General features: G+C 41.0%; 1 protein-coding gene across 1 annotated transcript; it reads right to left on the bottom strand.

Annotated features, from left to right (window-relative positions):
• Positions 1-7,588: 7,588 nt before the first annotated feature.
• On the bottom strand, positions 7,589-88,515 carry TMA16 (translation machinery associated 16 homolog). Its single transcript, XM_089670365.1, is given in 9 exon segments — positions 7,589-8,253; positions 8,256-8,374; positions 11,252-11,294; positions 35,369-35,517; positions 37,771-37,855; positions 49,897-49,934; positions 51,607-51,716; positions 86,949-87,149; positions 88,451-88,515. Coding segments are annotated over 8 exon segments (645 nt in total). The 5' UTR covers positions 87,000-87,149; positions 88,451-88,515; the 3' UTR covers positions 7,589-8,203.
• Between the last annotated feature and the right edge of the window lie 55,664 nt (positions 88,516-144,179).

Consider the following 144,179-nt stretch of genomic DNA (forward strand, 5'->3'; position numbering starts at 1 on the left):
GTCAGGGAGGTTAAACAACCAAATGAGAAAAAGCCACCTAATATGACACATATAAATATGTCATATAAATATCTCTGTCTCACTCGTAATTAGTGTGGATTTATGAACCCAATATGTACCTAACAAAAAATAGCAGTGTGACATGCAGTACTGCTCAAACAAAAGTGGTTACTTGAAAATCCAAGCGGAGTAATATTATCACTCAAAAAACTTTATTCGATCACATGGATCATATAGAGGTTAGACATAGATATGGTAAAGAGGTAATAATAAAATCACTTAAAAACATTCGGCGTCTCCAAATAAAGTTGTTCGGCAATTGAGGCTCCACATAAGGCAATAGAGTTCCTAACTACTAGATCAGAGAATTTTCCGTATTTTCCATAAAAAATCAGCATAGGGAGATCATTCTTCAAGAACCATTGTGGTAATAATCACAGTAAGTAGAATGACTTCCTGAAATGGAAAAACCAAAAAAGAGAGATCATAGTAGGTGGAACTAAGGTAGGGTAAATATACTGGGCAAATAGGTCAGCCCAGCAGACACATAGCTAGTGTATATTTAAATCATTAAATGATGGTCAAGCTTTTGAGAAGGTAATGATTTAAATATACACTAGCTATGTGTCTGCTGGGCTGACCTATTTGCCCAGTATATTTACCCTACCTTAGCTCCACCTACTATGATCTCTCTTTTTTGGTTTTTCCATTTCAGGAAGTCATTCTACTTACTGTGATTATTACCACAATGGTTCTTGAAGAATGATCTCCCTATGCTGATTTTTTATGGAAAATACGGAAAATTCTTTGATCTACTAGTTAGGAACTCTATTGCCTTATGTGGATCCTCAATTGCCGAACAACTACTTTATTTGGAGACGCCAAATGTTTTTAAGTGATTTTATTATTACCTGTTTACCATATCTATGTCTAACCTCTATATGATACATTTGATCGAATAAAGTTTTTTGAATGATATTACTCCGCTTGGATTTTCAAGTAACCACTTTTGTTTGAGCAGTACTGCATCTGTCACACTGCTATTTTTGAGCATTATGGGTATGCTTGCCACCAGTAGCATCCCTTGAAGGCCATACTGAACAAGTACTTACATTAAAGTCCTACAGTTCAGCAATAAAAATCAAAGTGATAAACTAGGAAGGCTTTCAGCATGCCAACTAACTGAAATTTAGAGGCCAAAAATGGTACCCTGAGGAGATGTTATCAATTCTACTAAAATATGGATAAAGCATATCATCTCAATATGGAAGAAAAAAAAGTCTTCTCTTAGTTTTGGTGTCATAGCCACAGTCTCAAAAGGTTCTGATAATGGAACTGCAGAAGCGTCCTAGACTGAACCAGTAAAGTTTATCATGTCTGTGTCAGACTTGTCTGAAATGCACCCCAGCTGTGAAAAGAACTACTCCATAGGAAAAAAAAAAAACCTTTACAACTTACACTTGTGGTTTACATTCTATAGAAGAGAAAGCCGAGCAAACAATGCCTGGGATAAGACCCCCAAAAAACTCCCCAACTCCCCAGATGGAAAGAAACCATCCCTAGGACAGGAAAAGACATAAAAAATTATGAACACTGTGACCAAAGTCCACTGTAGGTGGCCATAAGGTAGTCTGTAACAGGGCTCTGGCTGCTGTGTCCACTGAGTGTGCTCACCTGTGACTCTGCTGGACAGAATTTGAAAACATCAGGCAGGTGCACATTTGAAAAATGTCAAAAACTCCTGCGCATGAGCGTGGAGGACCAGGGACAGTATTCCTATGTACATGTTACAAAATGCAACCAAGAGATATGTCAGACTTTGCTGCCCTTGACCGGGTGGGGTAGTCCAACTGCAAAGAGACAGAGTGCACACCAGCCTAGTGCATTATCCCAAGGAAAGTTCATTAAAATTAGCATAAAAACATACTCACAATCAGTGTGTAAAAAACCTCATATCAGGTTTCAGCATCATGGTGCCACTGTAAATGGTACATGGAGAACCCTCCGATACCGAAGGGACACCATCCAGGATCCAAGAAATGGCTTACACATTTCGAGGGAAACCCTCCTCCTCAGAGCCCTTAAGAACTGCAACCAAGGGATAGGTCAGGCCTTGTTGCCCTCAAACGGCTGGGGAAGAGGGTTTCCCTTGAAAACTCAAAAACTATTTCTTGGATCTGGATGGCATCATTTTGGTGTCACATTGTATGTTTTTACCCTAATTTTATTAAACATTCCCTGTGATAATGCATTAGGTTGGCGTTCTCTCGGGTTTGTCTCTTTGCAGGTGCACAACTGAGCTTGGGAAAATGCCAGTCAATTGTAAAGAAGTAGTGGTGGCAGTGGCATATAAAAATTGAGGGGAATACAGGGATAGGAAAATAAAACTGGAGCATTGCCCTTGTGTAGCTGAAAAATAAGGAGAAAGGGACCCCCATGTGGCTAACTAGCAAAGTACTTTAAGTGGTATTAAACCAAAAATGGAATATATTGCAGCTAACCAATCATTAAATGTGGTGGCTGCATTAGTTTTTTTTTCTAGACTTTTTTATTTCTGCTTTAACCTGTGATCTGGCCAGTAACATACCTCCTATACTAGTGTGCCTCCACTTTGGATGAAGGCACACATGGGCACCTTTGGACAGGAGCATTGTCATTCTGGTAGGAGGGGAGTGTTAGATGTACTAACAGACTTACATACACGAACACATTAAAGTCAAACTCCCTCTCACACTGTAGTTACAGCAACGTTTTTTTTTTCTTTCGGAATAAAGGTTTAGCACGAATAAATGACGATCATTATTATCGCCCATCAGTGGTAAATAGTTTGCCTCAACACTAACTGCTACATTTGTAGAAGAGCTTGTTCTGTTGAAAAACAAGAACATCTGGATCACCAGGTAAAAATAGAAGAAAGTTTAAAAAATAAAACTAATGCAGCCATCACATCTAAGAATTAGTAAGCTGCAGTATAATAAATGTTTTTGGATTTAACATTAATATTAAGAGCAATCAATCTGAGTCTGAGTCCTAGTGACTTGATGAATAAGAGCGCTAAAAAGTCAGCTTTGTATTAGTCTGGTAAGATCCTCCAGTGTCATCCCCACAGCTGTAATTGATGTGTCCAATCACCTAGAAGTCGGTCTCCCTCTTCACCTGGTTCTTTCGATCTTCCCAAACATTATTTTCTTCTACAGTGATCTCTCTCCTCTGACAGTATGACCAAAATGCGACAGCCACATCTTCATCATTCAGGTTTCTACTGACATGGCCAATTTGATCCATTCCAAAATCGATCTATTAGCTTTATGAGCTGTCCATGGCACACATAAAATTCTTCTCCAGCATCAAAGCTCAAATGTGTCGATCTTCTTTTTAACCCCTTTCTGTAGTGTCCAGCTTTCACAACCATAACTGACAACTGAGAAAATGAGAGCATAGACAAGTCTGATCTTTTGTTCAGTGTAATTTCTTTGCATTTGAAAACTTTGAGTCTTCACTGTGTAGCTACCAAGTGCAATTCTGCAGAATATTTCTTCACTGCTAGTTGCTTCCTTGTTTATGAGAGAGCTCAAGAGATTAAAATGCTTTACAACTTCTATTCTGTTACTGTCAAGCTCAAAATGTTGTCATTTTCTGTGTTCATGATGTTCGTCTTGTTTATAATCAGTTCTAATCCAATGTTACTGCTTGTGATGACCACTGTATCATCTGCATAGTGCAGACTGTGTAGATTTCGGCCACCAACTTTGATACCGACAGACTCTTCTTTCAAATTCACTTTTCTGAAGATGGCCTCACTATATAGGTTCAACAGAAAAAGTGAAAAGATACATCTATGCCTGACACCACGTTTTATTGGAAACCAGTAAGTGTTGCTGTATTCAGTTCTCACTGCAGCGTCTTTATTTTTGTAGAGATTCTTTATTAACGGTGTTGTGTTTAGGTATTCCCATTTGCAACAGAGTAAGCCATAATTTATTATGATCCACACAAACACTTTGCTGTAGTCAATGAAGCAAAAGTATACGACTTAGTATTTTTTTGCTTTTCTCTAATATTCATCTAACATTGACAATAAAGTCTCTTGTTTCTCAGCCTTCTCTGAACCCAACTTGAGCTTCACATAGTTCTCGCTCAATGTATGACTGTATTCTTCGTTTTATTTTCAGTAATACTTTGCTGGCATGTGGAATTAATACAATCATTCTGCAGTTGTTACAATCGTTGACAACACCTTTCTTCAACATAGGAATAAACCGTGATCTTCTCCAGTCTGTTGGCTATGTTTTTTCCTTCCAGATCTGTTGACATAGCCGAGTAGCCCTTTGGAGCCTCTGATTAACTCAACTGGAAATCCCATCTTTATTGTTCAATAAAGATTTAATTGATTATATGACTTCTTCCTTTAGAATATCTGGTTTATCTTCAACGTTGCTGCCTGGTTCACTTTCTACAATGTTATCCATGATGCTTTTTTTTTTTTTTTTTTTTTAAATATACATTTTTGGTATAATTTTTCCATCCGTTTTTAATATTCTCTAGATTGTTCAGTATCAGTCCATTAGTCTTTATGCATCCCCAATCTGGGTTGGAATTTTCTGCTACAACCTCTTAATGTCCCAAAAAGCTAGTCTCTTTTTTTCCTTTTACGTTGGATTTAATACTTATTTTTAAAAAAAGCCTAGAATATAGGACAAATTAACTCCCTGCACTAAATAGTGGTTTGAACCCAACAGTGTTCTAAGTGCCAGCAACAGGGTCAACGGGCAACATTAGCAGCAAGGAAGCTATCGTGGAAAACCCAAAAGGCACTATGGATGGACCCCCCCCCACCCCCAACCACTATGTCAATGAACCTGCTTAAGTTCCAGGAAGGTGAAGGTAAGTAGAGGCAGCTGTACAAAAGTCGAGCAAGCACTAGCAAGAGGAATGCTGAGACAAATTAGGCAGTAGCCTTACGTCCCTATGTGTTCTATTTGTCAGTACTTGCCTTGGGCAAATGCTGGGAGCCAGAGACAGGAATCCACTATCAAGGCATACATTCTCTTTACTAGCTGTGGGCTCAGGTCACCATGCGCCAAGAGGGGGGCATCCTGTTTAACATCCTAGCTGGTGTTAAAGGGCCCGTAGCGAGATGAAATCAAGTACTGCATGTGCACTGCAAGGGGTTACATAAAAGTCTGAACAACTGAAATCCTAGATGGAAAGAGGCTCAGGTCAAAATCAGAAATAAAAAGCAAAAAGTGTTTGTCATTCAGGTTATACAGTATACCCCTGGAGTGTTGCCTTTTGTTTAGCTGTAAAATAAAACAGTAAAACTGCTAAATATGTGGGTAAAATATCCTGTATGTTTACTGTTTTAACTGCCAAAGTATTCATAATTTTGGCCATTTTTGTGATTGACCAACATCTGCTACTTCCTGGGCCAGCTTGATGTGCACTGGACAGGTGATGATTCACAGTCCAATTAGGAAGCTAGAGTAAAAGACTAGCTCAATAATATACATAAGTCAGCATTAAAGCATAGCTGTATTTTCCTAAATATAAACGTAACAGGGTGGGTGCATGTGTCATAGGTCTTAATGATTTCAATTTAAAGCTGAAGTTTTAATCTGGTTATATGTTATGTTACCTGCTGTCTCCTTTCTCCATTAATTAGGTTATTTTTTTTATGAAACCTTTCCATTTTTATTAAATACCTTATTTTAGACCCAGTGATGTCACTGCTGTGTCCCTGTGCATTCCTAAGGACTGCAAGCAAATCTTGGCTGGTGGAAGGGGCTAGCAGGGTGTTGTACATAGTTTTCCAAAAACATTACAGGACTCCGCACTCCTTCAAAAAGCCCTATGCCCCGATGCAAAAAGTGGGCTGGCTCCTGGGGGAAGTGATGCAAGTATCAAAATCCCTTGATGGGTGAATATCAGTCTGGAGGAGTGGACATTCCTAGGCGGACTGTACTTTCATGCAGACCACGATGGGTAATTACCGACATGTGATGCAGACCCTCTAATTAAAAATGAAATCTATAAAATGTATGAAAAGGACAAACCACATACAGACAGGCTAAGCAGGAAAGCGCTAGATGATGCTGAACATCCTCCAGCCCAGAAATGATGCAGGCTCTATTTGACTTGTGGGTGCTTCCAAGTTCCCTTGCACTGCAAGAAACTCACAGGGGGAGATTTGCAAATATTGGTGCACTCTGAATCTGGTGCAGCTGTGCAAGATAGCCAATCAGCTTCGTACTTCAGCTTGTCCAATTGAACTTTGTCAATGAAACCTGGAAGCTGATTGGTTTTTATGCAGAGCTGCATCCTCAGCGTGTAGTGAAATCAGAATAAGCAATTTTAGCACTGGAAAGAAGCCTTACATCTAAGCAAGACTGAAAGTAAGGCTGGACTTAAGTTTTAATGGCTTAGCCGCCAGGTCTGTACGTTGCACGGACCGAGTTCTGCCTGTCAGAAGGAAACATTCTGGCGACTGCGCTGCTGCCCAATTGCTTCCACACACCCACGCTCCCGCCATGTATCCCCCTGTCAGTGTCCCCAGCCAGTATGCCCAGGAAAGAATGTGATGCAGAGTGATTGGCACTGCATTACATTCAGTGAAGCACAAGGGAGACATCCAGAAACCCCAGATGTCTCATCATTTTTTCTAAATTGTACAAAATTAAAGTCACACCCAAGCACCGAAAAAAATTTCCTCCAAAATTTTTGAAGCCCCCCAACCCCTACATATACGCACATTTGAATGTATAGACACGTCGGGGGGGGGGTGCCTACACATGAAAAACGTTGACTGCAATACATGTTACCCATCGCTGTGTATGCTGGAGTGAGAGCAATATTTCTGGCACTAGACCTCCTCTGTAATGCTAAACTATTGACCTATAGGGGATTTTTAACGCTTTACCTTGGAAAATATAGGGTACTGAAGTTTGTCGCCATTTCATGGGCACATGCAAATGTAAAGTTTGACATACTGGATAGCTATGTACTCAGTGCAACCTCATCTTTTAAATTTTTCCAAAAAAATGGGTAATGTATTGCTTTGTGTGCCCTCAAATTATCGTTTGTGTATTTTTTACTGAAATCTTACATTTCCCAGACTTTTGCAGTACTATCGTGTGACATAAAACTATCACTATTTTATTCTCTAGGGTGGCTGCTTTATTAAAATATATAATGTTTTGGGGGTTTTATGTAATCTTCAGGCCTAAAATTATCTTTTAAACATACGTGCAAAGGAAAAATGCAAACATAGCAGCAAAAGGGTTAAAACCTTGTTTCTTGGTCTATAGTGTTCTAGATTGTATTCTACTTTATATTATTGTGTTTAATTTGGTCAATAATTATAGATAACCCCATAGGTATAATGGCTCCTCACAAACGTCATGCCTACTCCATCAATAGCTAGTATGCACACTCCAGGAACACACTGTGCGTTTTAATGTCTGAGCACATGAAAGGGAACACACCTCAGTCTGCAAGGTGAACAGTTCACCCAAAAAAAAAAAAAATCAGCAGAGAAGCATGGGAAACTTTACATCATACTGGTCCATGAAAAATGTTTTTGAATAAAATGCAAGTTGAGCAAACTTTTTATTTTTGCATCAGCAAACATTTGTACTTTTTATTTAAGTAAATTGGGCAAATAGACTGTCTGAGACTACAGATTATAAAGTCCCAAATGTAAGAAGTCCTGTCCAGTGTTTGTGTTTCAACAGTGATACTAGTCTTGTTGACAATAAAATATACACCTTCAAATAGAAGACAAAATGCCTAGTTAAATATACAGATTTATATTCAGAAGAAAAATGTTTAAAATTCATGCACAGTCTTTAGTTCAAGATAGCAATTATCTGTAGCACATCAAGTGCGCCTAGCGCTTATTGAAATATGCTCACTCTTCAGTTAATCATCTCACTTGAGACATATAGAGCTGTATTCCATGGAATACCAGAAAAATTATTTTCCCTCTTGGGCCTTGTATAAAGAGCTCCCACCAATCTGGGTTAATAACACCAAAAGATCTTGCAAACATTAGGTATATGAAATTCTGTTAATAACAGTTATGCAAGATGTGACAAATTACAAATAACAATCTACATTTTGCATGCACAGTTTGGAAGATATTGCTTTCTAAGCTGTTTCTTTGTAGTTTTGCCATTTTCATATTTGAATAGTCTCTCGGCACACTTCACTCGCTTCCGCTGTCTGACTCGAGAAAAGATTTGTCTCCATTTTCCAGTTTTCTTCCTCTTTATCGTCGTTGGCTGAAAGATCTTTCTCACTTTTAGGAAGTGAATCACTGACAGAAAATTTGCGCATTTTAATATTTGGCAGCTTCTTTAGATCCAAATCCCATTCTCTGAAAAGTGCAATGAAAGGGAACAATAGGGAAGGGGAGAAAAAAAAAAGTGTTAATTTATCAGAATCGCACAGAGCTGCCCTGAGGAATTCTAGAAGATTGTTCATCAATCAAACATACCTTCAGTGCATACAACTGTACAAGAGGCTAAAGCAGCACAGTAATTTATAAATCATGTAAAGCACAAGTACGTAACATGTATCTCCATTACTGAAAAGTACCTTGTGTACTGGAAATAAAAGGGTAATTTTTTACTGTCTTAGTTAGACAAGACTTAGAAAAGTAAAGTTCAGGTTGAGTACAAATAATAAGCTGTAAAATGTATCTCCATTACTGAAATGTACCTTGTGTGCTGGAAATAAAAAGGTAATTTTTTACTTAGTTGGACAAGACTAAGAAAAGTAAAGTTCAGGTTGAGTACAAATATTAAGCTGTCCATAAGCAGTATGTTCTATATTTTTTTTTTATTTGATTTGTCAGATCAACAAGTTTTGCCAGAAACCATTGCATTTAAATACATACCCACACAATACAAAGCTATCAGTAAAGCCAGAAGATTAGTCAGATAAAATCTGTAACACTGTGTGTAACCAGGTAAACAAACAGCCAATCTGATAAGTGAAAGACCATCTCAAAGAGTAACCAACAGCAACCCATTTGAGTTTTAGAGCATGTGCCAACATGCTTTGTGCTTTTGTGTCCTCAGTTTGAGACAGTTCTGATATCATTCAGAATTCATTGATGCATTCTAACCTGCATTAACATACTTTGAGTGGGTTTTTCATCTGCATAGAATTGCATTGCATTTCAAAACTTATTTAAAGCAAACAAAAACACATCTGCACAAGTCCTTAATGTTGCCAGACAAGTAAAGGAAGAATTATCACCAGCAACTAATGTCTGGTACCTAAGGCATCAAGACAAACCAAAATGAACCACTAATGCTACCCAGCTAATAATACAACTGTGCAAAGTCTCAGTTCAAGGCATTTACCTATTCCTTGACTGCAGTATCATAGCAAGCAACAGCAGAGGACAATACAGAAGGCCAAAGGGTTGGGCTAGAGATGACAGGAGAATCTACAGCTCCTGCTTTGAAAAGTTTCAGGAGTGGCACAGTTATCACTTAAATCAAACTTCACTGAAATTGACATTTTAGACTTAAAAACTGCTTTCCAAAATTGTCAAAACATTGTAATAATTTACAATCAAAAGCAGGATTTGAAAGTTCAAGAACAAACACTGCTAATCTATGATCTCAGAAGAATCATAAAATGTGGTCAATCAACGGATAATGGTTATTAGCTTAGCCAACAAGACCACCACAACATGAAAATGCCATATTTTACAAATAAAACTAATGAATGCTTCAACTAATTACGTAATAGGATGAAATGGCATTCCATATTTTAAATGTCAGTTTTACAGCAATATGCCCTAATGACCTCAGTTTGCAAGTGAAAGAATAATTTCATGGCAGAAGTCTTGTGTGTTTATAATTTGAAAGTCCAAAAGAGAACAAAAAACATTTCTATGTTTCAGTATTCTTTAATTGGTAAAATATCAGGACTCCTGCTTGCTTCATGGTTTAGAAATAATCAACATTAACAAGCAAGGTATTGCTGACTTCCCCTCTTTGTATACCCCTTTCAAGGATCAACAATCCAGTTAGTGAGCTGTGGGTGTTATCAATGTACTTGACTAAATGAGGAGTCAAATTATGCCTTATCCCAGTTTACCCAACAATAAATGAATGCATTTACAAGGCTGAAGGAAGAGATACTGACTTTACAAACAGGGACACGAAGATGTATATATTTCCACCATTGTAATATCATCATAGAACAAATGTAACATTTTCCTCTTTTACCATGTCTCTGTCATATTGTGAAGGACAAGAGTGACACATATGCCATCTGTGCATGACACACAATTTCGAAAGGTGAATCACTGCATTGGGAATGTTCATTAAATCGCATATGGTTACATGAATGGTCTGTACTGTAACAGCAAAATGAAAAAAAAAATGCTAACCCTAGTTTATTACAGGTCGCATTATATTTTAGATTTATAGAATTTGGAAAAACAGTAGTGTTACATTTATTCAGCTAATATATTATGGTAGATACCCAATAACAGAAGTTCCTCAAATAAATCTGCTGGGTTTGTGACTCAAACCTGTAGCCATATGCTACAAAAATTATGCATATGACTACATTGATTTTGGGCTTCTCAATCGGGTCATTGTAAAGATTTGGGGTGAATTTACTTGGCAGCATGTGTGGTAAGGCATGTAACGTGAATAGTCAATCTGAAGTAGTGCTACACTGGGGTGTCTGATACTGTAAAGCAAAGCTGAAATATCAAGGGGGATTAAGGAATGGCAGATAAAGAATTACTAAAGAGAAGTCAGCAGAGGAGCTGTATCGTGAGCACTAAAGAGAAGTATAGGGGTTCATGTGTTTAGGGGAGCAGTGTAGAGGGATATTATGAATCAGGAAAGATGAGTAGAGGGGGACCATAAGAATTGAAAAGACTGAACAGAGAGGAACCATACGAATGTGGAAGAATTCAGAGAAGATTGTGTGCACAGGGGAGAAAATGTGAAGAAGGAACATGTATCTGGTTAAAGTCAGTGGAGAGTGCTTTTGGGAAGACTGGTACCACTTCCCCTCCAGCTAACAGAAATAAGTGGCTCCAAGCCCCTGATATTGCCCAGGGAAGGCAGCACTTTCACTGTGCAGGTAAAGTAATGCGCCTGCTTTCATGGGGATTCATTGTAGAATTGAAGTAATTTAGCAAAAAGGATAAAATCACCCCATCAGGCACTGACAGATAGTAAAACACAGCTGCACAGAACAAAAACTATAAACATACCTAAAAGTTTTTAGATGTTTTGAATTCACAATATCTGGTATCTCTGAAAGAAAAAAATACAAATAAATATAAAAACTTTTGCTCTCAAAACTCTTCTCAGATGACAGTCACAATTAAAATGACAAAATATGTATTACTGTTGGTTAAACAAAAAAAAACAAAAAAAAACAACTTATATACTTCAGTTTACTCAGAGGCCTCAAAACCTCAACCAGAAATGGCTAATGTCTAAACCAGGGTTTTTTCAACCACAGCTCAAGGAGAAGTTCTCAGGGGTTCTACCTTGCATATTTAAAAGTTTAATATGTCATTTGTTTACACTGAAAAAGAGACCTATCCCATTTTTTAACCACTTTTCATTTCTTTGCAAAAATCTATATTTTTGTCCATAAAATTACTTAAAACCCCTAGAACAGTATATACAGTTAGGTCCATATATATTTGGAAACAGGCACAATTTTAGTTTTTCAGGTATTTACCAAAACATATTCAAACTATAGTTATATAATGGATATGTTCTGAAAGTGCACACTCTCAGGTTTAATTTTAGGGTATGTACATCCAAATTGGAGGAAGGGTTTAGGAATTACAGCTCTTAAGAATAGCCATCCCCCTTTTTCAAGGGACCAAAAGTAACTGGACAATTGAATCAAAAGCTGTTTTATGGCCAGGTGTGGGCTACTCCACTGTTATGTCTTTATCAATTAAGCAGGTAAAAGGTCTGGAGTTGATTCTAAGTGTATTTACATTTGGAATATATTGCTGTGAACATACATCATGGGTTCAAAGGAGCTGTCCATGCAAGTGAAAAAGGCCCTTGTAAGGCTTCAAAAACTAAACAAATCCATCAGAGAGATAGTAGCAACATTAGGAGTGGCCAAATCAACAGTTTGGTACATTCTGAGGAAAGAAGAATGCACTGGTGAGCTCAGCAACATAAAAAGGCATGGAATTCCACAAAGGACAACAGTGGTGGATGATCGTGGGATCCTCTATAGTACAGAAAAACCCATTCAAAACATTCAGACAAGTGAAGGACACTCTCCAGGAGGTGGGCATATCATTGTCAAAATCAACAATCAAGAGAAGACTTCATGAGAGCCAATACAGAGGGTTCACCACAAGCTAAAACCATTCATAAGTCTGAAGAATAGAAAAGCCAGATTAGACTCTGCCAAAAAAAAAATCTAAAAAAGCCAGACCAGTTCTGGAAAAGCATTCTTTGGATGGATGAAACTATGATTAATCTGTACCAGAATGACAGGAAGAAAAAAGTGTGGAGAAAGCTTGGGACAGCTCATGATTCAAAGCACACAACATCATCTGTAAAACATGGTGGAGGCAGAGTGATGACATGGGCATACATGGCTTCCAGTGGCACTGGGTCATTGGTGTTTACTGATAATGTGACAGAAGACAGAAGCAGCCGGATGAATTCTGCAGTGTTTATAGATATACTGTCAGCCCAGATACAGCCGAATGCAGCAAGATTGGACAGAGATTCACAGTACAGATGGACAATGATCCAAAACACATTTCAAAAGCAACCCAAGGAGCTTTTGAGGGAAAAGAAGTGGAATATTCTGCAATGGCCGAGTCAATCACCTAATCTCAACCCAATTGAGCATGCCTTTCACTTGCTGAAGGCAAAACTAAAGGCAGAAATACCCACAAAGAACAACTGAAGACAGCTGCAGTTAGAGCCTGGCAAAGCATCAGAAAGGAGGAAAACCAGTCTTTGGTAATGTCCATGGGTTCCAGACTTCAGGTAGTCATTGCCAGTAAAGGATTCTCAGCAAAATATTAAAAATTTACATTTTATTTATGATTATATTCATTTGTCCAATTACATTTGAGACCCTGAAAATGGAGAGACTGTGTATAAAAATGGTTGCAGTTCCTAAAATTTGTACTTGATATTTATGTTCAACCCCTTGAATTAAAGCTGAAAGTCTGCACTTCAAATTAATTTGAATTTTTTCATTTTAATTTACTCTGGTGGCATACAGAGCCAAAAGTATGAAAATTGTGCCCAAATGTATATGGACCTAACTGTATTTTCTGAAAGCAGAGGCCTTATAATAAAAAGATAGTAGTAGCAATTTTTAAAACATTTTTGATATTAGCACGTGTTTATCAAAAGCGTATTTTTAGGAAACAAAAATAAAAATAATAATTTTAGTGCACAGAAGCAAAATATAATCCTCAGATTTTTGGTAAAATATAAAAGATGGGATTGAGGAAATTGAGTAGATACCAAACGTGCTAAGTCTTGAAACTGCGTGTCTGTGATATTGGGAAAAACAATGGTACCCAAAAATCTCCATAGGTGACACTTTAACAGCCTTTACTACTCAGTTTAGAGTTAACCAAGAGTTCTGGTGTGAGAATTTTTGCTTTAACTCTAACGTTCATGGTGATACCTCATATGTGTGGTGCGGCTGCGGTTTACATACACTTGTGCACCCTCGGCAAAGTTCACATTTGTGGGTGTATACAGGTAATTTTTTTTGGTTTTCAATACAATTTATAATAATTTTTGTTACTTTTTTTCTTTGACTTAACTTTTTTGCTATCACAAGGGGTTAGCAAACTTTCGTGACATAATTAGGCAAGTGACAGATACTCTTTATAGAGACATTGGGGGTCTAAAATACCCCAGCATCTCCCCTGCCCTCCAAAGCATCTGCATGAGCGAGTGAATGATGCCTCTGAAACCGGAACAGGCAAAATCATTGTCGCTTCAGTTTTCATTCTATACAGAAGAGATCAAGGCACAGATGCAGCTATCAGCTTGTGCTAAACCCTTCACCCTATGAATGTATGAACCAATAACACTGTTAAAAAGTATAAGTTTACCTTTGGTTTCACAGGTTTTGATGTCATGTTGAAATTCATACAAGCGTGTTGACTCCATTTTATAATAAAGTGAATTTCTTTAAATATAATATGACTTAATAGCTACAGTTCCCCTCTAAAGTGGACCTGAGATCAAAAAGGGCAGTTTTTCTATCTTATAGGAATCATTGAGAAAAGTTAAATGTGCCTATGCCGTACCCTGAAAAATGTCCTGAAAAATAGCAGTGCACTTCTTGTGCCATAACCCTCATAGCTGTGTATCTGCAGAGCAAGTTCATTACATCTATTGCACCATCTAGTGTACTAACACAAACTGGGTTCTGCACCGCAGATTGAATTTTACACTGTGCAACAATACAAAGTGTTATTCTTGATATTGTCATTCAGATATTTACAGCAGTATTCCATTGTGTTTTATATTTTATTGGTGTATGTGTTCTAACAGCATGGCTCGTGGTCCAATGTGATGTTCTATGAAAAAGGAGGTGTGAGATATAAAAAGGAGGATCCTAGGCCTCTGTTTATAGAAAACACTGATAAGGCTAGTGAGAAAGAATGAAAATCTTTTTAGTTGTTTCTGTGCACTAGTACATTAGACAAAAAAGTATGTCTTTAGAATGAAAAATTATTAACCATGGGTTTAATGTGAACTGGCGATTCAAGTTGTCTGAGTCCATTGTGCCTTGTTTGTGGTAAACTTACAAATATAAGAATGGCTCCATGAATACTGAAAAATGACATTTTACTACAAATCACAGCCATTTGGCATCTAAAAGGTGCTAAATATTTTACATGGATATTGAAATATCAAAACAAAGTGCAGCTTTTATTAAAGGCATGGTAATCATTCCCACATGTACCTTATTTTTCACCTACATAAGATGTGCATTGATCATGACTTGTTTTATGGTGTCATTTGTTACTCTGCATGCACAACCTATAGTAGAGTAAGGGCTGGTACACACAGGACAAATATCAGTCGGTTCAACCGAAACTGACCAACATTCGACCCCTGTGTACAGCAGCCTGTCCAACAGCAGCTGGTCTAATGACCGGCTTATATAAAATGGGCATTGTTGGCAAAACGGCATCCAATCAGCGCTTGTATTCTACACACTGCCAGGGAACTGTCCGCAAACCATGCTCTCGACCCCAACCAGAAACATAAGGAGGAAGCAAAAAGGTGGGAGGCCCTAGCTTCTCCTCAAACAGAACCCCCTTCATGTTGGTCACTGCGCACATAGTGTGTCAGCACATCCATGACATAACTATGCAAGCACAGCAAAGTCCGTAGTGGTCTATCCCTGGGGAACTCCTTCAGTCCAGAAGGGAAATAGACCAGTGCCCTTCCCCGAGATTTTTCTGAGTGCATTAAAAAGGAAAAATAGAAGTGAGGTCAGATATCATCAAGCCTGAAGTCTTACTGTAAGCCCCTGGATATACTGCTGGATGAAACTGAGCATCATTTTCCTTCCTTTTCAACATAATGTATGACTGGGTGAGCGGCCCTTTGAGTCTTCTGCTCAGTCTGATAACTTAAATACTGTGAAACTCTGTGCTCAGTGAAATACACCACAAATAAATAAAAGTGATGGGGAAACTGCACTCAAATATACCTGAATACAAGGTAATAAATCTGTTGGAAAAAAAAACACAAGATGGAGATGCCCAGATTGGGAGGGATCACAACAAAAACTATGATCATGACAATGAAATAAGGGCAGCAGGAGATGTGAGGAGAGAAACAAAGAGTACATGCTATATTGAATAAATGCAGGAGTTATATACAGTGCTATACTATATGGTCTGTTTTGTTTCTCTCATGTCTCCTGCTGCCCTCATTTCATTGTTGAGCTGATCGAAGTCTGAGTTGTGATCCATGCAAAGCTATCCATCTCCATCCTTGGGAAACTTCAGTATATGCAAGTGTACATGACCTCGGTTGGTAGAGGTCATGTATTTCTGGTAAGCAGCTTCTGTCTCTTCATTGTGGTTATAGCAACTTTGAAGTACTGATCTGCACAGGCATTTTTTCACTGGGCACATGCTTATTGGACTTTTTTTGCGCCCTCACAAACCTGTATATTTATTCCACTGTCTTTGCAATGTTCACGGTGATGCTTATTTGAGAGCACAAGCTGTTTGTCCCAGGTTGACAATTTAAAAGAGAAGAGTCTGATAACTTGACCTGCAGTTTGACCGTACATTCAAGATGAGATTAGCTGACCTGTACAGCTCACTGATCACACTAATGTGTCAGCTCCCCAAAAATCTCAAACCTTTATTTCTTTAAGGACTACTCCAAGGTAAAGGCTGAGAAAGGCTCATCTGAACATTTTAAGGAACCCCTATTTGTTTACCCACTTGCCCTTCTGAGTATTTACCTACCTTCCTAACCAGGCCATTTTTTGCGTTACAGCGCTGCGTTACTTTAACTGACAATCGCGGCGATCAGTAACTTATAACGGGACTGCGGTGGGAATTCTGACACTGGGGGGAACTGTCTTGGTGTCACTGACATCCCCAGTGACACCAATACAATGATCAGTGCAAAAAAAAAAAAGCACTGACACTGTACTAATGACACTGTGCAGGAAGGGGTTAACATGAGACGCGATCAAAGGGTTAACTGTGTGCTGGGAGTGTTTTACTGGGGGAGGTGTGTTTGTGCTTCACTGTAAGCACACTGCCATCCATTGTCTGGAATTCTTAGTGCAAAATAGTACTGCACTTGTGAGGGTGCCTAGACACTCCTATACCTAAAGCCTCATAGCTGAATATCTACAGTGTGAGATCTCAGGCACTGCTGTCATTGACTGCTAGTCTCAAGATATTTGAAGATGTCATTACTGTGATGTTCATAGCTCTCCTTGCTGAAGGCTCTGACATAAAGAAGTAAAGTCCCATCTCTATCAAGATGGCTGCCCACACATAGAAACCAGTGAAGAAAAAGGCAAAGTCAGCAATGGTCAAATACAAACTGCAAGAAGACCACAGACACAACTGGTGACTAGTCTTTCTGCATTCTGCTTTCAGAGCTCAGTTCCTCTAATTTCATAAATAGGACCTACAAAAGGCACCATAAAGTTTTTGCTCCTACCTTGCCAGTGCATGTTGAGCTAGACACAGCATTGAGGGTGGAGTGTGCATGTGTGCTTTTATATGTGGAAGATTGGGCCTGACACATGGCTACTGTGGTACCATCAGGGAAGAGGCAAGGGTAGAAGACAGCAACTTAAGTTGCAAAAGACCAGCCTTTCCCTAATTTTAGTTGATTAAAGGTTTCCTTTTATATAAATATATCCTGAATATTAATATTGGCTTTTGGTTAGTAAGCATTTTCTCAGGCTTACATCTGAAGCAAACGCTATCTAATAAAGAATGTTAGGATAATATTAATTAAAGGAATTCTGAGTTGTAACAAATCAAAACAAGCAGTGATCCCCTGAAGTGAGGTTTTGTAGCAGAAAGCTTACATTAACGACTCTCTTCTGGGTAATATTGGCTTTTGAGATGAAAACAGATGGATGACTGAATTAACAAGACTTCATGAAAGGTCAGGATAGGAAAACATACTTTGTGAGTCATTTTTTTTTTTTTTTTAACTTTTCACACAAAGAATGTCATTCCATTAAAGGGAAAATAATTCACTTAGCTATAAAAGGAATATTATAGCACAAGTGTAGCAAAATGAGTTATTTGTAACTTTGGGCATTATTCATTTGAAAATACTTTAAATAGTTTAATAAAAGTATATTTTTGACTTAATGTAAAACTTTTCCTGCAGTACAATGAAGCAGAAATAAACCCAAAAGAAAACATTTATTATATTGCAGCTTATCAATTCTTAAATGTGATGGCTGCTTTACTTTCCTTTTTTAGGCTTGCTTTCTTCTATTTTCATCTGGTAATTCAGACAGGAACTTTGCTGTTTTTCCATAAATTCAAGCTCTCCAGCAGAATGTATCAGTTTACAAGGATGTGACAATCCATTTCAACTGACGGGGGAGATTAAAATGATCAGCATTTATTTATTCATGTAAAACCTTTATCCCAAAAGTAAAAAAACGTTCGGTGTAACTGATTATATAGTGTTAACTGAAATTTGACTTCAATTTGTTATAGTATTAAAATCTAGTAATGCTTTTGACACTCCCATCACCCCAGACTGACAATGCTGCTGTCTGCTGTGTCCTGTGCTCATTCCTGCAAAGTGGTGTTTCACGAATACAGGAGGTGTGATACCAGCTAGATCACCAGATGAAAACAGAGGGAAAAAAGCCAAAGAAAAGAAGACTGATGCATTCGCCACAGCTAATGAGTGGGAAGCTGCAATATAATACATTTTTGGTCTGGGGTTTAATACCACTTTAACCACTTGACCTCCAGAGGATTTACCCCCCTTAATGACCAGGCCTCTTTTTGCTACTCGGCGCTGCACTAATTCAACTGATAATTGCGCGGTCATGCAATGCTGCACCCAAACAAAATTTACGTCCTTTTTTTCACACAAATAGAGCTTTCTTTCGGTGTAATTTGATCACCTGTGCGCTTTTTATTTTTCAAGCTATAAACAAAAAAAGCCAAAAATTTTGAAGAAAAACAATATTTTTTACTTTCAGCTATAAAAAATATATAGTAAACTCAAAGTTGGTTATAAATTTAAGCCAAAATGTATTCTGCTACATGTTTTTGGTAAAAAAAATCCCAATAAGTGTATATTGATTGCTTTGTGTGGAAGTTATAGCATCTACAAACTATGGTATAAATACTGCAATTTACGCCATTTTTCTGCTATACAGCACTGCGCTAGTTTAACGGACAATTGCGCGGTCATGCAATATGGTACATAAATTAAATTTACATCCTTTTTTTCCCCACAAATTGAGCTTTCTTTTGGTGGTATTTGATTGCCTGTGCGGTTTTTATTTTTTGTGCTATAAAAAAACCACAATATTTTGGACTTTTTGCTATAAAACATGTCCAGTAAAAAAAAAAATGCAAAAATCAAATTTAGTCATAAATTTCTGCCAAAATGCATTCTGCGACATGTCTTTGCTAAAAAAAAACCCCAATACGTGTAAATTAATTGGCTTACCTGAAAGTTATAGCGTTTACAAATGGCGGGAAAGATATTGGGATTTTTAGTTTTTTCTATACTAATAATGGCGGCGATCAGCGAATTATGGCGGCGATCAGTGACTTATGGCAGCGACCAGCGACTTATGGCAGGACTGCGGCGGACATTCTGACATTGGGGGGTACTGACTTGGGGTCACTGACATCCCCCAAAACACTAATACAGTGATCAGTGCAAAAAAAAAAAACTGACAATGTACTAATAGCACTGGGGAGGAAGGGGTTAACTTTATTTTGCAGGGAAGGGTTATCTGAGTGAGGGGAGTGTTTTACTAGGGGGCGGGGGTGTGTGCTGGACAGGGACAGGCTGATCGAGAGAGAGAAACTCTTCTTTCTCGATCAGCTCGTCCCCGAGCTGTCAGGGAAGTGACAGACAGCACAGCTACTGCAGCTGTGCTGTCTGTCACTGTTTGCCGCCGATCGCCGGGAAACAGCCAATAAAGACCGGCTGTGACCCGGCGACTGACATCCGCGGCGGTGATTGGCGGAACAGATAGGGCGGCGGCGCGCCCCGTTTACAAAACACGCGTTTTAAAACGTGGTTTTGCCTGCCAGTGCCGCCCTGCCGCCGTATTTCTACAGTGGCAGGGCGGCAAGTGGTTAAACACACATTCTGGTACATTGGGTTATGCTGTTGCCTTTAGAAGACTGCATATTGGCAAACAAAACCATACGGACAGCCCACTAAAACCCCTGCAATATATTATGTTTTTGTTTTTGGGTTTAATACTGCCTTAGGAACAAAGAAAAGGGACATATTTCCCTTAATGAACTCCAAGGAAAGGATTATATTATTTTATTTTCTTAATTGTACATTAAGGGATATAACAGAGATTAAAGAACTGCCTGAACAGCCTTATAAAAAGAAAGCTGGTGTCAAGTGAGGCCTGAACATTCACCTAGTAAAACCTAAACAGGTTAAACTGAAGACCAGTTGGCAGTTTTGCCTATGTGAGAAACAGATGCCTGACACAGAAAAGTCCAAGGAGCACTAATTGGTCGGGTAGGCTACTCTTTGATAGGTAAAGGTGGAACTTGCCCTTGAGATCATAGGCTTCAATGATTTGTCAAATCGGATAATAGTAGAACAAGAAGCAGAGTACCCTTTATGGGGATCATCAGGAAAGACAAACAATGTCAGATTGTTGAAAGGGAACTGTAGCCAAGAGAGAGAATTGAACACATCTAGACAATGGAAAGTTAAATTTATAGGATGTTTTGGAGTAGGACAGAGAAATGGTAGGACAATGTCCTGGTTATAGTGATAGGGTGGTCTTCGAAGAAAAAAAAAAAAAAGGAGGCCTTGGGTCTAAAAACAACCTTGTTTTCATGTAGCACAAGAAAGATTTCTTTACAAGTTAAGACAGCCAACCCAGATACACGCCTCACAGAAATAACAGCTACGAGTTAGGGTCTTGTCATTTTTAAAGGGAGCTGAACCACTGTATGAAATCTGATGTGATCCTATGGGATGTTCCAGCAAAACCCAGTAGCTAGCACTCCACTTTTGATATTCCCTACCACAGTCACAGCCATTCTTTTCCCATCTCCCACTGCCAATCTCATTCTGCACATCTTCTCTCCCAACACCTGTATTCAACTACATTGTTACCACAATAATTTCTCTCCCCTACCTCCCTTTCTCAATTTCCTTCACTTCCTCTTCTCTCCCTCTTCAGGCAAATATGAGGACATAAACACTTAATACCATTTCAGTTCATCAATTGGGAAAAAAACACCCCCCCCCCCCCACATCCCCCCAAAAATATATTTTTAATCGCTCAGCAATTGTACAAATCAAATTCATGTAAGTTATACAGATAACTTTTGGTCATTTGGTACATATGTTACCCAGAATCCAATATATTAATTATTATTATTATATAATGTTTTTGTTTTTACCCAATTGAAGAACTGAAATGTTATAGTTTAGTATTTACATTCTGAAATTTGCCTCAAGTTTTAGTATATTAAATTGGTATCTGATTCCATTGGAGATGTCCTAATGCTTTTTTCTAGACCTGATGAAGGAGACATTCAAGGTGGAGAAAGACAGCTGTGTATTTGCTTAAAGATAGGGTAATCAATCTGTTAAAATTTTGTATGAAATACTGTATTTTTTGGATATTATCTGAGGATTTAAATAGTTGGAGGTATTTAACTGGTCAAAAAAAAAAAAAAGGTTTTTCAGTCTGAATATTAGTCATTGTTTTCTGCAATTTACAGGTGTTTTAAAAAGGTTTTTTTTTGTGGCTTTAACAGGTTTGTATTCAGCTTGGAGCCAAAATATACTCTCTAGATGCAACACAACCTAAATTTGGGCCCAGTATACCTCTAAGATGGTTTCAGACAAAGATCCAATCTTGCCATACCAAAGAGATTTTGCTACAATTCTTCACCATATCTTTGAAGGCAATGCAATGATTATTCATATTGTTAGATAAAGGGGGATGGGAAGATATTGTCTTGCAAATTCGTAGAAAACTCTTATTCTAGTTGTTGCATTCAAATATTCAGTTATTTCCTAATGCCATGGTATCAATATTAGGCAATTTTCCTTTCAAGAATACCATCTGCTTTCATATTCATGGGGTCCTTGAGCCTAGGTTCACACTGTGAACAGCATGTGAATCGCACAGAAACCGCATTGCATTCCTGTACAAATCACATGGGATTCTGTCCAGTGTGATTTGATTCCATTAATTTAGAATGGCTCAAATCGCATCATATCAAAAAGGTGCAAGGAGCTTTTTTTATTGGCACTGGAACCAGATCGAAAGGGTGCTTATATCCATGCGTTCTGGTTCAGACAAATGTTCTGCGTCTGTGACCTGCTTTTGGGATGTCGTTAACTTTCCAATGACACCTGCAGCAGATTGCAGAACACAGTGTGCTATGCGCACAGGAATCGCTGCGTTTCCTGCACCACACCAGTGTGAACTCGGGCTTAAGGGTTTCCCTTGTCAAAAGGTAAGATTTCTTTGACATCTTAAAGACTAATCATTCTTAAACATCCTGACCCAAATCCCACAAACTTAGGCTCAAAGTGGTAGCAACATTCGTATGATTTTTGGCATAAATGTTTTTTCTATGTGGAAATTACACTGTTTAGACATAAAGATCTAATTTTTTTTGTACTGGATTAACTGTTTTGTGAACCTTCCAAACCTACTTTTTCTTGTTAATAGGTGTTTACATAGCCTTTAACGGCTGCCTGGAAAGATAGAATATGTTTTGTATATTATTTTATTCTGTTCTCCCATTGAATTTGAATAATATTGACTACAAACAGCATTTATTTAATGAAGACTGATATTAGAAAAAGGCAACATCTTAGATTTTATATATGAATTTAGCCCCTACCTTGTGAAATAAAGAAGAAGACACAAATTTAAGAAGATCCCAAATAAATCATCCAAGAAAGGAAGGCATACCCTCATGCCTAATTCCTCTAGGTGAGCTGCTGCATTGCTAGAAAAGTCCATTACAGAAGATAGAGGAACCAACAAATAGGCATAACAGACCCACTTTCATCCAATTTATAATAAACTTCCAGAGACCAGAATTGGATTCATATGGGAAAGTAAATGCCCCAAATAAAGGGTGGGGGAGCAAGAGACAACAGAGGATCATGCTGGATGTAGCGTTGGTCAATATGCCTTGGTGGGGTTTATATCACCAAGGTCTACACCTGGGTCTTGAAGACCGGGTTTATGAGCCCAGGCTGAATTACCTTAGTGCAGAGTGAATCACTGCAGAGATCCCTTTCCTGTTTGTATTCATAATAATGAAAGACTGGCAGCTCCCTTGCAATGACATTTACACATGATGATTGTGTTTGTGCTCTACCAAACCTGCTTACAGCAAACCACCGTGAAACGCAGATAAGTTTGTGCTCATCTGTTTCTGACCTATGTTGTGTGTGCTGTCATGGCATTAGGAGAAAGTAATTTATAATTTAAATGTTTTAAACAACTATGTTGTTACAAGTAGCCACTGTTATTTCTTAACCTCTTGCCGTCCGCCTGCTGTTTATAAACGGCAGGGCGGTGGCAGTCCAGGGTCGGGTTGCTGCTCATAAACGGCACCCGCCTTTTCTAGCTGTGCGCGCTCCCTGGGAGCGCGCACCACCGCAATCCGGTGCCCGCTGTGTCCTCTGGACACAGTGAAACACCGATCGTCGGACGGGACCTCTGTACGAGGTCCCGATCATGTGATCACTGATTGACGAATCAGTGATCACATGCAAAGTAGTAAGCAAGATGTCACTTGTGACATCATTGCTTAATCTGTGTGAAATCTGTGAATGACCACAGAGGTCACATGGTACAAGGCTATTCACAACAGCCTTGTACCATGTGACAAGCTGTGACCACTCACAGCTCACTCAGTAATTCTCAATGACTGCAAGAATGCAGACAGAGAGAAAGAGAAATGATTGCTTTTACATCCTATATGGGTGTAAAAGCAATCAGTGTAAAAAAAAAAAAAAAAAAAAAAAAATCTTCATCACCCCCCACAAGTATTACAGTGTCACCATGGTGACATTGTACTGCTAGGGTGACAGTATGTAAAAAAAAAAAAATAAAAAAAAAATAATATAAAAAAAAAAAATAAAATGTAAAAAAAAATGTTTAAAAATTATAATTTTTGGTTATAAACTAATTTGGATTTTTTTTTTACTAAAAAAATAACGGAATAAATTTTGGCCAAGATTTATTATGAAATATTATTTATTTGCAAAATTTTATTAACTTGTTGCCGACCGCAGATAGCCGAATGACGGCTGCACTGCGGCCGGCCAGTTCTGAGTGGACGTCATATGACGTCCCCCCAGAACGCGCTCTCCTGCGCGCCCCAGGGGGCGCGCACCCGGCGATCTCCGTGATCGCTGTGTCCTACGGACACAGCTGATCACGTGATGTGGTAAAAGGCCAATCACAGCGGCCTTTTACCACCTGATCAGCGGTGTCCAATGACACGCAGATCAGGGGGAAATGAAAGTGCCGATTCTCGGCTGCACTTTCCTCACGCTGTCAGATCGTGAGGAAAGTACTGCCGAGAACCGGCAGTTGTCACAGCGGGGATTGGCACCGATCATCAGGGCACTGATGATCAGTGCCCTGATGATCGGTGCCCAGCAGTACCACCCGCAAGTTCCGCCCACCTGTGCCCAGCAGTGCGCCCACTAGCTCCGCCCACCTGTGCCCAGCAGTGCACCCACCTGTGCCACTCTGCAATGTCACACACCTGTGCCCAGAAGTGCCACCTACCTGTGCCCAGCAGTGCCACCCACCTGTGCCCACCCACCTGTGCCCACCAGTGCCACCCACCTGTGCCCACCAGTGCCACCCACCTGTGCCCACCCACCAGTGCTGCCCACCAGTGCCACCCACCAGTGCAGCCCAGCAGTGCTGCCAGTCAGTGCCGCCAGTCAGTGCCCAGCGGTTGTGCCAGTCAGTGCCCAGCAGTGATGCCAGTCAGTGCCGTCTATCAGTACCCATCATCAGTGTCACCTATCAGTGCCGCCTATCAGTGCTGCATATTAGTGCCGCCTATCCGTGACAACTCATTAGTGCTGTCTATCAGTGCCGCCTATCCGTGCCACCTCATTAGTACTGCCTATCAGTGCCCATCAGTGCCGCCTATCAGTGCCCATCAGTGCTGCCTCATCAACGCAAATCAGTGAAGGAGAAAAATTACCTGTTTGAAAAATTTTATAATAGAAACAAAGAAACTTTTTTTTTTTCTTCAAATTTTTGGCAATTTTTTATTTATAGCGCAAAAAGTAAAGCGCCCAGTGGCGATTAAATACCACCAAAAGAAAGCTCTATTTGTGAGAAAAAAAATTATCAAAATTTCATATGGATACAATGTTGCATGACCGCGCAATTGTCAATCAAAGTGCGGCAGCGCTGAAAGCTGAAAATTGGCCTGGTAAATAAGGGGGTATAAGTGCCTGGTAGGCAAGTGGTTAAAAAAAAAAACACTTTTTTTCAAAATTTTTGGACTTTTTCATTTACATAGTAAAAAAAATAAAAATCCCAGCGGTGAATAAATACCACCAAAATAAAGCTTTATCTGTCTCAAAAAAATGGTAAAAAATTCATATGGGTACAGTATTGCATGACCGCGCAATTGTCATTCAAAGTGTGATAGCGCTGAAAGCTAAAAATTGCCCTGGACAGGAAGGGGTAAAAGTGTCCGGACAGGAAGTGGTTAAAACTGCTATACAATTTAATGCAATATGGTAATCTGGAGGGAGCTGTAAAGGAATTATGGTCCTGATGAAAATATGCATGAATTCTGAATCATTTTAGGTCCGTTTACATCAATTTGTACATCCGTCTTTAATTCAATTTACATCAGTATACATCCATTATTTACAGATCTGTTTTTTAAATTGTTAAAGAAAGAAAAATCATATATGGACAAAAAGTATAAACATTAAAATACATTTAGAGAAGGTAGCGCTGCTCCACATAGGCTCAACACTCCCACACTCCACAATCCTTCAGCACGTGTGCTAGCTCAGTTTGCACACCTGTGCTGTAGATCATAGGAAAGTCTGGGAGGCTGCACCACAGCACATATCCACTTTACTGTATAGGAAAGCAGCTGAAAAACACCATACTGCATGCCAGTGGGGGAAAAAAAAAAGATTTATGCGTATCATGCTAACCTCAGCGCTTAATCATAACCCACAACCGGAATGATGCAAAAGTCTATACAAAGGGAAGTATAGCCCAATTATCAGTAGCAGCTGTTGCCATATTAACCCTTGCGGCCACACCACCCTTCTTTTCCCCCACTGGCATACAGTATGGTGTTTTTAAGCTGCGTTTCTATACAATAAAGTGAATATGTGCTTTAGGGCGGCCTCCCGGACTTTCCATTAAAATATATTTCCTGACTAAAATCAGACATAAACAGAAGTAAACAGATGACATCCATTCACACCCATAGAAAAGTGAAGTGAACTTCTGCGCCTACTATAGAATATAAATAAACAAACGAATAGGTGCTGCTGCTGACACCAATTGTGTTCCCACAATATCAACTAAATAAGTAATTTAATTAAAGGTGATGTAGCGCTGCTAATGAACATCAATCAGTACTAATAAACAATACAGGTGAATAAACTGTGTTCATAATCACAATGTGAATAAATAAATATAAATAAATGAATGTGAATAAAGATACTAAAGTGCTTTCAATAAATGAGTTCATAAGTTTCCAAATATCACATGATCCAACACTGTGACTGCAATTCTGTGGTGAATGTGAATTTTCATGCTAATAAAACAAACAGTGCCACTCCATGCTCACAGAACTCTCACCTCAAAGGCACGTAAAAACGTTAATAATATGACATCTCCACACATCCAGATCTTGTGATATCTCCTTAGTCCATTCCTCCTACCATATAATGGATACTTTTAAGATGGTAATAAAATCCTCAGTGGATACCAGTCACCTCCAATGCATGTAACACTTGCATGTATTTAATAATACATCTCCATAAATCCTGAACTCACAACATCTTATTTAGCCACTAGAGGGCTATCCACTCCTCCTCCCATATAATGGATAATAATAGGTAATAATGGAAATCCTCTGTTCCACCAGATGCCAGTAACTCACCCAAATGAAAGAATGCCTAATATAGTGTAGTAAGTCAGTAAAAAAACGATATTTAATAAAATCACACTTACATAGTATAATAAAATGACAAGCGCTTTAAAACAACCATGGATCCTCTCACTTCCTCAAAAACTGCCCCAGCCCACACCCTACATCACCGTCACGTGATTCTCTGATGATCTGACTTGCAATAGGCATGCCATCAAAGTCAAAGGCGGTAACGCAGGGTGATAGACTAGACCCTAGGACAGGCGTTTCTCCTGAAGAAGCAACCACCAGGCAGCATCCTCGACCAGCTGCACCCCGTCACGGCACCCAGATCAGTCTGGAGCTACTGAAATGACCGAAACCCATTCAGTCACTATCCTCCGAGCCTGCGCAGCAGGCGAGGGAGCAGCTTAAGAGGAAGAAAAGAGAAAATGAGAAGATACTGGTCCTACAATGCCACCAGCGCACCCAATGAATTCACCAGGAGGTCCTGCCCTCGCCAAAAACTGTGCCACCAACCAGTTGAGGACACTGCCAAAAGAGGCATGTCCAGGGCTATGCTCGATGCCAGGAATGAGGAAACCAGAACGTTCCGATCCACCCAACACCAAAAGCAGGAAGCCTCCAGCACCGCTGCCATTAGTGTCACCTTGGTAGTGGACAAAGGCCACAGTGATCTCAATGTCTGTTAGGATCCTGAGTGGGAGCCCCCGTAGAAGGGTCGTCCAGTGCTCCAGAGACAACCTGATCCCTCGCAGTTCCAGGACATTGCTGGCATGATGCACTCCTGCAGAGAGCAATGGCCTTATGCCAATCTCGAACCCAGGATTCCTCGCCAGCCAGCCAGGCTGCCATCCGTCATGACAACCACCCAGCAGAGGGAAAGAAAGGACTTCCTGGCTTGCAGGACATGGGCCCAGAATCACCATAGGAGGAAGACCCTCACTGATCGTTCCAGATGATCTGGATGTCCAAGGAGGCTGTAGATTAATTCCAATGGGACAAGAGTTCCTTCTGCAGAATACACCTGTGGAACTGCGCAGACAGAACCGCCTCAACGGAGGGCCCCATAAGACCCAGAGCCTGCATGCAAGACTGCATGGAGGACTGCTCATGAAATAAGAGCAGTGGGGTCACAGCCCAAAGCATCTGGAGCAGTCCAGCACGAGAAACACCCTTTCTTACACCGAGTCAAGAATTCAGCCTAGATACTCCATTACCCTGGTCGGGGACGGACTGCTAGAGGTTCAGGAGTCATCTGAAGACCTGCAGGAAGAGCATCCCCAAAGAATCAGTCATGGCAATCCCCCAGCATCACAGCAATGCTAGAACTGGAGCCAGCACCCTGGAGAACCCACGGGGAGTCAAGGTTAGCCCAAAAGGAAAAACCACAATCGATAGTGTGTGTCCCCAACTGCAAGCGTAGAAACTGCCGATGTCCCTCGCCTATGGGAATGTGCCGGTATTCATCCTTGATGGAAACCCTAAACCAGCAGAAAGCAGTTCAGGGCCTTCTGGTCCAAGAGCAGACAATACCCATCCCTTTTTTCGATACCATAAACAAAATGGAATAAAGCCCTCAGAGCCCAGCCAGCTCAGATAGTGTGACCAGCACCCCCTGGCGAAGTAGGGCAGAAGATGAAAATCAGAGGAAAAGAGATTCTCTGGTGGAATGAAATGCTATTTCCTGCCAGACACCACCAGTTTGCAAACCTACTTGTGTGGCATAGGGGAGGTCCATGGACCTGAAAATTAGCAAAGAAGACCCCCTACTCTGGGACAGGTGGGACAAACCTTCATGCAGAGACAGACGTATCTGTGGGCTAGGTGGACTTATAGGTTCAAGAACGCTTGGCCCCATTTGCAGGGGCCTGAAAGAGCTTGGAGGCACTTGTTAGAAAAGCCAGAGGAGAGAATGGGTCTTCCATGAGCATTGCAGGAGGCTCCAGGGCCCCGAAAGGAAGGTACCCTTGCTACCCAGAAAATGCTTGAGGATGTAGTCCAAGGTACCCCTGAAAAGACAAACTCCCGGGAAGGGCAGGTTCCACAAGGCTTTCAGAAGTCTGGGCAGCAGCCCAGAATTTGAGCCAAAACACCCACCAAAGCCCCACTGCCAAAATGGCAAGCTCGCAAGAAGCAGAGCAACAGCCATAGGATGCAACATATACTTCTTCAGGCCCAGAACCAAACAGTCCTCTAGATCTGCCTGCACCTGATTCGCATGTCCGCTTGCAAACATGCTATAGAAGCTTGGCCCATATGGTAAGCGTCTGAAACAACAGGGCCATGGCCAACACAGGCTGTAATGCCAACCCGCAAAGATAAACATATAGCAGATAACCGGGAGGAGAAGAACCCTGCAGGGCCAACCACCCAAGGGAGAACCTGTACCCATGCATGCCTGGGTGTGGGGACAGCTACTTACCGATCCACAGGGGATGCAGGTAACACTTCTGTGACACGGACTATAGGTATTCAGTAATATTTGTGTCCCTGCAAGACGTTTAACTCACTGGTGTCGTGACGCTTTGTCGTGCCCGACCCAGTGCTTAGCTAAAGATCTGCGTGCTTGTTGGCCAGACTGGGGCGAACACTGGATCTAGATTTTCCAGCCAATCGCCCAGCCCAGATGTTGACTGTAAAAAGAAAATGCTATTGAAACTAAGGTCCCAGCAAGGTGCTAGTTCCTACTCCTTACACTAGGCAGAAAAAAAACTGGATTGCCTATATCAGAGAGTATGTTTTATACCAGTTAGGACTGCCTATAGGCAGTGCTGTGTTTCTTTTTTGCCTAGTGTCCTAAACCTGTAGGTGGCGATAGAACTCTATGGTCAAGACTCAGAAGAGCTCTGTCTGTCAATGAAAGTAAGAGAAATATTGTTTTTTTTTGTTTATACAGTATAATTTTTGTTTCGTTCTACAGAATAATTAAAAATAAAAAAAACCCAATGGTGGTCAAATACCACCAAAAGAAATGTCTATTTGTGTGAAAAAAATATAAATTTTATTTGGGAAAAGCATTTCATAACCGCACAATTTGCAGTTAAATTGGCACATTGCTAAATAGCAAAAAGTGGCCTGGTAATGAAGAGGCGAAAACCTTCCGGAGCTTAAGTGGTTAAAGTGTCATTAAACCCACATCATTAAAAGCTCAATAAATGCTGTTTATACTCACTCATTCACTATAGGATTTGTTTTCTGTATGCTGCAAAAAACCTGGTTGATCCTGCTATTCTCAGTCTACCCCTCCTGTTCAATGCCCCCACTGTAGTTGTGGATTCTGCAGAGCAGTGTTGGCAACCAGTGCACATGCTCAGTTTTCAGTGTATTTCCACCCTGATCATTTCCTCCCTATCATAACTGAGCGGCTCATGTGACTTTAGAGGTACACATATTGGCATATACACAGTGGTAAATGACAGCCCATTCCCTCCCTCCTCCATGCTCACTAACCAGATAAACACATTGGGGGTGGGATATTACATTTTGATTGATGGAGGAGTCACCCCCCTGTTATTCTAAGACACAGGCTGGAGCAGGACACAAAATCAGCCCACACCATGTTCTTGCCAAAAAATGATAGAGTTGATTGCAAATATATATATTTGTATGACAATTTAAAACAATTTATTGAGATTATTTATATTTACTCTGTATCCCAAATGCTTTTTTTTATTTAGAACATGTGACCAGCAATAGAGGACTAGAAGCTCCTCCTGTACCATTTTCCTGCAGATTGGGAAAGAGCTGGGCCATGTGACAGCTGTATAACAATTAGGAAAAAAAGGAACTTAGATTTTTTTTTTCTTTTTTCATAAAAATAACTGCAGTGCCATCATCTATGTACGGAAAGAGATAATGTAAATTAAAAATAGTGTGTGTTTAATATCACTTGAAAGATTTGGTCACAAAGAACATACTGTGACACCACACTTAAAAGAAAGATATGCAGTATGCCATGATTACCACTAACTGTAAATAATAGTTGCCCAGATGTTATGATGATCTTCTGGCTCCAATACTTTCTAAGTGCACTGCAAGAACACCTGAGCTGCATAGCTGTTTCAATTCAATGGACTCAAAAGTATTAAAGAATTAACATGGCATTTTAGGCAATAAGCATTGACAGAAGGAGGTCTGTAGAGGTAAACGATTATTCTATTGAAATTATTCCTTTAAAAGTAAGTTGGGCAAACAGAACATACGGTACATATAAAACATTTTTACTTTGAAAATGTTTTGTATCGTAACTCTGTGCAGCTGCTTCTGCCATACTGTATATTAAGTAACAGTACTTATTTAGCTCTTTCAGCTTCTTGTGTCACCTGCTGGTTTATTATACAAAGAGTAGGCATCATTTATACTGCCAAACTAATTTCCAACAGGGAAAAATAACACAGGAAATGACAAACCTGAAGTTTTTGCCACTAGCCAGATTATAAATTGTGGCCAAGCTGTGTGATATACAAATCATGTTTTAAGAGGACCTGAATTGTGAAAGATGTGCCCAAAAAATGCATTTCCCCATACAGCTGATCTTTTTTCCATATTAATGATATACCTTGCCCTGTTCAGTACTGTGCGGAGATGACCATCTTGGCAGAGGAGCACAGATTTGCTTCTTCATGCCAGAGCTGCATTTCTGATTACTGATACAATGATTGATGAAGTAATATTCAAGAAGCAGCAGGAACTGTGAAGGAAGCAGATCCACATAACAAATGAAGCAAAAGCAGGGAGAACATGCACTACAGTTGCTCAGGTTCTTCTCCAGCAACAAAAAGTAAGCAGCATAGCAGTAATATCACCAAATTTCAAGCAGAAGCAGCAGTACCATAGATGATCTTCACACTGCAGATATACAGCTATTGGGCTATGGAGCATGAGTGCCTAGGCAGTCACATGTCAGGAAGAGCACTGCTATTTTTCAGGAGCAATTCAAGGAAAAGGTAATTGGTTAGGTACAACTAACATTTCTAGATGCTTCCTATAGGGTAGGAAATCATATTTTTTTTTTTCGTTCAGGACCACGCTATTAGAATTAGAAATCTTCATTTCAGTTAAAATGCACCATCTACACTGTGTTCCAAATTATTATGCAAATGATATTTTTCTCATTTACCTAGATAATTGATGTAAATAACAGTCAGCATAATTCTCATGTTATCAACTATTAAGAGTACAATTCAAATTTTATTGAACAAACCTCCTAATGATAACAGTATTTTTGTTAAACATAAAAAAACTTATAATGCACTGTTCCAAATTATTACGCACAGTAAGTTTCAAAACACTTTATAGGTTGTAAAGAACTGAAAATTGTCATTTGTTGTGTTTTCAGCATATTTACTGAAATCAAAAGCTATTTCAATCAAACTTTTAACAACATTTTAACTTTTTAAACATTTTACCAGGTCACGTTACATTGTAAGCAGCTTCACAAGTCTTGCATCCATTGAACTTGTGAGTTTTTGGACAGTTTCTGCTTGAATTTGTTTGCAAGATGTCAGAATAGCCTCCCATAGCTGCTGTTTGGATGTAAACTGCCTCCCACCCTCATAGATCTTTTGCTTGAGGATGCTCCAAAGGTTCTCAATAGGATTGAGGTCACGGGAGGATAAAGGCCACACCATGACTTTCTTTCCTTTTATCCTCATAGCAGCCATTGATGCAGAGGTATTCTTTGCAGCATGAGATGGTGCATTGTCATGAATGAAGATGATTTTATTACAGAAAGCATAGTTCTTCCTTCTGTACCAGGGAAGAAAGTGGTCAGTCATAAACTCCACATACTTTGCAGAGGTCATCTTTACACCTTCGGGGGCCCTAAAGGCCATGCAAGCTCTATTCCCATGATTCCGGCCCAAAACATGACTCCACCACCGCCTTGCTGACATTGCAGCCTTGTTGAACATGGTGGCCGTCCACCAACCATCCACTACTCTATCCATCTGGACCATCCAGGCTTGCATGGCACTCATCAGTAAACAGGACTGTTTGAAAATTAGTCTTCATGTATTTTTCTGCCCAATGCAGCCGTTTCTGCTAGTGAGCATTGGTTAGTGGTGGCCAAATAGAAGGTTTATGCACAGTTGCAAGACTCTGGAGGACTCAACACCTTGATGTCCGTGGGACTCCAGAGGCACCAGCAGCTTCAAATATCTGTTTGCTGCTATGTAATGGTATTTTAGCAGCTGCTCTCTTGATCCGATGCATGGATCTGGCAGAAATCTTCCTCAATGTGCCTTTATCTGCACAAACCTGTCTGTGCTCTGAATCAGCCACAATCTCTTAATAGTGCGATGATCACGCTTAAGTTTTCGTGAAATATCTAATGTTTCCATACCTCGTCCAAGGCATTGAACTATTTCACTCTTTTCAGCAGCAGAGAGATGCTTTTTTCCCCCCCATATTGCTTGAAAATGGTGCTCTGCTTAATCTAATTATCACAGGTGTCCGAGATTGTTTTCTGTAATCAAAAGAGCCCTGACACACAATGCCATCAATGAGTTAAACTGAAAAACAATATATTTAATCTTTGTGACACTTAAATAGAATTTGCATAATAATTTGGAATGCGGTGTATGTATTCAGTCTTTGCCTTGCATTCCACTCTAAGAGAAAAAGTAAAGGATATAGTGATACACTGATATCGGCTGCCAAAAACTATCGGCCAAAAATAGGGTTATTGGTGTTTTGCTGATTGAAAAAAAAAAGAAAGTGCAGATAATGCTGTTTTTTTTTTTTTTAAAGGATGAGCTCACCTTTCATAACATGTTACACCCATATTCAGGGTGTAACATGTTATGAAAGGAGCAGCCTCTGCTCCCCCCGCTGTGACAGCTCTCAGGGGATCTTCTCCTCCTGCTAGCTGTCACTTATTCATGCCTTAGCGGCTATTGGCTTGTAGTTCTCAATGAACTACCACGGTGCTGTGAGTGCTGTGGTAGTTCATTGCTTCTTCCTGTCAGAGAATATCGGCTTGCTCCTTTGGGATGTATGGGCAAGCAGATTAACTGACAGGTCTGCAGGAGTCCTGCAAGGCACCAGCGATCTGCTGAACGCTAGTGCAATGCTTTCCAGGCTCCTGCAAATAAAATTAAACACATATTTTTTTACCTGCAAAAAATGTGCATTCATTACTTTTTGTCAAAAGGTTAACCTAGCCTTTAAATCATTGTGCAGCATATACATACGTATATATTTGTTTTTTAATTATTATTTATTTTTCCTAAACTGTCCATTTTGGTTTTTGGCCAAGTACGTCTTGAATTTTCGGTTTTGCTCTGGAATTTTCATTTCGTTGCACCATTATTCAACAAAAATACAATTGAATCCATTTGCCAGGCTATCCAAAGCAGAGGATAAGCTAATCAATGTATAGCTGCATAAAAAAAAGAATAGAGAAAAGTCTACAGATAACCATGTTTTTTACAGCCTGCCTGTATGAGGCAGGGGGCTAAAAAAATGCAAGATACATTTTCCAATGCATTGTGGCATTTCAAAGATTACCATCATGGATTTGTTTCCTCCTTCAGCTTTCTTGGCACCGAGAGGGTGATTCATATGTCCAATGGAGGTGACAGGGGGAGACAGCTTTTAGGGAGAGAAGCTTGGTGGATATATAGGTTAAGAAGAAAGGTCCTGCAGGGGTTAAACCTGAGATGGGACCTTGATTTGCATTAGTTTCCACATCCTCTCTCCCTGGCTGTATCTGTCATATTACCTCTGTGTGTCCTCCCCTGTGAGTATGTTTTGACAGTCATATACAAATTTCCTTTTTTGATAAATTTTTTAAAATGTAATATGTATACATATTTTCTGATGTTTTTTCTATGCCGTGATTGTAATATGTTTTTATAGTGGTGTTTAAATAACTCCCCTAGCAGAATGATTAATTCTACCATCAATTGATTAGTTAATTGATGACGTTTGTGTTGGGTGGAGTTTAAATATTCTTGCCACTACTTATTGTGCTGTTTTACCGGTTATTTGTTATGACTAAAGCTGGCTAGGCTGAAATACATCAACATGCTGTATTGGCTATGTACACTGTGGATTTATTAATAAATTTGAGATTTTATGAACAAATGAGGTACAGATCATTTGTTTGGAAGATATTTTTTGCAGTTGTGCGATTGAAGATCGTGTACTCATTATTTCAAAGGGATCTTTGTTATTCCATGGGGTAATAGTACCTGACACTTTGCTATATTTTTGGGGGGTAACTAAATAATGTTATTGAGTAAGGAGCCTGCAAAAGTTACTTGGCCTCACAAGAAACAGAAAAAAAGACTCCCATGAACATATGTGTGTCAGTGGTTGAAGGCTTATTAAAAAAAAAAGCATGACATTTCTTCTTTAAAATGGCATTGGGAATTTGTATGCAAAAAAGCAACCCAGCATCTATGAACATCATTGATATAGCTGTTACATTACTCTGAAAAGGACAGAAAGAAAAAAGAAAAAACATTGTATAGATCATACCCGTTCCATATCCACTGTACTGTCTTCTTTCACGCTCTATGGTCTGTTTAATGACAGTCTCCCGGGAGCCATGCTGCCTTGCTTGTCTACCCTTGATGCTGTTGTGCAGTTCAATTTGTTCTAACTCAGCATCGAACCGATGTAAGTAGCTGAAAAATCAGAGAAAATGATTGTGGTGATCACTTTTAATATCAGCCAATTGATATTAAACTGATAGTATGTGTCCTGCATTGAACAGTAGAATCAGAAAATATAATTGGCAAAATTGTGTGAACTGGGATACTTTTACTTTTTACATAAAAAGCAGGCAAAACCAAAATGAGGAACTTCAAACAATGACGGTTTATTTTAAATGGCATACCTCACAATCCTATAAAAATAAAACTCACTGCGCTTAGGCTAGATAACTCAAACTAGAAAGAGCTGCCAGCACTAAGAGATCAGATACTAAAACTCCCTAAGATGGATGAAAGTAAAAAAGTGCAGCACTAGGAAATCTCAGACCATTATGTGAATGCTGAAAATAAAACATGTGCATGTCCAAATGAATCAATCACTTATAAATCCAATATATCAGTGAAAAAAATGCACATCCACTAAAAATGACATATAAAATGTGCCATATAAAGTCCATAAAAGGATATAAAGAAGCAAATAGTCTTCACAATCTGAAGCAAGAAACACCCAAGTATTTGGAAAGAAATCAGTGATAGCAATAAGACTCACGAGTGGTGCACCCCATCCAGATCATTCACTCTGCAGCTCCTTACCAGATCCAGTTGACCCCTGTGTTGCAGATGGTCAAACAGTGCTTGTGGGGTTAAGGTCTCCCATCAACCTGCATGTTTCCTTTGCTGGGCCAATAAGGGTGTGCAGCCACAATTTCTCAAAGGTAAGATATGAGAAGCAATCTTGTTGAGGGTAAAGTTCCAAAGATCAGTTGAGCAGCATGCTTATGAAGAAGATAATATTCTTACAGCTATTCTCACACAGCATGGGATAAAAGCTTTATGGGCTGTAACACAGGGGTCAACTGGATTTGGCACGGATCACCATCCGTAGAGTGTCTAAAACATTAAATGCGTCCCAGCTCACAGTTTAGCAGCCACCCAGAAGGAGATAGCAGGAGACACATAAAACGTGTGCTGGGCTCCATAGACAAGGGTAAAGACTGTCTGTTATGTGCATACCTGAACACCTCCCAGTACTTGTACTGTATGGCGGCAGGGAGCCATCTAGACCATCACTGCGCCCTGGAGCAGACAAAGTACAAGCACTGGAAGTTGTACAGGAAGGGCACAAAGTAAACATGCCAAGACAGATATTTTTTGCCCCTCTACTGGGCATACTTCAAAGGGAGTCTTTCAAGGCAGAACCAGTCCCATGTCTTCCTCTCAGCAGGGTCCTGATACAGCTTTCCGTTTCTATGCCAAGATTTAGCTGTTTTGGAAAAGCTGCAAAGTGAGCTTCTTTAGCTCTGTAGCATAGATAAATTCATGATAGAATAAAAAAATGATCCTGAAAAAAGTGTAATAAAGGCAAAACAAATGGGTTTGTTTCTCAGAGCAGGGAAGATGCTCTCCTACAACGCTAGCAAGAAACGGATGTATGGTGGGAATGGGAGGGATAATACTGGCTCAAACTTTTTTGTTTGTCAGTGTCCAATTCTCCTACAGATGGCAGCATAACTCTGCTGTCTAGAATTAGTTATGACATTTCTCTCATACATGAAAAAAATCAGCAATTTTTTATTTGCTAGAAAATTGTTTAGAAACCCCAAATGTATATATATATATATGTTTCAATCAGAGGCCCTGGAGAATAATATGGTTGTTGTTGCAGTTATTTATGTCACATGATATTTGTGCAGCAGTTTATGAAACGCAAATTTCCAGAAAAAATACATTTTAATGAATTTTGGTGAAAACAAATACAATAACCACATTTAAAATGTAAAAGATGATGTTACGCTGAGTAAATAGATCAAACAAAATCAAGCTTTAAAATTGCACAAGCCCATGGAATGGCGACAAACTAGGGCAAAATAAATTATCCATAGGCAATGTTTTAAAAGTCTTTACAGGTTACCAGTTTAGAGTAGATGCCCCATTCTTCTGCAATTCACTTCTTTCACTCCTGTATGCAAATCAGTGGAAGTCAATGTGACTGCATGGCAAATACATGACAAACATAAACATGTTTCTATTGCAAACCGTGCCTCCCTGTAGGTACCTAAAAGCATGGTGTGTTTGATTTGCATTTAAGGCTAATAGCCACGTACAGTAACCCAATATATAATAAATAGTACCCTATATAAAATACATAGTAACACCTGCTGGAAATATTTCAACCTTTCCAACTAGGAACCTCAGTTTTAATGGAATGTAATTAACCCTTCCTACCTTTCGATTAGTTCACAAGCTTCCTGTTTGGTAAATTCTGTTTTGTTAGGGTCAAGATGACTCTGAAACCACTGAAGTTTCTCACCTTTAAAAAAGAAAACATGCAGGTCTTTAAAACAGAAAGAATGGATCACAAATTACTTCAGACAAAATTGTAATACTTTTAACTGTGAAAAATGCATAACTTTTACGGGCAGTTTCTTACAATAAAAACAGGCCAAGCAATACCTTCTAAGCACGATGGAAGCATTAAGAGAACGGCTTCTTTCTGATATATGATTGCCTGTCTCTGCTACCAGTTGAATGCCCAGCCTCCTGTCACTTGGGGCAGGTAAAGACAAAGCAATAGTATATAAGCAGTTATGTCAACTGCACAATGCCAAGACACAAGTATAATTCAAGAATTAATATTATAGCAAAAGTATTTTTTAACTGGGTAGGAACACTTTAAACCACTTTATACAGTAATAAGCTCTGAAACTCACATGTCCTTGTTAAACTGATAATAAAAAGGCAGATATTTTTTTATTTAAAAACAACAAACATGTCATACTTACTTGCTCTGTGCAGTGGTTGTGTTGTGCAGAGCAGCACCATTCCTCCTCTTCTGGGGTACTCAGCCAGCGCTCCTAACCCCTCCCTCGTACCCCCCCCCCCCCCATGGCAAGCAGCTTGCTGTAGGGGCACCAGAGCAAGCTTGCTCCCGAGCCGCTGCTTTGTATGTCCATTCACACATGGAGTGCAGCTCGCCCCCGTCCCCCACTCTCTCCTCACTGGCTAGTAGCAGGAGCCAATGGCAACCACTCAGCCAATGAGGAGGAAAATACCCAAGAGAGCTGAGGCTCTTGTGCACATCACTGGATCAAGATGGGGCTCAGGTAAGCTTTAGTGGGGCTGCTGCACACAAAGGTTTTCATCTTCATGCATAGAATGCAAGAAAGTAAAAAATGTTCAGCCTTCACAACCACTTTAAGCAACACTATGTTTAGCTAACCAACAACATAATTACTGTTACATATTACGACTGTCAGGAATGGACTAGCCAGCAATGGTGGGACTCACCTGCCTTTTGATCTGCAGTACCAGGGCTGGCCAGCGGGTGCTCCCAGCAATCAGAGACTCAACTTTGCAGCCAGCTAACACCTGGAACTGATTATGCTGGGGTATTTAAGGGATGGCCAGACTTGCAGACTCTGCCTTGGTGTTGTGTTTCTCTTGGGCCCTGTATCCTGTTCCTGCTCTCTGTTCCTGTCTGATTCTCTGCTGACCCTGCTCTGATCCCTGGCTTGTCTGACCATCCCTCTGCCTGACCCTCTGTACTACGCTGCTTGCTACCTGTTCTGATCCCTGGCTTGTGACCCTGACCATCCCTCTGCCTGACCCTCTGTACTACGCTGCTTGCTACCTGCTGAATCTGGCCTGTGACCCCGACCAATCTCCGCTTGCTCCCCCTGTACCTACCTGCCCAATTGATATTGACCCGGCCTGCCTGACGACGCTTGCTTGTATGTACTGTTATCTGTGGGTGGTTGGTTTGGTTTGTTTGCACTGTATTATGTTTAGTATTGCACTGCGTTTATGTTTGTATTGTTAGTGTTAATAAATTATATTGTTTATCACATATCTGAAGTCTGCGTTTCCCTGCGTCAGTCACACACCTCTGGTCACACCTGGGAGCCCTGACAACGACAAAAGAACAGATGACATCCACTGAATTTGTAGGTTGTTGGATAACCACAGAATGATATGGTAATATACAGTGGGGATCAAAAGTTTGGGCACCCCAGCTAAACATTTGTATTAATGTGCATAAAGAAGCCAAGGAAAGATGGAAAAATCACCAAAAGGCATCAAATTACAGATTAGACATTCTTATAATATGTCAACAAAAGTTAGATTTTATTTCCATCATTTACACTTTCAAAATAACAGAAAACAAAAAATGGCGTCTGCAAAAGTTTGGGCACCCTGCAGAATTTATAGCATGCACTGCCCCCTTTGCCAAGCTGAGACCTGCCAGTGTCATGGATTGTTCTCAATCATCATCTGGGAAGACCAGGTGATGTCAATCTCAAAGGTTTTAAATGCCCAGACTCATCTGACCTTGCCCCAACAATCAGCACCATGGGTTCTTCAAAGCAGGCTTGAAAATGCATCAGACTTGTCTATATGTTCATTTGCAAAGTTCAAACGATGATTTTTGTGGTGAGGACGTAGAAGAGGTTTTCTTCTGATGACTCTTCCATGAAGACCATATTTGTACAAGTATCTCTTTATAGTGGAATAGTGTACCACAACTCCAGTGTCTGCCAGATCTTTCCGGAGGGATCGTGCAGTCAAATGTGGGTTTTGAATTGTTTTTCTCACAATCCTGCGAGCTGTTCTGTCTGATATTTTTCTTGGTCTTACAGATCTTGCTTTAACTTCCACTGTTCCTGATGACTGCCATTTCTTAAGTACATTCCGAACAGAGGATATTGACATCTGAAAACGCTTTGCTATCTTCTTATAGCCTTCTCCAGCGTCAACTGTGAGCGTCAACTATTTTCAGTTTTCTAGACAACTGCTTAGAAGAACCCATGGTGCTGATTGTTGGGGCAAGGTCAGATGAGTCTGGGCATTTAAAACCTTCGATATTGACATCACCTGGTCTTCCCAGATGATGATTGAGAACATTCCATGACACTGGCAGGTCTCAGCTTTGCAAAGGGGGCAGTGCATGCTATAAATTCTGCAGGGTGCCAAAACTTTTGCAGACGCCATTTTTTTGTTTTCTGTTATTTTGAAAGTGTAAATGATGGAAATAAAATCTAACTTTTGTTGACATATTATAAGAATGTCTAATCTGTAATTTGATGCCTTTTGGAGATTTTTCCATCTTTCCTTGGCTTCTTTATGCAAATTAATACAAATTTTTAGCTGGGGTGCCCAAACTTTCGATCCCCACTGTATGCACTAATAGAAAAATTGGCTTATTGTACTCCCTGTAAAATCCTTTTCTTTGAGTTCATTGAGAGACACAGCCGGATCATAAAATCATGGCCAAAGGGTATTGTGTCACATGCAAGAGTAGGATGCCAAGTACAAAAAAACAAAAACCCAGGAACAGCCCCTTCTGGTGGTCAAAATCTCCATCTGCAACACACAGCTCAGTTTGTAGCCAGTAGTAAGCGGACAATAACACCAAGGCAAAAGGCCCACCCTTGAAATAGGAAAAAATAATATTATGGTTAGTTAAAAATCCCATTTTCTCTTAGGTTTGTTGAAAGAATGCCAAATCAAAAGATCATGACCAATGGAGCATCCCAAAGCAGTGCCAGAAAAATTAAGGTGAAGTCAGAGGTTATTAAACAAAGAACTGCAGAACTCAAACCGCTGCCTGCAAAACCTTATAACTATCTATTATCTGCAAAAGCAACCTTGTAAAACTAGGTAAAGGTATAAACAGACGATCATGATCATGACGATCATGAAGAGGAATGGTGATGAAAGGTCTAGGACGTACGTGATTCCTGGCAAAATGAGCAGTAACTGGGGAACAGAGATTTCAAACTTGAGATGATGCAAGCCTCAACCATGGTCTGACATATCTAATGAGAAATAGTAGCGGGCGAGGCCGATGGTTCCTTCCTAGGACAGTCCATGATAATGAGAAATTTGACTTCTGAATTCAGGCCACCGAATTTAAAGCAAAATTCTAGGCTAAACCTAACTAGTCTTAAAAATGCTCCTGCCCACCCTACTAAAACCTATGTTGACGAAATTATGTAAGAATGAGGAATAGCTATTTTAAGTCTGCCCCGGTTCAATCATGTGAACTCCTGTGCAAATTAACAATGGCAAGCGTTCAACAGCAGCTGGGAATGCTGATGTCACCAACAGGCTCCCATGGCCCATCCATTGTCAGAGGTCCCTCCTATCCCCTGCAGCTGCCTTCGACTGATACAGGGGAGCGAGATCATGTGACTGGAGTGGGCCGTAAATAGGTAAATATAATATATATGGGGTATGGAGCATTTTTGAGACTAGTTAAGTTTAGTCTGGAATTCCAGGGACCACAACCAAATAATGAAGCATCACTTCTTTGGGATGGTAGGGATTAGGATGTAGAGAAAGCAGGATGATGTCTTCACTCAAATGAATCGCCAATAAACCCTTAGGCAAAAAAGTCAACCTAGGAGGAAGCACCACCTTATCCTTATGAAGAACCAAAAATTTCTGTATACAGGAAAGATCAGCCAGTTCAGACACTATGCACGCCAAATGATGTCTACCACATAGGCCACCTTTTGCAAAAGCGTCAGTAGGGGATTTTCTCAAAATGTTCTCAAAGGGAGGTTTTTTGGAAGATTGGTAGAACCAAGTTCAGATTTCATGGCGTCCACAGGGGGGGGCACCTGTGTAACCCACAGACTGCAGGTACCCATGTCCGGTGTGCCCCAGTGGAGACTAATACTACAAAAGACATCTACGAGAGACCACTCCACCTGATTCTCACGACAGAGAGAACCTGTCAACTGTCCACCCCCAAAATGTGAACCTTGGACAAGGCCGGAACATGAAGTTCTGCCCATTCCAGGATCCATGCCACCTCCAGTGCAGCTGTCAAGCTCTTTGTACTGGTGAATGATGCAGGCCATGGTTGTGGCACTGTCAGACTCAAGAAGAGGTGCCCAATAGGAGAGAGAGAGAGAGAGACACAAATCACCATGAGTTCCAGAATGTTAATGGAGAGCCTGGTGATCTCATGGGTCTATCAGTCCTGAACCAACAGCTGACAGACTGGTAACCATTGTGGGCATCTTCTAACAGAGGGACAAAGGGAAAAGGGATTCCCAGACAGTAGTGGGGGGGGGGGGTGAAATCACCAAGACACGGATGCCTTTTCCCTTGAAGGAAAAGACCATGAGGTCTAGAACCCTCACAAAATAACAAATGAATGCAGTCCAGAGAAATGACTATTGAGATGTGAAGATGGGAGTTTTTGTAGCTTCTCTGGTGGAAGGAATACCCTTGGCCACCTATGTGTCCAGAAAAAGGCTTAGGCTCTCCAATCGACTGGAGGGAAGCAAAGAGAACTTGCACTTATTCAGGATCCAGGGTCCAAATCGCTATCATAATATCATGTTCAAGGTCAAATGCAAACTCAGCTTCTAAGAGCAAATTGTCCAGATATCTCATCATATGAATCCCAACAGAATAACAGTAGAGGCAGCCTCAGTTCCAGTACCTTGGTGAACACTCAAGATGCAGACACCATGAAAGGGAAGTAACTTGTAATGGAGCTCCCCCACCGCAAACTGGATAACATTTTCTAGATCCTAACTCCTAAACATAGACAAAAACTGAGCTGTGTGTCGCAGATGGGGGGGATTGACAACAAGCAGGGGCCATCCCTAGGTTGTATTCTCTTCTTTTTGCTGTACCTAGTGTCCTACTCCTGCAGGTGGAGCAATTCCCATGAGTCATGATCCTCTGATCAAGCGGTCTCCTTCAATGAACGAAAGAGAAATGTGTGTAGTTAATCTTAACATAATAGTCTGTACAGAATTAATGTGCAATTTTTTTTTATTTTTACTGGATGCACACCTATTTACTAAAAACGAATGTGTTGTACACTCAATTAACTCTGTAATTCACTTTATATAGAGTATGTGTTGAATAGGAGATATCATTGAAACCTTCATCTGCTGATCTGCATATGGGGGTCTATGAATATCAGAACAATACAGTAAGTGGGTTGTGGACTTAATGCAGAACTTCAGTGAAAATGAAATCCTAGGTTACCCTGCGTTAACAGTTCATTTCCTATTACAAGTGTCTGCTACAGCTCAAAAAACAGTATGTGGCTTATTCTGTTATTTCAGCACACAGGAATGTTAATCCCTGTCCAACCTACAGATAACCCAAGTTTACATTTTAAAACACCTTTATGAAAATATGAAACAGCATGTGAAGTATAAAAGTTGACATTGGGTGGATTTGTTATGCTTTTAGTCAGATTTCTTCAAACTATGCTCAGAACAACTTTACCTTCCTGAAAGCTGAAATTGCTGACATTAAAGTTGTAGGCAAACTTCCGAATACATATTTCTGCCACTAAAACGTGTACAATTGTGAGATTAAATATGCAACCTTTTACAAATCATTTGCATCAACATGAAATATGACTAAGTGTATGTGTAGCCAATTTTTGTTGTTAGTTTTGGACGGAGCAGGAAGAGTTAAAATCCCTGCCACGTTATTTTCTGCGGTCTGTGAATAATTGAGGAAATTTACCTTCACTGACCCCTGGTTCACATATATGCGGCCGTGTGGGCCGTGTTTTTTGCAGGCACGAGAGCCCATTCATTTGAATGTCCCTGCACTTCTTCTGAAAACGCAGCCCGCATGGGAATGTCAGTTCCCAGTACGGTTGCGGTTTCCAGTGCGGGCGGTGTACCATTAGAACTAATGGCATGCCGCCCGCGGGTCCGCATTCCACCACCTGCACATATGTGAACCTAGCCTAACTGTCCCACAGAAGAAACAGAAAGTTAGTGGAGATCTGTTAAGTGAGGGCAATTCCTCTCTTAGATACTTGTCCCGAAACAAGTCCTTCCTTTTGATTCCCCCTGTACCATATGATCTCTGTAACCACTGCAGTCACAAGTGATAACACTGGCTACAATGAACAGCCTGCACACCCCTTCCTGTCACACACAGCTGTTGTTGGAAGAAAAGGAGAGGTGGCTGCTGCATGCCAGTGTTACAGTATACTCCAAAAAAAGTGTCCCAACCTTTCTAGTGCCGGTGTTCCCAGCTGCTTGGAACACAGCCAGTGCCAGAGTTTCCAGTACCTCTCTACACAGCCAATGTTAATGCATACCTTTCTACCTTGAGAGATCTGCTTTACAAAATTGGAACAGTTTGTGGATGTTTCTATTGTCCTGGAACTTCAGGGCCTCTAAAACATGTGATAGGTAGGAAATCATATAATGTATGCCTCTTGAAAGCCTAAAGATGTTTCTTGGATTAAGGTCCACTCTATAAAGCTAGGCAATGAAAAAATCCCATACATATGGTATTTCCATACTTCAGCAGCATTTTGGTGAGTATGTCTATGCTTTATGTAAGACATATTTTCTAAACACTTGTGGCATAAAATCTGATATTCAAAAGACTCACCATGCCTCTGACCAAATACCATGGGTTATTTGCTTTGCAAAATATGGTCATTTTGTAGGTGTTTCTACTGTCCTGACACTTCAGGACCTATGAAAATGTGATAGGTAGTTATGAAATCTGATACGTAGTTTATGCCCTCCCAAAAGCCTAAAGATGCTTCTTGGATTTTGGGCCCTCTATGTAGCTAGGCTGCGAAAATGTCTCCCACATATGGTATATCCATGCTTGGGAGAAGAATAATTTATTTTGGGGTGTAACTAAGTATGCCCATGCTGTGTATGGGAAATAACTTGTTAAAATGAAATGAAAAAAAAATTCCTCTTTTTTTTCTGTGCCAGCTCTGCTCTTTATAGCACTTTAGTGCTGTTCTGTTTGTGTACTTTATTCATATCAATTACTTGTTATGCTTTTGTATAGCACTACCACCTGAATGACAAACGTTATTGTTATATTTGGTATATCTTTACTCCATAAAAAAAAACAATGAGCAAGAAAAAAATACTCTTCATGCCTCTCATTAAATACCTTGAAGTGTCTACTTTCCAAAAAGGGGTCATTTGGGGGTCTTTGTACTGTCCTGGCATTTTAGGGCCTCAAAAAATCATACAGGCAGTCAGAACATCAGTGTTTATAAAATTTCAAGCATACATACAGTATATGGCCCTGGTGCTCAACATGCGGCCTTGTACTCCACGGAAAAGATTATACAGGGTAAGTAGAAAATCCTATTTCCTAAGTTGTACAGTGGAAAGTTAAAAGTGTAACTATACTCTTCATCTTCAAAAAAACACTGTGAGCAGGAAGGCTCGTTATTGCAGAAGATGAATGAGATTTCCCTTCTGCAAAAAAATAAACATACCTGTCTGTTATCTGCAGAATGTATACTGAGCTGCACACGCACAGCTCAATTTACACTCCAGCACAGTGCCGTATGCTGGAATGACGCTACCCAGGGGCACATGCGCAGGAGTGACACCCCCTGCATCAGCTGGGGCTGAAGACCAGAACTCGGAAGAAGCTGAGAAGATGCTAGCAATGGAGCTCAGATCATTGAAGCAGCGGTAAGTATTGGAACATTAGTTACGCTTTAACCATGGGATGTCAAAAAGCAGTCCAATTAAAGGGTGGGCAACAGCAAAAAATGCTAACATGGCCATCTATCAACAAAGTAGGGACAGGCTCGTCTGAACTCCGAGAACAGTTTGTAGGAGCTTACACTAAAAAATGGGGTAAAATGAGGCTTGAATATCCTCTTAACTGTACAAACAGAAAAGTAGGTGGCCGCCTTGCAAATATGAGAAACAGGTGCCTGATGCTGAAAATTCCATGAAGTAATAATGGATCTGGTAGAGAGTGCCTTAAAAGAGGTAGTTAATCCGCTGTAATGTCTTCTTTTTGGGGTTCCCCAAGTGGGTTTTCCCATAATGTACTAGTATGCACAGCATAATATTCCATACTAACCTGTCAAAAAGAGCCCTCCAGCGCAGTGATGTGATGTGATCGATCCAGCAGGTCTCAGGTGCTTCCATCAGAGTTTAGTGCTTCGGCTGCTTGAATGGCTGAACTGCAATGACACAACTCCCATGCATGCGCACAGGAGTCACACTTCCGCAGCACAGATTGGGGCTGTAAATGTTCGCTGAGCTGGGCATGCATGGCTCATTGTACATCACCTCTTGCAGGCAGGTGGAAGCATTTATGACAGCAGAGACCAACTGGGGCCTCTTCTGTCATACATACCCTTCCTGACAGCAATTTTTCAAAAAACACTAGCTTTACTACTGCTTTAACAGGGAAAGGTAGAAAATAGTGAAGTGAAGGTTTGGCCCCCACAAAGCCATGATCTCAACATCATCGAATCTGTCTGGGATTACATGAAGAGAAAAAAGGAATTGAGGAAGCATACATCCACAGAAGATCCGTGGTTAGTTCTACAAGATGTTTGTAACAACCTACCTGCTGAGTGCCTTCAAAACATAGAGGCACAAGTGTACCTAGAAGAACTGATGTTTGATGTTTTGAAGACAAAGGGTGGTCACACCATATATTGATTTGGATTTCTCTCCTATTCATTTACTTTCTATTTTGGCAATTATTAAAAAAAAAAAAAAAAACTATTAACCACTTCTATTTCTGAAAGCATTCTTAATTTACAGCCTTTTTTCACATCTGTCTATAACTTTTGCACAGTACTGTACGTAAATGGCCTACACCTATAGCAAAGGCATTATTCAACTTTGGTCAAAGCTGCACAGCTTGCTTTTTAATCTACAGATGCCCCTTACCTGCATAGCTTACACAACTAAACGTGGCAGCTCACATATAATGGCCGCGATTAGCAGTGGGAGTTGTCAGCCTCCTATTGCTGTCAATGGGGTTTCCACCTGCAGCTAATCAGGGGAAACACCCACTTGGTCACCCAATAGTAAATGCTAACAGCTCCATTCGCAAGTGTGAATGGGGCCTAAATAGAAAGACTGTAAATGTATCACTTTGTTTTACTTTAAAATAGTATGCAACTATTTAATTAGATCAGATTTCTTCTTCAAGGATAACAGACCCATTGTAAAGGCAGCATTGAAGATACAATATATAATAGGTTCTGCCTGAAGGAAAATGTTGAAGAACACTATTTAGTATGCTGCTGACAATAACAGAATTTTATGGTTAGCTTCCCAAGAAAGCAATAATTGCTGTCCTAGTATTCCTGGTAGGATTTATTATCTGGATCCGATTTTTTGAGCTGCAAATTTTAACTATGTTCCAGCATGAAAGTAGCTTGTCTACAGAAAGCTTAAGGTCACACAAATGATATGTCTAAAGAGCCCTTTTCAGTTTTGTTCTGCTGTCTTTAGACTTCGTTAACAACACTGATATAATATATTAATCATTGCTGCAAGCAGAAAGTCATTTTATGATGCGCACTTGGCTGTGATGTATAGGTTTTATTCCTTTACATCTCACAACAGCATGAAAATTACATCTATTTTTCTAAATGTTTGCATATAATTTGGAGAAGAACTGCATCTTAATACAATAATGATATCATTTGTATAAAGAATAACTACAATCCCCCCCCCCCCCCAACACTGTTGACAAAACCAATGACTGACATTTTAAATGTGTGCACATAAGTAATGTAAAGTAATGGAACCATGGCAACAGTTGTAACTAGCCTTGAATCCCATACAGCTATTGCCCATTCGAAAATTGTATGGAGAGGCACTACTTACAGCTGATGTCAGATTGCAGAGCAATATACTTGGCCTTTGATTTTGCTGTAACAAAGCAGGAGTTAAAGGGGAACTCCAGGAAATAAAGTGCTTTTGCTAAAGTGTTTTTGTTCTGGCACTGGAATTGACAGTTTACCCAATCCTTCTTTCCCATTGTTCATTCACAGAATGCCTTGTATTCAATGCAAAGATTACAAGGCTTTCTGTGAATGAACAAAAGATGTGGAGGGGGGGGGGGCTGACACACCCCTTCACAGTGCACTAGCTGGAATGTTCAGTTTCAGCACTCATAGCTCAAGGAATAAATACTACTAGCATTTTTAGATTACCCAGCTGCCATTCGAACCTAAAAAAAATGCATTACAGATACCTCAATCTATTTAGACCTAAACTACAGCAGAGAAAAATCAAGTCTTCTGTCCTGCCAGACAGAGCTGTGTTAATTTTAGGACTGGATTGACAAGAAAACAAATAGTTTAAAAAAAAAAAAGTTTTCATCTGTGTATTTAGCAGTTTGCATTGAAAATTAAAGTGTACGTACCAGCAGAAAACACCTAAGAAATCAAGAAGGAAGTAGAAGAGAAAAACACCATACCTTGTCTTATGAAGCTGCTCCTAAAGGTGAGATTTTGTCACATAAACACAACCAATACTCAAAATATGGCAGCATTTATCAATGGGACACTGGTGACTGGGAGAAGCAACAAATGCTACTTAAACATGAATTTGGCAATGCCTATACCAATAGCAAGTGAGTTTAAAGAGGAACTTCACCTAGTTTTCACCTTTCAGGGCATACTTGCACCTACTTAAGCTAGGATCGCCCAGGGGATCCGTGCGGAAGTTCAGCTCCCCCCCATCCTCTTTGTCCCCAGTCTTCACTCCTGGAGGAGGTTGCAGAACCATTCACAAAGCGCAGCTTGTTCATGCACAGTGGGAAGCAAGTTGTGTAGCCACAAGGAGTCACAGCCAGCTTCCCAAAGTAAATATGGCAACGCCAGGGACCCGAAGACCTGAGTGTGTCAGCACTGGATCCTTGGACAGGTAAATGCCCTTTAATTAAAAGTCAGCAGCTACAGTACTTGTTTGGTGGAGTACTGAAGATCCTTTTTAAGAATAACTTACATACCAGTTTGTACAAGCAGATACATAAACACTGTAAAGCGCCTAAGTTATACCTATATAAAAAATGCATTCTAACATCAGAATATTTTGTATACACTATCTGGCACTTGTCAAACGGTTTAGTTAGTCCTACTGTCACAATTTTGCTCCTCCCCAAAACCCCACTCGCATTTAGGAAATCATTGGTCAGAAAGTAGCCAAAGGTTTTCAAAATTTACATTGCTTTGGGTCTTGCTGTCCAAGGCTAGGCTTTGCCTGCAAGTTTATAAGCCTTTTCAGTAATGCCTGTCACCATCCATTTTTATCATCATCTGTCAGACTGTGGCTGTTAAAATGTTGTCGGGTCTTGTTACCTGGTCAATTTTGGCATCTTATAAGGAGTAACATCCTACCTGCTAAGGTTACTAAGGATATTATTATTTACTATTTACCTAGGAACCCACTAACCTTAGCTTGAGGCCTCATGAATTTTTTATGGCCTCTGTAAATTCTTACAATTTACATTAGATTATGCATTACCCTAAATGTATGATGTTATCTGATTTCATCAAATCCTAATAGCACATCAACAGACCAGTTTGGGAGATAAGGTTCTACTCACCAATTATACCTAATCGTAAGGCTTTTTCATTATTTAACCTTTACAAGAGAAGAAAAAAAATATAAATATCCAAATATAATTTATTTAAAAATATAAAAATGTTTGCGTATTACAAGCAACTCATTGGGATTAAAAGTAATGCATGGAAATAAAACGAACAAGGTTAGACTCATTGCTGCAATACTTACAGACTGTCTTGACGAACAGTAAAGTTTAAAGTCAATCTTCAGTTATTATTATTATACAGGATTTATATAGTGCCAACAGATTGCTCAGCGCTTTACAATATAGCTAAAATGTTTTCTCTTGCCCTCTATAGCACAGGTATCAAACACAAGGCTCGTGCGCTGAATCCGGCCATTTCATGTGGTCCTTACACCTCTCCTGCAGGTACCCCCTTGTCTCCACCCCCACCTTGTATTGGCAGCAAAGAGGAGAATAAAACTCCTCTGCCAAATCCTGCACCTCTCAGTGCAGCTGCAGCACCCCCTCATCCCTGCCTCCCCTGGTCTCAGCATTCAGAAGACTCTGGTAACTGACTCCATTCCTCCTCTGGTCCTCCTCCAAACCCTGCATTTTCTGCTTTCCAGCTCTGCCCCCAAAAGGGGTGCACGGTGATCTTAGGAAGGGTGGGGGATTCTTGACATCTGTTGTAATGGGGGAGTAGGGTGCTCTGGACAACTAGTCTTACAGATACAACCGGCCCTTTGAGGGCAACCATGATGCTGATACAGCCCGCGATGAAATGGAGTATGACACCCCTGCTCTAAAACATGTTTTACTTGCCTAAGCTCTTTTTTTTCTGGGTCCCTTTGCCGGTGCCATTTCCGGATGCAAGTGACCAGTAATTCAGTAATGTTGAAGTGTCAGCATTGATCTGTCTCCGAAAGGGCCCTCTTTCGCTGTTATCACCAATGAGACTCCTTTTCTGGATTCTGACAGAACCCTTCTGCTGGACAGCGATCAGCAAGTGTCTAGCTCACTGGTGTGCCACAATAGGAAGCTGATCGTAGGTATTTTTTTTTAGAAGTACTTATTTACCGGTTTACTAGCAGTTTTATTTTTACTGTACTAAGAATGCAGCACACATTCAGTGTAGTGTATACTCTTAGCATCTGCAAAATGTGAAGAGTTCAGCTAAGAGCACTGTTAATGAAAGAAGAAATAGGGAACAGGGCAGCAGTGGCAACAGGGAGCACAGAGCTGTCATCACTTGCAGAGAGCTTCTTTGCCATAATATGTAAGTATGGCACGCACACTTGCACACTATACCACGTGCCTTTGCTGCCACCCCCTCCTTTCACAGCTCAGTTCTGCCGAAACGGTCAGCAGGGGTTTCACAGTGGGTTATATAAAATGAATTCAATCTATTATTGTTTCACATTTACCCCTTCCAGCCGATCACTGAAATTCCATGCAGGAGCATGTGAGGGACTAGATACAATGTACTATACAATATTCTCAATGCTGCTGAAATTGCTTTATTTTATACACTGCTTCTCTCTTTACACTATGCTGCTTATCGTACATATTATACTGCTCCCCACTGCATATTCTGTTCTCTGTATCAAACAATGTAGAATATATACAGTATACTGCCAATGTCTATTGTCCCCTCTTCATTAACACGGGATCCTGATTTGTACCACAATATATTCTATGTCCACAATGGCCTGTGTTTGTTACAGAGTCTAATAAAAGAAAACTTACTTTTCTTTTCTGTCCTGTTTATGGCCTTCCCGTGCTAACTGAGCAGCTTTTCTACTGTATGGATGGATGACTTTCTTTTCTTGTTTACCTTTATTGCGTGGAGCTTTAGGCTACAAAACAAAGAGCAGGACGATTAAGTATCTTCAGTCAGAAACAAAGTGCACATGGCCATTTGAGCACAGTATTTACTTCACAGGGTGACGAGTTACAGAACAAATAAGCCATACAACAATCTTCAATTGTATCTTATTTGGACTGTTTTTATGGACAGTTTATAGTAGAATACTGCTAATCCACTCACTGCTGCAATCTTTGAAACTAGATTTGAAATAATGTTTTCTTAAAGTGTTACTAAACCCAGGACCCTGTATTCACTATATCTGGTTCACCACAGTACACAGAACATGGAAATGCAATTATTTTAGTAAATATAAACTGCTAAATACTTTTTCTCATCAGCAGCTAGAGCAGTCTTGTGACTTCTATCAGTGTCCAGCTGGGCACTGGTGAAAGCTTGTAGGAGGAGTTTTCATTTTGCTCTAGGAGGATGCAGAACCCCTGACCTCCATCTGGACAGTGCTGACTGGCCCTGTGCTGATCACATGCATTCTCCCAAGAAAAAAAACCTCTCTAACATACACAGCAAACTGAGCATGTGCAGAGTGACTCCACAGGATACATTTTCCACACATCTTATTAGGAGATAAGAGGGGGCCACTGGAAGAAGGAGGATCAGAGAAGACAGGATCAAACAGCAGTTTTACACAATGCAGAGGATTAACCCCTTAGGTTCCACAGTGAGTATAACACGCATGCTTTACTGCATATACAAAATCATTTTACTGCTATGGGTTTAGTAACACTTTAAGCTTTTGTAAATTATCTAGCTAAAGTGTGCCCACGGTGTTAGGTTTTTTTTTTGGGGGGTGGGGGGGCACTACAGGTGTTGTTAGTCAAAGAGTGGGCAGATTATGAGCATCATCAATCTAATTGCCATGACCAAAACAAATGGGTATAATAAGACAAGGGGAGAAAAGTAGCATAGGTGAATCAGCCAACCAGAGGAGTCCTGATTGTGGTGGCATGGGTCTGTATGTGAGTAATGTCACAACAGCTCAACTTATTATACTTAACTTTAGGGTAGATAATGTCACCACCAGAACCCCCTTAACAGATTTCCTTGTAGTTACATATGGCATCTAGGTGATGCCACATAGTATAGCTTTCAATATGGCGTATCTGATTGTAAGTTCAAGGTAGCCTGTCTCCACCTAATACACCATCTTCAATAATCACTTGAGCTCTGGAGGATTACCTCCCTTCATGACCGGGCCATTTTTTGCTATTTAGCATTGCACTACTTTAACTGGTAATTGCATGGTCATGCAACACTGTACCCAAACAAAATTTATATAATTTTTTTCCACACAAATATAGCTTCCCTTTGGTAGTATTTGATCACCACTGGGTTTTTTATTTTTTGCGATATAAACAAAAAGACTGAAAAAATAAATATATATAGATTTACATTTACGTTATAAAACATATACAAAAAAAAATAAAATCAAAACAAATTTCTTCATGCATTTTGGCTAAAATATATTATGCTACGTCTTTGATGTGTACACTGGTTTGCATAAAAGTTATAGTGTCTACAAACTATGGTATTTATGCAGTGGAACTTTTTTTTAAATATACTATTAATGGCTGTGATCAGCGACTTATAATGGGACTGCAGCGGGTAATCTGACATTAACATCACCAGTGACAATAATACAGTGATAATACTATACACTGTCACTGTACTAATGACACTGGCTGGGAAGGTGTTAACATCTAGGGCAATCAAGAAGTTAACTGTCCGCCTTACTATGTGTAATGTGTGTAAAGTGTGCTGCTTTTACTAAACAATCTCTAAATTTCTCATCCCTGCTCATCCCAGGGATGCGAAAACCGACAGATCAGAGATTTCTGACAGGCTCCCGCTGCGTACAACCGCTGGCGGGGTAGAGGAGCATGTCCGAAACCCAGAAGTAGGCAACAATATACCCATACATTGCTTTGCCTACAGAAGCCACCCATCTGCTGTACGCTGCAGGCATGTAGTCGTAAAGTAGATAACTGACGTTATGGTCTTAAAGTACTTTATTTAGCAGGATTTCCAATAAGAGACACCATAAAGACCATAGTTACATAGTTTGTCAGGTTGAAAAAAAAAAAAAAAAAAGGCACAAATCCATCTAGTTAAACCAAGAGAAAAAAAAATAGGCACAAATCCATCTAGTTAAACCAAGAGAAAAAAAAAAAATGAATAAAAATAAATCCTCTATATACAGAATCCTATATCCACAGTTGATCCAGAGGAGGCAACATTAAAAAAAAAAAAAAAAAAAAATCATAGTCCAATTTGCTCTAGCAGAAAAAATAAAATCCTTCCTGAACATCCATAAGGCAATTGGATATTCCCTAAACCAACAATCTCTGGTATTGTTACCTTTAATTGTTAAAATCCAGGAATATTTTGTGCATTTAGGTAGTTATCCTTGCAATAAGACTACTTGTAGATACTGCCACTTAAACACAACACGGGAATCTTTCACATCGGAGAGGAGTTTCCTATTAAAAACAGTACATTAACTGTGGCACGAATTTCATTATTTACCTTATTACCTGTTTAGCGTGTAAATTACAGTACCACACGGATGCTACGAACTGGAATTGGAGAACACTTCTGTGACACTAATAATTCTAATGCTAAACACATTTCAAATGTACCCTGTCATTTTAGGGATTGTCATGGAGATGATCTCTCAGATTTCAGGTTCAATTGCATTGAGGGACTGTCACATCTGCCGAGAGAGGAAGATAGAGAAAGGAGACTTTACAGTAGGGAAGCGTGGTGGATCTTTAAATTACAGACCAGATCCACATTAAATGTTAGGTGGGATCTGGATTTACATCTACAATAGATTCCCCTCTTGCTTTCCCTGGACTTTTCTCCTTATTTTTGTTAATTCTGTATTCTCTGTATGAGGATATAGGTCTCCTTCCTACCCTCCATAAGCTTTTATTAGTGTGTGTTTTTGTTTTAATTTTTTTTATTTATTTTGAATGATATTCTGTGTGGTGATTTTGATCCAGACTGTTTTCTGTGCATTGCATCTGTTGAGTATTTTGTCATCAAGATGATCAACTGATTGATGGGCTCGGCCTTCCTTTCTACCACCTTATATATATATGGTTATAATTTCTCATGTTCCATGCTACATTATGGGTTATGAGCTCTGAGGAAGGGGGTTCAGCTCCCGAAACGCGTCAGCCTATCTGCATCATTAGACACAGATGCATTGTGACTGTCTTTGTGGACTACTTTTAGTGCCTTTTATCACGTTGGTTTGTGAGTATATATCCTCTTTTTATTCAATAAATACGTGTTATACCACGGTAATGCACGATGAGAGTGCGCCCTTGTCTGTTCTTTTACATTATGGGTCATGACTAAGGCTTTTTAGCCAAAACACATCAACCTATTGTATTTTTTATGCCATTTTTTGTGCTTGTTTCAATAAAGAGGTTGTGCAGATCTTTTTTCCTATTCATGTCTCACAGTACAGCAGCTGTGGATCGTGCCCAGGCGCTGAGATGGACTCCTAATTGGGTTGTAGCACCTTTTTGTTTTTCAGTTATATTTTGTGCATTTAGGAAGGAATTCAAATAAAGTCAAAATTCATCAAAACAACAAGGTGGTACTATCTTCAGTGCTACAGCCACTAAAATTAAGCTCTTTTTTTAAATAAATCTACTGAGCTGGGCAGACCTAGTTCTTGAGGGAGTCTATTCCACATTTTCACAGCTCTTACTGTGAAAAAGCCTTTCTATAAGTTGAGGTTAAATCTCTTTTCCTTCAGTTGTCAAAAGAGTCCCCTTGTCCCAGAAAAGTAAATAAACTCCCATATCCCTTGCCTATAAAACAGCATGGTGTACTGAATCCTGCAGGTGGTATAGTTAAGCCCAAGCACAAGGCAGGCCAGACAGGCAGAATTAGGTTTGTTTTAAGACCAGTAAGGTGAGGATGGGCAGGGTTGTGATCTCATATTTGCCATGACAGCCAATAATAAATGTGTGGGGGGGAAAACTCTGAGAATATTGGATTAGAAGGGGGGGGGAGCATGATTTGTGGGCAGGATAGAAGGAAAAAAGATTCTGTATTCTGCACCTTTGAATTTTGTAAATGCAGAAGTATAGTATTAGCTATTTTGCTGTCAATTAAATGTGTTCAGAGAAATATAGTAATTGCTAGCATTATCTTTTTTGAGGGAGGAGGAAGGAACTGAAAATATTTTCATCTGAATCTCAGCCAAACAACCAGATCACTTATTCATAATGAAGTCTATTATTCCAATTTGTCTGACCTGCAGGAGAAGGTCCAGAAATCCTGTTGTTTTAAATTGGTTGTGTGCCCTCCAGGCAGAAAACCTGCTTATGTGTGTAATGTATATGTGTGAATGTGCCTTTCTTTGATTTAACTTACTTGTTAGCTGCTAAATTTAGAACATAGATACATCTCCATAGCAACCCCTTATGATAGATCCTAATGGATATTATTTATCTATATAACAACCTGCAAACTTCAGGACAGCTGTTGGAAAACGTCCATAAGTGGTTTCTATGACCACAAATTGTGTCCCTTGAACATTTAATCGCAAATAACAATATTTAAAGTGATATCCAAAAGGAAAGGGCCAAATTTATAAAAAATATATTTATAATGCAAGTAGTCAACCTCGACTGTACAATAAGGGCTTGTTTACACTGCAATCCCCACGCATGTTTACATTCATTTGTAATGTGCTTTTTTGGCATTATTTATTGTATTTTTTACCAAGTTGTATTTACATAGGTTTTCAGCGCAGTATCATGTGTTTCATTGAACAAAAAATGCTGCATGCTGGGGTTTTTTTTAAGGCACTGTGATGGCATAAACTAGGCTCATTGAAATATATTCTCCTAGATTGTAAGCTGGAAAGAGCAGGGCCCTTGACCCCCTCGTGTTTTGTTTTGTTACTGTATTGTCTCATGTTCTGTCCCCCACTATAATGTACAGTGCTGAGCAAACTTTTTAGCACTATATAAATACTGTATAATAATAATAATATTCATTTTTCTTGCATATGCATTTAAAAAAAAAAAAGACGGTCGATCGTATATGATGTAAATGAGTCCTAAAGGCTTTATGTAGAGCCTGTGTAGCCAGTTCTACTTCATTAGACCAAGCATTTTAGCAGTACATTAAAAGGCTACTAAAAGAGCTGTCACCAACCAAACTGCCAATGGGTTAGGTCCAATCTACCCTGCAGATGGCTGAATTTCTGCTGGTAGGATCTACCCTCCGCCCAACATGTAAGCAGCACAAATAATAAAATACAAGTATTGCTCGAGTACTGTATTGTCAATTTGTACTAAGCAGAGTGTTTGCCATTATATCTGGACTGCAGATTATCCTCTCAAGATTAGCTGTATGCAGCATGTCTGTCACAGGCCAAAGCATGTGTCAGCAAGTTACACTGTTAATTGGTTTAGCCTTCAAAGAATTTAGACTCTTCTCTGTTCTTCTTCTTCTGTTAAATCTCATGAGTTATGCTTTTCTCAATTGGCATAGCCAGGCAGGCAACACACTTACTTCTTAGTTCACCCATTCAGCTTTCTATGTCACCCATCTGCTCCCAGCCTACTCATTAGGCCATAAATCTGAATCATCACCTCTGTGGGACTTAGTAGAGAGGTGAAGCAGTAAATCTGAAGCAGAAAGTAGTAGAGTTGGTGGTTAGAAGTGTTGCAGATTTGTGTTAACACTTAAAATTCAGGATGAACCCTCTACACACTGCTATGTACATTTTCTAGCAAAATTTGCAAAAAACAATACATGTTAAAACTGGCCAACTGCATCAAAGTAATCCCTCTATGGCCAGTACTTAGGCTTTCACACTGAGGAGTTTTTGAAGCATTTCTGCGTTAAAAAAAAGCACCTGAAAAGCTCAAGACAAACGCATCCATATGTATGTGAATGTATATCTATGTATGTTTTCACACTGAGGCGTTGCGCTTGCAGTGCGGTGTAAAAACTCCTGCTTGCAGCATCTTTGGGGCATGTTAGGGGAGGAAATAATAAAAAAAAAAAAAAAAGGTCCAAAAATGCCTCCTCCCATTGAAATCAATGGAAAACACCTGAAAAACTTCTAAAAGTGCTTAAAAAATGCCTCTGAGAAGTCACGTGTTGTTTAAAAATGCTCAAAAAGCACGGTAAAAACGCCTATGCGTTTTTGCGGCAGATCAGTGTGAAAGTAGCCTTACTCAACTCTGCAAAATGCAAACACCAATATGGGGCAGATAGACACAAGCTAAAAGGTTTAGGTCTGGACACTGACATGTCATACAAATATGTGAACAAAAAAATCTGTTTTTTTTTTAACATGTATTATATACATAGGCAGTACAGTGGCTAAATGTTTAGCACTTCTGCCTGGCATTACTAGGGTCGTTGGTTTGAATCCCAACCACGGCACCACCTGCCTGGAGTTTGCATGTTCTCCCTGTGCCTGCGTGGGTTTCCTCCGATTTCCTCCCACACTCCAAAGACATGGTGGTAGGTTACTTGGATTCTGTCTAAATTGGCCCTAGTATGTGTATGTATGAATGTGAGTTAGGGACCTTAGATTGTACACCCCTTGAGGGTTAGGGACTGATGTGAATGTACAATATATATGTAGACTCCTAGATTGTAAGCTCTAGCGAGCAGGGCCCTCTGTTTCCTCTGGTACCAAATTGTATTGTAACTGTTATGTCTACCTTCTTTATGTAAAGCGCTGTGCAAACTGTTGGCGCTGTATAATAATAAAGTGCTGCATAAATTGACAGTGCTATATAAGTACCTGTAATAAATAAAATAAATGAATGTAGAAGCTATTGGAATTTGAGCACAGGAATATCTAAATCACATGGCTGGACAAAATGAAAAATTGTTTGCCAGGTAAAACAGTGAATATACCCATTTCATGTCTGGGTCCAAGCTGGTCCAATGAAACGATTTACGACACTAACAGTTGCAGCTGCTGTATACATTGTAGGTAGCCTCAGCACATACAATATACAGTGCTGTGCTCTGGCAATGGGAAAAGAACTTTCACTCCCACTCCCAGAACAAAACTGAACTAGGCTAAACACTGCTCAGCCATTCAGAGGAAGCTTTGTATTTTATGAAGTCTATGAAAGTGAAGTTTGTGATGCCATCAGCCCACCTCTCTGCGTCAGACAAACTATTTATTCATAAAATACAAAGCTTCCTCTGAATGGCTGAGCAGTGCCTAGCAGTACTCGACCTTGTTCCCACCCCACTGCTGGAACACAGCTCTGTATACTGTATATAGCTGAGGCAATATACAGTTTATACATCACACTGCTCCATTTGTTAGTGAAGTAGGATGGTGTCAGTAGGACAGATGTTGGTGTCAGTAGGGCAGTGAATGATGTCAGAAGTTTTTAAAAATATATATATTTTAATTATGTTTTACAATTCTATTACTTTTTACAATTTTTTGGAGCCCTGTTGGGGGTCTTTGGTGAAATATCAGAACTGATTCCTGATGTCTCACTTTTGAGACAGAGAAATGGGATCAGATTCCCCACCCTCATGCTCTGTGACCTCAGATGTACTGGACCGTTAATGAATGAGAAGTGCTCTGTGCTAAACGGCTGTCTGTTCAATCATAAACGAAGACTAGTAAACATTGTTTACTCAGATGGGGTGACAAAAGGGGGCACTGGTGCTCTGTGGGAAGAGATAGGGTGTCCTGGTGCCTCATGACAGAGATGGGGGGGTCCTGGTGCTTAGTGGGAAGAGATGTGGGGGGTCCTGGTGCTTAGTGGGGAGAGATGTGGGGGGTCCTGGTGCTTAGTGGGGAGAGATGGGGGATTTGCTGCTTAGTGGGGAGAGATGGGGGTCCTGGTGCTTAGTGGGGAGAGATGGGGGATCTGGTGCTTAGTGGGGAAAGATGGGGGTCCTGGTGCTTAGTGGGGAAAGATGGGGGTCCTGGTGCTTAGTGGGGAAAGATGGGGGATCTGGTGCTTAGTGGGGAAAGATGGGGGATCTGGTGCTTAGTGGGGAAAGATGGGGGATCTGGTGCTTAGTGGGGAAAGATGGGGGTCCTGAAGCTTAGTGAGGGAGAGAGGCACTGGTGCTCAATATCTTGCTGCTTGATACCATCTGGAATCCGGTAAAGGAATCCTGTAGAAGAATTATCCTCTCTCTCTCTCTGTTGATGTCTGCTCTTCTTTCTCCAGACAGATGCAGTGACAGCTCAGACTATCACTGCTGCCATGGATAAGCAAGGCCTAGGCTCCTCTGTCGGGATCCTGGGGATGCCAGTGCAATAAAAGTTCAGACAATCACAAAGAGCCAGCAGCAAAAAATGGACTTCCTCTACTTACTTATCTGCTGGGATAGGACTGATGAATCATCTAATGCAGAGTCTAGCAGAAGAATCCGGTAGTGGAAGTCTTCCTTTTCTGCCACTCTGTTTACTAGGCTGAGCTGTCACTGCACAGGCATCCCTAGCATCCTTCCAGACTTGCCAGCCACAGGAATAATGATACCACTGTCATTACTCCTGTCAATGACAGGCCCTCTCTCAATGCAGCACCAGAGGCAGATGCTCCTCCTGTCCCCACCTACGTCTCAGCCCTGCCTATAGTTAACTAATGAGTTGTATTCCTCGTTGCACCTATTTGCAGTCACATCAATGTAGCTATTATAACCATGTCTTCCTGATGTATACATGAGTATCAAGGACTGAGTTTTAACCCCTTGACGCCAACCGCACACAAATTAGCGGCCTCACAGAACTGGTTTTTCCATGGAGCTGCTAATTTGCGTACCTGTCTTTCTGCTGGGAGCGCACCGCACAGCGCGCTCCCAGCACAAAGACAGTGGTGTCACTGAGAGCTCCAAGTCCCATTCTAATGGTTGGGACATGGAACTCCCGATTCCGGGTAAACTGATCGCTGTGATAGCCTCTGATTGGCTATCACAGTGATCAGTCACTGTGAAGCCTGTCCCCTCTTGTTTTCTCTCTCTGAATGTAGGAGAGAGATACATTGTATCTCTCTCTGTCCTTTTCAGAAAGAAAAACAAAAAAAAAACAAGTGTGTGTAAAATAATAAATAAAAATAATAAACAAAAATACCTAGATCAAGGTTTGATCTAAGTCAGTGCCAGGGTTAGTGTTTGGGTCAAGGTCAAGTTTTTTTTTTTTTTAATTTTTAAATTAACATCAGTGTTAGTGGCAGGATTAAAAAAAAAAGCAAATTACGCACTATTGTTTCTGGACTGTACTACGGGTACAAACAACCACTAACATACACACAAAGTTGCAAAATTAAGATTTGTTTTACTCTTAGGTACCCTGACCATATGTAGACCTAACAACTGCACATCCATACCCAATATATTTAAAGTGGAACTTTATCCATAACAACTTGATAAAAAAGTATGTTCTTTAGCAAGGATTGCACATTTCACATTAATAATTAATTATGCTACCAAAATTAGTGTGCTATAAATTGTTCCGGTTTCTTCTTGCTGAAGGCTGCCATTTTATTGAAGCCCAGAGCCCCTGAGCAGCGGTAAATCTTTAGGCTGTTAGTGGTTCTGAATTTCAGGATAGTGCCAATAAAAATAAAGAACAACTGACCATGCGCAGAGCAGGGTGAGAAAGTGCATTACTGGATTTTAAACAGTACAAGTGCTTATTTTTAATGTTTTACATAGCTATACCAGCCTGAAGTGATCTAGCAGGACTGGATTTTCTGTATTAAATTCCACTTTAAGATGACTTTCCAAATTTGTTAGGAAATATCTAGCAGTGCCTGTTATCCAATGTGATTGAATTTTAGGTTTTATTTCTGGACACTGGGTTGCTTTACGGTTACGATTACTCTTGCTCTTTCAATGTTGCTACCTCCGTTATTTTTTAAATGTATTTCTCTTCTTTGTAAGTTAGGTCAAAATTATTGTCAGGACACCGTCTTCAAAACATACCTGTCTTCTATAAAAGACAGTAACAGCTAGGCCTTTGGCATTTACTTCAAAACTAAACCAAAAAATAAAGGAAGTATCTGCACATAAAGCATAGTCCTGACACATCGTATACCCCAAATACTCTTCTCTAGGGAAAAAAAACCTTTGATCATAAACAGTAAGGTAATATTTTTTTCCTTTTCAGAGAAATACATACAAAAGGTAGAACACTGTTTAATATTCAGAGAAGCCAATTAAAGGAACTGACTCACCAGGGCTTAAAAAGCTTCTCTTAAAATTATGTGCAACCTGACTACAATCAGCCTGGAGACAGATGAAGCAAAGAAATGGAAAGAAATACAAAGTAAATAAAAGAATACGCAGTATAAAAGAAAACACTTGTACCAATCATTACACAGGGACAGCTAAAGAAAGAGCAGAAATAAGGAAAATAATAAAAGCAGTCTGCTGAAGGTCAGCATCAGTCGGCCAGTCCAGGTAAAATATAGGTTTCTGTTTATATTACGTGTGAATTTTCTTTTTTCTAAATTTTATCAAAAAGGAAACAGATGTAGATTGTTGGTTTATTTGAAATTTTAACAGTGATACTCTACAATATTTAACCTTTTCCCCCCGGCGCCTCCCGGCCCTTTAAGAGTGTCAGACGCCGGGATACGGGGCGGGTGGGGCGTGGTTTAGGGATCATGTAACCGCCGTGACGCGTCGTCACATGATCGGGAAAGGTCCCGATCGAAAGAGCAGACCGGAACCTTTCCGTGAGTACCGGACATGTGTGCTGGGAGCACACAGGGCGCACGCTCTCAGCACGTTTTTTCTTACATGAACGCAAATGTGCGGCCGCTCGGTGTCTAGGCCCAGACGCCGCTAGGCCGCACATTTGGGTGCAGCCGGCGTAAAGGGGTTAAACCAATATTTTTCTTAGATTGTAAGCTCTAAGGAGCAGGGCTCTCCTAACCCTCTTGTATTGAACTGTATCATTGCTGTATTGTCTCCCTTTATATTGTAAAGCGCTGAGCAAACTGTTGGTGCTATATAAATCCTGTATAATAATAATATTTCATCCTTTTTGAAGCTTTCAATGCAATTTAGGCTACTTTCACACTGAGGAGTTTTTGCGTTTTCCTATGTATGTGAATGTATATCTAGGTATGTTTTCGCTGAGGCGTTGCGCTTGCGGTGTAAAAACTCCTGCTTGCAGCATCTTTGGAGCATGTTTGGGGAGTTAAAAAAAAATGCCCCAAAAACACCTCTTCCCATTGAAATCAATGAAAAACGCCTCAAAAATGCCTGGAAAGTGCCTAAAAATGCCTCGTTGGAAAGTAGCTTTAGTATCTGAACCCTTATGTGTTATGGATGCTCTTAATGATACAAAACTTGTTTTAATGTCTAATCAATTGTAATGATTTGGTTCTACATTGCACATAGTAAGCTTACAGTGGGCATGTTGCCCATCCATGTGGTTGTGCTCACACCGAGTTGCATACATACCGCATGGGGGGGGACTGCTGGAGCCCACTTTGCCACCACTGTAGCCAAATGTACTGTAAATTAACAACTGGATGTGTTCTCTGAAAACTGGAATGCACAGTGTGGTGGCACTTCCGGGTTGGCAACATGGACGTGCGTTTCAGTAAATGACGTGCACTATGGAGTGAGCACTACTTAGATCAGAGGTCAAATAGGAGTACAACTACAGTGCTCACTACAAGGGATCATTGTGGTACAAAGAGGTAAGCAAAATGACCACTTAAATTAAAATGATAGAGTCGCATACTTACTTATAATCAAACCATTTACAAAGCTCTTATAACAATACCCTTTCTCAGAGGGTGTGTGGGGTGACACATGCAGATATTGGGGCATGTTTCAAAATGTTATATGTTTTATATATTTTAAGTTGATCACAAGCAGCTTTATGGCATATTTAGGAGATGCATATGGATGTATTTTGCCAAGTAGGATGGGACATGAGGGGTTACTTCATGCTAATGGTGTGGGTTAGGGACGCCCCCCATGTAACAAGGAGCCACAACACCTTATTATTTGAGGATACAGGAAACAGTCTTGGTGGCTCTGAGGAAGTGGCAAGTCCTCGAAACGCACCAGAATGTTGGTTGTCCTATTGTCCTGGCACGTGATATTTATTTAAGGTACTTATATAGCGATGTCAATTTACGCAGTGCATTACATATATATTGTACGTTCACATCAGTCCCTAACCCTCAAGGGGTGTACAATCTAAAGTCCCTAACTCACATTCATACATACACATACTAGGGCCAATTTAGACAGGAACCAATTAACCTACCAGCATGTCTTTGGAGTGTTGGAGGAAACAGGAATACCCGGAGTAAACCCACGCAGGCACAAGGAGAACATGCAAACTCCAGGCAGGTGGTGCCATGGTTGGGATTTGAACCAACGACCCAAGTACTGCCAGACGGAAGTGATCACCATTTAGCCACTGTGCTGCCCATGATATGATGAATCATGGACTGGATGCTGCTGTTTCTATACAATGAGTTTTTGATGCATTTCTCATTTTGTAGGTATAATACTTACCATTTTTATGTTTTAAGGATAATGAACTAGGCCAGTGCGCCCTCTGTTTTGCTTTATGGTTACAGTGTTCCCAAACTTCCCCAGTCTTATGAGAGCAGCAAGGCAAGAGTTATCCAAGAAAACCAGGATGAGAATGTAGCCAACTGCTATTCTTGGACCTATTCTCAGTACAGAAGGTTTTGTGTTTGTTATCTACTTGGAGAATTTCTGCAGTCTCTGACCATCTTTTGTGACATGCCCATAGGCTTTGACCATAGGCCTTGACCATATCCTGCTGTCTCTGACACTGAATTGGCAGAGGCCACACTTGAGAACCCCTATATTAGGAAAGTTGACCTCTACTGCTCTAGTGTCTTATTAGGCCCCCATCAGGTATTGTCAAGTGTTATCCAGTACAGGACATACAACCTACCTGGGTCTATGCTCCCTTACATTTTAACTAAAAAAAAAAAACACAACAGAAAAAGCATTGTCACTGCCATAAATCTTTTGTTCATCCAAGTATTGTTTGTGCTTCGTTCTATTCCAGAACATAAGAACATATGAATGGAATAAAAAAAAAAAAACCAAAAAGAAGCAGACTGTAGAACCCAAATTTTAAGCCTACAGAAGGCATGCCTTGGATCCTGGAGTCAGCAATGAACAGAAGGAAAAAGCAGCTGCTACATCCAATCTGGCACACAGTCTTTATACATTAGGTATGCTGACTGGGATGCTACTGATAACATTCCAGGAACTATAAGCTGTTCAACTCTCTCTCATTTATAGCAGATTTAATAAAATGGCGTGCAGAGTGGTACAAAATGGCTCAGTCACATAACACATTCATGAGAGCAAAACAACTTTAGCCATTTTTTTCCAGTTTTGCATAAAGTGGGAAAGAGTCACAATTTTGTTTTTGTGATCTCCCATTGGGAAGATTTTACCTCATTTCTTATACCCGAGATGCAAATACAATAAAATGGTATACCCAGACAGTACACCAAGACAAAAAATGATCAGGTATTCAATCCATTTCACACTCTACTAAAAAGGTGTTCCAGTTTTTGATTGTGTTCACATTGGAGAGATTTGCCACTACCTATTTTAACAGTAGAGGAAATCTCAAGAATGAAATTAGGCATTAAAAGATTAGTTCACCTTAAGACCTGTTGCACATGGGAGTAAAAAAATGCTGAGTGTTTTACTGTGCTGAAATGAGATGCATTGATGTCTATGGGACATTGCGCACAGCTGAGTAAAGATTAGTAATACAGCGATGAGTACAGAGCAGTAAAGAAATAGAACATTTTTAATTTTAGTGCACCAATTTACTCACGTATTTACTCGCTTTGGCCCCTTGCACACGGGCATCGTAAGTATAAATGAGAATAGTACAATACTGGCAATGAAGAATTTTACTCATCTATACACTTACAGTACATACCTTTACTCGCCTATACTAAACTTTACACACAGTTTTTGGCCCCTTGCACATGGGCGTCACAAGATCCTGAGTAAACATCAGTAAATGATGACACACATGTGCAAGAGGCCTTAATGGGCAGATTCCAAAAAAAACATTCCAGCATCACCATCCTTTGCTATTCAAATAATTGCTCCAGTACGCCTGTATACAGTTTGTACAAAATTATGGAAACACCAGGTAAAAGAACAAAATTGTATTTTGTATTGTGTTGGACTGACTTTGGCATCCAAGACAGGCTGAATTCCCCTGGGAATTGACAAATATAAGTCTTGGATGGTGGATAATGGAATCTGATACCACTCTTCAAGCAAAAATCCTTCCAGTTCTTGCAGAAACATCAGAGACAAGAAACAAGCCTGAACCTTGTTCTCCAAAACGTGGCTGAACTGCTGTTGTTCCCAGTCGCTTCCACTTTGTTATAATACCACTAAGGGCTCGTTCACACTTGGCTGTTTTACCAATGCTTGCCAAACGCCCCTATAGCGTTTGGCAAGCATTGGTCCGGCGTTTGCGGAGCGTTTTTTAAACGCTCCGCAAACGCCACATGCGCAGTTTAGCGGGGGTTGCTAGGCGTTTGCCGAGCGTTAAAGATGCCCCACAAACGCCTATATTGCAGTTTGAATGGTGTTACCGCTCTGCAAACGCCCCGCAACCGCACCGCAAACGCCGGCCGGGCGTTTGCGGAGCGGCACCATAGACTAGATTAGGAGGCTTCAACGCCTCCTGACTCAACCAGAGACGTCCGTTTTGCCACGACGCAACGCAACGCAAACGCTCCCATTAGAACAACACCATGTGCTGTAATGTGCAGAATTGGCAGAGGCGTTTGGGAAGCGTTTTTCCCAAAGGCCTCTCTGCCGCCTGCACACAACGCTAGTGTGAACGTAGCCTAACAGTTGTCTGTGGAATATTTAGTAGCAAGGAAAGTTCACGGGTGGACTTCTTGCACAGGTGGCAACCACGCGTGAATTCAGTGAACTCCTGAGAGCAACCCATTCTTTCACAAATGTTTGTAGAAGCAGACTGAATGCCTAGGTGCTTGATTTTATACACCTGTGGCCATGAAGGTGATTGGAACACCGAACAGACTTGATGGACCACTCAATCTTTTTCTGCCATCACTTTTCTATGTTTCTAAACCAATGATTGGAAGAGGCGTCCCAATGCTTTTGGCAATATAGTGTACACACACACACACACACACACGGGCAGGAGAAACTATTTGAACAAAGGAAGGATGGTAATGCCATGTAATTGTAGTTGTGAATGATCTGCAAAGGTACCGATGAGCGCATCTGTAGTTCATTCACAAGACCCGCAGCTTTCAAACTGCTATCCTGTACTGAGGCATGGCCCGAAAGCTGCGGAGCTTGTCTGCAGAAGCCTAACATTGCACTCCTGATCCATTGATCACAAGTGAAATGCTCTCCAGGAAAAAAATAATAAATGCACATTTCTTTTCTGCAAAAACCCATGCATTTATTTGTTTCCTAAAAAAAGAGAACTTATCCTTTAAAAAAGAAAAAAAAAATCAAACGGCAGAGAAAATACAATCCTTGCCTTCTCTACAATAGCTTAAAATAACCCAAAACATAATGCTCAATCAAATAAAAGGTCCTGAAAAAAAATAAATAAAAAGGTGAAATGACTATTAATCAAAGACCAAGAGAGCCATTTCATACCGAAGGTCACCACACTATAGCACCTATGTACACAAGTACATTTATCTTATTTTTCATTACTTAAACACCATCAGAAGAAATGTAGTCAACACACTTTGCTGACAGGTTGATGTTCTGTTCGATTTCAATTTGTACCAACACATGTAAATAAACTAAAATTGACATGTTGATTAATTGCCAAACAGGAACAAACTCATTAGCATCTCAGGAATTTATTACAGGACCAATGTGTTTTGTTAACCAATTCCAAGTGGTCTCTTAGTGCTGAAACGGATGCCAGTAACAGTCCAGTAATGGCTGGGCAAAGTACAAGTAGTGTGGTGATACAAATTCAGTGAAAATTATCTAAGCACACAAGCAACTATATAATTTTCCATGCAAAAGGAATAATCAGTTATTCAACTTAATAGAAACACACACAATGATATATATCATTGTTTCCCAACCTCATTCTTCAAATACCACTGCCAGGCCATGTTTTGTGAATTTCCCTCAGATCAAATAGCTGTCGTAAATATAAAACTATTGCTATTAAAGTGAGATTAAAGTCTTGTTTAAAAAAAAAAAAACAACAACAAACATGTTATACTTACCAGCTCTGTGCAGTGGTGTTGCACAGAGTAGCCCTTATCCTCCTCTTCTTGGGTCTCCACCCGGCTCCCCCTGCCCATCCCTCCTGCTGAGTGCCCCCAGAGCAAGCAGCTTGCTCTGGGGGCACCCAACCAGGCATGCTCCTGAGCTGCAGCTCTGTATGTCCATTCACACACAGAGCTCAGCTCGGCCCCGACCCTTCCCTCTCCTAATTGGCTCACTGGCTGTGACCGACAGAATAGAAATAGAATACAAGGTAAAAAACCTTGAGCCTTTAGAACCACTTTAAGGGTTGGTTCACACCAGATGCAGTCCAGGGTGTTTTTAATCTGCATCACAAATGCATTCACAGGGTTTTTTACAAGTATTCCATTGGCCCTATTTCACACCAGTGCAGTCAAAAGTAAAACATGCTGCATTTTTTCTGTATGGAATGCATGTGAACGCAGCAAAAACACATAAAAAAAAAAACACACTAGAACACATTATATATGCACCAGAATACAGGTGATTTGTCAGAACAAATCAATATATTCCAGTGTTACTAAGCCCAGAACCTTGCATTCACTATATCTGGTCTCCCACAGTACTGAGAACAAGGAAGTACAATTATTTTAGTAAATATAAACTGCTAAACACCGTTTCTCATCAGCAGTTAGAGCAGTCTTGTGATATCTATCAGTGTTCAGCAGAGCACTGGTTAAAGCTTGTAGGAGGAGTTTTATTTCTGCTCTAGGGGGATGTAAAACCCCTGATCTCTGTCTGGACAGTGCTGATTGTTAGAGTGCATGTGATCAGCACAGGGCCAAGGTAAAAAAAAAAAAAAAAAAACTCTCTAGCAATACACACTAAACTGAGCATGTGTTGAATAGCTACGGTTCAGTCTGTCTTATCAGGAGATAAGACGTGGACATTTGAACAAGAGGAGGAGCAGAGAAATCAGGATCTAACTGCCTTTTTACACAGTGCAGAGGAATGACCAATAAGGTTCCACAGGAAATATGACAAGCACTTTGCTGCATATACGGACTGATTTTACTGTTGTGGGTTTGGTAACACTTTAAAATCGGGGATTAAGAAATGGATCTGGAATGCAAAAATTGTGATGTGAACCGGCCTATAAAGAGAACCTCCAGGAATTTATTTACTTATTAAAAATGTGCGGACAATGTTTTTTTTTTTTTCTTTTACACTGGGTTAAGTCCAATGAGGCATTGCACTGCCTCCTCACCTCCTAAATAACCTCTTAAATAACCCATTCAACTGAATGGGTCATGTTCGGCCACTGCCATGAAGCAAGGCAATGCAGCCATGGCATGTGTATACCACTGGCTGCTGCCTTTACAGCTAAAGGGGAAGTGGTTGCGGGCTGATAAAAATGAGACTCAACTGCATGATTTTACTGTCCCTCAACCTTAAGTTCAGCATGAGAGCATCAGAAGTGTAGCGATAGCTGTACTCCCAGAGCTCATAAAACTGTCAACCTCTAACATTTTAACTATAGCAAGGCACAAAACAAGATTGCAGTAAGGAAAATATCTGTGTGGGACATGTGTGGACACACCCAATAACTGCATAGGAATCAAGAATGACATAGCTGTGTTTTCTCTTTGCCAGATCTCAGTCCTGTAAGGAGAAGTTGACCCTGGATGATTCCTTAACAAGAGTGGTGCAATCAGTGGCATTTGCAGAAAGCAGTGGGCCTGTGTACAATATAAGTTGGGTACACCTGCCTAAGACAAAGAAAATGCAGAGTGGAAAAAAAAACGGGTCTAGCTTTCATTGTTATCAATACTTGGAGTGGCCATATCTTGTATGGACCTGACAGCGGGGGGTATAACACTGGCTGCAGCCATTGGGTGTGTGTGTACATCTCACAAGAAGACTCCTGCCTGTCAGTCGGAGGCATTCTGATGGCTGTGCTGCTGCCACACACCCCAAGTATCATCCCCTCAACCCCCCCTACTCCCCCATACTGATCTCCTCACTTGATCCAGCACAGCCCATCTCTAGCATCTTTCTCCTCTTTCCCTGCATTCACAAGACAAGTTCAAAAGATGTGTGTTGGCTTGCCCTGAAATGACTTTATATTGTAAGCTCCACAAGCAGGGCCCTCCTATTCCTTCTGTACTGAAATGTATTGTAATGTCTCCCTTATATTGTAAAGTGCTGTGCAAACTGTTGGTGCGATATAAATCCTGTACAATAATAATAATAACTAGCACTTGGACTAGCAACTGGAAACAATGGAGAATTGAACAATAATCTGCAGACCAGTTTCCAAAGAGCCTAGACACTTAAGGCTAGATTTTACTTTTTTCTGCATCGCATACATTGCCAGATTGCTACAGGGATGTAACAAAGTCATTTTCCTCATGCAACAAAAGACTCTTGATTTTGTGCAATGCCACAGGGAAAGGAACAAATGAAAGCACTGTCATGATGTTATCCACTGTGGAATGAACACTTGGTTAACGAGAAAGTCCTTGAAATGTATTTCCCCATAAATGCCTATTTATTTTTCTCTTAGAGAATTACTGGTATGCTGTGGCTATTACTAAAAACTATTCAACAAAAACTTTAAAGAAATGTAAATGAATTGTAGGTATTATTAGGCATTTTAACCTTTGCACAAGGTCTTTTAATGCTTTTCCTAATGGAATGAGGGATAAAGTCAGATTATTCAAGAGTGTCTAACAATTATTAAAGATCACTACACAACCAATATTGCAGGAGACATGCATTTTTGTCACCTAAAGCATAACCACACTTGCATGGGAAAAAAATAACAAATAAAATAAAAATACCATGGCATATACAATTCATACACAAGTCATATTGTAAATGAATGTTATTAAAAATTACCTTTCCTTTTTAATCTGCAGGACTGTAATTTTCTGTAATTTGCAATGCAATATGAGAACCTGGAGGCGCTCTGTACATAGTTTACAGAATGCTCCCAGAAATGTAGTTTCCTGCTTGTGTGATTGGCTCACTGATTTTCCCACACGTCTGCACTAAGATACAAGTCAGATTTTTGGCATCCCCTGCAACAAACATGCCCACCCCTGAAGTAGACCTTAAAAGAAAGAGCCAGATAGAGTACATACTGTACAGGGTCACTAATCTGTCTGGAGTGGGGCACTATCATTTATAGCCATGTCAGTGTGCTGTGTTAAAGTGCCATGACACTTATGTCAAAATTGACAAACTGGTTAACATTTACATGGCAAGAGTGCCACATTCCAAAGACTGCTCTAAATTTAGAGGGTATGGGTGGTAGCATGTTTGACAATCTTTTAGGAGCTGAAAAAAGACTCATGACTGAAGGAGGAAACTTTTCACCTTAAGACAGACCACAAGATATGCAGGGTCATAAAGATAACATAAGCTGTATGATAAAACAAGGGACATCAGGAAGGCAAATCAATCTCAGTTACATAGATATACACTATGCTGCCAAAAGTATTGGGATGCCTGCCTGTACAAGCACATGAACTTTAGCGGCATCCCGGTCTTAGTCTGTAGGGTTCAATATTGAGTTGGCCCACTCTCTGCAGCTATAACAGCTTCAACGCTTCTGGGAAGGCTGTCCACAAGGTTTAGGAGTGTGTCTATGGGAATGTTTGACCATTCTTCCAGAAGCGCATTTGTGAGGTCAGGCACTGATGTCAGACGAGAAGGCCTGGCTTGCTGTCTCCACTCTAATTCATCCCAAAGGTGTTCTATCGGGTTGAGCTCAGGACTAGTCAAGTTCCTCCACCCCAAAGGCACTCATCCATGTCTTTATGGACCTTGCTTTGTGCACTGGTGCGCAGTCATGTTGGAGCAGGAAGGGGCCATCCACAAACTGTTCCCAAAAAGTTGGGAGCATGAAATTGTCCAAAATGTCTTGGTATGCTGAAGCCTTAAGAGTTCCCTTCACTGGAACTAAGGGGCCAAGTCCAACCCCTGAAAAACAATCTTACACCATAATCCCCCCCTCCACCAAACTTTACACAAAAGCAGTCAGCCAAGTACCAATCTCCTGGCAACTGCCAAACCCAGACACGTCCATCAGATTGCCAGACAAAGAAGCGCGATTCTTCACTCCAGAGAACATGTATCCACTACTCTAGAGTCAAGTGGCGTCGTGCTTTACACCACTGCATCCGACGCTTTGCATTGCACTTGGTGATGTAAGGCTTGGATGCAGCTGCTCGGCCATAAAAACCCGTTCTATGAAGCTCTCTAAACACTGTTGTTGTGCTAATCTGAAGGACACACAAAGTTAGGAGGTTTTTAGCTATTGACTCTGCAGACAGTTGGCGACTTCTGCACACTTCAGCATGAGTTGACCCCGCTCTGTCATTGCTGGTTTTCCCAGTTGCTACCACTTTGTTATAACACCACTAACCGTTGAACGTGGAATATTTAATAGCAAGGAAATTTCACAAATGGACTTATTGCACAGGTGGCAACCTATCACAGAACCAGGCTTGAATTCACTGAGCTCCTGAGAGCAACCCATTCTTTCACAAATGTTTGTAGAAGCAGTCTACATGCCTAGGTGCTTGACTTTATACATCTGTGGCCATGGAGGTGATTGGAGCACCTGAATCCAATGATTTGGAGGGGTGTCCCAATACATTTGGCAATATAGTGTAAGTTAAAAGCAGACCTCCAGGCAAAAACTTTATGTCCCATGCAGTGGGGCTGTGCCCACACTGCATGGGGTAATTACTCATGATTGTCTAGGGGTGAGGAGAGCAGAGATATACTTACCTAATCCCCTGATCCTCCCAGTGCAAGACCAGTCCCTGCACCCCCCCCCTCTAATGGTCCTGTGCAGTGGACTGAGGACCGCTGGACATGGGAGAGTGCCATTTCTGGACAATTGAGTGAGTAGCCTGCATGCACCCCTAGGCAAACGAGCAGTTAACCCATGCAGCCCCACTGCATGGGACAAAATAATTTTCCCAGAGTTCTGCTTTAAAAGATAAGTACAGCCAAAGGTTTTTTTTTTGATGATACTTCTTTTGTGGGTCACAGGAGTACACTTACATTTGAACTCCTGTGACTTAGAGTCAACTTTTAGTAGGCTATAACTCCCAGTCACCACTCTAGGCTCTGGAAGGAACCCATCCGTATTGCTGAGATCCACCCAGCTGCTCGGCTGACAACTACACCAGCTCTCAACGAATGGCTGAAAGCTGGAGCCAGCTGTGCCCGGCTCTCTCCAGATCGGCGCTGTAGTGATCGCTAGAGGAGCTATCCGCGCTGAGAAGACCAAGAATTGAGCTATCAGCAGTCATTCCAGTTCTCTGTTGCTCAGTTCTCGGGTTTTGAAAACACTGTGGGACAGCTGCAGCACTGAGGTGAATATGTGTGTGTGTTTGTTTTTTATTACCCCAAACGTCTCCTTTAACCACTTGACCTTGGGAGGATTTACCCCAGGCTATTTTTTGTGATATGGCGCTGCAATATTTAAACTGACAATTACGCGGTCATGCAAAGCTGTACATAAATAAAATTTATGTCATTTGTTTTCCCACAAATAGAGCTTGCTTTTAGTGGTATTTGATCACCTCTGTGTTTTTTTTTTTTTTACTTTCTCCTATAAAACATATCCAATAACATTTTTAAAACTCTAAATTTCTTCATAAATTTAGGCCAAAATGTATTCTGCTACATATTTTTGGTAATAAATAAATGAGTGTATATTGACTGGTTAGTGCAAAAGTCATAGTGTCATATATACTGAATTTTTTATTTTTATTTTTTTTTACACTATTAATGGCGGTGATCAGCTGGACTGCGATATTGCGTCGGACAGTCTGACACGATTACAGTGATCAGTGCTAAAAATATACACGGTCATTGTACTGACACTGGCTGGGAAGGGGTTAAACATCTAGGGTGATCAAAGGGTTAATTGTGTGCCTAACCAGTGTTTGCGTATGTACTGTTTTTACTAGGCAATCAGTTAAATGTTATAGCCTGAATAAAATCCAGCAGATCGCCAAAGACATAACACAGCTCTGCCTTGTTATGTAGGCAGAGCTGTGTTCTGTCAGTCTCCTTGGAGATCAACAGGTGCCGGAGCTTGTCCATTGGCTGGCACCTGTTGATCAACTTCTGCTGTGTCCAATCACAGCAGAAGCAGTGCTCCGGAGGCAGAAGAGCACTGCCCCCAGTGGCAGAAGTGCAATATCATGTTTATATACATGATTTTTGCACAGAACACCTGCCCTGTAGCAATGAATCTGCTATGGGGCGGACGGCAACTGGTTAAACAGTTGTAAATTAAGTGAATGCATAATGTTATACAGGACTGCAGAAAGAGTTTCACATAGAAAGTCAGTAGTTAGAGGTTAAATCAATATATCTGTAAAGGAGCAGAAAAGAGATGATGAGAGAATGAAGTCAGGATCTAGTATCATGACATTTAATTGTCAACATCCATACTTTGGTTAAAACTGACTTGCAAATGTGCCACCACCCCCTGACAGAGATATTCTGATATGCTTGGGTTATTCTCCCACCATCAGCAGGAAACTGTCAACCAAAAAGGTGTAAGCGAGCTAGACATAATATCTCCCTCTTTCAGCATGCATCACTTTTGTACAAAAGCAGTACTCAGGATATATTACAAAACACAGAGGGATAGGACCTGTGTTCCTTAAGTAACTTCAGGAAAAAGGAATTCGTACAAAAATTCTCATTTTTCTCAAAGCAACGATCACCAGGGAGTCGAAGCCTTTTTTGTTTTAAGCTAAGCCCCCAGAGGTCAGCAGTGGGTAAGACAGTTTACAGAGGTCAGTAGTATGAAGAGCAGTGTACAAAGTAGTGATACACCGATATATATATATATATATATATATATATATATACATACATACATACATATACACACACATATACACACACACACACACACACACACACAAATACATACATACCAGTATATATTATTGGCAGAAAATAGGGCTATCTGCGGTTTAATTTTTAACTTCAATACAACATCTCGTCCCATAGACGTCAATGCAAAAACACGTCCCATAGACTTCAATGCAAAAACGTCCCCTATTGACTTGAATGCAAAAATGCCCCCTATTGACTTCAATTCAAAACCGTCTCAATTTAAGTTACTTTCAGTAAAAGTTATTTTACATTACTGGATTGTATTTTTTAAATTCATATTCATTTAAAGTCATTAAATAATAGAAAAATATCAAATAGAAAACAATTTTTATATATATATATATATATATATATATATATATATATATATATATATATATATATATAAAAAATATATTTTTTTAAAAATCTGTCCATTTCGGTTTTGGTTTTCAGCCAAGTGCAACCTGAAGTTTCGGTCGAGAATTATCATTTTGATGCACCACTAGTACAAAGGTCAGTAGCATGAAGAGCAGTGTTCAGAGGTCAGTAGAGCAGATGAGAGGGGTGAGCAGGACAGGGGTTAGCAGGGCAGACCACAGGGGGTCAGCAAGGCAATGTAAAGGGGGTGTCAGGAAGGCACAGTATAAAGGAGTCAGGAGAGTCTGGTATAGGGGCTACTGGAATGCACAGTACTGGAGGGTCAGGAGGGCACAATACTGAAAGGTCAGGAGGACACAGTACTGCGGGGTCAGGAGAGCATGGTACTAAATCGTCAGGAGGGCACTGTGCTGGAGGTTAAGAAGGCACAATCCTGTGGGTCAGGAGGGCACACTACATGAGTAGTACGGAGAGCACAGTACTGGGAGGGTCAGAAGGGTGTGGAACTGGGGGTTCAGGAGGGCATGGTACTTAGGGGTCAGAAGTTCAGGGGGGAGGGTCAGGAGGACATAGTGTAGCAAACTTGCTCATCAGAGTTGGACGCGGAGTTCCCCTTTTTCTATTCCTCAGCCCTCATTCCCTACCCCCCTCCCTTCCTGAGAGGAAAACGTTATCTCCTGAGTGACAGATGGTGGGGGGTCAACACAGGCTAGGCATTCCTAGTTTGGTACCAGCCGTCTGTGTAAGTGTAACCTTTTTCACCCATCATAAAAACAGATAAAGCAGTTTCTCTCCGGACTTGAAAGAAAATTGAACATTCCTCAAGTCAGGCTAACCCCCCCCCCCCCATGTTTCATGTCATGGATTATGACAGATGTGGGTTCTAACTCAGAGTTCTCCTGACCCTTCCCAACACAGCGTAGTCAGAGCAACCCCCGCTTTCAGAGGGATTTTTAAAAAGAGAGCAAGCCTAGAAGTTGAACACACACATCTCCAGAGTGTAACCGATCTCCTCAGCTGAACATCGTAACAAAAGGAGATCAAAGAATCATCCTGCTCTGCAACTTGGATCTGCAAACCAAGGCATATGGGCAAGTAACTTAACCCGGTAACTTTCTTCCTAATATCTCTTTGCTGTGTCTTTATATACATATATATATATATTTTCGTGACATCTCTTTGTAAATATTGTATTGCACCTGTTTGACTCTTTTAGTAATAAATCTTTCTTTCTGAAAGTGTTAAACTGTTTTTAAGCGCTTACTTGCAATTCACAAATTCCTGCCTTTTGAAGAGACGCTACTGTGTTTGTTTAATCCTCTGCCCAATTGGCCTGCGGTGACCGTATTGGACAGGCGACTTTTCAATCATTATAGTGTATATTTGATAACGGGAGTTGCCCAGTCTCCTTTAAAAGTGGTGGTGGCAGTAGAGGGTTAGTTGCGTAATTAACCCGACCCAGTAACAAGCGCATTCAGGCTGCAGGCACCGATTGTAGCCCATTAGCTGGACAATCGCTGTGCAGGGTGCAGCTGGGTGTGGCCTTGTTACGCGCGTCACACCGCGGTTTTAGATCGGCCGGTCCTTCGGTCACGAGTTTGGTGAGAAGGTCTAGGGTCTGACGCCGCGGGCGGGACGTATTACTGTTAGTCACGGTCGTGCGATTGTCGCATGTTGGTGGCGGCGACCGTGGATCCGTGACACATAGTACTGGGGGCTACTGCAGGGCACAGCGCAGGGGGGTCTGGAGGTTATGGAACTGGGGGGGGTTTAGGAGGGCACAGTACTGCAGGGCCAGGAGAGCATGATACTGGATATCATCATGAGAACACTGCACTGGGGGTTAAGAAGGCACAGTCCTGAGGGTCAAGAGGGCACACTACAGGAGTGGTCTGAAGGGCACAGTATGGGGAGGGGGGGGGTGTCAGGAGGGTATGGTACTGGGGTCAGGAGGGTACAACAAGTGTTTTCCAGATACAGAGCTACGCAGGAAAGCTGCTGTGGTAGAGCTACTTGTTCTGGTGCGCTGATCCCACTGGTCCTCCTGTCTCGGCACATGATGTCACCCATAAGCACATACACTTAAATGAACTGGAGAGGAGGGCTGGTGGGGATCAGCGGACTGCAATCAGTGGGATGTGAGCTCAAATTTTCTGCTAGCAAATCTTAGGCGGCAGAGGCATTCCCTGTCCTGCAGCCGCACATTAAAGGGGCTTGATGCAGAGCAGGGAATGCCTCTGCTTCCCGGTTTGCGAACTCAGGCGAGGCCTGAGCTCATCCCTTCTCTGCGCTGTATGCCAATCAGGGATGCAGGGGTGAGGAGCACTTAAGGGTCAGCAGGACAGCGATTTGATTGTGATCTGTCACCTGTTCACAGTCAATAGTTAGATCACGATTGATGATTCCCTTTAACCACTTCACCCTGGTGGATGTCATACGATGTCCTGGGAGGGGAGTGGTTATACTGGGATGACGCCTGCACCTTCCATCTGCAGAAGAGCTGGAGTGGCTATTTAGCCACTCAAATTACTTTGGCCTTATAGGAAGCCAGCAGCTGTAAGTTTTGATACTGGAATGATGCCTGCAGGTGCAAGCCCAGGACATCATATGATGTCCACCCAGGGGAAGTGGTTAAAGAGGCTCACAGTATCAGTAGTTAGTCTTTGATGGCTGGGACAAACAAAAGTAGTCCAAATGAAGAATATGCAACAGAGTAAACAAAACGCCAACAGGTCCACATAGCAAAACAGAGTAAAACTCCATGTTCAGAGGAGAGAACAGCAGAGGGGTGACCTCAGCAGTTTGCTGTTGCTCATCTGGCAATCACCATGCTAGGTCTGGCAGATGACAAGCTGCATTGCTTAACTGTGAGGGCACTACCCGAAGTCTGGAAGTAGTGTCAATTTCACAAGCATTACTAAACAGAACAACAACATTCAGTCAGCCAACAGTCAGGTATGAGAGTTCATCCACATATTTTCCTGCAGTGTAACAGCTTTAAGCATTAGAAAACTCAACAGATGCACATAGAAACCATCAAACATATTTTCAACAATAAGTCTGTTTTCAAAAAAAAAAAATAGTATTCACCATTAGCAGCTCCTACTGCCAGCAGCTTTAGAAACTGTAAGGACTATTGTTAAAAAGATATGAAAAAAGAGCTCTTTTTGTTGTGTTTTTCAACTACATCCTAGAAATTGGAATCAGAGAATCCGACTTAGTACTTATTTGCAACAGAAACAGGCTTTTCTGAAGATACTTTTGATCGTGAGGCTCATTGATTCTTGACATGTATTTCCAGTACTATAGAAATATATATCATTATGGAACACTAGCAGGTCAAAAAAGATAAAAAGGAAAATATAATAAATATTTACTATTAAGTATAATAGAAGAATGTGATTATACAGCAAGAACATTTTATATAGCAAAATATTTTACTATCAACATGTAGCATTTGCAGAGCACATCCAAAATTATTTATCACGAATTCCTAACATTTTTCTAAGCCGAGTGACATACATTTTTAATCACAATGTAACCAAACATTAGATCAAGGGTTTTTCATTTCTGACATTTAGAAGCAAATTCCTGAGGGAACCCTCACCACAAACTTGCATAATTTAATATTTATTGAAAAAATATGGTTTGTAGCAAGCAATTTAAAATTCCTATATATAATAATGTACATAGAATATTTGCGTCATATGTTTTTTAATTTTTTTTTGTATGCAACAGAAAATGTAATGAGGCAAATTGGCCTGAATCCTTAGGTACAGACTGATGGTTTAAATAATTACACCTAATGAAATGGCAACCCACTTACATGAATGGGCTGCCAAATCACACGGCAGGGGAATGCACAGGACTTGCACAGGAACACGGAGCGCACTGCTGTGTGATACTGGTATAAACTGGCCCTTAATGCCTACATTTATATTGCACACACGTTCTTTTCTTGTATTAAAATAGCACTCCGATTACACTTTTTCTGGAGAGTAGAGAGGGGCTTGAGCTTCTATCAGAATTTTATAATCCACGCTCCAGTAGGGAGATGCAGGTTAAAGTGTTACTAAACCCACAACAGTAAAATCAATCTGTATATACAGTAAAGCATGATTGTTATACTCGCAGTGGAACCTAAGGTGTTAATCCTCTGCATTGTGTAAAAACGCTGTCTGATCCTGACTTATCTGATCCTCCCCTTCTTCCAGTGTCCCCCTTTTATCTCCTGATAAGACATATTGTGGGGAGTCACTCATATGCACATGCTGTTTGGTGTGCATCGCTAGAGAGATTTTTTTTTCCTTGGGTGAGTGCAAGTGATCAGCACAGGGCCAATCAGCACTGTCCAAACTGAGTTTAATGGATCTGCATCCTCCAAGAGCAAACTGAAAACTCCTCCTACAAGCTTTATCCAATGCTTGGCTGGACACTGATAGAAATCACAAGACTGCTTTATGTGCTGATGAGAAAAGGTATTTAGCAGTTTATATTTACTAAAATAATTGCAATTCCAAGTTCTGTGTACTGTGGGAGACCAGATATATTGAATGCAGGGTCCTGGGTTTAGTAACACTTTAACTTACTGTTCCAGTGACCACACAGGAGGTGAACCTCCCCAAAAGCCACATATTACAATGACAAAACTGACAGAGCTTCCAAAATCCTTGCTCACTCTACTTAAAACGGTGTTCTCCCTCATTTCCTGTCTGGGAGATATGACAGGTATTAAAGAGTAACTCTACTTTTGTTGAAAAAAAAAAAAAAAAAAAAAAAAACAACACACTTCCCTCTGGGTGATCTATGGACATTGCAGGGATTTAAAAAAAACTGTTGTGGATTACTAGCTTTTCAGAAAAATTAGCTCTTTGTGTCCATGTGCAAAGTGAATGTTAATGGAGTGATTTTAAAATGATCAATCAGCTGCCGCACTAGCGCAGTTCCAATGAGGATAGTGTCGGTGTACAGATGACAGCAGTCTGACAGTTCAGGTTGTAATGTTTCCTAGCTGGCATGGTCTTGCCTCCGGTATGCTCCAATATCAGACAGACAAAAAGCATGCCGCGATTTGTTGTTTCCCTATAGGAAATGTACGCTTTTTAAGCAAGGATTTAGCGGCTAATACTTAAAACATTAAGTTTATCATATATAACTAACTTTCTGAAGTAATTTTTTTTCTTTCACTCATTTCCTCCCCCTTACCTTGAGTGCCACTCACCTGTTTTTATACTTGCCTTCAGCCCTGACCCAGCTATCTTCACTGTGCAGACCCACTCCAAGCTGTGTTCCCTTTTTCTAAAAATTGCAGCATGGAATTGCGCATGTGGGCCCCAGCCCCATTCATCTCTATAGGAAAACTGTACTCAGCCCCTTTACACTTACCTGAGCCCGATCTCGATCCAGCGCTGTGCACAAAAGCTCCTGCTGCTGTCAATCAGAGCCTGTAAGGAGAGAGCGAGGGGCAGGGTCGAGCCTCACTGTCTAGGTCTATAAAGGCAGGGCAGCTTGGGATCGAGCAAGCAAGTGTGCCACAATAGGAAGCGGCTTTCTATGGTGGCACACCAAGAAGAAGAGTAGCCATGAGCGCAGGCAGAGGACCCGTTAGATCAAAGCTGCTCTGTGCAAAACCATTTCACAGAGCAAGAAAGTATAAACAATTTTTTTTTTTTTATTTAGCCTTGACAATCACTTTAATAAAAGCCCTGCATTTGAAGAAACTGGTCAATCCACAATTCTTCTTCCTAAAGAATGTCTGCTGTTGTCAGCGCTGACCATCCTCCATGCCAATCTGAAAAAGGGAAGGTATCCCATAGCCAAGCCAAATCAACCTAATGGTTAAGCTCTGAGAGGAGCAGCGAAATACATTGGAGGCATGGCCTAGCTGGTTTCCTGGCTGAGGCTGCCATCCAATCAGTCCACACAGGTCTGCAATGATGTCAGCGTATAGGCTTTCACTTTTCTACAATGAAGTTTGGAGCAGATACCAGTTCCGTTCACTTACAGCGGTCGACTATGGACCAGCACCTCTAGCCTAAGTGGCACCCATTATATGCTTTAAGATCACCATAGCCAAAGAGGCTATAGGCTCTAGTGGAGTGAAGACCTAGGTGTCCCCTGTAATGAAAAGGATTACAATACTCCCAAAGGAAGGTAATAAGTGTAAAAAGAACAAACAAAAAAAACAAAAACACAAAGCATTTACAGGAAAAGGGGGACTGCTAAATAAAAAATAAATTAAGTGGCTGAAGACGGACATTATTGTGTGTAAAACCAGTCCTAATGCAGCTCATGAAAACAGTACGTCCTAAAAAAAGTTAAAGAAAAAATCTACATGTATTATTTCTTTTTGCATTGGAGCCCACAAAGCATTGCAACTGCAATCAGTGGAACACTGCTGCAATGCCCTGGCACCTGCAGATTCTCCTTCCAGCTCAGGTCCGTATAGAGGTATGGACCTTCAGCTACAAAGCTAGAGGAAGTATCAATGAATGGCAAGTTCGCTGACAACATTGCACATGGGAGATATAGTTTTGTTCCCTTTAGAGATCTCTTTGAACAAATGACATGGCGGTGCAAATCGAGCCACACACAATCACACCAAATTTAGAAATGGCAGCAGCTGTCAGGGAAAAGAACCTCCAGATTCTGTAAGAGGGATAAGGGATGGGGGGGGGGGGGTTTGTGGACTCTGACCATGTTAAATACAGGTGTAAACAAAAAGGAGAAAATGCCATCATATAGGGTGTAACCTCCCATCAAAAGAGTCTCTCTGACTCACCCTATATTGGGGTGTGGATTATAAACCGAATTTAAGCATATTAGAAAAAGTTAGCAGTTGACTAGAGCAAACTACAAAAGAGAACGGTATTTTAAATCCATTGCAGAGTAAACAAAGAACATCAATAGTAGATGCAAATAATTTCTTTATTATGATCACTGGGATCCTCTGAATAGGTGGGCATATGATATGGTGAACACACAGTCAAAAAAAAAATAAAAACAGTGAGTTAAAAACAAAAAAACGCCACCATGTCCATGAGGAGGAAGAGGTACGCCACATGCCTCCATCTTGGATCTTCACTGGGCAAGATGGAAACCGCTAGTCTATGAGCTTACTCCTGGGAGTCTAGTAGTAATGTATGGTGATGCATACTCTAACAACTTCCACCAGTGGCAAGTAAATTTTTGATATGTAAAGCAATGCTTTGCATTTGATAATATACAGAACTTTTTCTTCATAACCTTCAAAAAGGAACTTTCTTGCCCTCACATAGAAGAGAAATTGTTGGGCCTACTAAGGGATAATTTTCATCTATACGAGTCCACGTTACTATATGATCAAGATTTTTGATATCTACACTCCATTCATGTTTGAAGACACATATTGTTTATGCGAATAAGAGAACATTTCCTTCATTGAAAACGGATCATTAGACATCCTTTCTTTACACATGTCCAATCACGGACTTTATTGGGGTATAAACCATATATACGGTACTATATATCCTAATATCCATTCATGATCTCTTTTCATTTGACTAATCTGTTCATGTCATTTATTTTAGATTTAGCAATATATTGCCATTAATAGATGTCACTCCTTTAAAGAAACATCGGCCGACTGAGGCTGGAAACATATTGTCAATTTCTCATATCGGCAAACCATTTAGGATGATGATGAGATATAATGAAGGTAATACTATTTTAGACTCAAATAGTTTTTTCCTCTACCTCGTACCAAATAAATGTACTTTGAATCAGATATATTTTGACATCATACTTATGAATATGGTGATTCGTCCTTTACACATTATTCATTACTTATGTTGACTTCCTAGGATTTTCTATATCCAGAATTGATGACCATACATATGAGGTGAAAAGATGTATCCTCTTACAGTCATGTCATTAATGGAAATCAGCAAGGAAATCTAACTGTGAAGATAGAATCACTCAGATCATATTGAAAGTGGACTTTCCATACACAACTACAACTTCTCCTATATGATTTTTTTTTTTAGCGACATCTACCGGTTTCCCAGCCATGCACTTAATCCCCATGATTCAGCTAAGTGTACATGCAGGACGTTTTTTGGTTTTTTGTTTTTAACTCACTGTTTTTATTTATTTTTTTGATTGACTGTGTGTTTACCATGTCCTGTGCCCACCTATTCAGAGGATCCTAGTGATCATAATAAAGAAATGATTTGCATCTACTATTGATGTCCTTTGATTACTCTGCATTGGATTTAACATTCCCTTCTTTTTATTAGTTTGCTCTAGTCAACTGCTAACTTTTTCTAAATACAAGTGTAACATGAAACATGGTCAGAAAGTTGGAGCTAGGTTTTAATTGGACTGGTGGCTGTGAGAAAACTCTCCATACTAACACAGGAAGGTTGTGGCTCTTTGTCTGCATTTCAAGGTTTACTTTTCAATTTCAACCAGACTGTCCCTTTAAGAAACTAGACTTCTACAAAGAGTAGCATACTGGAATGGAGATATAAAGCAGAAAGCCTAAAGGGCCAAGACAAATACAATTCTGTCCATCATTTCTCTATCCTTCCCAGCTCAACTATACCATTTGGATTAATATTACTTTTGACAACTGAGCCCTTTAGAAGGAAGCTGCCAGACACTAGCAGTATAGCATACATACCATTAATGATATTCCTTCACCAGTATTAATGCGTTTATCATTTCCCTCTGAAATTTATAAACCATTACAAAAAAAGAAAGGAGCAACAGAGATTGCATGTATGTATACCTGTGATCAGGATTAGTGGAGAAAGCAAATGTTACATATTTGGGTCAGACATAGGTTTATTCTCCTAAATCCAGTTGAACAGAATAATTTCACCTTTGGCAAGGACTAAATGTCACACAGAAAGCATAATGATTTTCAAGCACCAGCACACCGCAAAAAAAGAAAAAAACCCACAAAGGGTTAAATCAATGTTCACTCTACGGATGTCTTACAAGATAAATGCCACATGATGACCTTGTTACTAGACATCCTTAGTTTTCATACCTACTGCTTTGTTTAGTACAGGCATATCCAGAATTACTGACAAACAGTACACAGAGATTTACATCTTTACATTTGCCAGGCATGTGGCTGCCTTGGGCATAAGCAATGTATTGATCTTGCATATCCAATTTTACAGGACAAATACATGCAACATCCTTCTCCCTGTCTACAGTGTTTTGACTCTAAATGAATATCACTGTCCAATGACACTTTTGCATTATTGTATAAGCAGTTATTGCTTCATCACCAGCTACTTTAGATCAACATAAATTTACATTTCAAAAGTTCAGGAATAAATTCAGTCTGTATAGATCCAAGTTCACTGAATGTAACGAGCCAGCCTGTGTTACCCCAGAGGATTGTGCCTCAATGAGCAACACAATGCATTCAGAATTCTGATTCCGGGGAACCAAAAAAAAAAAAAAAAAAACTACCCTTGCAACGGAGCATGCTCTTTAACCACTTTCCCGCCGCCCTATAGCAGAAATACTGCTACAATGCGGCAGGGGTGCACGGGGGAGAAAACTGTATGAAACAATACAGTTCTCTCCAATGTCAGCTCCACCAAGCTGCTTTGTATGGCTTTGCATAGCACAGCCACACAAAGCAGTGTGCTTACAATGGAAAGCACAGACACAGCCTCATAATAAAACACACACACAGCACACAGTTAATCCTTTGATCGCCCCAGATGTTAACCTCTTCCTGCCCAGTACCATTAGTACAGTGTCAGGGCATTTTATTAGTACTGATCACTGTATTGGTGTCACTGGGGATGTCAATTACACCAAGTCAGTTCACACTGGGGTGTCAGAATGCCCGCCACAGTCCCGCTATAAGTCGCTGATCGCCGCCATTACTAGTGAAAATTTTTTTTTAAAAAATTCCAGTATATATACCGCCATTTGTAAATGCTAGAGTTTCACGTAAACAAATTAATTTACACATATTGGGATTTTTTTTTAAAAAAGACATAGCAGAATACAATTTACTCAAAATTTATGAAGAAATTTGATTTCCTAAATTTTTATTGAACATGTTTAATAGCAACAAGTCAAAAATATTGTTTTTTTTCTCAAAATTGTCTGTCTTGTTTTATTGTTTATAGCGCAAAAAATAAAAAAACACAGAGGCAATCAAATACCACCAAAAGAAAGCTCTATTTGTGGAAAAAAAAGGACGTAAATTTCATTTGGGTGAAGCATTGCATGACTGCGCAATTGTCAGTTAAAGTAACGCAGCACTGTAATGCACAAAATGGCCTGGTCAGAAAGGGGGGTAAATCTCCTGGAGGGCAAGTGGTTAAAAATGAACTCTGATCACAGAGATCTATACATAAATTCTTACAGCAGTATTAAACCCAAAAACAAAAATGGAATATATTTCAATGCACCAATTGTTAGATGTAGTGGCTGCATTCATTCTTTTTTTTTAAAGTCTTTTTGCACCTGATGATCCAGTTAGTAGCACACTTCCTGTCTTAGGCTGGCCATACATTATACAATTTTCTTGTTCAATTTCTATTAGCTTTACCTTCAACTCTGTAGTACAAGGGCCTGCCTCATTGCATACAAATTGAAAGTTTATTTTTGACCTCATATTATATGGTTTTGGTAAATGTAAAGGAAAATTGTACAAGGAAATTGTATAATGTATGGCCAGCACTAGGCGTGGGTTCACTCCACTGGAGGAGCAATGTAGCCACCCTTGGACTGCAGCATTCCTAAGCTGGGGAAGCATTACATGTACTAGCAGATTTATATGTACTTGACTAACAAATTAATTCCAAACTCCAGCTAACACATTTTAAAGTGGAACTAAACCCACCAAATTACAGTTTACCAAATTGATAACTGTCACAACTCTTTCTGCTCTCAACCAAACAGTCAAGCCATCAAATGGCTGAAGTCATAATTGATCATGTGGGCAGTCCCATAGCAACTGCAAATCAAATACAGTGGGAGTCTCCAAACTTTTCAGTACAGAGGCCACACTGTATATTTAACAAAATCAGTTTTATAAATGAACAAAATAATATAACCACTTGCCCCCTGCCCAAAGTAATTTTTCTGCGAGCAGGCAGCACAGCCAGGCTCAGCGACATACTGGTACGTTGCTGAGCATATGTGTACAGCACGCCGCCTGGAGTAAGCAGCGATGCAATTCCATGAGAGCTGTGTCCACACAGCACACAATACCTGCCCGCTGTGAGCTGCTGTGGTATTATGTGATCACTATGACTTATCTTAGAAATAACATGATTCAGGATCTAAAAGACCCTGCATGTCTCCCCTGTGCTCCTCTGAATGTAATGCAGTGCACATCGCACTGCATTACATTCTTTCCCTGCCTCCATGGCCAGGAATCTGTCAACAGGGACCCAGAAGTGACGTCACATCACTTCCAAGTCAGGACAAGGGGAGGGGAGCAGATGTGTTTGCCCTCCTCCCTTCCCTATACCTGCCGGCACCCACTGACTGGTCCTGGGCCCGCAGATGGCAAACTGAGCGCAGGAGACAGCAAGGGGCTGGCAACATATTGGGCTGTGTGGAAGCAATTGAGTGGCAGTGCTGCCACCCAAATGCTTCTACTTGACAGATGAGTCCTGCTGCTTTCCCCTAGGGCTAAAGGTAACAAAAAACTACCTACCCAGAGCCTGGAACTGGGCGTCCTGGGCGTCGAGCAATATGAATTGAACATCCCTGCAGCAGCTACAAATACTGTAGCTGCTGCCTTTTATTATAGGCACATTGGCTTGTCCAGAGATCCAGCAATGTCCTCACACGAGCTGATTTTTCAGTGGGCTTTGGGTCCAGACGCCGACACCATAAAGCGGAGCTCCAGTCAAAGCTTAAAAAAAAAAAAAAAAAAAAAAACCACAAAAAAACTGTAGCTGCTGACTTTTAAAAAACAGACACTCACCTGTCCCATGATCCAGTGATGTACTCGCTGCAGCCAGTTTTACCTGCCATCCTTTCCCCCCAGCAGCACCTCTTAAGTGTGGGCACCCGGATGTGACAGCTTTTGGCTCCACAGCTGGGGGTCCACTACGTATGTGTGAGTAACGCTGTACCTTGTGACAGGTCCTGTAGTCTTCTGGGACGTGACATGTCCCAGAAAACTATGGGGAGGGAGGACAACTACCGCTTCTGATCGCCTAGGCGGTCACAGCACAAGTGGGAGCAGGTACCTGTCAAAATTGGATACCCGCTCCCCAAAGGTGCTAACTCTGCATGGGGAGTGGGGGGGGGGGGGCAGTACTTAAAGTGGAGCTCCACCCAAAAGGGAAAGTTCTGCTTTAATGCTTTGTCCCCCGCTTCCCACAAGGACTGGCCCCTTTGGGGAGTGGGTACCCGAATATGACAGGTACCCGCTCCCACTTTGGAAGCGGAAGTTGTCCTCCCCTCGCTGTAGTCTTCTGGAACACGTGACAGGTCCCTGAAGACTACGGGCTATCCACAAAGCGCAGCGCTTCTTGCGCATTCACAGTGGGCACCCATTTGTGAAGCTGCAAGCTGTCACAGCCGGGTGCCCACACTAAAGATGCCGGCACCAGGGAGAAAAGATGGTCGGTGAAACCAACGGTGGTGAGGACACTGCTGGTCCGAGGGACAGGTGTCTGTATTTTAAAAGTCAGCAGCTACAGTTTTTGCAGGTGGTGACTTTTATTTTATTTTTCATCTGGAACTCCGCTTTAACGAAGGGATAGAGGCTGTGAAGCCTTGTGCTTTCATAGCTGGCTTCCCAAGGAGCATGCATTAGCCTCGCAGGAGACAAACAAGTTGAACTCCTTTTGGGTGAAGTTTTGCATTAAGTTGCAGATCAGATTCTCTGTCCTGATCTGTATGGGCAGGAGCAGGCATCAGGGGTAGAGCTTGATGTTTTCATAAACAGAAACCTGATGCTGCTTCTGTAGCATCAAATAGGGGGTTGGCATTAGAAAAATATCAATGTCGGTGTTTTTTTTCGAACATTTACAAAGCAGTAATGTGTATGTTTGCTCACTAAACACTGCACTGAACAAGAGATCTCACAATGCTACTCGACTTGCATGCTGCCAATGATATCAAACAGTAATGCCTGTTAAAACTAAAAAGTATCATTACGTCCTCTTAGACCCCATTAATGTAATCCAGCCCTATTATACACACCATTCTGACGGCCAATTAGCTGATCGCCAACCCCAATAATCCGCTACACTGTATAACACACGTGCAATTCACTTCCGGAAACAGTATGGTGCACTCTAAATTATTGTCCCACGGCTACATGAGCCGTGCACAAAGGTTCCATGTCAAAGCAGTAGCAGGCGCATACTAGCTGGAAGCTGAGTGGTATACAGGCTGGGAGATGTTAATAGGTCAGGCACACACAGGGAAGTTTTCCCCTAAAACACAGCGCCTTCTTCTCTTGTTATATATCTCTAGGCTCCCGTTAAAAGCTAGGCGTTTTTTTCTTTGAAGTCCTAGCTTTCTAAAATAGAACTAAGAACAAAACCTTTTTTTGTATTTATTTTGGACAGTATAAGGGAAGGTTATAAGCCCTCTCATGTTCATTTGCCATCTGTGTCCCAATGGAGAGATTTTGTTTCACTTCCTGTCTCAGTGGAAACTGGGAGTGAGAGCAAATCCTTCTTCAAGCTGGGTTGACATCTATGCAGAGTGCAGTTGACGCATTTTGTGTTTTTTTTTTTTTTGTTTTACACCCGATTTTGAAGCTCTTTTTCTTGCATTTTTTTAATGCATTTTCTGTGACTTTACCTAGTTGCTAAGGAGCAGGCAGCCGCCGATGTCCCTAACAACCAGTAAACAACATGGTTGTTAAAGAGTGGGCGGCCTCTGATGTCCTTAACAACCAGTAAACAATATGGTCATTAAGTAATGGGCAAGCGTGGATCCCTGTTGACAGCTGAATGTAAAAACAAAACAATTGCCGACAATTAAAAGATCAGAAAAAAAATCAGCATTCTCCCCTAATCCATTCCATTCCAGGTCCTTCGGGTCTGGTATGAATTGAATTTTAAAGGGAACCCCACAGCAAAATTTAAATGAAAAAAATAAAATCGGTGTGGGGTCCCTCTTTAAATCCGTGCCAGACTCTCATCAGAGCATGCAGCAGGCTGGGAAAGGAGGGGGGGTTGAGTGAGTGACCCCTCCTCCTGAACCATAACAGGCCACATGCCCTCAACACGGGGGGGGGGTGCTTTCGTGTAGGGGAGCCCCCCCAAAGCATCTTCTTTCCATGTTGATGAGGACAAGGGTCTCTTTCACACGACCCAGGGCTATGGTTGAGGAGATCTGCTGGAATTTGCAAGCCAGTTAAAAATGTGGCCAGATTAAGGGAGTGAATTATTAAAAACGTGGTTATATGCTGTGTTTTTTTTATATACACTGCTCAAAAAAAAAAGGAACACTTTTAATCAGAGTATAGCATCAAGTCAATTAAACTACTTGGATAATGATCTGGTCAGTTAAGTACCAGAGAGGGTTGTTAATCAGTTTCACCTGCTTTGGTGTTAAGGAATTTAACAACAGGTGCACTAGATGGGCAACAATGAGACAACCCCCAAAACAGGGATGGTTTTACAGGTAGAGGCCACTGACTTTTTTCCCTTCTCCCTTCTCATCCTTTCTGACTGTTATTCACTAGTTTTGCATTTGGCTAGGGTCAGTGTCACTACTGGTAGCATGAGGCAATACCTGGACCCTGTAGAGGTTGCACAGGCAGTCCAACTCCTCCAGGATGGCACATCAATGCGTACCATTGCCAGAAGGTTTGCAGTGTCTCCAAGCACAGTCTCAAGAGCATGAAGAAGATTCCAGGAGACAGGCAGTTACAATAGGAGAGCTAGACAGGGCTGTAGAAGGTCCTTAACTGGTGTGAATATCTCTGACCAAACACTCAGAATCAGACTTCATCAGGGAGGCCTGAGGGCCTGACATTCTCTAGTGGCCCCTGTCCTCACTGCCCGGCACCATAGAGCTTGACTGGCATTTGCTATTGAACACCAGAATTGGCAGGTCTGCCACTGCCGCCTTATCATTTTCACAAATGAGAGCAGGTTCAACCCGAGCACATGTGACAGACGTGAAAGAAGCTGTGGAGAAAGTTATGCTGACTGTAAAATTGTTCAGCATAACTGTTTTGGTGGTGGGGCAGTGATGGTCTGGGGAGGCATATCCATGGAGGGATGCACAGACCTCTACAGGCTAGATGATGGAACCCTGACTGCCATTAGGTATTGGGATGAAATCCTTGGACCCATTGTCATACCCTATGCTAGTGCAGTGGGTCCTGGGTTCCTCCTGGTGCAGAACAATGCCTCATGTGGTAAGAGTAGGCAGCCTGGACGATGAAGGAGTTGATACCATTGAATGGCCCTCACGCTTGCCTGACCTAAATCCAATAGAACACCTCTGGAATATTATGTTTAGGTCCATCCAGCGCCGCCAGGTTGCACCTCAGACTGTCCAGGAGCTCAGTGATGCCCTGGTCCAGATCTGGGAGGAAATACCCCAAAACACCATCCGTCATCTCACTAGGAGCATGCCCCGATGTTGTCAGGCATGCATACAAGCATGTGGGGGCCATACAAACTACTGAGTACCATTTTGAGTTGCTGCAATGAAATTTCAGAAAAATGGACTAGCCTGCTGCATCATTTTTTCACTTTAATTTTCAGGGTGTGTTTGAATTCAGTCCTCTGTAGGTTGATACATTTTCATTTCCATCAAACGATGAGGCATCCTTATGTTCCTAACACATTACACAGTCCATATCAGTATAGATATTGTGACAGTGTGGTGATCTGTTACGATGTAAAAAAGGATATTTCGCCCAGGATTCTCAACAAGGCAAGTTGAGGGGCTCCAGGATGCATGTATAACTTGGAGGAAACTGTGTTTTCAGTTTCCTCAGTTCTTTGTAAAAAAACTGGGGGACCTGGAGCTTGGAGATTTAAAGTGATCTGGGTGGGAGGAAATCTCCAATCCTGGGACCAGGTTTTGGGAATGGCCAGGAGACTGATTGTGCAGGAGTGTGTGGGTCTCTTCTAGAGTCAGGACCAGGGTTCTGGGATCCACCCTGGCAGACAGGAGATCCTTGCCCAGGAATCAGGAGAGCTTCACGGAGGAGAGGTGGGAGCCAGAGCAGCAAGGGGCTGCTAGCTGTGTGCACAGAGCTGTTTAGAAAAGGGTCTGCAGGAGACAGATGTGAGCCTGAAGTGGAAGCCAGAAGCCAGAGTGGCAGAACTGTATGTATAAGCCAGGAGGCTAAATGTCTGTGTTTGGAAGAGTAAAATGCTGAAAACCCCTGTGGGGGAAATCTATGGTTTTGGACTTATGGAACTTTCTTGTAAATAAATTTGGGCAAAAACAGCGCTTAAAAAAAGAAGAAAGTGAGTGGCTGTGTATTTTAAAGCTCTACCCTTGATGCTAGTTCTCACAATATGCAGCATGATATTTTTCCTCATTGAGATCTGATGTGTTTTCATATTGTTCCTTTCATTTTTTTGAGCAGTGTATATTTATTTCAGAGATTGATATACCTACTCCACCTTTCTAAGTTTTGCACACCAGTGAGGTCTATGGCCCCTATCTTATCTCTATGTCCGCTTGCCAGACTTCATGATGCTATATTTATAACTGGTCAATATAGACTATGAGCAGACTTGGTAATCTGTTGAAATATGTAGTATACTAGAAAAGCTACAATTTCTGGGGAAATTGTGTGAAGTGTTCTTGCCTCCACCAGTAGTCTACAACTGGAGTGGGCGGAGTAACTGGGTGGAGTGGCTTGAGTAACTGTTGTGTGGTTGGAGTGGCTGGAGTAACTGTGAAAAGGTTGGACTGGGCAGAGCAACTTTATAGAGTGGGCAGAGTAACTGTGTGGAGTGTTTGGAGTGAGTAAAGATAGTAAACATTACACTAACCAATTGATCAAATTTAAAAAGTGCACATGGCAAGCTTGATAGAGTGAGAAATGCATTTCAACTTTTAATTATTTATATAGCACATCAAGCGGTTGTAGTTTAAAAATTATAAATCCTACACGAAGAGCTTTATATTGTGAGAATCTCAAGACCCAGATTTACATTTTGATGCATAGTATGTCTCTGAAATATTAAAAATGAAGGCACAGTCGGTTTAGAAATTGCCCTTCAAAATTTTAGGTGGCTAGAGTGGAGTTTCAATGAATGTCAATGGGCAGCGTGAGTTGCAAACAAATGGTCATATTGTGAAAACTATCAGGACTATGGCTTAGCCGTGGACATTTTTAGTGGCAGCAGGGATAGCTGAATGTTTTGATATAAGATTTGTGTAGGTGGGCTTGAAAATGAGGGAGTGATGGCAGTTTAGAAATCATGTCCTGCTTTAACAGCTCACACTCTAGCTTTTGTCAGCTCCCACTCTAGTTCCACAAAGTAATAGCACACCAATCGGGAACAATCCGTATGTTTCGGTATATTACTGTCGTGTAAAAATTGTGGTAGGAGTTAGGGTGGTAAATTTGGCTATAATAATAAGAATATATATGTGAGATAACAATAAGTGGTCTTGCCATGCAAGAACACTTAAATATACTTTGTCGATATTACATGTATATTTACTTGTTGAATTTTTGTTTACATATTTAACTTGGCCAACATACCCTTTTTTATACTCATGAAGCAACCTTATAGTGAAAAGCATTGACATCTGGATTTGAGAAGCCTGCTTCTCAGGCTACTAGTCTATAAATCCAGTTGAGGCTATTTGGAATTTTTTTTTTAATTATTCAGGGTTTATATCCCTGAAGTTTGTTCTATTCATATGTGATGTGATATTGTAAGGATTTTGTAATAAACATATTGATTTTTATACTGTGATCTCGTGGTGTGCCAATAAAATCCAGTCATATGTTAGAGGGTGATTTGCATTCCCCCTACCTGGTCTCATATGTTTTCTGTTTAAATTTTTTGGATGTGGCACTTTGGAAGTCTATATTATTATCATTCTTTTAATGACCATCACACCAATGTCCTCTGAGTTATAGATACTGTAATTTTTAGCATGGGTTCCCTGAGGCCAGAAAGTTTTTCAAGGGTTCCTCTGTGTTGAAAAGGTTGAGAGACTGTTGTAAAAGGCCAACATTTGTGCAGTACTTTTGTGCAATATACTTTACAGTACAGTTATAATACCATTCCATGTGAGTGGGTTAAGAGGCCCTTGCTCAGAGTCTGCAATCTAAAAGAGAAGGTCAAGTGATGCAAAAGGGAATAACTGCATAGGAATGAGCTGATGGAGAAAGCGTTATTACATGATATGCCTTCCTACAGATATGGTTTTCATGGATTACCTAAAAGCATACCGAGTAGGAGGTAGTTGGTAGGGAATGGGAGAGGTTTTGGAGAAGTTCTAAAGTGACCAAGTGAGAAAGGAGTTAAAGAGCAGAAAGTCGGGGGGGCCGGGCGAGTAGGATGGTTTGGGTCATATTGTTAAATGAGTTTGGTGATGTGGTTCTGGATAGATTTATGGATGGCTTTGCATGGTTTTATTAGTATTTTAAAAATATATATCAGTTGTGCAGGTGGAAGCCAGTGGAGGGCATTAACAGAGATGAGTGGTGGACGCTGAACAATTGGTAAGGTGGAAAAGTCTGGCAACAGCATTCTTGATAGACTGTGTAAAAGTAGGCCAATAAAGTAGGAGTTCCAAAAGTTGAGAAAGTGGTGTCGATTACGAAAGGACGTATTTTGAGATGTTATGGTGGCAAGATTGTTACAGCTATTGGATGGGTTGAAAGGAGAGGTCAGAGTCAAGAATTATGGCTAGCACCCTGGAAATAGGGGAGGGACTTACAGTTGAGGCATTGATCTTGATGGAAAAGTCAATGGAGGAGCAGAAATAGTATGAGCTCAGTTTTGGAAAGATTAAGTTTTAGGAAGTGGTGTGATATCCATACTAATATTTCAGTTAGTACATTAGTAATTCACAAGGAGACTGAAGGAGGGAGTGGAGAATAGTAAAGAGATAGATTTGGGTGTCATCATCATAAAGATGGTATCAGAAGCTAGATAGCGAATAGAAGGTGTCTAAGGACAGAGCCCTGAGGGTCCCCTACAGACAGAGGAGTAGGTAGAGCTGTAGGTGAGATTGTAAATGGGAGACCCAGTAAAGAGCAGAGTCTCATAGTAAAGTTTTTGGAGAAGGAATGTTGGTTATCTGTATCAAAGGTAGTGGCCATACGTTTTAGTAGGTAGTACTTCCTTAGCGACATTTAGATGAGCAATCTCTGTGGAGCAGGGGTGTCAAACTGCCCTCCAGCTGTAGCCAAACTACAAGTCCCGTGAGGCACTGCAAGGCTGACAGTTACAAGCATGACTCCAAAAGGCAGATGCATGAGGGAACTTGTAGTTTTGCAACAGCTGGAGGGCCGCCAGTTTGACACGCCTGCTGTTGAGTGTTGTGGGCAAAATGGGTCAAGAAAGTTGTTATCAGTGAATTAGTAACTCGGATGATTGTCGACTAGGCATTCTAGAAGTTTGAGGTAAACAAGAGCAAGGAGATGGGTCTTAGGTTTGATAGGGTCCAGCAAAGGCTTTCTAAACTCCATTAGTAAAAATGAAATGTAATTAGTGCATTGAGGAGCAATTACCTTACTCCTTAGTCTTGATTCGAAACACTTCCTCCCATTCTATCCTGGAGTGTAATGGATCAAAGTCAGGGCTTCATCTATGAGCAAAACTAATTTCCCGCCCTGGGGACAAAGCATTTTTCCCTGCTTGTTATCTTCCTGGGCACTGGTCCCCTTAGCACCCCCATGAGTTCTCCTGCCTCTGGAGTATATGAGAAAGGACACAGCTACTGAAAGTGTTGTTTCCATTAGTAAGATATCTATATGTTATCAGTGATGTGGACACCCAAAGAAAGACCCCAGGAAATAAACAGAAGAGAGACCGCCATGTGTGCATGACATCAGATAGTTAGAGGGGGTGGGTAAGGAGATTGCTAGTATACTGGATATGGGCTTTAAGAATGGGGGGACCAGTGTTTGTTTTAGGTGGCAATTTCTGTGTTGTGGAAGAAAGTCAGACCTAGGTTGTTCACATTCGTGGGGCCCAGCAAGACCTTTTAAGGTATGGGGGTGACCGTGGGGTCCAGCAAGACCTTTTTAAGTATGGGGGTGACCAGTGCATATTTTAGAGGGTCGGGGAAGATAGCCAGTAGAGAGGATGGGGTGGCAGCTGTGAGTTAGAGGAGGTAAAATTGAGCAAGAGGATGACTGTGGCAGTTGTGAGGGAACAGGTCTCAGGGGGTAGTTGGTTAGGTGAGAATTAGAAAACTCTTTAGCAATCTCTTCTATGGTAACAGGTTTAAATGAGCAAAGTATGGTAAACATGGCATGTTAGATAGGGGAAATATCTGGACAATAAAAATCTCAATGTGAATTGCTTTAATCTTGTTTTTGAAATGATCAGTAATCTCCTAGGCAGTGAGTAAGTTAATGGGTGGAGGCAGTGGAGGATGATGTAGAGAGTTAAAGGTACAAAAGAGTTGACAATGACTGGATGAAAGGACTATGTTAATGAGAGAGATTAAATGGGTCTGTATGACAATGCAGAAGCGGGAATTGTATTTTTGGAGAGCTGATTTATAGGGTGAAGTTTTTCCAGGATTTAGGTTTACTCCACAGTCACTCAAGAGTATGGCTATGTCTTTTGAGCCTTCTGGTATCATCTGCCAAGGTTGTAGTGGTCAAGGTCTGATTCTGTGTGTAGTGAAGGGAGAACATGTATCCAGGGAGGATGAGAGCAAGCTGTTGTACATATAATTGGCCAGGTCAGGTCTGGAGAAGGGCAAGCCTTCGTCATAGAGGTAGTCTGTTGCAAGACAGAGAAGAGAAGGGTTAAAAATGCAAATAGAGGGTGAAAATAGGGAGAGCATGAACCTGATAAGGTTGTGATCAGATAGAGGAAAGTGAGTGTTGGAGAGGTTGAAAGGTGTGCAGAGGTTGGAGGACACATGGTCAAGGATTTTGCCTTCAGAGAGAGTAGAAGTTTGTGTGCATTGCAGTAGGTCAAAAGAGGAGGTAAATACCCATCTGAGCTAGATCTCCGTCCAGTGCTGTGCACATCTGCAGCAGCTCTTCTCCCCTCTCACAGGCTTGGCTGAGAGCAGTAGTGCCCCTATAACTAGTGGCTTCCTATGGTGAGCACTCTGCAGGGAGTGGAGCGAGGTGTGCCAGTTGGGGACACAAGAACAGGAGGATCAGAAGCTGCTCTGTGCAAAACCATTGCACAGAGCAGGTAAATATAATATGTTTTTTATTTTAATGAAAGAAAAGGGAAGCTTTAGTATAACTTTATGTTCCTTGAGGGCAGCAACTTATATAAATGTATGTTATATAAAGTGCTGTGTTAATTGATAATGCCATATAATTACAGTAGTTCTAATAGTAAACATGTCATAGTTGGTTTTTTAAAGGAATGCAAATATTCAAATTGTAATTGTTTAATATCTACACATATGTTATTATAAATTGGATGGATTCAAGTCATCCTCTAGATTATAGAAATCCTTTAATACACCCTAATTTTCAGATTTCCACTTATTCTGAGCATGCCATTCTGCAAATGTGGGGAGGGGGGGGTCTTCTATCCACCTAGTCCATGTAGATGGAAGAATCTCTGATTTCACAGCAGAACACAAAGGGTTATCACCCTGTTACAGGAAGTGAAAAAGTAACACATCTACTGGCAAGATCAACAGGTAATATTTTTAGATTTTTAAGCTATTTTAGGGGGGAATTCAGAAAAGATAAAATGGCCGTGTCAATGCTATTTAGAGACTACAGCATACAGTATGTGTATTTTTTTACTTTGCTCCTAGTCACACTTTGAGGCCCCTTTCACACAGGGCAGACTCCACTTGTGATCTGTATGCTCAACAAGGGATCTGTCTTCTGATCCCCACTGAGCAGGTGGATGACAGGTCAGTGTCCACTCCAATTATGCAGAGCGGATACGAACATAGCTTGCTCTCCTCTATTCTATGAGCAGTCAGGTGTAAATTGACCGACCTGTTCATCTACACCTGACTGCCAGTATATCCACTGGAACGGATCCCCATTTGCCTGTTTTTAGTGCATTGGATGTAGGTGGTTGTAAACGGACACATGCACATTTACACCTGGCACTTCATAGAGGAAATTGGAAGTTCACACAAACATTCTGATCAGGTCCACTTGTCCATTTTCAGGTGGACTTGACCAGGATGTTTGTGTGAAAGGGATCTAACGGGTTGTAATCCTTCCCCACTCCATCTAAAACATCAAATCTCGGTCCATTAATAGTTGATGATCCCACTGGCATTAAGCAGTTAATTGAATTAATTTTATGTTGGCTGGGGTGCATGACACCCTAAAGTCAAAGCCTTGAATTTAATTACCTTTGAGATATGAGGATCTGTCTGGAAAACAGGCAATACATACAGCAATGTTGTAGTCAACCTCTGTAATCATGGTGCAGGCTAGACATCTGCATGCCGGAAATTTTGGTTTAGTTTCGGATGCATTAGTTCATTGAACAATTTAGTTTCATCATATTTGTTATGTTAAATCATTACGTTTTAGAGACATTCATTTTGTATCTTCAGCATTTGTTTTGTATATTCGTTGGTCCGGGTGGATTCAAAAAATTTTGCAGTTTTTTTGGAAGATTGCTACAGTATGTATATTAGTTTTCAGTTTCAATATTTCAGGAGAATACATTATTCATATATCAAAACTATGAGGAAGGATTCCATCCACCTTCTATCCACCGTGTCCGTGTAGATGGAAGAATCTTTGATTTCACAGCAGAACACAAAATGTTATCACCCTGTTACAGGAAGTGAAAAAGTAACAGATCTACTGGCAGGATCAACAGGTAATAAAACTATTTTAGGGGGGAATTCAGAAAAGCTAAAATGGCTGTGTTAATGCTATTTAGTTGCAATTTTTTCAGAAGATTGCTACAGTATGTATATTAGTTTTCAGTTTCAATATTTTATTCATATATCGAAACTATTAGGAATGATTCGATATACATCGAACGCAATAAATAATGCTGACTTCGGCAGTCCTGAATTTTTCAAACCTAGGAATTAGTAAAATGCATTAGGCTGTGAAACTGATCTGACTGACTGTGATTGCAATTTTAAATCGCAAACTTACTTGAATCCAAATTTTCGAAAGAATTTGAAATTTTAATTTGTAATGATCAGAGGATAAGACCACCTGGGACTGTGAACTCAAGATCTACAGTAGCGACCAGTGGAAACAACTAAACAGGTGTACCCAAATACTGGTTCTTGCAGATGCAGGAGCAGTGTTACTTCACATAACAGAGGTGTCAGAATCGCAGGATCTAAGGAGCCTTCCGGTCTTCACCAAAGCCATTGGAGGTGTGAATGTTGCGCTGCAAGACAGTCATCAGGTTACTGCTCTCTAAAACACCCATGCGGGCACAGCGCAACCAAATGGCACACTGGAAGGATACGGGGTACACACAGGATACTAGGAACCAAGGTGACTTACTGTGCCTTACTGCAGCAAGCTAGGAAGGGACACCAGGGGAGAGGACACAGGGAACAAGCGTAAAGCGCAGGAGAAAGGGAGATGCTGAAGGACACACACAGCAACAGGAAATTACGGGATCCACGGAGAGAAACCAAAGGGAATATAACTACACAGCCCAAGAGGAAAACCACTTAGAACAAGACAGGATCAACCAACACACAGAATATGGGAATACTCAAGCGGCGATGAACACCACAGGAACCAGGGGGCTCCAGCTCCCACATGAAGACACGTTTCTCAAACACTAACACACAGGTGCGAAGGCTTATTAATACCTAGGTTTGGGGTGGATAGGCAGGAACCTGAGCAACTCAGACAGGAGGCAAAACTCGGCTCCGGATCAATGTGCATGGAAGCATGACAGAATTCATTTCCCCATGGGCCTGAACCACTACCTCATCGTGTGACTTCATTCGATTGAAACAAATGCATTTGTTAATTTCGTTATGACTTTTTTCTTGGATTTGTTGACATTTGTTACTATGTCCATTCAGAGATTTTCATCCAAAAATTGATTCGTAACAAAACTCACATAGTGTCTTGTGCAGGCAAGTCAGTGCAGTCAGTGCAGTGATAAAGGAGAAACCTCAAAAGCTTATGTGTGCATTTAACATATTTTATGCATGTTACTCTAAAAGCCTGTCTTGTGTAGATATCCAAAAGCCTTGAGACTGGTGCTGCTTGCCGCCATCTTGGATGTGATTTCAGTAGTCTTAGCAGACCCAAAGCTCTCACTCAAAGTGTTAATAAACCCACAACACTAAAATCAATCTATATGCCGTAAAGCACACTTGTTATATTCACTGTGGAACCTAAGGGGTTAATCCTCTACACTGTTTAAAATGCTGTTTGATCCTGACTTCTCTGATCCTCCCCTTCTTCCAGTGTCTACCTCTTATCTCCCGATAAGACATATAGTGTGGAGACACTCTACACATGCTCAGCTTAGTGTGTATTGCTAGGGAGGTTTTTTTATGCCTTGGGAGATTGCATGTTATCAGCACAGGGTCAATCAGCACTGTCCAGACAGAGGTCAGGGGTTCTGCATCCTCCTAGAGCAGAAAGAAAACTCTTCCTACAAGCTTTAAGCTGGACACTGATAGAAGTCATAAGACTGCTCTAACTGCAGATGAGAAAAGGCAGTTTATATTTACTAAAATAATTGCACTTCCATGTTCTGTGTACTGTAGGAGACCAGATATAGTGAATTCAGGGTCCTGGGTTTAGTAACACTTTAAGTGATTCTCTATAATATTCCCCTTCAATCCTTCCCCAGCTACTGTGTGACAGTCTATGTAGGGAGTCAAAAGGAAGGGCAGGAGAGCTAGGCCAGCACAGAGAGTAGCACAGACTCTAACAGGAGAAGAGGGCTATGACATGCATGGAGGGAGATGGCTACGTTGGGGAACTGACTAGCCTTTTTTTCTAGTAGGTTCAGCAGCATCATGCATGTGGATAAAAAATTATTTATAGAAAAGAAAAATACTGCAAGTAAGCAATTAAAATATTCGATTTTTCTGTCCCTTTACCTGCATTTTTTAAAGTAGAACTAAATTGTATTTTGGCACCACAAACTTAAAATGATATTTAACCGCTTCCCAACTGCCCTATAGTAGAAATATTGCTACAGGGTGGCACAGATGTGCAAAATCACATACATATGTGATTTTGCATTTCTGTGTAGGCGGCGTGTGCGAGACGTGTGCCATTACCCATGCCGCCATTCGTGGCCACGGCTGTCAATCACCGGGTTCCAAGCTGGTAATTACCCGCAGGCGCCGGGTGATTACCGAGCATCTCCGACAGGGAGGAAGACTGTTTTGTTTACAGTCTTCCTCCCTGTCAGCTCAGGCACACTGCTCGGGATGGCTGTGCACAGCACATCCATCCCAATCAGTGTTCTTACAGTGAAGCACCCCCCCACCCCCTAGTAAAACACTCCCTACATATAGTTAACCCTTTGATCACCTCTCATGTTAACCTCTTCCTGCCCAGTGTCATTAGTACAGTGTCAGTCTTTTTTTTACCACTGATCACTGTATTGGGGTCACTGGGGATGTCAGTGACACCAAGTTAGTTCCCCCCCAGTGTCAGAATGTCTGCCGCAGTCCCACTAAAAGTCGCTGATCGCCGCCATTACTAGTAGAAAAAAAAATCCCAGTATCTATACCGCCGTTTGTAAACGCTAAAACTTTCACATATTGGGATTTTTTTAGAAAATACATGTCATTGAATACATTTTGGGCTAAATTTATGACGAAATTTGATTTTTAAATTTTTTTTACTGGACATGTTTAACCATTAGCCGCCCGACCAATGGCCGTTTGGCGGCTTCAGATGTGCTCCTCCATTCCGGGTGCACGCCATTTGGCGTGCTCCCGCACATGCGCCGTTTGCGGTAATGCAGAGCAGCGCAGCAGCGGGATCTGTCACGGGCCGTGCACCTCGGACACGGCCGATGACAGATCCGAGTACCGGCTCCCGTTGCTGGTATCATGTGACCTGCTGTGACCAATCACAGCAGGTCACATGACAGTTGTATACATGGATGGCTTCATTCATGATGCCATCCATTGTATACTAGTGCCTAGCTGTGAATGGTCACAGCTAATCACATGCACATGTCATGTGATTAGCTGTGACCAAATCACAGCTAAGCACAAAAAAAAAAAAAAAAAAAAGCTGAATGAATCGATTTCATTCAGGTAAATGCTTGCTTATAGCAAAGTAATTCTTTGCTATAAGCAAATTGTGTAAAAAAAAAAAAAAAAAATACTGATCACTTCCCCAAAGTAGTACAATGTTACTATGGTAACATTGTACTATTTTGGTCATAGTAAAATATGAAAAAAAAACTTAAAAAAAATAAAAAAAAATGTAATAAAAAATTAAATATAATAAAAAAATAAAAAAAAAATAAAAAAATATATATATTTTTTTTTTTCATACTGTCACCAGTCAGTGTCCCTGTTCACCGCCATGCCAGTTATATGATGACGCTGTACTGCACTGGTGACAGTATGTAAAAAAAAAAATAGTGAAAATAATTTTTTTAATTTTTTCATTTTCGGAAAAATTATGACAAAAAAATACAACTTCAAAAAACTCGCCATGCCTCTTATGAAGTACGTCGGACTGTCTACTCTGCAAAAAGGGGTCATTTGGGGATATCTGTACTGTTCTAACATTCTGGGACCTCAAGAAATTAGATTGGCCGTCAGTACTTCAGGATTGATCAATATTCAGATCTATACCATAGTTTGTGAACTCTATAACTTTCCTACAAACTAAATAATAAATCCTAATTTGGGTTATTTTCACCAAAGACATGTAGCAGAATACATCTCGGCCTAAATTTATGAAGAACAATTATTTATTTGTAAACTTTTATAACAGAAACAAAGAAAAATTTGTTTTTTTTTCAAAATTTTTGGTCTTTTTTTGTTAATTTAGCAAAAAATAAAAACCCCAGCGGTGATTAAATACCACCAAAAGAAAGCTCTAGTTGTGTGAAGAAAATGATAAAATTTTAGTTTGGGTACAGTGTTGTATGACCGCGCAATTGTCATTCAAAGTGTGAAAGCGCTGAAACCTGAAAAATGGCCTGGGCAGGAAGGTGTAAAATTGCACGGTATTGAAACGGTTAATAGCAAAAAGTCCAAAATGTTGTTTTTTTCTCAAAATTGTTGGTCTTTCTTTTTTTATAGCGCAAAAAATAAAACATGCACAGGCGATTAAATACCACCGAAAGAAAGCTCAATTCATGGGAAAAAAAGGACGCAAACTTTATTTGGGTGTAGCGTTGCATGACCGTGCAATTGTCAGTTAAAGTAACGCAGTGCAGTAACGCAAACAATGGCCTGGTCAGGAACTGGGTAAATCCTCAGGAGGGTAAATGGATAATTAATTTTCAATATTCAAAGCAAACTCGCATGGTAGCATTTTCTAATCGTGACCATCTTGAGTAAGGGCAGATGATTCATGTAGCATTTACTTCCTGGAATCCATCTGCCCTTAGCTCAGGCATACAGGCAGGAGGGTGTGCTTAGGTGAGAGAGGTCCTCCTCCACTTTTCTAAATGAAAAGAAAAAAACCCAGGAGATTCATGGAATGTATGACATCATTTTGCTCTAGGCCAGAAACCAGGAAGTAATTGAAGAAATGTAGAACAAAATGTAATACAAGTAAATATGATATACCTTCCTATCTACAGTATAGTATATACAGCAGCATAAGGATTAACTACTTGCCCTCCAGAGGATTAACCCCCTTCCTGACCAGTCCATTTTTTGTGATACTTCACTGCATTACTTTAACTGACAATTGTGCGGTCATGCAGTGCTGCACCCAAATTAAATTTATGTCCTTTTTTCCCACAAATAGAGCTTTCTTTCGGTGGTATTTGATCGCCTCTGTGGTTTTTATTTTTTGCTATAAAAAAGAGAGCATGCCAATTTTGAGGAAGAAAAAACAATATTTTTTTTTTGTATTAACAATTTTTATTGGTTTTCATGTGAGTACAAACAGTATAGTTTTTAAAAAAGATAAGGGAAAAAAAAAAAAAAAGCATATCAGAAAGGTACATCGATGGTAAAACTACATATGATCAGGACCAGTGGAATCATATAATAACAGTGCGAAAGTAATCAGGGTCTTACATTTTGGGCCGGCATAGAGGAAATGAAGGTATCCCACGGGAGCCAAATCATCTCAAACACAGCAAACGAACAATTATGTAATGCAGTCAAATATTCCATCTGTCTTACATCAGCAATAAGTTTGTACAAAATCGGCAATGAAGGGGGAGTAGAAGATAACCAACACATAGGAATGCTTCTCCTGGCCGCGGTCAGAACATGTACAGCAAGTTTTCTAGCTGGTTTAGGTAGACCCGGGAATGGCAAGCCCAGCAAAAAATGCAGTGGGTCAAATGGGAGAGAGATATGCAACAACGATTGCAACAAGGAGCGGACCTCTTCCCAAAAAGGGGCAATGGAGCTGCATGTCCAAAAGATATGGTAGAGAGAACCAAGATCTCTACTACAGCGCCAGCAGGCAGGAGAAGCATTCGGATTATAAGCATGAAGAACTTCAGGTGTTTTGTACCATAACATCATGATCTTGTATATATTTTCCCTAAAAACCACACAGACAGAAGATCTAGATGCATTTTCCCAGATTTTCTTCCACGTTAATAAATCAATATCACGTTGTACAAATTGAGACCACCTACGCATGTAAAGGTGAGTGTCATTGGATAAAGGGGGGGCATCCATAAGGAGTTTATAAGTATTAGAGATAATACCCCTTTGGTGGGGACCCTGCATACATAAACGTTCGAAGGGAGTAGGCTTCCCCAGGATCAATGAGGGTGATAAGGTAGAAAAAAAATGGCATATTTGAAGGTATATATATAGGTGATGAGGAGGTAGAGGAGCCTTTTTCTGAAGATCCGGGAATGAGTGTAACTTACGAGTCACCGGGTGTACCAAGTGACGCAATTGAAAAAGGTTAGCAACTACCCAAAGAGACATCCGGGACATGGCCATATTATCTGGAAGATTAGGGTTATAGAGGATATTTGTCAGTGGGGAGCAATCAGAGGCCAGTGTAAATTTAGCCTTACATTTCTGCCAAACAGTCAGTGAAAAATGCATGGGACCAAGGAATAGGTGGCGGAAGGAAGAGACATCCACTGCTGAGGTCGACCAAAGGAGGGAACATGGATGAGCTGGGGACAGTTGCAATGATTCGATCTCAGTCCATGTGTTGGGAGGATGGTGGGTGGACCATGACATGAGAAAACGAAGGTGAGTTGCATAGTAGTATGTTATTATATCCGGCGCCCCCAATCCCCCCCTAGCATGCGGGGAGAGCAGAACAGAACGTGCAATCCTGTGCCGCTTATTGTGCCAAATAAAATGTAGGAAAGATTTCTGAAGGGAGTGAAGTTTGGACATAGGAACGGGGACGGGGAGAGTTGCAAACAGGTATAAAAGTTTGGGTAACACGGTCATTTTTAAGACGTTGATGCGTCCGAGGAAAGAGATGGGCAAGGTATCCCAATGTTTCAGAGAGCGAGAAATTGCTATAAATAGTGGGGGGAAATTGGCCTCGTATATGGATTGGTAAGAGGAAGTAAGATTAGTACCTAAATATTTTAAAGAGTGGGTGCACCACCGGTAGGGAAAGGCTTGCTGATGCGAGGTTAGAACAGCAGATGGAACATGTATTGGGAGTGCCTCAGTTTTGGACGTGTTGACTTTGTAGCCTGATATAGCCCCAAATTGTTTCAGAGTCTCATGCAAAATCGGTAAGGAGGTGTGGGGGCTCGTAAGTGTGAGGAGGATGTCATCTGCAAATAACGATAACTTGTACTCATGGGAATGGGATTGTATCCCGCGAATATCCGGATTCGACCTGATGGCGATGGCTAATGGTTCCAGACAAAGAATGAACAGCAAGGGAGAGAGTGGGCAACCCTGACGTGTGCCATTTGACATCTGAAAGGGAAGTGAAAGAAAAGAAGCTAATCTGACCTGCGAGAAGGGGGATGAATAAAGGGCCTTCAAGGCTGCTACAAATGGGCCTCTAAAACCAAATCTCTCCAAGACCATAAACATATAAGGCCAACTTAAACGGTCGAAAGCTTTTTGAGCATCTAAGCTCAATAACACAGCAGGGGTAGAGGATCGGTTAACCAAGTCAACCAGATCAATAGATCTCCTGGTATTATCTGCAGCATGTCTGGCAGGTACAAAGCCCACTTGGTCCCTATGTATGAGTATGGAAATAATTCCGGACAGTCGGTTGGCCAAAATTTTAGTGAAAATCTTATAATCGGAATTAAGTAGGGCAATGGGGCGGTAGTTGTCTACAATAGAGTGATCCTTATCGGGTTTAGGGATAACCGAGATATATGCACGGGAGAATTCAGTCTGGGGTGTGACCCCCTTGAAAAGATTTCGATAAAAAGAGAGGAGATGAGGTGCTAGAATACCAATAAAAGATTTATAATAGGAGTAGGGCAATCCATCCGGTCCCGGGGCTTTACGAGAAGGGAGATGTTTAATTGTGTAAAGTAATTCCTCTAGCGTAATGTCAGCATTAAGGGTGGCAATGTCTGAAGGTGATATTCTCGGAAGTGACAAAGGGTCAAAAAAATTATCAAACGATGACTGTGTGAGGGGCGGGTGAAGGTCTGGGGTCAAACAGTTATACAGTTTCCCATAGAATGAGCCAAAAAGGGTTGCCATATCCCGAGGGTCATAGGTAGGGCTTCCATTTGGCTGTATTAAAAGGTCAGGCATCGTAGAAGGGGACTGAGCTTTGAGTCGATTGACTAACATACGATGGGGTTTGTTGGAAAATTCATAAAATTTCTGCTTAACCCAGAGGAGGGATTGTGCAGTCTTACTGGAGTCGAGAACTTTAATTCGGTCCCGTAGAGATGTTACCCTCTGGAGCCCAGAAATGGACGGCTTGGCCAGTAACCGTCGTTCCGCAAAAGATAGCTGATGTATAAGAGAGGCCCTAGCACTCGCCGAGGACTTTTTTAAACGAGAACCCATAGAAATACAGAGTCCTCGAAAGACCGCCTTATGGGCCTCCCACAGAGTTGAGGAAGAGGCAACGGAGCCAACATCGTGTGTAAAGTAGGTATCAAGTCCCTGCGACAGTTCATCTCTAAAATGGTCTGTGGAAAGAAAGGTCTCATTAAGGCGCCAATGACATGGTTTGGGTATAACAGGAGGAAAAAAAAGGTTTAAAGTCAAAGAGGCATGGTCAGACCAAGTGATGGGGTTGATTTCAGAAGAAACCAGAAGTGAAAGCAGTGGGGCAGAGATGAAAAAATGATCTAGACGAGAGTAACTACGGTGAGGGGTGGAGTAGAAAGTGAATTGTTTATGAAGGGGGTGTTTATTCCGCCAGGCGTCGAAGAGACGATGCTCCCTTATCAGTCTACGAAAAGATTTTGAAGAGGAGTATTGCCGCCTCGAGGGGGTGGACTCAAAAAGAACCTTCCTGTCTTTATGAGGGGAAAAAATCAAATTAAAATCACCCCCAACAATCACCTGCGAAGTGGAAATGGAATGTAGGTCAGCGAGTGTTTGGGAAAGGAACTGCAATTGACCCGTATTTGGGGCGTATAAATTCAACAGAACAAGGGGGGTGTCACCAAGCATACATTCCAAAATAATAAAGCGACCCTGTTGGTCAACCTTGGAGGAAACAACCAGAAGGGAGCAGTGTGACCTAATCAAAATTGCCACCCCAGCCTTCCCGGAAGGATCAAAGGCCGAATAGGCTTGGGAAAAAAATCTTGAGGCAAAACGAAAGGAGCCAGATGATTTGAAATGGGTCTCTTGGACAAAAATAATGTCTGCTCCTGAGGATTGAAATTCCTTCAAAGCCATCCACCGTTTTTGAATGGAGTTGAGGCCCTTAACATTATACGACAGAAACCTCAAAGCCATTATGAAATAACAACAACTGAACTACATGTATTACCATGACAAATGAGTGAAATACCATTGATGTAGTAGAATAGAAAACAAAAAACATAAAACAAGCAAATAACACAAAAGAAAAGAATATACAGTGAAAAAGAGGTATCCGCAAGGATATAAACTTGGGAACGTCAACTAAGTCCAAGTCGTCTAGGCCAATGGCTAGACAAGATCGGGGGTAGCACGACATCCGACACAACCGGGAGGTCGTCAAACCCGGCCAGGAGAAACAGAAGCAAAAAATGCACCCAACAAGGGTTTGGCCGGCCAAAATGACAAAAATTTCATACATGGTATAAAAACCATGTATGAAACAGGAGAGAGAGAACAGCACCAGATTAGCCACAGAAGGTCACCCCTGAGAATCATCAGGCAGGTGGATCACTTGATCGAGAAGAACGCGGACGTTGCGGGGTGCGTGAGAGTCTCTTCCGACCTCCACGGACTGGTGTCCAGATCTTGTTGGGGGTGGCGGAAGGACGGGATGGGGTAGGCGGCAAAGAGGACACATCATCCGATAAAGGTGGAAGTCCCAACTGTTTTAGGAAAGAGTCCGCTTCATGAAGATCCCGGAGAACAACTTGAGTATTGTCCCTAGAAACGACCAGCTTGAAGGGAAACCCCCAACGATACAGGACACGATGTTGCTGAAGGTGTGTGGTGATCGGCTTCAGAGCACGCCGTTTGGCAAGAGTAATCGGAGAAAGATCGCAGAAGAGTTGGAGTCTGTCACCTTTAAATTCCAAAGAGGATTTGTGGCGAACCGATGATAGTAAGGCTTCTTTGCTTTGAAAGTAGTGGAAACGGACTATGACGTCGCGTGGCCTGGAGCCCTCAACAGGTTTAGGGCCCAGAGAGCGATGAGCCCTGTCCATTCGCCAGTCTGCCTCTGGGATCATGGGAGCAGTTGCGATGAAGAAGGACAGTAGGTGGCGGTGTAGTTGTGCATCAGCAATAGATTCGGCCATACCGCGAATACGGATATTTTGGCGCCGTTCCCTGTTTTCCAGGTCTTCCTGTTGGAGTTGCATTTGGGACATGGAATGTTTCAGAAATGCGTTATCTTCCTCCAAGACATGAACGTATTGCACCAAATCATCAAACTTGTTTTCCAGTTTATCCGTGCGGTCTCCAATCTGGGCTATTTCCCCTCTGAGATCTATAGCCAATTTACCAACTTCAGCGGTTATGGAGGCGGTGATATAACGTAAAAAGATTTGCAACTTATCGTCCAACGCAGAAATTGTAAGCGTAGAGGACAATATAGCCTGCTGAGGGTTTTGGCTAGGGGGAGGAAGATACCCTGGTGTAGGGTGGTCCATAACCCCTTCTGCTGTGGCTTGGGAATCAGAATCCTCCCTTTGGGGATGGATCAGAGCAGAGGCTGTCAGCTGCTCTGTTATAATGCAGGGTGCAGTACCCTCCGCGGCCACCGGGGGTCCGGGAGCCTCCATTTGTGGATGGATCAGAGCAGAGGCTGTCAGCTGCTCTGTTATAATGCAGGGTGCAGTACCCTCCGCGGCCACCGGGGGTCCGGGAGCCTCCATTTGTGGATGGATCAGAGCAGAGGCTGTCAGCTGCTCTGTTAGAGTGCAGGGTGCAGTACCCTCCGCGGCCACTGGGGGTCCGGGATCGTTCCTCGGACTCCTGACACTACTTGAGGCCGGGGATTGCGGCCTAGTCAAAAATCGTCGGAACGGCGAGGGCCGCGGATCCTGCGGCTGCGGGGAGGGGGGCTTCCAGCGCCCTATCTTCCCCATGGAAGCCTCTCCCTTATGCTGGGCCGGGTGCTTGTACTGTGTGACTCACCCGTAGCAGAGAATATGCCGTGGAGCGGAGCGGGTGAGTCACTACTGGCCGGGGATGAGCGGAGCTCAGCAATCCGCGTCCGACATCATCCCTGGTCGCGCATGCGCCCTGAAAAAACAATATTTATGACTTTTTGCTATTAGACATGTCCAAAAAAAATTTAAGAAATCAAATTTCGTCATAAATTTAGGCCAAAATGTACTGTACTACATGTGTTTGGTAAGAAAATTTACCCCAATACGTGTAAATTAATTGGTTTAGGTCAAAGTTATAGCATCTACAAATGGCGGTATATATACTGGAATTTTTTTTTTATGCTTGTAATAGCGGCAATTAGTGACTTATAGTGGGACTGCGGTGTGCATTCTTACACTGGGGGAACTGACTTGGTGTCACTGACATCCCCAGTGACACCAATACAGTGATCAGTGCTAATAAAAAGCACTGACACTGTGCTAATGGCACTGGGCAGGAAGTGTCGATCAAAGGGATAACTGTGCGCTGTGTGTGTTTTGCTACGAGGCTGTGTCTGTGCTTTCCACTGTAAGCACACATGCAGAGCCATACAAAGCTGCTTGGTGGAGCTGACAGGGGAGAGATCTGTATTGTTTACATACAAGTCTCTCCCACATCCGTGATACACGGTGATGGCAGCACTATAGTGGTGCAGGTAGGGCGTGCGTGCGGCTCGTGCGCGCCCCTTACCCGCAAGCGCAAAATATATATATATATACGTGATTTTGCACACCCCTGCCATCCTGTAGCAGTATTTCTGCTATAGAGCAGTGGAAAAGCGGTTAAAAATAGTTAGTGTTGATTGAGAGTTTAGTTCTGCTTTTAGTCAGTGGTAGTATCTCTTTAAGGTGTATTCCTTCTTTCCCAGGAGCAGAAGTGTCAGCTTGAATGGTGTTTTCTATTCTCCCTCACCTCTGTACAGAAGGGAGACAATAGGCTATATTCACTAATTTATAATGCATGTGTTAAGTGCCATAACAATTATTTGAAGCCATGTAACTGTTATTTTCAGTTATCATTGCTGAAAGTAATAGCAGTCATGGTAAGTAATGATCATTATGTGTTAGTGAATGGTGCTTGTTCTCTCTGGGCGGTTAAAGGAGAATAAAACTGTCACTTAACAAAGCTAAAGTTTTCTTTCATGTAATCCTGACAGAGCCTTTGTTATTTGGCAGTTTTCTTGTCTGTTATCAGCACTTAGCTAAGGCAGGAGGTAAAAACAGCCTCCATGGGGCTATCAGCCAACATTGAACTGGCACCTCTGCTCTGAGAGAGAGACAATACAGCACAAACAGGTATACTTAACAAAATGTTAACTCTACATTTTAACACACTAAGAGATTCAAGCAGAACTTTGCCCATTTTTAGGAGGTTCTTAAAAAATGTATTTGTAGTAGAAGTATAGTAACAACTTTTTTTTCATTTTGGATAGGGCAAGGAAGGGTTATCACACCTGGTAGTTTAATTTTATTGCCATCTGTGTCTCATTGGGGAGATTTCCCTTCAGTTCCTGTTCCATAGCCAAAACAAGAATCTTTGCAAATTAAAGGAATTCCTTGGAGCCCCCAATGGAAAATTTCCCCTCTATTACTTTTCTGGGGATAATCCAAAATTTGGGGTTTTCTTAACTTTTATTTTCGATGACAATGGTAAACAGAGAAAATAGAGAGAGTGACTCTCCCTAACGGGGGCATAGACAGCAATAAAAATGTAAAAGGTGTTCTAATCCCTCTCCACTGTATCCAATACTAAAAAAAAAAAGTTTTGCCTTTAGTTACACTTTAAAAAAACCTCTGTTATTTTATTGTTTATATTGTTAACCCTTGGTGCAAGTGCCTCTCGGCCATTTAAAGGGTTTGTGATGCCGGGAGGTGGGGCGGTATTTAGGGTTATGTGACTACCGTGATTGGCGGTCACATGGTCGGAAAGCTCCTGATCGCAAATAACGATCAGGAACTTTCCATGAGGCGCGGGTAAATGTTTCGGGGGCACGCAGGGTGCACGCTCTAGGCACATGTTTGTTTATATTGGGTACACAAATATGCGACCTCTCTGTGTCAAGGCCCAGCCACCACCGAGAGGCCGCATATCCCCCTGATGAAGTCACGTGACCCGGTGACGCAATGCGTAGGGGAGGGGCTCTGACATCACGACGTTGTCTCGGACTGAACGGTGAGTATAGCATACACAGCAGGCTATGCTTCCACTTGTTTAACCACTTGCCATCCACCTACTGTTTTTAAACGGCAGGACGGTGGCACTCCAGGGGCGGGTTGCCGTTCATAAATGGCACCCGCTATTTCTAGTTGTGCGCGCTCCCTGGGAGTGTGCAGCACCGCGATCCGGTACCCGCTGTGTCCTCCGGACACAGTGAAACACCGATCGTCGGACGGGACCTCTGTACCAGTCCCGATCATGTGATCACTGATTGGCTAATCAGTGATCACATGCAAAGTAGTAAGCAAGATGTCACTTGTGACATCGTTGCTTACTACGTGTGAAATCTGTGAATGATCACAGAGGCCACATGGTATTCACAACAGCCTTGTACCATTTGACAAGCTCTGACCAATCACAGTTCACACAGTATTTCAATGGCTGCAAGAATGCAGACAGAGATAAAGAGAAATTATTGCTTTTACAACCTTTATGGATGTAAAAGCAAGCACTGTAAAAAAAAAAAAAATTCTTCATCACCCCCCACAAGTAGTACAGTGTCACCATGGTGACACTGTACTGCTAGGGTGACGGTATGTAAAAAAAAAATTTAAAAATTATAATTTTTGGTTATAAACTAATTTGGCGTATTTTTTTTTTTAGTAAAAAGATAATGGAATAAATTTTGGCCAAGATTTATGATGAAATATTATTTATTTGCAAAAAGAAACACTTTTTTCAAAATTTTTGGACTTTTTCATTTACATAGCAAAAAAAATAAAAACCCCAACAATTAATAAATACCACCAAAATAAAGCTTTATCTGTCTCAAAAAAATGGTTAAAAATTCATATGGGTACAGTGTTGCATGACTGCGCAATTGTCATTCAAAGTGTGATAGCGCTGAAAGCTGAAAATTGCCCTGGACAGGAAGGGGGTAAAAGTGTCCGGACAGGAAGTGGTTAAGCTCATTGCAATTTGCACATGTGTGAGTGTAATATTGTTCATTAATAAATCTTTAATCTAAAAAGGATAAGGCACTATAGTTTCTTTTTCCTTTATGCTATCCATCTGTGATATACTGGAGAGAGGTTACTGAAGGAACGAGGAGACCCCTGGAGGTAAAAAGGGAGATATCCATCCATCCATTCCTTAACACACGGATCAATTGATTGGAGAGACCCCAGGTGGATTATTATCTAACTACAGCCATCCATAAAGTATTTGGAGAATATTGCATGCAGGAGAATTATGGTTACATCTGTCCTCTGAGGACAAAAAGCGGGTTTTGCCTAATAATTATTAGGCGAATCATAAGGTGAGTGCATAATAATATTACACTGCATCTGGATTTTGGAGTGCGATTTTTCTGAACTGAAAGAGGACGCTGTTTCTACAAATATATTGACTTTGGTTATGCGGTTTATTGATATTAGCTATTTATTTGATTTCACATTGGGCAATAACACTGTTATATAATTTGATTATTATAGGTTCAATCAATGTTTTAATATATATATATATATATATATATATATATATATATATCTTAGGTTTTGGAGATATTACCATAAGTTGTTATTAGGTGCATTTTCTACACAGTTTTAACACGGGAGCGCGGCACTATTGGTTATAATTATTTTGAGTCACAAAACACTATTTAATGAGTTGGTGTGAGTGCCAGCGAACCTCATGTGTGTGTGTTTATTTAATTAATTGATTATCACAGTCACAATTCACCATAGTAGCTCACAAGTGTATATATATATTTCTTTATATTTGTGTACTGTCAGTGCCAAAGAGTTAAATTGGAGCTCCACCCAAAAGGGAAATTTCCGCTTTAAGGACTGATCCCTCACTCCCCTTGAGGAATTGGCACCTTTGGGGAGTGGGTACACGATTTTGACAGGTACCCGCTCCCATTTCTGCTGCAATCGCCTAGGCAACCGGAAGAAGTCCCCCCCCCTCGTAGTCTTCTGGGACCTCTCACAAGGCTCAGCACTACTGGCCCATGAGCAGTGGGCACCCAGCTGTGAAGCCGCAAGCTGTCACAGCTGGGTCCTCACACTTAAGATGTCGGTGTTGGGGAGCGAGGTTGGATGCTGCAAGTACTTCTGGATCATGGGACAGGTGAGTGGCTGTTTGTTTTTTAAAGTCAGTAGCTATAGTTTTGGTAGCTGTTGACTTTTATTTTTTTTGGGGGGGGGGTGGGGGTTTGGCTGGAGCTCTGCTTTAAATCCCAGCCTAGGCCAGGATGATGTCTCAGGGCCTGGCACATGTGCATACACTGCATATTTGAGATCTTGTCTCCTGTAATGTTTGACATAAACATTCCAAGTTTTGTGAAAACTCGCATGTTTGCATGTGCTGCAGGGTCTATGATATAGAGCTGGCAGAGACCTGCGGCACGTTTGCACATACATGGGGTATCTGGTGCATACACATACAGTCCACTGAGTTTCTGCCAGTTCTGTAGCAGAGACTCATGTGTGTCTGCACATGCGCCTGATCTCCAAGAAAGATGGCCAAGCTGCAAAAGAGCGCCAAAGAGGGCACTTCTGCTTCAAGTTAGCAATGTTGGACTTCATGGGCTATTCCATGGGCTACTAAGTACGTTTTTTGTTTGTTTGTTTATTTTGAGACAGGTAGAAATGCTCACAATGAATGGGCAGGGTTAAAGTATATGCAAACCCTCACCTTATAAAACAACCCATCCAGTTTAAAATAGAAATGAAAGGCAAAACATTTGTGTTTAGATAAAAAAAAACACAATATACACCTCTTTTCATCCTTTATATAAGTGATCACAAACCCTCTGTTCTCAGCCGTATTATGGAGCTGGAGGAGGAGAAACAGCAGTACACTGATCTTCCCAGTGAATGGCTGGGGGGGGGGGGGGGCTGTCAGGACAAGTCTGATCATTAGAGTAGCTCACAGATCAGCCAGAAAACTGACCACACTGTGCTCTCATGCCTAGTGGAGTCAGTTTTTAATAGGAAAGCAGAGGGACTGACACCGCCGGGGATTTCACACATAGGAAGCAATACAGGGGGGACAGGATACTTTTTCATAAAGTAAATTGTACAGCAGGCACATATCAGGAACATGAGATGTTGGGTTTTCATATTCTTTAAGTTCTTGTTTCAAATTATTACAAATGCTTGTTTTGGATGGTTCCCTTTTTTTGTTCTTGCTTTCTTTTTTTGTCTTTCTATGTTTGGTATTAATTCATGTGAAAACATGCTTATACGGTGCCATATTAAGATCATATTAAGATCACTGTTAAGAGACACGCATACATAAGGAAGTTTATGATTAATTGTACCCTTAAGATGTTAGTAAATACTGTATGTTGGCATGAGTTATATTGTGATATGACTATAACACCAGCCCACAAAGAATATAGGCTATCATGAAGACAACATCATGAACTTTGGTTTTCTCTTCATTCTAAAAATAAAAAATAGCCTTATCACTTAATATTTGTAAAAGAAGCAATCTGAGCTACATAAAAGTATAAAATAATAACAGAAATTGAAAGTGGACCTTTGGCTCTATTCACACTTCTCAATTTGGAATTGTGTGTAGAATTAAAAATCATATGGCAACCACAGCACAATGCACAGTTCACATTTGGGTGCCATTATCTTTCAATGGTACCCCAAAAGCGATGTGATTCTGGTGCGGTTTTCGCTTCACAAGATAAAAAATTGCATGAATCTTGTAGTTCGCAAAGGAGCAGGAGCTTCTTTTTGGGCAGCAAACACACATGGGGCAGCCTTTTCAAGTAAATGGGCTGCCTTATGCGACTGGTAAAGTTGTGTGAAAGTTGCACTGTCAAAATTGTTTAGCAGGAATGTTCATACCAGCTAAATGATAATGTGAACCCTACTAGCATTTCAATCACCACAGTCTGAATTGCTGATTTTTTGTTTTTATTTCGCTTTTTTTCCCTCCCCATATCCATTCTCACCCAGACAAGAATTACATCTCCTCCACTCCTGAAGTCTTCTTGGATATGCATGTCAGATATCTCAGAGAGCATCAGTTTTAACATGGTGGCCAGAGGAGGGTGGCCCTGGTGACGGATCATTACATGGCCGGTTGCCTTAACCAGGAGGAGTCTGTCAGCTCCCAATCATCAGAAATAGGATGGATCTGCCATGCAGCTATGGTTCTGTCCATCACAGTAGGACAATGATGGATTTTCTGGGCATGTGAGTATGTACTGTATTTGAGGACAACCAGACAACCCAGGGAGTCCAGTTCTCTAGATATGTTCTCTTAATAACTGTGTATCCATTTTGGAAGTTGGATGTGCAGCACATATACATAATAAATGATAAATGGCCATTTAAATCAAACAACCAGTAAAAGCTGTGAACTGTGCCCATTCAACTTCAAAGTAAAATTGTGTCCATTCTATGTGTATTCAATTATTTACATATTTTTAACAAGCAGTAAAAATATTCTAGAACTGTTTAAAGTTCTGAAACAAATACTTCCAGTGACATTTTCTTTCATTAGATAATTTTAATAAATTAATACACAAACTTTACCCTAACCTGGAGTTCAGCTTTAAACAAAGATGACTAAAAAAGAGTTATACTGGATTCTCATTGCATTCCCACTTTACAGCTACTTTTACTCTTGGGATTAAGAATGCACTTGAATGAGCCTTTCCATTTAAAGCAGAAGTATGCATCCCATTAAAAATATGCTCTGCAGCACTTCATTTTAAGTGCATCCGCACATACATTTTTCTTTTAGGCCCCCTGCAGAGTCCCACAAATACCCATTGATCCTGTCAGTTAAGCCCACCTAATGCAGCTTTTTGTAATGGTGTGGTAAACAATGCTGCACTTCTACTGAATTTAGAGCACAGTCTCCACTCTCTTGTACTACATTGGGATAAAAAGAAATGTTGCAGGAGCATGACTATAAACATTGTTACTGCTGATTCACAAGCTTGTTGTTCTTCAGGCAGAACCTAGTCCTACCCACTACTTTCTAGATTGACAGCATTGTCTCTGTTGTTAAAACCACCTGACTGGGGGGAATGGGGGAGCAATTGAAACACAATTTATAGAGGGTTTGGCTCACTCAGGGAAGGTAAAGGAAGTTTTTTTGATATCTTTATGAGGCTTGAGCATCACATAGTAACTGTATTTGGTGCTTATCCATCCAGTGTCAAATATTTCACATGCTGCTCCAGGCAGGATCAACCTCCACACTCCAAAATCACATCTCAGTTGCTAGTTCAGCTTGCTTCACACAAAGATGAAAACTATCTTTCCTTTATTAAAGTAGCCATGTTTCATGCTGGACACAGCGCTTTCTCAAAGATCTGGATCAAGGTGTCATTGCCCCAGTTCCTTTGGTGGAACTGTTTCAGGAGTTTCTAACTTGCTCAGTGTTTCCATACACAACTATACACAGTAACAACCTGCACTAGGAGCAATGTAATTGGTGAAAAAGCAGCTAACAAGAATGTTGGCAAGAAACAATTAATAATATATAACAAAATGTAGCGCTAGTTACCAAATATTCAATATGCTAAAAGATAATATATTCCCAAGGACAATAACTTGAATGTCAATACATAAAGTGCAAGCGTTTTAAGCTGCAGTCCTCAAAATAAATCCATATAGTGCAGCTGAAAAATCACACAGAACATGTGCTGGAAGAGATAAAAGTGCTTGAAGAAGAAAAAATCATCTACCGTCAACCAACATACACAGCCTCTTACTGCAAAAATTACCACAAATCAAGCGATCAGAAAGTGAGTATGATATATATTGATGGCAAAGGATGTTTCCAACCAGCAAGATGGACGAAAATCCGTGACGTGATTATATCATACACTGTAGCTCTACCAAACACGTTTCATCATAAAAAGACATCCCCAGGGATATGGTGACGTCTTTTTATGATGAAACTTGGGTGATGCTACAGCATATTACATCATCACATTATCATGGCCATCTTACTGGTTTGAAACATCCTTTAATATCTCATATGCTGAACACTATTCATTGTTTGTAAATGCAACACTTTTATTAAATTCTGGCTTTTACAAATTACTACACTATGAAGTGGTTTTCCTTTTCCTTGTATATTTACATTTGAGAGCATTAGATTATCCTTTTGGTTTTATATTACACTTACACCTTGGAGTAAGCTGCAGTGAAAAAGAGACTGGTGAAGAGGTCTATTGTGATCCCCAACCATCAATATACTGTATATCAAATGATATGAGTCACAGATAAATCCTCATAAAAACAGTGCTGCACTTCACATGATCATAACAGTAGACCAGCACATAATATAAATATGAATGAAATAGTATATTAAATAAATTATAATAAATTCAGTATCTTCCATCAAGGTGTACCACATAGATCTCTTATAGGAAACGTCTCTGTAATTCATAAAGATTCACTCCGACACCACCGTTTTCTTTAGGTGACAATCTCCCCATCAGACTACACACTCACCAAATCATGGTGTTTATTAGGCACAACCATATCCTCCTCTTGGTCCCGCAATCTCCACCACATATAAGGATCCAATTATTAATATTATTATTATTATAATATAGGATTTATATAGCGCCAACAGTTTGCTCAGCGCTTTACAATAGAACGGGAGACAATGCTCCTTGGCGCTTACAATCTAGGAGGGAGGGGCTAGTGGTACAAAAGGTAGTAACTGTGGGGGATGGACTTATTGGAAGAGTAGAAGATTCCATTTTTAGCTGAGGGCAGGATAGGCTTCCCTGAAGAGATTGGTTTTCAGAGATTGCCTAAAAGTGAGCAGAGTAGGCGATAGCCTGATAAATTGGGGTAGAGAGTTCCAGAGGATGGGGGAAGCTCTGGAGAAGTCCTGGAGACGAGCATGGGAGGAGGAGACAAGGGAGCTAGAGAGCAGGAGGTCTTGCGAGGAGCAGAGAGTACAGTTTGGATGATATTTAGATCCAATTAAGGATCCAATTAGTTCAGTTCATAAATATAAAGTACAAACACACCACATGGTGTAATTACTTTTATAGAATTGGTGTAATTCCCCATAGAATAACACTCACATATGAATAAAATCAATTTGCATCAAATATAATGATAGATGCACCGATCACCGCATGTATTGAACTGCTGGCATCTCGCCACACTTCCGTGCACAGCCCGCTGTTCCACTTCCAGGTAGGAGAGACAACGTCACATCCTGTGAACATGCTGACACCTTGGTGGAAGATACTTCATTTATTATAATTTATTTAACATAATTTTTAATTCATATTTATATTATTATGTGTTGGCCTTCTGTTATGATCGTGTGAAATGAAGCACTGTTTTTATGAGGATTTATCTGTGACTCATTTCCATTGTTGTTTTTCAATATTGAAAAACAGCAGCTCATTGGGTTTATTATTTCATTACTTTGGTTCACTGATACGTAAATGTCGTAGTTTGCACACTCATAGAGTGTCAAATTGTTTTCATCAATATATATCATACTCTCTTTCTGACCGCTTGACTTGTGGTCATTGTTTCCAGTAAACGGTTGTGTATGTTGGTTGATGGTGAAGGATTCCTTCTTCTTCAAGCACTTTTATCTCTTCTGGCACTTGTTCTGTGTGATTTCCAGCTGCACCATATGGGCTTATTTTGAGGACTGCACCTTATAGCACTTGCACTTTATGTTTTGATATTCAAGTTTTTGTCCTTGGGAATATATCATATTTTACCATATAGAATATTTGGTAACTAGGACTGCATTTTGTTATATATTTCCATACACAAGGGGTTATTCACAGGTTCAGAACATTTTACTTTTTAGTGAGAAAATCCGCATAGAATACCCCATTTCTGTCATTGCCTTTCTTCACCAGATTTATTTTTTTTCACTCCTGTGAACATAATGCATGTATATTTTTATATCTCCATTTTCCAGCACATTGTTTCCTATGTGTTGCTACAGGGTGTCCCCAGCTTTTGTCCTCTTGTCTGTACTTTGGGGGTTCACTGAAGTGCTAGCCCCAGTATTAGCCCTGCTATTCTCTTGTGGCATCCCAATAACAAGATAACTGGATGGCCTCCTGTTAAGGGAAGAGTGGGCTTGGGCATTTCTTGGACAATGTGGCCTTGACTGTCCAAAAGTTGTTTCAGTTCAGGTGAATTCTGAAACTTTAGGTTTGTCTCCAGGTACAGGGATGGTCTAGTGGAAGCAGTAGATGCTTTGGTGACTCCTCACCTACTTTGGAGGATCCAGACAGAAGGAATTCCCGTGCTGCTTATTGCTTCAGATTGGTCCAGATTGGTCAGATTGGTCCAGACTGATGTGGTAACCTGACTTGGTAAGTTGTAAGTGTCACAGTTGTGGATACAAGAGCCAGGCACGGCTCTCACTGTATTAAGAAGTCTTCATGTATCCCCTCATTCCCCCTCCCTCAGGAATGCAACCAGCGTATGATGCTGAGCCCCTGCCTAACAATTCTTTGCCAAATAAGGCTTGGCTTGTCCATTGTGGGAAGAAACACCCAGTTGATTTTGTGTAGAAAATGAAGCTGTTATGCTTTGTGTGTAGTCAGAGAAGTGAGGACTTTCCGCGTTTTACCATCTAGCAGACTTCTTTCTGTTATCTGTTTGCTGTGCTGTTGTGCTCAGTATATTTATATATATATATATATATATATATATATATATATATTTATTCGTTACATCTTCTTTCTGTAAATATTTTTACTGCACCCTTTTGACCTTTTGGTAATAAATCGTACTTTCTAAAAGTGTTGAACTGTTTCTATAGCTCTTGAATGTAACTTACGAATCCCTGCCGCTGATGAGCGCTACTATGAGTGTTTAACCCTCTGTATAACCGGTCTGTAGAGATAGCGGGATACTGACGGTTAACAAATCATCCTAGTGTATTGCTGAGTTTCCTCTTTCTCTGTATAAAAAGGAGGTGGTGGCAGTGTGAAGGGTTAATTGCGTAATTAACCTGACCCAGTAACAATCGCATTCAGGCTGCCGGTACGTCAATTGTGGTCCAATTAGCTGTAAAATCAGTGTGCAGGGTGCAGCTGGGTGTGGCATTGTTACGCACGTGACATCGCGGTTTTAGAATTGCTAGTCCTTCGGTCATGAGTTTGGTGAGAAGGGCTGGGGTCTGACGCCGTGACGGTCACAGTAAGCTGTACCAAGGACAGTTTTGACATCTTACTTTACGGGCACTGGCTTTATGGCTATTGAAGCCCTGCATTTTTGAGTAAGGGGCATCTATGAATTTCTATTTCCTACGATGCTGACTGCTAGGGCAGCTACTTCCTATAAGGTCTAACAGCAGACATGAAAGCCGCACTTCACTTAGTGTGATGCTTCTGGGTTTCCACTGTAGTAATTTCTATGTGGGACAAATCCTATCTTTCATGCTTCTGACTCTGGAGAACCAATTCACTCTCTGCACTTTTCAAGGGTCAGGATACTTCCTGGTCTAACTTGTTTCATTGTTCTTTCACTTCAAATTTAGATCTTTGTGCAGAGAGTCTGCCGTGTAGCTTCCCCTGTTTGTTCCTTGAGACTCTGTGGGATATGAATCTAGTTCTTTCTGCATTTCAAAGATCACCATGTAAAATCATAACAGACATACTGTACCTCTCTCTGCTTTCACCCTTGAGGTGGTGATTCTTGTAGCCATCACCTCTATATAGTTTTCCATAGGGACCAAGTGGTATTTAGGCCTTCTTGCCTAAGCCAGTTTGTGCCTCTCGCCACAACCAGGGCATTGTTCTCTCATCCCTCTACTTAGCCCCAGCTCACTGAAAGAAGTTTTTTTCCCCTCTATTGTCTGGATGTGATTCAGACTGTGAGAGTCTATCTCTCAGCCTCATTTTTTTTAGGACTGTTTCTTTTTTAATTCAGGATTGAACCCATAAGCGTAAACAAGCTTCTCAGTCCATCATCTCTAAGTGACTCAGGTAGACCATCGTCCAAACTTATGGTCTTAAAAAAACAAGTTTCACCTTTTACAGTTAAAGCACACCCTACCAGATCTGTGAGTGTTTCGTGCACCATACAAGGTGAAGAATCTATCTAAGAATTCCTGTGTTTGGAAGAACTCCGGAAAAAGGATTTTACAGTGGGCACAAAATTTGTTATTGCGCATACATTGTAACTCACAACAATGCCATTGTATCATCTAATTCCTTCAGAGCCTTGATTTTGTTGCTAAAAATTATACAAGGACTTTTCCATTTTGAAAACACAGTGCTTCTATCTTCATTTCATATTAATGCTTTTGCACTAATGCTTTAAAGAGACACTATAGGCAGGGGTGTATTTACCACAAACAAGACGTTTGCCTAGGGCAGAATGTTTCAGGGGGGGGCAGCACTTCCCCTTAAAAGAAGGGACGGAAGAAGGGACACACGCAGCATGGGTACTTGGTGGGTTCCAAGAGAGGCTGTGGGTTTCATGACGGTGTATGCACTACCCCATTCTTGTTCCCAGGGATATCCAGAGCTGTGAAGGCAAGTGTCTTTCTCTGTCTCGCCATGATGGCTGGTGTATGGGTGGCAGTGGTAGTGGAAGGTTCTCTCGGGGGGGGGGGGGGGGGGGCAGGGGTGTTGTTGGACAATGTCAGTCTATCTCTGCGAGGGAGGGCAATTTTTGTGTTGTCTAGGGCAGCACAAAACCTAAATACACCACTGACTATAGGCAGTCAGTACTTCTGCCTTTCTCCCCTGCCCAAATCTGCTTTGAGAGCCTTGGAAAATACTCAATATGTCCAATTATGTCCAATATGTCCAATTATGTATAACATATGAGACTCCCCTGTCTCCTAACAGTGCACAATTCTGTGCTTATAGTGTATTTCATCTTAAAAACAAAAAGTTTATATATTGCAGTTTACAAATCCTTAGATGTGGCAGTTATATTGGGTTTCTGTTTTTTTTACTCATTTCCAGCAGATGAGAGAGGGTAGTGTTAGATGGACTAGTAGGTTTGGATGGCCTTCACATAAGTGACTAACTAAATTAAGACCTAACTCCAGCTAACACTTTTTAGACAGGTACAGAAATAGATTTTTCTTTTTTGGATACAAGTTTTTACTAAGTAAGCATGATCTGTTAATGGAAGTTTAAAAATAAAAGCTATACAGATTTACGGGCTGTGTCCACAGGTCAAAATAAAGGAAATAAACATTAAAAAAAACTGTAACGTAAGTATTGGTAATCTGCAATATATGCATTTTTTGCTTTTGGGTCTAGATAAATGTTAAGCAGATCACCATCAGGTCTGAATACTGTGGGGAATATGTATTTCTTAACTTTTTGAAAAATTGGATACCAACACAGGGTCTGTTTTAACAGCAATCCTGTTAATTGAACTCATATGGGTAAGATACAGGTTCACTTTAAAGTGATAAAAATGTTTCTGGATAGTTTCATTAGTTAAGTTCAAAGTACAAGTTTTCAAACTCTTTTTTAAGATTAAAGTCTGCCCAAAAAATGAACATCTTCAGGGATGTTGCAGTACTTTGGAATTCATATATGTGAAGGTTCTGACTATGAAAACTCCCCAGGAACCATATCTTTTGTAATTTTTTTCAGTTATTGTACCTTTTTACTTCTAGGTGTCACAGGGGTCAGTACTTGGCCCACTCCTATTCTCATTCTACACTGTTTCTCAGGAAAACATTAATTAGTAGCTTTAGCTTCAATTATAATCTGTATGGTGATGTAGCTTAAATGTACATTTGTGTGTGTGAACTCTCACCCTTCAAAGTATCAAATGCTACAAGCTGGCTTTTCTCTCTTTCCTTTACTAATGACCTTCTACTGCCTTAAATTTAATGTATGCAAAACTAAACTATTACCAATTCCATTTTCCAGTATTATCTTCTTTTAGTTAACAATGCAATTATCCTTCCCAGTTAAAATGTTTCGCTATCATTTGTCTTCCCCACCCCACATCAAAACCCAGTGAAAATTATGCCAGTTTCATCTTAAAAAACACCTTCCTTTTGCTTCATATTTTTCTAATGAAACTACAACATTTTTAATCTGTGAATAATCTTTCCACATCTAGACTGTAAAAAGTTATTACTAGCAGGCCTACCACTCAGCCTTTCTCAACCTTTCTACCCTGGATGAACTCTCAAAATAATTTTGAAGTTTTGAGGAACCCATGCTAAGAATGATTACATCTACATTTTACAGTGAAGTATCATAAGTAAGTTGAAAGTTTTAAATAAAAGTATAAAGAATATGGCATACCTAAGATACGAGGTGATATCAAAAAGTTTTGTAAGACTAGTTTTGTAACACGCCAACAGATGGCAGCACAGGGCTGCATGCACAGTCACAGGGAGCACTGAACTCATAATTCAGCATGCCAAAAAACATTGTCCTGTTTACATCGAGCTGTGCAACTGGTGCTATTCTGACCATCTGCGATACCATGTCTGCTATTTCATCATGGACAGCAAGTTAGAACAAAGAGCAAGTTTGAAATTCTCTGTGAAACTGGGCAAATCTGCCACAGATAAGTTTGACATGATTCGGCAAGTTTACGGCGATGCTGCAATGATTCATTTTAGGTGTTTTCAGTGGCACAGGTTCTTTAAGAGAGGAAGAACATCACTGGAAGATGACGAGAGATCACGAAGTCCTTCAACTAGCTCAATCCCTGAAAATGTTGAAATGTCGAAACCATTTTGGCAACTTTTGCATTATGATCGTCGGAGAACAATCCACAACATTGCTGTCACTGTCGATGTATCATACGGAACAGTATAGGCAATCCTCATGTGTGATTTAAACATGTGCTGTGTTGCTGCCACGTTTCGTCCCCAGGCTGCAATGATCTAATTTCCACACCCACCCTATTCGCCAGATTTGGCTCATGTGTACTTCACCCTCTTCCCGAAAATGAAGATCCAGTTCAAAGGTTACCTTTTTGATAACATTGTGGAGATCCAGCATGAATAGCAGAAGGTGCTTGACAGGCTTCAAAAAGAAGACTTCCAGGACACATTCCAGAAGTGGCAGGAATGCTGGGAGTGATGTGTTGCTGTGCAAGGGGACTATTTTGAAGGTGACAGTGTGTAAACATAGATAAATAAAGTACTCAGTACTAAAGTATTCAGAGCTAGTCTCGAACTTTTTGATACCACCTCATATTTGACACCCATATCCGGCTATTTAACAACATTCCCTTTCTCTATACATCAGTAATATTCATGAAAATGAATATTATTGGGCAAGAAAGAAACAGTCTGTGAATATTGTTGTGTCCCCCAGATTAGTAAGTGGTAAAGTGCTCCCTTACATTGGTGGTGAGTGGAGAAAAGCCCCTTTGTACTGCTGATCAGTGTAGAAGTGACCCCTTACATTGCATGTTAATGGAATATTGCTTCATTACATTGGAAGTTAGTGCAAGTAAGAAATCAAACCATAATTGCTCATTGTTCAAGGAGCCCATAGAAACCTATGGAGGAACTTTAAGGTTTCACAGAACCCTGGTTGAGAAAACCTGCTTTAGATTGTCATGAATGCAGCTGTACGATATATTTTCATTGACAACTACTGATAATAACTCCACCTTCAGTCCTTCCCTGTACTGGTTCCGCATTGCTTCCAGGATTAAATTCAGGTATCTTGTATTCAGATACAAGTCCTTGGGTAGTATTGTTTTTGCCCATCTGTCTTCCCTTCTTCTCATATATACTATGAGTGCCACCAGTTGTAAAAACAAATGCTGTCCTTCCTTGTCAATAATTTCCACTCTCACAAGTAAGACTTCTTTCATGCAGCTCCTACTCTTGAAAGCTCTCACTTCTTCCTGCTATTATTGAAAATCACAAGCTTTCTTCTTTAAAACATACCACTTCAGGGGATCCTGACATTTTTAAAGCAACTGTTTACTTCTACTCCACATTGTTAATAAATGTAAGGTATTGCACTTGGGGGCTAAGAATATGCATGCATCATACATACTAGGGGGAGTACAACCTGGGGAATCAATGGTGGAGAAGGATCTGGGAGTTCTGGTAGATCACAAGCTTAATAATGGCATGCAATGCCAAGCTGCGGTTTCTAAAGCGAGGAAAATTCTGTCTTGTATTAAAAGAGGTATAGACTCCAGAGAGAGAGATATTATTTTACCCCTGTACAAATCATTAGTAAGACCTCATCTGGAATATGCAGTTCAGTTTTGGGCACCAATTCACAAAAAGAACATTGGGGAACTTGAGAAAGTACAGAGAAGGGCAACCAAACTGATACGAGGCATGGAGGAGCTCAGCTATGAGGAAAGATTTGAGGAACTGAATTTATTCTCTCTTGAGAAGAGGAGATTAAGGGGGATATGATCAACATGCATAAATACATCAGTGGTTCATATAGTGAACTCGGTGTAGAGCTATTCACCCTGAGGTCATCACAGAGGACAAGGGGGCACTCTTTACGTCTGGAGGAAAAGAAATTTAATCTCCAAACACGGAATTTTTCTATGGTTGAACTGGATGGACTTTTGTCTTTTTTCAGCCAGACTAACTATTGTCAGCCAAATTTTGCATTTCCTATCCCCTGATGTATTTTGGTACCATCATTTCACATGCTTTCCTTCTAGTAATATATTACTTGTGTAGTGCTGCCCCCACAGAAGCTGCTTGGTAGAGTGGGTTCTCTGTTGTTCTGCCTCGACTCTAAGAACAACCTCAGCCCCACTGATGAACTAGGTTAAGCAAATGGATACTGCACTGCTACTTGGAGCACAAATACAAATAAGCAAACATCAGAATGGTTCGTGGAAACTGAAAAAAATTATTGTCACAGGTTGCAGTAAAGAGCAGTATGCACATAAATAAGTAAAGAATTAGGTCAACCACAGTTCACTAGACAATATTTTCACTAGGCTCTAGCAGAATAGAAATGTGAGACTCCCTCAAGAGCTACCTCTTACTATGGATAAGAGGCAAAGTTCTCTTGAAGCAGCTATCTGAGTGAGCGCTTTTTAACCCTAGATCTTCAGCTGTCTAGCGTTGGGGCCCAGTAGTTATGATGGTGCACAGGAGTAAAGTCCCAGTAAAGCCTGCATGCTGAAAATAATGCTGCTAGTTAGATGGCCAGTCCCTATGTGCTCAGTCTCTGATAGTAGCAATAGGTTAATGCCAGCAGTGTCCTCTCACCAGTTCCAATGATACAGCAACAGGGGTCCCGCTGTTCAGATGTTGGCTCACTTCTGGATCTGCCTGGAATGGCTCTGGTCCTCAGCACATGGCCACAGGCTTGTAGCAGGCTAATGCGCACACAGGAGCAGCAATGTGCACACCTCAGAGAAAAGAGGAAATCCTTTGGTAATCAGCCTGTGAAAAAAACATCTCTCTCTCTCCTTATACTTGTTTACATTGGGAATTGTAGTCCAATAGTTCATTAACTGCCTTAGTACAGTTTTGTTGCCAACCAATCTCTTGACTTTTGCTTGTCAGCTCTCCCCGGTGGTTGTAGATGAGGTAGTGTTAACCCACTGAGCCTGAAGTCCAAGTGCCTAGCTACATCTCTATCCTCCTTATTCTTGAGAATGTTAAAGTAATATCTGCATTTTTGAGCTCCCGTAAGCATGTCAATTAAAGTGACACCAGATATGGAAACTGCATAATTAGCTGCTGAAATATACAGTATATGATCTGTACTCTTCTCCCTTAAAATTATATTAAACCCTCACTTTTTCAGCACTTTCAGCAGCCGATTTGATCATTTACTGAGCATCCAGCTTCTTTATCTTTAAATCCTTGCATATGTTCCAGTGCCATGATTATAGCCCCTTGGTTTCTATGTTTCATGGTGGCTCCTTTCAGTTGCAGCTTCCTATGGAGCCACCCCTGCATACAGGAACTAGCGTTGTATTGAGGTAAGAATTTCAACAAATAGTTCAATAGGGAATTTTTTATATATTGTGCTTAGTATGTTAACATTAAAACTAGGATTTAATACTGTTTTAATAAAATATACATCTTTGCCCCTCGAGACCAAATGAATAAGCCTGGTGCCCATATATCCATTGCTGCTTGGCCACCACCAGTTCCCAGGGGTGTAGTTAAAGAGTACTTAGATTTCTGTTAATAAAACAAAACCAAAAAAACACCCCTCTGGGTGATCAATGTACATTCCAGTGATTTTAACAAACTTTGTAGCAGACTCCTAACTTATATTGCTGTTTAGAACTAGCTCTTTGTTTTACTAGATTGATCACATACTTATTCTGAATGGCAGTGACTGGCTCTTTAATAATCCGCTGATTTACTTTTTGTGTTCTAATGAGGATAGTTGCAGTGTCTGCATCCCTTTAGAAGTGATTAACTCAAAACTTACATTTCTTTGCAGGTGATGCCTAAATCTGGACTGTATCTTAGTGGGAAAATCTGTGAATCATACACACATAAAATTACAATGTACAGTGCTGCAGATTGAAAAGGAAATGTAATTTTAATAACAATAAAAGCTTTTTTTGGTCATACTTTTCTTGTGGGTCACAGGAGTGTACTGAATTGTATTCTTCTGTGACCCAGAGTGAGCTAAAAGCGGCTCAGGCTCTGGAAGGATCCCATCAATATTGACTGGACCTGCCCTGCTGCTGCTCCACACCCTCCCCTGCCTAACACTCCATTGAACACTGGAGGCCACAGGAAATTTGGAAGTCTTTAGCTATTGACTCTACAGACAGTTGGTGACTTCTGCGCACTGTGCATTTCAGTATGCGCTGACCCCGCTATGTCATTTTACATGGCCTACCACTTGGTGGCTGAGTTGCTGTTGTTCCCAATTGCTTAAACTTTGTTATAATACCACTAACAGTTGACTGTGGAATATTTAGTAGCGAGGACATTTCACAGATTGACTTATTGCACAGGTGGCAAACTATCATGGGACCACGCTTGAATTCACTGAGCTCCTGAGAGCGACCCATTCTTTCACGAATGTTTGTAGAAGCAGTCTGCATGCCTAGGTGCTTGATTGTATACACCTGTGGCAATGGAGGTGATTGGAGCACCTGAATCCAATGATTTAGAGGGGTGTCCCAATACTTTTGGAAATATAGTGTACAGGTGAAACTCGAAAAATTAGAATATCGTGCAAAAGTTCATTTATTTCAGTAATCCAACTTAAAAGGTGAAACTAATATATGAGATAGACTCATTACATGCAAAGTAAGATAGTTCAAGCCATGATTTGTCATAATTGTGATGATTATGGCTTACAGCTTATGAAAACCCCAAATCCATAATCTCAGAAAATTAGAATATTACATGCAATCAATAAAATAAGGATTGTACATAGAATATTGGACCTCTAAAAAGTATAAGCATGCATATGTACTCAGTACTTGGTTTGGGCCCCTTTTGCTCAATGTGGCGTGGCATGGAAGCTATCAGCCTGTGGCAATACTGAGGTGTTATGGAAGACCAGGATGCTTCAATAGTGGCCTTCAGCTCTTCTGCATTGTTCGGTCTCATGTCTCTCATCTTTATCTTGGCAATACCCCATAGATTCTCTATGGGGTCCAGGTCAGGCGAGTTTGCTGGCCAATCAAGCACAGTAATCCCACAGTCATTGAACCAGGTTTTGGTGCTTTTGACAGTGTGGGCAGGTGCCAAGTCCTGCTGGAAAATTAAGTCAGCATCCCCATAAAGCTCACCTGCGGAAGAAAGCATGAAGTGCTCCAAAATCTCCTGGTAGACGGCTGCGTTGACCCTGGACTTAATGAAGCACAGTGGACCAACACGAGCAGATGACATGGATCCCCAAATCAACACAGACTGTGGAAACTTCACACTGGACTTCAAGCATCTTGCAGTGTGTGCCTCTCCATTCTTCCTCCATTCTCTGGGTCCAAATGAGATGCAAAAGTTGCTCTCATCAGAAAAGAGGACTTTGGACCACTGAGCAATAGACCAGGTCTGTTTTTCTTTAGCCCAGGTAAGACGCTTCTGACGTTTGTTGTTCAGGAACGGCTTGACAAGAGGAATATGACATTTGAAGCCCATGTCCAAGATCCATCTGTGTGTGGTGGCTCTTGATGCACTGACTCCAGCCTCAGTCCACTCCTTGTGAAAGTCCCCAACACTTTTGTATTTCAATGGTTTTTATTAATTAATAACAATTAACACAGGAGCAACAAATCACGCCCACGCAGGGGCTGTCAATTGCACATAGAAGAAGTAGAAAATTAAAGAAATCGGTGCTCTAACACCAACAGGGCAAAAGATCGCCCACGCAGGGGCTATCAATGGCACTTAAATAACAAAACATAAATATAACACAGATAATAACTCAGACTAAAGGCAGCTATCCACTGCCACACCAAAAGCAACAGAAAAAAAAGGGGGAGGGGGGAAGGAAGGAGAAGTACAAAAGAAAAAAGATAACCAAACCAAGAGCAGGGATCCAAGAACGCCAAAGCCGAACAACATCACATCCCCAGACTAGCCGGGGGGAGCGTGGGAAAGGTATATTGCAACCACGGCTCCCATATTTTCAAGAATTTACATTGGGAGTCGTTGCAGATACTCAACATCTGTTCATTGAGCATCATTGTGGTCATACGGTCCCGCACCCCCTGAAGAGGGACAAACGGGCTCTTTCAGGCCTGAGAAATTGTTCTAGAGGCCGACAAAAACAAATAGGAAGCCAACTTCTGCTGAAGAGCCAAGAGGCCCAGTATGGGACAATGAAGCAAAGCATACCGAGCATCCCGTCGTATAGAGAGATGGAACAAGGTGAAAAGGAGGCCAAACACACGAGACCAAAAACGAAGCAGCCTCGGGCATGACCACCAGATATGCAATACATCACACCACAATGGCCACAACCCCGAAAGCATCGATCATTGCAGGCAGGATTCGCCTGTGCCAAGCGAGCCGGAACCCAATACCAACGAAACAATACCTTGTAAGCCGCCTCCAGCGTGGTCGTATTAAGAACGACATATGAAAGAGAAGTATGCGACGAGCGTCTATTCAAAGCTGCATAAAGAAGGGAAATAAGGCCTGGGGTGCCCAGCCGCTGTTGGCAAAGCCGTTCAAAGGTAGATTTCTGGTACGGGAAGACAGAAGTGACCCGCAATGAGAGCAGCCAATGCCGCAATTGAAGGTAACGAAAAAATTCTGCCGGAGGGACATCCCGTGACTCCCGAAGAGAATTCCAGGTAGGGAAGGACCGAGAGGTCAAAAAGTGTCATACCTGTGAAAAACCATTGGTCACCCACCAAGAAAACGCCCTTGGTTGATCTAAACCCGGTGGGAAGAGGGAGTTGTTAGTGATTGGGAGCAAAGGCAAAAAAGGTGACATTAGGCCACTGGAGTAACGTACCGAGTCCCACACTTGAAAGCCATGGAGCAAAATCGGACTCAGTGCCGTGGGGTGCAGGGCAGGGGGAAGCCATAGAAGTGTCGATATCGCAATAGGGACACAATTAGGTAATTCCAGGAGGACCCAGAGAGGTATGTCTGAGGAAGCATGCAACATAGATAGCAGGGCGATCTGGCTTGCCTGATAATATTTAGTAAGTTAGGGAACCTCAAGGCCACCCTGGAGTCTATGGACAAAAAGCGTAGTTCTGGAAACTCTGGGGCGTTTATCGGCCCAGATAAAACGCATAATCTTTACCTGAAGCAACCGAAGGAAATGATGAGGAACCCACACTGGGAGGGTGCAAAAATAGTATAACAGTTTCGGCAAGATGGTCTTTTTCACTGAATTAATTCGTCCTATCCATGACAGGTGCAGAAATTGCCAAGAATGCATAAGAGAGGACACAGAGCGAAGCAGTGGATAGTAATTTGCAGCAAACAGTGAGTCATAGGTGGGGGACAAGCGAATGCCTAGGTATTCAAGAGAAGAAGAAGCCTATTTAAAAGGGAAGTGGGACTGTAGGCGCAAAACCAAATCTGAGGCCAAAGTAATATTAAGAGCGACAATCTTATCCAAATTGATACAGAGACCCGAAATCAAGGAGAAGCGCTCAAGAACCTGTTGCAAATTTGGAAGCGTCATCAGGGGATTAGTGAGAGTCAAGAGGGCATTGTCTGCAAAAAGGTTCAACTTGAACTCATGTCCCGCGTATGGAACCCCCGATACATTACAATCAGTTCGGAGCGCCATAGCCAATGGCTCAAGCACCAGGACAAAGAGTGCTGGGGACAGGGGGCATCCCTGTCTTGTACCTCGCCAAATAGGAAAGGAATCTGAGAAATACCCAGCGTATTTAACGGAAGCCGTAGGGGAAGAATACAAGGCTTGAATCCAAGAAAGAATAGAATCCCCAAAACCCCAACGAGACAGCACAAACCGCAGATAGTCCCAGGATAGAGAATCAAAGGCTTTATATAAATCTAAGGACAGTAAGAATCCTGGTATTTTCCGCTGTTGTAGAAAATGTATAAGATGGACCACCTTACAAACGTTATCACCCCCCTGTCTCCCAGGGACGAAACCCACTTGGTCCCTGTGAATCAGGCTACGCAAATATTTATTGATACGACAGCTAAGAACCTTGGCTAATATCTTCAGGTCTTCATTAAGAAGAGAAATGGGCTGAAAGGCTTGCGGTTCCTGCACATCATCGGTCGTCTTAGGAATCATAGAGATATGAGCTCTAAGAGAGAGTGCATACGTTCCTCTAGCACTAAGTCGTGAGAAGGGGCCACCCCCTGGGCATAGCGCTTATCCAATGTGGAATCCAAGGTAACATTAGAATCTCCCAAAAGAAAAAGAAGACCCTTGGAGTGTTGGGAGACAATGGTGCAAAGATGAGAAAGCGATTGGGTGCATAGTAAGAGACAAAGGTAACCTCCTGATCCCAGAGGGTGCCCTGCAGAAGCAAGTACCTACCTGTGGGGTCCGCTATATTCCGAGCTCAGACAAAAGGAAGATTGCGCTTAAAAGGTATTAGTACACCCCGGCGTTTCTCAGGGGCCGAGGCAGTGTAAAAGGTGGGAAAGTGAGGTGAAAGATACCGTGGAGCAGAGGACTGAGGAAACCTGGTCTCCTGTAAACATACCAAGTCAATTTGTTGTGATTTGAGGTGATAAAAAACTTTAGCCCGCTTCTGAGGCGAATTGAAACCTTGAACGTTCTGTGAGCATACCCATGGCGGTATCAGCACAGCGCGCTCAGCAGAAAAAGCATAGGTCGGCCACCAGTTACCACTCCCAATGGCGTTCGGACCATGGCATCCCGAAACCCTGCATGAGGATAAAACAAAAAAAAAGAAAGGAAAAGAAAAGTCCCCAACACTTTTGAATGGCTTTTCCTGACAATCCTCTCCAGGCTGCGGTCATCCCTGCTGCTTGTGCACCTTTTTCTTCCACACTTTTCCCTTCCACATAACTTTCTATTAATGTGCTTTAACACAGTACTTTGGGAACATCCAACTTCTTTTGCAATTACCTTTTGAGGCTTTCCCTCCTTTTGGAGGGTGTCAATGATGGTTTTCTGCACAACTGTCAGGTCAGCAGTCTTTCCCATGATTGTGATTTCTACTGAACCAGACTGAGAGACCATTTAAAGGCTCAGGAACCCTTTGCAGGTGTTATGGCCTAATTAGCTGATTAGAGTGGGACACTTTGAGCCTAGAATATTGCACCAATATTCTAATTTTCTGAGATTGTGGATTTGGGGTTTTCATGAGCTGTAAGCCATAATCATCACAATTATGACAAATCACAGCTTGAACTATCTTGCTTTGCATGTAATGAGTCTATCTCATATATTAGTTTCACCTTTTAAGTTGCATTACTGAAATAAATGAACTTTTGCACGATATTCTAATTTTTTGAGTTTTACCTGTATGTGCGATGTGGCTTGACAGATCCCGTTTAAGTTTGAATTGAAAGGCAGTCGTTCATTGGTTCAGGTCTGGTTCACATCCAGTTCAGATCAGGATCTGAAGAGAAAAAACAGGCCTCAAATCATATTTACAAACTCACAGCATGTGCGATTCAGAAGCAGTTCCCATAGAAGTCATTGATCCTGTAATCCGCACCTGAACTGGACCACACTGCTCTGAAATCGGACAGGACTCTTTTATAATCCGCACCGAATATGAAATTTTGGGTTTACATATTCTTTAACCACATGCCACCCAACCACTGTAGAAATACGTTGGCAGGGCAGCACGGCTGGGCAAAACCATGTTTTAAAACGTGTGTGTTCAAAACAGGTAGGGCTACCTGTCCCACCGATTACGGGCGCGGATGTCAGTCGCCGGGTCATAGCCGGTCGTTACCAGCTGTGTCCCGGCGATTAGCGGCAATCACTGACAGAGAGCAGGACTGCAGTAGCTCTGCTCTCTGTCAGTTTCCTGACAGCTCCTGACAGGCTGATCGGGAGAGAAGAGTTTATCTCTCTTGATCAGCGTTTCCCTGTGCAGTACACACCCCCGCCCCCTAGTAAAAGACTCCCCTCACACAGTTAACCCTTTCACTGAATAATAAAGTTAACCCCTCCCTCCCCAGTGCCATTAGTACAATGTCAGTGTTTTTTTTTTTGTACTGATCACTATTGTCAGTGACCCCAAGTCAGTTCCCCCCCAGTGTCAGAATGTCCACCACAGTCCCGCAGTCCCGCCATAAGTCGCTGATCACCGCCATAAGTCACTGATCGCCACCATAAGTCGCTGATCACCGCCATTATTAGTATAAAAAAAAATCCCAGTATCTTTCCCGCCATTTGTAAATGCTATAACTTTCACGTAAACCAATTAATTTACACGTATTGGGGTTTTTTTTTTTAGCAAAGACATGTCACAGAATGCATTTTGGCAGAAATTTATGACTAAATTTGATTTTTACATTTTTTATAGCAAAAAGTCCAAAATATTGTTTTTTTTCCTCAAAATTGTCAGCCTTTTTTTTATAGCGCAAAAAATAAAAACCGCAAACCGTATTGCATGACCGCGCAATTGTCCGTTAAACTAGCGCAGCGCTGTATAGCGAAAAAATGGCGTAAATTGCAGTATCTATACTATAGTTTGTAGACGCTATAACTTTCACACAATGCAATCAATATACACTTATTGGGATTTTTTTTACCAAAAACATGTAGCAGAATACATTTTGGCGTAAATTTATAACTAACTTTGAGTTTACTATATATTTTTTATAGCTGAAAGTAAAAAATATCGTTTTTCTTCCAAATTTTTGGTCTTGTTTTGTTTATAGCGTGAACAATAAAAATCGCACAGGTGATCAAATACCACCGAAAGAAAGCTCTATTTGTGTGAAAAAAAGGACGTAAATTTAGTTTGGGTGCAGCATTGCATGACCGCGCAATTATCAGTTGAATTAGTGCAGCGCCGAGTAGCAAAAGGAGGCCTGGTCATTAAGGGGGGTAAATCCTCAGGAGGGCAAGTGGTTATCCTCCAAATCCTTCACCCTGTCTTGCTCTACTGATATTGCAGTAAACAATTGTACATGTCAGCACCTGGATGATATCTTTAAAAGAGGACTCTAATATGGCAGTCCTTCCTCTTGATGCACTTTGTCAGTGCTGGTGGGCTGGTATTGGCATGACAAGGGCCCGAGTCTCCTAACCCTTTGGCATATATGCCTAGTGTGCTTTATTTGTTCTTTGGGAAGATGGGGCCCCTTTTTTATATTTTTTTTCTGAAATGTGCAAATGTACATATGTAAACAAAATACCTGTTTTTCTTGCAACTGAACAGTCAGGGAGAGCTGGTTTTCTCTACCTATATTTGGTTATTTGTTTTGTAGACATTAATGTAAGTTTACTGGAAAGTACTGGAGAAGTTAATAAAGCTTAGATAATAACAGTTAAATATTATATAAACATTATATAAATAAAGATTTTTTTTTACCAAGTTACTGTATTTTTTTTTTCTGTAACATCTAAACCTGCCTTAACAGTGAGGAAATTTTTTACTCTTCTTCAATTCCATCTCTCACCTTTGCACATACAAGGTAGCACATTCTCATTTTAATGATCTCAAGTGTTATCCAGAAAGTGTTAGTATAGCTTAGACATTTGGCTGTAAATGGCCCTCGACAGAGCTACTGAACAGCAGGCACACACTTTTCATAAGATATAGTCAAGGAAAAAGCAGAAAGATTAGAGAAGCTGAAATGTATTGTAAATTGAAATTCAGAGGTTCTGTAAGGAATTTCTTTTTTGTGCATTTCTTAAAAATAATAATGCAGCACAGTGAGAGAGATATATGAGAGAGATATATGTGATTTACAACTTTGTAATAAAAGAAACGAACAATTAATTAGGAGAGCTCAATATCTATAAAAGCAATTTTTGTTATCCTTGTTGCACCTACAACTAGAAAAATTTAAACAAGGGCCTCCGTGACAAATTTAGTTTTTTTATGTTGGAGCAGAAATCTAGTAATTATTGAAATCATTCCCTTTCCACTCACCTTCTGCTTCTTCTCTAAGCAGTTTGTGCAGAAGGGGGTAGGCGGACGCTCACAGCATAGCAGAGATAACATTGGAGCGTGTATCTATGTGACAATTTGCTAGGGGCATTTCTAAGATTGTACAAGACGTGGGGTGCCCTAGGTTTATGAACTGTGGATGCAGACAAATCATGATCACGTTTCAATATTCCTTGAAATCACGAAATATACTTTTATTACTGTGACATTATTACTTTGTCTGATCCTACCTCAAGGAAGAACATCATTAAAATAACTGGGGACTTATTAGCTACGAGCAACAATAAACACATTGGTAAGGCTTATGTCATGTATGACACAGCTTATAAAGTGCAACAGTCAAAACAATGTAATGCATAATATGAAAGGATACAGAAGGACCATGTATCATACAGCAAATCATGTTGAGAGAAGAAGCCTAGACTACTGTATGTAGCCAGTAGACTGTAACAGTCAGGACTTTGTGGTCAATGTATCCTCGTCATTGAGCAACATATAACATAATAACATAACGCATGAAACCCAGCAGGACAGGACAGTGTGACATGCAATATAGTTGGGTGCAGAGATTAGCACTATTGTATGTAATCTACCATAGTGTATAAAGTGCAAGTATTTAATGTACAACATAAAGCATAAAATGCAGTGGTCAGACCATGGGGGTCAGGACTGTAACTGCATAGTACAGCTTTCTGAGTGAAGTGGTTAGGATTAAAGAGTTACTAAAACCACAACAGTAAAATCAATCTGTATATGCAGTAAAGCATGCTTGTATACTCACTGTGGAACCTAAGGGGTTAATCCCCCCCCTCTCCTGATAAGACATATTGTGTGGAGCAGGGGCGGACTGACCATTTGTAAACTCGGCACTGCTCGAGGGCCTGGGGTCAGTAGGGGGCCCCATGAGATGCCCCTTGTACCTTTTTCATAGGCTTTTTTGAGTTTGGGCAAGGACACAGGGGCCGCATGATCCCCTATTGCCCGGGGCCCCATGAGTTTTCTGTCTGCCCCTGGTGTGGAGTCACTGTGCACATGCTCAGTTTGGTGTGTATTGATATTTTTTTGTGGGTTTTTTGCCTTGGGAATGTGCATGTGATCAAGCACAGGGCCAATCTGCACTGTCCAGACAGAGGTCATGGGTTTTGCATCCTTCTAGAGCAGAATGAAAACTCCTTCTGCATACTTTAATGTGTTCTCTGCTGGACACTGATAGAAGTTACAAGACTGCTCTAACTGCTGATGAGAAAAGGTATTTAGCAGTTTATATTTACTAAAATAATTCCATTTCCATTTTCTGTGTACTGTGGGAGACCAGATATAGTGAATGTAGGGTCCTGGGTTTAGTAACACTTTAAATGCCCCTTATATTGGTGGTCAGTGTGTCAGGACCCTATACCAGCCATGCTCAGCTCCCTTTTTCTTTGCCAGTATCTCCCCCTGGGGCCCCAATGGGGAGCCCAGACCCAGTATATGAGTTCTTCCTTTACCCCCCCTATTACTGGCCTTGAAAAACAGGGCTCCTTGTAGTGAGACTATGAAAAACTGCTGTGCGTTCATGGCATAATTAAATATAATATTTGATCTACTGGGATCCTATATTATATATTTTTTGTTTGCCCTAGAGAGGTGACTAAACATGCATGTACTCAATGGCAAGACACTTATGACATAAAAAGAATAAATGTAAAATAAGCTAATTTTAGAGCTGACCATTGGGGCCTAGTCCCTGAGACATACCTAAAGCTCAAAAACCAGTTCACAGATACTAAGCTACACAATGAACATGGCAGAAGAGGATAATCCAGTGTAGAGGATTGCTGATTACCAATATCCAGGCTGCCCATACAGAGTGCAGATCTTCTCTAACAGAGGTAACTAAAGGCACCTGAGCCAGCTGCTGGTCAAGCTTCTAAGCGGATCCCAAAGTTAAAGTCGGAATCTTTCCAGAAATTGGACCAGCTCTGTGACATCAGCTAACAGTTGGCTTTAGCTAAAAACAGGTCACTGGAGTGCAGAATTAGTTGCACTCCAGTGACCCACAGGAGAGGTAGGGCTAGGGCCAGGGGCAGACTGACCATTTGGAAACTCGGGCACTGCCCGAGGGCCCCGGGTCTGTAGGGGGTCCCATGAGATGCCCCTGGTACCTTTTTCATAGGCTTTTTTGAGTTTGGGCAAGGACACAGGGGCCTCATGATTCCCTATTGCCCGGAGGCCCCATAAGTTGTCAGTCCGCCCCTGGCTAGGGCTAAAGGAGCTTTGGACCTTCTTCTTCTTTAGGCTACTGGTGCCTTAAGCTACAATGTATTTAAATGGACAATGGATATGATAGACACAGGAGCCACAGGGGGAGATTTACTAAAACCGGAGCATGCAAAATCTGGAGCAGTTCTGCAGGAAACCAATCAGGTTCCAGATTTTATCGTCAAAGCTTAATTGAACAGGCTGAAGTTAGAAGCTGATTGGCTCTCATGCACAGTGCACCAGATTCTGAGTGCTCTAGTTTTAGTAAATCCCTACAAAGTGTCACTTGTTGCTACTATGCTATAATAATAACTGAGGAGGACATTGTCTTCTCTAATTAACCCAGACAGAGGATCCAATCTTGGTTCCGTGGAGTTGGTTCATTAGAATCTGTCCCTTTCCTGATGGGGAGCAGATTTTTGTTGATCTTTGGATTCACAGGCTTTTAGTGCATGATTTTATTTTTGGGTCTGTAAGCTTATCATGTGATAAACTTACAGACCGGAGGGGCTACTAGCGGGGCTACTTATAAAAGGTAAACTTATGGTTTTTAAGCCCTGGTTCACAATATTGCAAACCAATGTGACTCCCGCCACCAGAACACACAGTGTGAACCACGCCTGAAAGAATATGTCTGTTTTTGTACTATGTAACAAGGATACTTTCTAAATCTGGAGCACTCATAATCTGGTGCAGCTGTTCATGGTAGACAATCAGCTTCTAGCTTCAATTTGTTCAATTAAGCTTTGGCAATAAAACCTGGAAGCTGATTGGTTTCTACACCAGTTATACCAGATTTTGCACTCTCCGATCTTAGTAAATAACTAAGATACAACAGCTTTACTACAGCAGATACACTGTCCCATTTTGGATAGTTTTTGAGAATGAACATTTGTTTTGATATATATTTATGGAAGTGATTTATTTGATGCTTTTTAGTGGATATGTGATTATTGGGGCAATCTTTTTAAATTATATTGTGTGTCATGGGGGATTATAAAAGCTTTTGGGTGCAACTTATGTTCCCCATAATTTCATCTTTGTTTTTGGTATATTTAGTATATATTGGAGTAATTAGGGTAGGAGTAACCACATTTTTAAAAATTTGTCAACAACTATTATAAACTGTGAAACAGTTAGATTACTTTCACACTGATCCGCCGCAAAGAGACAGCAAAAACGCATAGGTGTTTTTACCTCGCTTTTGCCGAGCTTTCTGAGTGTTTTGATTTAAAAACGTCACCAAAAACACTTGAGGAGCTTTTGAGATGTTTTTCAGGCATTTTCCATTGATTTCAATGGGAAGAGGTGTTTTTGGAGCATTTTATTAACTCACCAAACATGCTCCAAAGATGCTGCAAGCAGGAGTTTTTACACCGCACCCCGAGCGCAACGCCTCGGTGTGAAAATATACATAGACTTACATTCACATGCATAGGGAAGCATTTTTCTTGAGCTTTATAGGCGCTCTATTTAACGCAAAAACGCTTCAAAAACTCCACAGTGTGAAAGTAGTCTTAATGTAATGTTGTATAGAGTTGACCTTTGGGAAGTTATTATTATCAGAAATTAAAATGTAAGTGTAGGCAAACTGTGACTTGTCACCTGCCATAAAACATTTTGTTCAGTTACCTAGGTAGTCCTGTCAGATATTATAGATAGTTCTGACATTTACTTTTCTCCACTGCAGTCAATGAAATACAACCTTGTAGTAATGGGCAAACCTGCCCAGGTTCTGTTCATCAGGGGTTTGACAAATCTTGTTGAAAATTCTGAAAACCTGAACTTAGAATGCATCCCAAAGTATGTTGGGGCTAATCTCGTAATTAAATTCTGGCCATTTTTTGAGCTAAATGGCAAATTTCTTAAAAAAAAATCATGGTAGTCTGGTCGCTACTGTAAGAGACATGTACCAATGCCAAAACAATTAAGCACCCTACAGCAGGGAGAGGGCATTTTTATGTGGCTTGTAAGGCAGTGCTGAAAATACATTCATACATTCTGTAAATAACATACTTGAGGGATGCCTTTAAAACTGTATGTGGAATTATGGAACAGTATGATTTTTAAGGACAGTCTCTCAGCAACAGCATACACTGGCAGCACTTAGTTGGGGAATCGGTTCTCTATTTGTTTTGTTTTTTACAATTAGCTTGGTTTACATATAGCAGCATCACGATCTGAATAATTTCCATTTTAAAACATTACTTTTTTCAAGTAGCTTTGGAAGTAACACTTTTTTTTTCACCAGATAGTAATATATCTTGTTGGACTCGCAAATACAAATTGTCCAGTAGTTCACTGTGGCTGCTTTTTCTTTTTTTTCTGATGCAAAACTATCCAGGCACTGGTCAATTTTTATCAAGCTCTTATTAAAGTGGTTCTAAAGGCTGGATTTTTTTTTACCTTCTTGCATAGAATCCACTTCTATGAAAGACTGTAGGCCTGTAACCTGCAATTATTTATAGCAGGAAGGTCCAAGAGAGGGGTAATACTGTTGGAGGCCATAAAATGCATAAATCGGGAAGCTTCAGCAGTGAATCAGTGGAAAATATGAGAACCCTTTGAAGCCAAGCAGCATACATTGAAGTCTGACAGTATCAGGCCTACCTAATCCTTAGGATGTTTTAGAGTGGACTAGTTCAGTTTGTTTCTGCTAGAGCTCTATATAAAGTTTAAGTAGGGAATGTAATAGTTTAATGTATATTTGAAAGTGCTGTACACTTACACTTTAATTACAAAAAATCATATGAAGAATATAAGCAGCCAATAAGTTGACCAAAAACTGTTAAACAGATGTGAGGAAATGGAAGTGGGAGGCATTGCAAACAGACATGAAAGGTCCAGCTTTACCAGTTGAGCTGTAGAGACATTTTCACATTTTAATTATGGGCCTATTAATTTAGCAATTACTTTATTATTATTTTTCATACAAATTTGAGGCATACATAGAGTTTATTTTTTTATTTTTGGGATAAAAAAGTTATCAAAATGTTTCCATATTTAAAAGGTAGAAGGGAGTAAAAATAGAAAGCATGTCTAGAGTTTTTACAAGAAAATATACACTGCTCAAAAAAAATTTAAGGAACACTTTGTAATCAGTATAGCATCAAGTCAATTAAAACCCTGGGATATTGGTCTGGTCAGTTAAGTAGCAGAGGGGGTTGTTAATTAGTTTCAGCTGCTTTGGTGGTAATGATATTAACAACAGGTGCACTAGATGGGCAAAAATGAGATGACCCCCAAAACAGGAATGATCTTACAGGTGCAGGCCACTGACAATTTGTTCCCTACTCATCTTTTTTGACTGTTTTTTACTAGTTTTGCATTTGGCTAGGGTCAGTGTCACTACTGGTAGCAAGAGGCAATACTTGGACCCTACAGAGGTTGCACAGGTAGTCCAACTCCTCCAGGATGGCACATCAATACACGTCATTGCTATAAGATTTTCTGTTTCTCCCAGCACAGTCTCAAGAGCATGGAGGAGTTTCCAGGAGACAGCCAGTTACTTGGATAGGGCCATAAAAGGTCCTTAACCCATCAGCAGGTCTGGTATCTGCTCTTTTGTGCAAGAAGGAACAGGATGAGAACTGCCAGAGCCCTACAAATCGACCCCCATCAGGCCACTGGTGTGAATGTTTCTGACCAAATAATCAGAAACAGACTTCATGAGGGTGGCCTGAGGGCCTGATGTCGTCTTGTGGGCCCTGTGTTCACTGCCTAGCACCATAGAGCTCAATTGGTTTTCACAGATGAGAGCAGGTTCACCTTGAGCACGTGACAGACGTGAAAGGGTCTGGAGAAGCCGTGGAGAACATTATGCTGCATGTAAAATTGTTCAGCTTGACAGTTTTGGTGGTGGGTCAGTGATGGGCTGGGAAGGCATATCCATGGAGGGACACACAGACCTCTATAGGCTAGACAATGGCACCCTGACTGCCATTAGGTATCGGGATGAAATCCTTGAACCCATTGTTAGACCCGACGCTGGTGAAGTGGGTCCTGGGTTCCTCCTGGTGCATGACAACGCCTGGCCTAATGTGGAAAGAGTATGCAGGCAGTTCCTGAAGGATGAAGGAATTTATACCATTGAATGGCACCCACGCTCTCTTGACCTAAATCCAGTAGAACATCTCTGGGATGTCATGTTTTGGTCCATCCGACGTCACCAGGTTGCACCTCAGACTGACCTGGAGCTCAGTGATGCCCTGGTCCAGATCTGGGAGGAAACATCCCAGGATATCATCTGTCGTCTTATTAGGAGGCATGCATACAAGCACGTGGGGCCACGTGGGGGCCATACAAACTACTGAGTACCATTTTGAGTTGCTGCAATGAAATTTCAGCAAAATGGACTAGCCTGCTGCATAATTTTTTCACTTTGATTTTTGGGGGGGCCTTTGAATTCAGTCCTCTGTAGGGTGATAATTTTCATTTCCATCAAATGGTGGGGTATCCTTACATTCCTAACACATTACCCAGTCCATATCACCAGTATAGATATTCAGCATGATATTTTTTCCCCATTGAGATCTGATGTGTCTTCAAAGTGTTCCTTTAATTTTTTTCAGCAGTGTATATAAATTAAAAAGCCCAGTGAGGTGTGTCAAGGTGTTGTTGGGCATATTGTAACAGGGCTTTCTTGTGGTATTGGAGCAGTAAAGGCTTCTTTCTGGCAACTTGACCATGCAGCTCATTTTTGTTCATGTATCTTCATATTGTGCTCCTTGAAACAGCCACAACATTTTTTTCCAGAGCAGCCTGTATTTCTCTTGAGGTTACATGTGGGTTTTTCTTTGTATACACAACACTTCTTCTGGCAGTTGTGGTTTCAATATTTCTTGCTTTGCTTGTACTTGGCTTGGTATCAAGAGATCCCCTAATTTTCCACTTCTTAATAAGTGATTTAACAGTACTGATTGGCATATTTAAGGCTTTGAATATCTTTTTATATCCTTTTCCATCTTTACAAATTTCCATTACCTTGTTAAACAGATCTTTTGATAGTTCTTTTCTGATCCCCATGGCTCAGAATCTAACCTGCTCAGTGCATTCTCGTGAGTGCTAAAAAACTCATTGACTATTTTTACACAGACACTAGTTTCAATTTAAAAAGCCACAGATGTATGAATTTAACCTTTAATTGACATTTTAACCTGTGTGTGTCACCTTGTGGCCAAGGTCAACGATTCCAGAGTATGTAAACCTTTGATCAGTGCCTTCTGGGTGATTTCTGTTATTATTATGATTTGAAAAGGAGCCAAACAATTATGTGATAATACAGTAGGTGTCTTCATGTGATCACTATGCTTTTTTGGCATGGTCAGTCATATTTTCAATATCAGTGCCAAAATGTCATGATTTCTACCAGGGTATGCAAACTTTTGAGCACGACTGTAGGTGTCATTACTTTGTTATTATGTTAATAGTTGTAGTGTTTGGACCTGGAAAGAGTTTGTATACAGAGTGCCGCAGCTGCCTTCCAGAACTGCTGAACCCTTGAGAATTAGGACCTTGTCATAGAGGCATTCATATGTATGAGTCTCTAACTTAGCCCCCTGATAGGCCATTTTACATTTTGTTTTCAAAGAGACTGCCATGGAATCTAGAACAAAAAATAACCCTTGTTGATTATATCTTCCTATTTTAAGTAAAATTAATTATGAGGTAAAGGTCAAAAAAGTTAGCACCTCTCACTAATGAGCAGTATTTCAGGGTTCTTTCTCTGGCAGTTACTGCCTGATGGTGAAAGTCATAAAGCTATAAGTTCTGTTATCAGGGTAGCAGAGGGTGCACATACTGTTAGCTTTTAGCTAATAGCATACAATACCAGCCTATACATCTGTTTTTTTTTCTGGTGGTTACCTTTTGCAGTAGGGACACCTCATTTTTTAAACTTTCATAAAAAATATAAATAGGGTAAAAAATATCTGATCTGTTCTGTAGATAGTGTACTGGGAAAGACTCATTGGTGTCTGCTATCTAGCTATTTACCAAGTCCCAGATGTAGTATTGTTAAGGCAAACTGATTCAATCTCTAGTAATAGTGGTAAGTGCTAAATGGAGCACAGATTGTTTTTCTGTTCAACAGC

This window comes from Staurois parvus, unplaced genomic scaffold (assembly GCF_062004578.1).
Source record: "Staurois parvus isolate SC_StPar_1 unplaced genomic scaffold, SC_StPar_1.0 ptg000090l, whole genome shotgun sequence".
NCBI classification, from domain to species: domain Eukaryota; kingdom Metazoa; phylum Chordata; class Amphibia; order Anura; family Ranidae; genus Staurois; species Staurois parvus.